Here is a 144,179-nt window from a genome sequence, read left to right as displayed (position 1 = left end):
ACAATGATAAAAACAAAAAAAAAAAATAATAAATAAATAATAATAATTAATAAAATAAAAAATAAATAAAAAGGAAATTAAACCTATCATCCTATGTGCTTCCCTTACCCGAAAGTACTATCCAGATGACCTTTGAATTTCCCCAAACTGTCGGCCTCTACCACCCATGAAGGCAACTTATTCCAGTAATTTATAACTCGCTGGCTAAAATAGAACTTCCTGCAATCCAATCTAAACATTTCCCCCCGTAACTTGAATTTATGTCCCCTAGTTCTAGCATCATTTGTAATCTTGAAAATTTTGTCCTCATTCATTTTACTGATGCCTCTCAGAGCCTTAAACACCTCAATCAAATCTCCTCTAAGGTGTCTAGTTTCCAAACTCTGCAACCCACATATTCGAAGTCTTTCTTCATAAGGACGCCCTTTTGCCGATCTCACCAGGCGAGTTACCCTTCTTTGCACCCTTTCAAGAAGCTCGATGTCTTTCTTCAGGTGCGGTCTCCATACTTGAACACAGTATTCCAAGTGTGGTCTAACATAAGCCTTATATAATGGGATTATCACGTCCCTATCTCTACTTGCAAAAGTTCGATAGATCATTGATAGGACACCATGGGCCTTCCTTGCAACCTGTTTACCTGTCTATAATTACTTCTGTCATCCTTTGATCCTCCTTTGTGAATTGGGGTTACATTTGCACATCTCCAGTCTGTGGGAACCTCCCCTGAGTCCAAGAAAGCTCTCATAATTATGGCTAATGGATTGCTTACTTCCTTTGCTGCCTCCTTTAATATAACTGGATAGATCCGATCCACCCCAGGTGCCTTTTTGTATTTATCTTCAACAATTTCTCCTCCACTTTACTCTCAATTATTACATGATCATCTAGCTCACTGCCAGTATTTACTTCATCTATGGCATTCCCCATCCTGAATAACTCCTCATGTGTGAATGTAGATGCAAAATATTGATTTAGTTTGATAGCTACCTGAGCAGGATCATGAACAGTTGAACCATCGATATCAAGTGGACCAATCTGATTCATTCCCTTCCTTCTAGAGTTTACATAAATAAAGAACTCTTTGCTATTTTTCTTTGCATCCCTTGCCAAAGATTTCTTGTAATCTGCCTTCGCCTGCCTAACCTCCTTTGTAACTTGGTTACAGATCAACTTATATCTATCATAGGCTTCTGTGTCACATGTTAATTTATATGTATCCCATGCATTTTTCTTCTCTGCCATGTCTCATTAGTTCATCTGACATCCATTTAGGCCTGAACCTTGAACAGTATTTCTTAGTTGGTATGTAAAGCCTAGTAGCTTCCAAGATGAGTTCTTTGAATGCTTCCCATTGAGTTTGCTGTTGGTAACATCATCAGTTGGTCCCACTGTATAGAATTTAAATACTGTCACAGACCATCGTAGTCGCCTTTACGAAAGCAATAACCCTTCCCTTTACCCCTGATGGTAGTTACCTTCTTGAGTAAATCCCACTTAAGCACACTGTGATCACTGCCACCTAGTGGTTCCTGTATCTGCAGATTCTTAATGCATGAAGAATCACTACTGATAATCAAATCAAGAGCATTACTCCCTCTAGTTGCCTCCCGAACATACTGATTTAGAAAACAATCATCCAATAAATCCACAAAAGCCTTGCTAGTGTGTGAGTGACCATACCACAAGTCAATATCGGGGAAATTAATCTCCCATTATAAGACTCTCTGATTTACTGGCCCCCTATTTCCCTGTACAGTTTCTTATTATACTCATCAGAGTCATTAGGCCTATAGCACACTCCTACTCTCAATTTTGATCTCCCAATGCTTATGTCACACCAAACTGACTCGACACTGCACTGTCCAGCGATGTCGACTGGCTTCACTTCCTTGGATTTTATGTGTTTCTTAACTAATAGCATAACCCCTCCTCCCTTCCTATCCTGTCTATCCTTTCTGTAGACGTTGTACTCCCCAAATTCCAGTTCTGCATTACTTATATCTGTGTGACACCACGTCTCTGATATACCAACAATATCTGCCTTTGATGCTTTGAGCAATACCTCAAATTCATCAAATTTATTTACCAAACTCCTAGCATTGGTGTACACACAAGTATACATGCACCTGTTCTTTTTCTTAGCTACCCTAACACAAGCCATGTGTTTACTTGTACCCCAATGACTCCCAGCAGTCTCTGAAATATCCTGCATCTTAGTTTCCAGGCTGCTGCTCATTCCAATAGAAGCAGTGCAAGAATCACTTTCACCACTGCCAGTGGCTACTGTTAATCTATTAGTCCTTGTATCCCCCCAATCTAGCAGTTTTCTGACCCACCTAACGCTGCCTCAATAGCATCAGCAAACATTCTTGCACCCTTTCTATTTAAGTGTATCCCATCCCTGTAGAAGCAGTCTCAGCTGACTAGTGGACTTCTCAGTACTACCCAATTGCTGAAAGGTAATTCCTTTAGCTCTTAATTCGTGCTTCATACAGCACAAATTCTCAAATTGCCTAGGGGCCAGAGGTGCGAATATGCAATGACAGTAAATATATGTTACATAGCAAGTCAGTTGACGCACACTTTATTCTGCTTCGTAATTCAGTGCTTTCATGTCAACTTGGATGTGTTTTTCATTCTCCTGCTACTTTTTATATTATCGTTGTTTTTAAGAATCAAAAAATATATTTTATCACGGCCAATTGGGTAATCAGAACAAAACAGCCGAGGAGCGATGACAATAATGTTGCTACAGATACATCAGAAGCTAAACGGGTAAGAAATATATCATGTGAAAATTTGGACACACATCAAGTTTAGTGCAACCACCAAGTTTTGGTAGAGAGCCATCAAATTCCAAATAAAAAAGAATGAAAATATCAAGAGGAATTTATGAAGTACAGCTTCACTTACAGTGTTGTTGATGATGAGCAACGTCCTGCATGCATAATATGTTATGAAAAACTGGCTAACAAAAGCATGGAACCTCTTATAATAAAAAATACTTACTTACAAAACATCCAGAGCTAATGAAAAAACTGAATCCTTTTTCAAAAGGCACGCTGACGCCATACAAGGTCTGAAATCACTCATGAAAAAACATGCAGCAGTTTCTTGTAAAGCTTTAAGAGCATCGTTGGAAGTTTCATATTTAATAGGAAAAAATTTGAAATCGCATACTATTGCTAACCCTCTGGTTCTCCCTGCTGCAATAAAAATTATTTGAATTATGCATGGAGAAAAGTACAGCAATGATTTAAATATCATTCCTCTATCCAGAGACAGTCTCGCGATGTATTACAGTCATTGTGGACAACATAAAATTCAATTTATTAAATCCATTGAGAGAAAGTCCAAGTTTTGCAATACTGTTAGGTGAATCCACAGTATATGTCGGAATCCTTATTGTATACCGTTGTATCCTTATTGTATATGTCGGATACTGCTACGAGGGAGATATTTTGGAGGATTTTCTATTTTGCAAAGCTTTGGAAGGAAGAGCAACAAGCGAGAAGATTTTTGATGTTGTATTTTCTTTTGAACAAATAATCTAATGTGGAACAACTGTTTTGCAATTTGTACTTTTTTTTTTGTTAGTTGTTGGCTCATCGGCTTCTGTGGCCATAATGCACCTCCCAAGGCTTTTGCACTACTCCGATCCAAGCCCAAGGCAGGATTCGAACCCGCGACCTTTAGGTTGCCAGGCAGGCACTTTACCCACTCAGCTAGCCCGGTTGGTGCAATTTGTACTGATGGTGCAGCTGCATTAACAGAATAAAATAAAAGTTTTAAAAGGAAAAGTAAAGGAAATTGTTCTAAATATAGTTTTTAATCATTGCATTATACACAGGGAAGCACTGGCAGCGAAGGAAATGCAAACTGATTTGCACGAAGTTTTGAAAGATGCAGTGTGATCAACTTTATTAAAAGTAGAAGCTTAAATAGCAGATTTTTCACTATAATTTGTAAAAAAAATGGGAATTGCTAATGAAACGCTTCTTTTATATATGAAAGTCAGATTGTTGTCCAGTGGTGGTGTTGTGAAGTCATTTTTGACCTTAAACATGAAGTTTTATTTTTTTTTATCGGATAAAAATCAGATACCTGCAATTGTTTACAAACCAAAAGTGGCTTGGAAAATTTAGTTTCCTGTTGATATATTTAAAAGAACTTAATGATTTAACATTTAAATCAAGGACAGGGAACAAATATATTAATACTCAGTGATAAAATAGAAGTTTTCAAAAAGAAGCTTAATCTTTGGAAAACTGAATTTGAGTGTAATAATACTGAAATGTTCCTATGCTTTTCTGATTTTGTTAATAGCAATAATATTGACATTTTACAATTTAGGGATATCATTGCCACCCACCTAACAATGCTAATTAAGAATTTTTTCAAATGAGTTAATATTATCTCCAGAAAAAAAAGTTGCATTGAATTTGTGATTCCTTTGCTTTTGATATTTCTTCATGCCCCAAAATTACCATTTAGCAAATAAGATCTTATTGACCTGTCATCTGACAAAGCATTACGTACCCATTTCAAGACTACAAATTGTGAAAAATTGGGCTTTCTCTTCAAGACGAGTATCCAGAATTATCAAAAATGCAATACACAGATTGCTACCTTTCGGGTCTAGATATTTATATGAGATTGGTTTCTCAAAATTAACAGCTACAAAAACAAAACAGCATTCCAGACTTGATCTAGAAGATGACATGAGATTAGCAATTTCAAATATTGCACCAAATGTTATTGGGTACCCAGGCTCATCCTTCTCATTAATTGTTTTGTAATTGTTCCTTTTTTATTGTTTTGTAATCTTAATGGAAGAATAAGAATTTCATTTGTTATTTTTGCTGTATTTAATTAAAATATTAAACAAATATTTTAATGTGTAAATTTTTTATTCCTTTCTCAGTACTGGAATAAAATTTTCTACTACATAATTTATAAAATGCCATTTTTCTTCTCTAAAAATCTGGTCATCCATTATTGGGTTTGCATTTAGGGGTTACGTCAATTTTATATTCAATAAAGGGGTCACGAGCAAAATAAATTTGCATGCCACTGCTCTAAGTTATCACAAAATCATTTAGCTCCCTGTCAGAGTTTGCTAAACTTCTGGCATCCCGTTCCCAAAAAATTCTTCATGTGTGAGTGTAGATGCAAAATAGCTATTCAATTTATCAGCAACCTGATCAGGTTCATCAACATCAAGCAGACCAATCCCTACTACTGTTAATATTACCAAAGAAGTTGTTGCTTCGGGGTTTGATGGCACATAAGCTACTATGGCTATAATGTGCCTACTTATTTATAATATAAGGAAATTAGAAATTTTTGTAAAATCAGAAATGATTAAAAAGTCCAGTTTGTTTGAGGCAGTTGAAAAATTCGGAAATATTTGCCTTCTCACAAATGAGATTCTCTAAAGTTATTGGTTTATCAAGATTTACCAGTGATAGCAGGGTTAAAGTTCTTTCTTGTCTATAGTAGGGGCAGTCAATGAGAATGTGTTTAACAGTCAGATTTATATAACAATGTGGTGGATCGTCTCCTGTGAGTAAATAAACGTAGGTCAGATGAGTATGACCTATTCTTTTAGCAAAGAAGTCTTTGCCGATTTTCTCTGCATTCGTTACCAGAGGCTTCTTGTAGTCTGCCTTAGTTTGCTTAACCTCCTTTGTGACTTGATTACAGACAAGTTTTTATCTACCATAGGCTTCTGTATCACTTGATATGCATCCCATGCCTTTTTTCTTTTCTGCTAAAAGTCTCATCAATTCATCTGACACCCATTTAAGTCTAAGCTTTGAACGGTATTGAACAGTTTAGATGGGTATTCTCTATTGCAGAAAATTATGTTTATTTGTTTGCAAATGTCTTATTTCATTGTGTTTCCTGCAACACGAAGCTGGGAAAAAAATTCCACCAACATATAGTACATAAAGCAGATAGTTTATCTTTTACAGATTTTATGACACGAAAAAAATTGTACATATATGTCTTCTTAAACACTACATATTTCTTTGGCATCTTACTAAAGAAAACTGTGAAATCAAATTAAGCATGACAACACAAAAAAACACAAGTTTAATAGTATGACAAAATACAGGGTAAAACATTCTGTAGTGTGCAAAACATTTCACATGTTCCACATGTTATGCAAAGTAGACTAGCACACCTGATGGATAGTTTGCTAACTACAGCTGAAGCATGAAATTAAGTAGAAATTCACAGAATTTTTTAAAATTTCCAAATTTAATGATGAATTCAGAGTTTTACTTTTTTTTTTCTTTTGCAAATAAAAAAAATAAAAACTATAATGGGAAAATAATTAGCAGAAAGAGTCAAAATATATCAATTTGCATAGCTGGCAGCTAGGCAAAACTCTAATCAGTTAGTGGATGTAGAGTTGGAGAAGTCACTGACCACAGTAGAGAAAAAACAGTAGATAGAAACAAATATAAGTTATACTTCATAACAATTATTCTCTTATCAGACACACACATAGTTCATTTTCATTTTATAAAATAATTAACACTTTTCTTCATATAAACTGCATATGTAAACGAAATGATAACTCTGAATCCAATATTATATCTAAAAATTTATTCCCCAAAACTAGTTCAATATAATGATCATGGAAAGGCATGTACAGAGAAACAAGAGAAATAATACTTGGTGCAAGCTGAAAAAATTCACGTATATCAGCTAAATACATGGTGGTAAAAACTAGAAGAGCAACCATGTTTTCAAAAAATATTTGCCAATGGTAAATGTTAGATAGCCTCAACCTCCTTTCACAAGTGCATTTTCAGTCTACACCAAAAGAACATAACATATTAATTTTTCGGCCTTCTTTTTGTCGTCCTGAAAGCCATCAGCTGAGGCTGTGAGCAACATTACCAAGAGTTCTCTAATCCTGCAAACTAGTCCAAAATCATAAACAATATTATAAATTTATATATTATTGAAAAATTATTAATTTAACTTCAAATTAGAAACTTTTCAAAATATGAGAAGGAGTGTTTTCGGTTATTTTTTACAATAGACAACTGTAAAATGGTGAAACAGTTAAAAGAAGTTGGTTAGTTAATTCAAACATAAATAGGTGAGGTAAAATACGCATTGCATTAATTTTATATTTCCCCTTATAAATTAATTGAAATTTACAATTTCTGAGATTAATAGAAATGAAAGTAAATACCGAATTAATAATATAAAAAGCAATTTTTTAGACTTTAATGCATGTACTTCAACATAATATTCACTGAACGTTTTGTAATGCACATATTTCCTCCTGGACTTTAACAAAAATTGAAACAAGTTATTTTGTGTATTTTTTGTCATTAATAAAAAAAAATAACAATAATCTGTTAATATCTTTAGTAAATTAATAAAAAAAAAAACTTCTCAAAACCTTTTCTGCAAAGAGGATTTCTTTTCTGCACATCTGCCCCTTTTCCAGCTTATTCCCCAAACAATACACCACAAACAGAATTTTTAGCACCTCAACTAATTACATTATATTAGTAAAATTTAATTACAGTGCAAAAATAATTCATTCATATATTTAATAAATTAATAATAATAAAAAACATCTACAAAACCTATCACTTTAAGACATACAATGCTTGAACACAATTTTGTGCAAGTACTATATTGCTCACTCATTCACCAAATGAGTGCACCACAAACAGAATTTATAGCACCTCTGCTAATTGTTATGAGTAAAATTAAATTACAGTAACATCTTGAATATGAATAACTGAGATGTACTGGGGGGGGGAGAAAAAAGTCAGATTTCTGCTTGTCTGATTTTAATGAAATTTGGAATAGCTCAAACTTCTAAAAGAGATCTCTATAAAATTTTATGAAAAAAATTTACTCGCTCTGACTGCTATATGGAAAATATTGATATTAAAAAAATAAATAATATATATAATTTATAAACCATAAAAAATAAATCTTTCAACTAAAGTATATTAACTTTTTCATATTTTCTAGTGTCATACTACATTTAGTTTTAGATTAAGACTACTAAGCAGGTCTCATGCTGTGCTGAAAAGAACATGAAATAGGTAGATATTCACTTTGATTTATCTATTATTGTTATATTGGTTGTATGGCATTTTTGCTAACAGGAGGTGAAATTAGGATAGAAATAATCACTCCTGCTCACAGTAACCCTAACAGTCCAGATGAAGAAAAGCAAAACGTATATAAGGAAGACTATAAAGTTTGTACTCATCTTATCCCGGAGCATAATATCCTGTCCATGCTAGACATTGCCCTGAATATTGTAGTTATGTTGATCAGGAAATGGCTGTATATGTTTTAAACTATAATATGATGGTTTTTAAGGTTAATTACTTAAACTAAATTATAATATGTAGGTTAGTGCAAATGCATCATTTTAACATAGCTAATCTACCAAAGTAGTTTAATTAATTAAATTAATTAATTTAACTTGGTAGATAGCTATGTTAAAATGATGCATTTGCACTAACCTACATATTAGTCATTCTACCTCGTAGCATGAGGCCTTTGCCCTTAAATACTGTATAGACTAAATTATAATATATAGATATAATATATATATAATATAAAGACAACCTGCAGACCCATAGGTCAATTGAAAAAAAAAAAAAAAAAAGGAACACTATCTTGTTCATTAGTATTATATAATAGCTATTATAACAATTAAATTTATATTAAGAAATAAATATTAATAAGGCAAAACAACAAAATTGGAGGTAAAGGATTGTAATACTAATTGTTAAATAATAAATTCAGCATTAGTACTGGCAATATGACACAGCAAAGCACTAGTCAAAAAAATAAATAAATAAAAAATTTGCCCACTGCTTACAATAATTTGGCCAAACTTACCTTAAATGTATTCAAACTACCAACCTCCATGGCACAAAGCAGAAGTTTATTCCAACAATTGATTACTCTTTGAGTCAATGTAAGTTTCCACACATGACATTGCCAACTGTTCAGGTGCAAGAGTGCAGTAACACAATCTTTAAACAGACTGTGGTTCAAGCCCACGTGACTGCTAAATATGATTAATGATTTAGCAAACTCCTTTGACCTGGTAGTTGTGCTGGGGCATAAACAAGAACATTCATTTATGTAGCTATTCTGCATAATTTAAATGCAAATTTAAATCCCAATTTAAATTTCTACATCCCTTGTGTGCTTCATCCCAGCAAGAGTAAAGATACTGGTGAGCTCTTCTTTGCAGAAATTCAATGTGCAAAAGATCTTTTCAATTCAGCAATCTATTCTACTGAAGATGTATATGGCCTGTTGAACTGTGTCTACTGATGCACTACAAGTTTGACAGGTCGCCTACCACTGGATTTACACTTGGTGTTTCAATCAATGATTTATCATCTAAGAAAGGCGTTTCCATATAACTGTGTCACTTGAAATAGACTGTGATGCGAGTTACAAAGAGGAAAGAAAGCGTCTATGGACAGAACTGGTAAAATGGTAACAAGAACATTGGAGCAATTATGTGAAAGGAGTGAAGAAAAATTTTTTTCCAATGGTAAATGCTATAAGGTTAAACAGTGGACAACTTGGTTTAATCCCAATCTCCATACAACTTATCTTTTGACTGGACATGGTTCTTTTTTTGCAAAGTTAGGGGAATTTGGAATCACTAAGTGTACTTGTGGATTCCCAAAAGATTGGAACCACCTTTTCCATGATAAAGTATTGTGACTTGAGGGAACAATTAATTGAAGAAGTTCTTAATCTCTATCCCCTTACTCCTGGATGTGAACAACTGTTAGTACAAAAGGCCACTGAAGGAGCATGAGCCAGATACTGAATGACAGTTAAAAAGGGCTTGAAAAGGTCATGATGTGCCAACATTAGAGCAGAATATTATTATGGTAGACAGGGTGGACACAGGTTGTTGTTGCTGTCAAATTTAATGACATATAGGTTACCAGGGCCATTTGTGTCTTTCTGATGGTGAATATGAAATATCAGGTGAACACAGAGTGAGTGGTACCGTTCCAATTATAGATGGGAGTCTGGCCTGTGACACTATGGCTTCTAAGTAAGCTCCAGATGCCTCTTCCCTAACACTGGTTTTCAACTGGGGTGCCGCAAAAACATTCCAGTGATAGTACATAATTTAGGTTTAAATTACTTAATCTTTTTTTTTTATTTATTTATTTATTTATTTAAGGTAGCAAATTGAGTGGGGTGCTACAAAATAAAATAAATTACATAAGAGTGCCATCATTAAAAAAAATGGTCGAAAACCACTGCACTAACGGGTGATTCAGAGCAGTTGTTGAGTAGACTGCTGACGCTTTTCGGGGAGGCATGTATCAGAGAAAATGGGGCTCCAGAGACCATCACAATGAGCCTGTTGGATTGCATTGTGGTTACCTCCTCGCTGGATGACCTGTGATGTTGTAGTGTTATTGTGGTTCAGGGACTGTACATGAAGACTGATTGAGGTATTCCCCTTTACTGTTAACTGCCATACAGTTGGGACTGTTCAGGTTTGAGGAAAAGTTAACTTCTTCATTATGACCATAATTCCTGGTTTAGACATTTCCTTCCTGGATTGTACTTCTCATTTTGAATCTTCATAGTCAACATACAAGTGTCAACTGGATCCTCAGAGATCATCACAATTTTATGTTGAGACTTCATAGTGTCAGATACCCTCATTGTATTGCATTGTGATATGGACATTACATTAAGAACAAACTGACCCTCTACAAGGGAATCTGAGGTAATTGTATATCAACGTTGTTAGTGGTACAGCACTGTAAATAGATTGCAGTGTTGCCAGTAAAGCTGTCTGAGACCACTTAATACAATAAATAAAAAAAAGGATTTATACACTTCAATTAGGTTACACCACACAGGACTAGTTTACAGAGACCACAATTTACATAATCCCAGTCTTCCCTGGTAGGAATATTTACAGAATCCCAGTCTTACCTGGTAGAATCTTTGGATTCAGAGAAGGTCCCTATGGACTGGAGACATGCAAATGTATCCCCAATTCATAAAGAGGGATCAAAAGGCGACATAAATAATCACAGACGTGTTCGCTTAATGTCTGTTCCAGGGAAAATGATGGAATCACTGGTTAAAGAAGTAATGCAGGACCTCAGGACAGGTATGCAATTATACTGCAATCACAGCATGGATTTGTTAAGGGGAGGTCTTCTCTAACCAATCTGATGTTACTATGATACAGTGACCAAGGAACTTGATGCAAAAAATAATTTTTACATCATATACTTGGATTTCAGGAAGGCTTTTGATACTGTTGCACATAAAAGACTACTGTACAAACTAGAAAATTGTGGCATTAAGGGCAGGTTACTGCTATGGATAAAGGGATGGTTAAGTGGAAGAAGACAGAGAACAGTTACCAATGGGCACTGTTCTTCGTGGAATAATGTTATTACTGGAGTTCGCCAGGGTTCACTGATGGGCCCATTGTTGTTTTCAATGTTTATCAATGATACTGATGAAAGTATATCAGGCTTAATGTCTAAGTTTGGTAGGGTGAGCTACTGCAACAAGAGAAATCTAGGAAAATTGAGTCAGTGGGCTGAGAAATGGCAGTTGAAGTTTAACATTGACAGATGCAAGGTACTGCATATGGGTAGCAATAACCCCAGAGTAACTTATAGTGAATGTGGTACTACATTCAGGGTAGTAGAGAATAAAAAAGACCTGTGGTAATTGTGCAGTCAGACATGCTGCCAGGACAGCTTACAGGGTTTTGTCAATGATACAGGGTGAGTCTCGGTAAATAGTACAATAACAAGTGGCAACTCTGCAGATAGGAAAGTGTGGTGGCGCCAAATGTCTTGCCCTACCGGAACACAAAAGTATGCCATTTAGTTTGCCATGAGTCACTGGCCAGTGCAGGTGCATATTCAGGCTGTGGAGGCCTACATGTGTGAGAAGTGTTATAGCCGTGCAGCGTGAGTTGCGCCATAGAAATGACCCCGATTTCCATGTTCCTGACGGAAGGACAACATCAAGGTGGATGAAACAGTGGCAAAAAACAAGTTCAATCACTGATAAGAAGCATGAGGGGCTCCAAAAGACAGTGCGTATGCCTGACAATGTCCAACAAGTCCGTGAGGCTCAGCAGCAAAGTCCCCAGCGATCGGTTCGTCGCCATGCAAGGACACTGAACATATGTCGCAGTTCCCTGTGTCGGATTGTGAAATTTGATTTAAAGTTCGAACCGCACAAATTGTTCAAGAGTTACGGCCGGCAGATAAAGTGAGCAGGCGAGACTTCTGCACAAAATTCCTTGAGATATTGGAGTAGGATGAGTTAATTTTCACTTCTCTGGTTATGTCTGATGAAGTGAACTTCATCTTAATGGGTTTGTGAATAAGCAAAACTTCTGTTACTGGGCAGACAGCAACCCGCACCTTCTTCATGAAAAACCTCACAGTAGCCCAAAGGTCGTCATGTGGTGTGCTATCGGAGTTTCCACCAGCATTGTGAGGCCGTATTTTTTGAAGACAACGAACACACAGTGACTATCAATGCCGAGCAGTATGGGAACATGATTGAGAACTTTTTCATTCCAGAAGTACGGAGAAAAGGTATTCTCCACACAACATGGTTCCAACAAGATGGCGCTACAGCCCACAACACGATGGCTAAGCTGAAGCAGTTCTTTCCATATCGACTGATCTCACGATTTGGGGATGTCATGTGGGCAGTTAGGTCTCCAGACCTGACAGCCCCAGACTTTTTTCTTTGGGGATGTCTCAAAGACAAAGTTTTCTCCCAGCAGGTACACAGTATTGGGGATTTGAAGACTGCAATTCGAGAAGAGATTGATGCCATTCCCCAGGAAATGATTCAGGATGTCATGAGGTGCTTCCGGAAGCGCCTGCAGAAATGCATCAACGCCAATGGAAGTCATTTGCTAGATGTTATATTCAAGACATAGACATGGTTTTTGGTGTATCAGTAATCGCAATTTGTGTAAATCTGACAGCCATAAATAAATTTTGTGTAGCCATACATGAGTTCTGACTATCGCCTTTTTCTTTTGTACTATTTACTGAGACCCACCCTGTATACAGAAACTTTGCTAGCAGGGATAAGGAGGTGATTATCCCATTGTATAAGGCCATGATTAGGCTGCACTTTTGAGTATTGTATACAGGTCTGGATGCCTAATTTTAGAAAGGATGTAGATCTGCTGGAACAGGTGCAGAGAAGGGCAACCAGATTGGTGAAGGGAACAAAAGGGTGCTCTTACCTAGAAAGGCTTCAGTTCTGCAAATTGCATCTCGAGGCTAGGCACCTGTGGGGAGATTTGATTGAGGTGTTTAAATCCTTGAATGGATTGAGTAAGCTGAATGTTAATGGCATTCTTCCATTTGCTGAGACTATGCACATGAGGAGGCATAGATTCAAGTTGAGGAAGGTTGGTTGCAGGATAGAAGTGCGGAAGTTTGCCTTTAGTCAGCGGGTGGTTGATTGTTGGAATGGGCGTCCATCTATTGTTGTGGAAGTGGATGAGCTGAATAAATTAAAGGAAGAATTAGACAAATTCTTGAGGGGTATGAATGGGTGAACTGTTTGTTTTTTTCATAATTTGCCATTATTCTTTTTCATACTCCGCTATTTTGAGTTCCGTACCACATAAATGATATCTTATTCTGGGATTACCACTAACCCAAATGCAATACCATACATTTATCACTGTTAAACCTCGATTGCCATTTTACAGTCCATCTGCTTAATTTATCAAGAACTTCTTAAAGTAGCATATCCTATTTACTATCATTAACTACTGTGTCCCTTTGTATGAGCAGCAAACTTAGACATCAAACATGAAACACCTACATCAATATCATCAACTAATAATGCATTAAAAAGCCCAACACCAGCCCCTGCATAACTCCACTCAACAAATTACTCCACAAAGGGTGGTGGCCATTAATAACCACTTAACCTTTCCTTTATCCATATTAGTAACTTGCCCCTAATGCCAAATTCCTACAATTTATACAACAATCGTATATGTGGTTAAATATTATTATTATGAGTACTGGCAAATGATACAAGAAAGCAACTTAGAGAAGCAGGCAGAAAAAAAAAAAAAAAAAAAAAAAACATACCCAACTCATCTATCCATCTCCTCTAATAATATGTCTAATTCTTCTATAAATTTATTCAAACTACCTACTTCCACAAAACCAAATGGTAGTTTGTTCCAACAATCACTCTCTGGCTGAAAGCAAATTTTCACACCTATCCTACAGTCATCCTTTATCAATTTAAATTTATATCTCCATGTTGTCCGAGAAAGGTTTAGAATACCATCATCATTAAGTTTACTCAATCCATTTAAAGCCTTAACTACTTCAACTCTCCTTGCAATTTTCCAAGTGCTGCAATTTGAAGAACCAAAGTCTTTTGTCGTAAACATACCCCTATGCAGTTTATCAACAATCTGTAAAGCATCATCAATAGTAATACCGATTATATCAAATGGACCAATATCATTCCTCTCACTCCTGGTGTTAACATTATATACATCAAAGGCGTTACCAAAATTAAGTAGATTAGGTCAGAATTATTCTTTGCGTCCAGTTCCTTTGTGATAACCTCATAGCAGCTAATCAGATTTCTGAGGCATAATCCCCCTTTAATCCACCCATGCTGCAATGGTCTTACGACTCCACTGCTATCAAAAAGTTCTTGCATTATTTCTTTAACTAATAATACCATTATTTTCCCCAAGCACAGAAGCTAAACTGACAGGTCTATAGCTACCCACTTCAACCTGTGAATCAACCTTGTGAATAGGATATACACTTGCACATCTCTAATCTACAGACACTTCCCCTGAATCTAAAGATGATCTCATTATGGCCAAAAGTTTGGCTACCTCTTTTGCAGCTTCTCTTAATATAACTAGATAGATTTCATCAGCCCATGCACTTTGTTCACTTTTAGTCACAGCAATTTCTCTACAACCTTACTTTCTGTTATAATGAAATCATTTAGCTCCAAGTCAGTATTTGATAGGCTTTCGCCGACCGGGCTAGCCAGGTGGGTAAAGTGCCTGCCTGGCAACCCAAAGGTTGCAGGTTCGAATCCCACCTCGGGCTTGGATCAAAGTACTGCAAAAACCTTGGGAGGTGCATTATGGCCACAGAAGCCGATGCGCCAACAACTACCAAAAAAAAAAAAAAAAAAGATAGGCTTTCTGCTAACCTCATCTCTAAAATCTTCTTCATGTAGATGTAAAATGTTTATTCAGTTTATCAACAATCTCTAAAGAATCATCAATAGTTATAGTATTCATATGCAGTGAACGAATGTGAATGATCTCTTTCCTTATAGTGTTAACATACAAAAAGAATTCCTTGCTTTTTCTTTACTCTTAGCCAAGCAGTTTGCGTAATCTTCCATAGCCTGCCTAACTCCACGACTAACTTGGTTACACGCTATCTTGCACTTATTGTAAGACTGTTTCCCTTAACAATTTATAATTGTCCCATGGTTATAAAATTTAACTTAAGATATAAAAGTAAAATGCCAAAATAATTTTAAAAATATATTAACCTAAAGTGATAAATTCAGAAAGCCACTAAAGAGAATGACTGAAAATCCAAATGAACATGAAAAATTACAGATCATAAACAGTTTGAATGGTAAAAGTGCAGGAACCCAAGACAGCACTAAACATAAATGGTGAAACAAATGGACAGTACTGTGGAAAGTATATATAAATAGAAAAAATAATAATAAATATTAAAAATACCAATTGTGCTAAAAGACAAAATTCAGTCAGTTTACAGAGGTCTTGGGACTACAAACCATTGAAGGAAGCCCTGATCTAAAGAGTGAAATATCACAGTAAAATAATCCAATGGTATGAAAAATTAAAGGATTGTCAATCATGGCTAACAATCCTTTAATTTTTCATGCATAGGAACTATATCATCTGTGGAAGATGATGTTGGCACAATTAGCTATTGGAAATACCCGCCCGCCAGCTTAAGGTCAACCCTGCACAAAGGTAATACACAAAAGAAAAAGAGCGAGTAAAAAAAGAGATTATTTTATTTTGGTTTTTTTTAGGAGCATTAGCAACTAAGGCCATATTGCTCCTGGGATATGCGGTGGTCATTCCCTGAACTTTCCGCATCCTCCGTATTTGGTGGTCACAGGCTCGAACCCTGGTCTAATCAAGAAGCATGTGCTATGTGCTACGCACTACTGCTCCTGCCCACCTGGCTACGGAGGCGCCTTAAAAAAAAAAAAAAAAAAGAGAACCTTGAAGTACTGTACTCTAATGTAATTTGAAAATATGAATGTCAGAAAGTTCTTTACAACCACACAGAATGAGAAGCCATCAAGAGACATTTTTGGATCTGAGTGCATCGTAACAAAGGAATTGGGCACTCTGTAAGTGCATCGCCTCCTTGGTTGTAGCTGGGGTTGCTCCCCCTTAGAAAAATTTTGGGGGGGGAGATAAAAAAATAATATCCACAGTCAATAATATACAAATTTATTGTATGATGCAACAAATTATAAAATAACATCAGGAAATGAAAAGCAAATTATATTACTCAGTAAAACTGAATTATTCAGTCTATTTTATTAATCTTTGAAATTATAATAAATGAAAAATATGGTTTAATAATTTCAGTGCAACTTGTCAAAATTGAATAATACAAATAAAAAGATCACCTGTGGACAGTATATAACCTATGCAGGCATAAAAAAAATCTCCTGCAGTTGGTACTTTTTTTTCTTTTTTTAATAACTATTAGTTCTAAATCTGAATAGTATATAAACAGCTTATGCAGATCTAAAAATTTCTTACAAATAATCCTATTTCAATATTGACAGCATCAATAATGGCAATTAACCAAATAGGTTGAGTGGAAAATTAATGAATATGTCATTTGCTTTTAAAACAGGCTCAAGAAGTAAGAACACCCGATGTGATAACTGGAAAACAACAAGCTGAAAGTATGGCTTTGCAATGTGTCTAAGGACAATGCAGATAAAATGGTTTCTGCATCCAGGGGCGGGCTATCCTGGGGGGATGCAAGGGGTGTACTGCACCCAGGCACAAAATTTCAAGGGGCAACTGAAACTTACATACATGTATGAAGAAAATTTTAAAGGGGGGGGGACGAAAAATTGCAATTGGCACCCAGGCACCACATACCCTAGGTATGCCCCTGTGTACATCACTGACATTGAAAATCTATCACAACAAACAAGTATATCCAAGTATACACTCCATATCTAATGGTTGCCCTCTGAAGGGGTAAAATTGTAATATCCAGAAGAAACTAATATAGCAAGGCTAGAATTGCTCCGAAGATTACATGCATCTACAAATAAATTTAAAAAATGTGACCTTCTATTTCTGAAAGTTGATTATTATGAAAGTATAGTTTGGAATGAATCAGAGCCTCATTTCAGAGACTGCTGGGAGTCATTGTGGTACAAGCAAACACAAGGGTTGTGTTAGGATAGCTAAGAATAGGAACAGGGGCATGTATATTTGCGTGTACACCAATGCTAGCAGACTGGAAGATGAATTTTGAGGTATTGCTCAAAACATCAAAGGCAGATATTGTTTGGATATCAGAGACGTGGTGTCACACAGATATAAGGAATGCAGAACTGGAATTTGGGGAGTACAACATCTACAGAAAGGATAGACAGGATAGGAAGGGAGGAGAGGTTATGCTATTAGTTAAGAAACACAAAATCCAAGGAAGTGAAGCCATTCGACATCGCTGGACAGTGCAGTGTCAAGTCAGTTTGGTGTGATATAAGCATTGTTGGGATATCAGAGACATGGTGTCATACAGACAGCACTAATTTGTGGATAAAGTGTATGGATAAGGAATGCAGAACTGAAATTTGGGGAGTACAACATCTACAGAAAGGATAGACAGGATAGGAAGGGAGGAGGGGTTATGCTATTAGTTAAGAAACACACAAAATCCAAGGAAGTGAAGCCAGTCGACATCGCTGGACAGTGCAGTGTCAAGTCAGTTTGGTGTGGCATAAGCATTAGGAGATCAAAATTGAGTAGGAGTGTGCTATAGGCCTAATAACTCTGATGAGTTTAATAAGAAACTGTACAGGGAAATAGAGTGAGCCAGTAAATCAGAGAGTCTTATAATGGGGGATTTTAATTTCCCAGATATTGACTAGAATTTGTGGGTTGGTCACTCACACACTAGCAAGGCTTTTGTGGATTTATGGGATGATTGTCTTCTACATCAGCATGTTCGGGAGGCAACTAGAGGGAGTAATACTCTTGATTTGATTGTCAGTAGTGATTCTTCATGCATTAAGAATCTGCAGATAAAGGAACCACTAGGTGACAGTGATCACAGTGTGCCAAAGTGGGATTTACTCAAAGAGTAAAAGTAACTACCATCAGGGGTAAAGGGAAGGGTTATTACTTTCGTAAAGGCAACTACGATGGTCTGAGACAGTATTTAAATTCTATACAGTGGGACCAACTGATGATGTTACCAATAGCAAATTCAAAATGGGAAGCATTCAAAGAACTTATCTTGGAAGCTACTAGGCTTTACATGCCAACTATTCACCCCTGGGGCTCACATCTGGAGATGTATGGGCTTGGCAAACAAAGGGTCCTGAGCTGGATATCATCATTCTTCTCTTTCTTGGTGATTCCCTTCTACTTTTTCTCTCCCCCCCCCTCCTCTCTCTCTCTCTGTCTCTCTCTCTCAGGGTAATGCAGAATTTTTTTTTTTTTTTTTGGCTGGTGCAGCATAAGCCTCAGGCTTCCTTGCACCATATGGCTAATAATAATAATAATAATAATAAGAAGAAGAAGAAATATTGTTCAAGGTTTAGGCCTAAATGGATGTCAGATGAACTAATGAGACATATGGCAGAGAAGAAAAATGCATGGGATACTTACAAATTAACACATGACACAGAAGCCTATGATAGATATAAGTTGATCTGTAACCAAATTACAAAGGAGGTTAGGCAGGTGAAGGCTGATTACGAGAAATCTTTGGCAAGGGATGCAAAGAAAAACAGCAAAGAGTTCTTTTCTTATGTAAACTCTAGAAGGAAAGGGATGAATCAGATTGGTCCACTTGATATCGATGGTTCAACTGTTGATGATCCTGCTCAGGTAGCTAACAAACTAAATGAATATTTTGCATCGACATTCACACATGAGGAGTTATTCAGTGAGGGGAATGCCAGAGGTGTATTCAACTCTGGCAAGTAAGCTTGATAATCTTGTAATAACTGAGAGTAAAGTGTAGGAGAAATTGTTGAGGATAAACACAAGAAAGGCACCCGGGGTGGATGGGATCTATCCAGTTATATTAAAGGAGGCAGCAAAGGAAGTAAGCAAACCCTTAGCCATAATTATGAGAGCTTCCTTGGACTCAGGGGAGGTACCCATAGACTGGAGATGTGCAAATGTGACTCCAATTCACAAAGGAGGATCAAAGGTTGAGACAAGTAATTATAGACCTGCGAGTTTAACTTCTGTTCCAGGAAAATTAATGGAGGCACTGGTTAAAGCAGCACTGCAGGCTCATCTAGACAAGACTTCAGTTATAGCTCGGACACAGCATGGTTTTGTTAAGGGGAAGTCTTGCCTGACCAATTTGATTGGATACTATGATGCAGTTACAAAAGAACTGGATGTAGGGAATAACTTTGATATTATATACTTGGATCTTAGGCTTTTGATACTGTTGCACATGGAAGACTGCTGAACAAATTGGAGCAGAGTGGCACTGGAGGCAAATTGCTGCTATGGATAAATGGATGGTTGAGGGGGAGAAGATAGAGTGGTAATCAATGGACACTGCTCATCGTGGACTAATGTTATTAGTGGAGTCCCTCAGGGTTCATTGTTGGGTCCATTATTGTTTTCTGTATTTATAAATAATATTGATGATGGTATATCAAGCTTAATGTCCAAGTTTGCAGACGATACAAAGGTTGGCAGGGTTGTTAAGGACACTACTGATGCTATGCTGCTGCAACAGGATCTGGAAAGGTTGAGCAGATGGGCTGAGAGGTGGCAATTGAAGTTTAACATTGACAAATGTAAAGTACTACACATAAGAAACAGCAACTCCAGAGCAACATATCAACTCTGTGGCACTACACTGACAGTGGTAGAGAATGAAAAGGACCTGGGGGTAATTGTGCAGGCAGATATGAAGTTCTCTGAGCAGTGCAGACTGGCTGCAAGAGTAGCTCATGGTGTCTTGTCAATGATATACAGGATTTTTTTTAGCAGGGATAAGGAGGTGATTATTCCCTTGTATAAGGCAATGGTCAGTTTGTTATTTGGTTTTTAGGAGCATTAGCAACTAAGGCCATTTTGGTCCGGGATATGCGGTGGTCATTCCCTGAGCTTTCCGCATCCTCCGTATTTGGTGGTGACGGGCTCGAACCCTGGTCTAATCAAGAAGTGTGTGCTACGCACTGCTGCTCCTTCCCACCTGGCTACAGAGACGCCAAACAATGGTCAGGCCACACCTTGAGTACTGGATACAGGTCTGGTTGATTTGATTTGGTAGTTGTTGGCGCATCGGCTTCTGTGGCCATATTGCACCTCCCAAGGTTTTTGCAGTACTTTGATCCAAGCCCGAGGCGGGAATCGAACCTGCGACCTTTGGGTTGCCGGGCAGGTACTTTTACCCACTCGGCTAGCCGGGTCGGCGGATACAGGTCTGGAGGCCTCATTTCAAGAAGGATATAGAGCTGCTGAAACGAGGACAGAGAAGGGCAACAAGATTAGTGAATGGAACAAAGGGTTGCTCTTACGAAGAAAGGCTTAAGTTTTGCAAATTAGTGTCTGGAGACTAGGCACTGGGGAGATGATCTGATAGAGGTGTTTAAAGCCCTGAATGGTTTGAGCATGCTCAACGCTGATGGGATTCTTCCTCTTGCTCAGAATAATCACCTGAGAGGGCATAAATTCAAATTGAGGAAAGACAGATGTAGGATAGATGTGCGGAAATTTGCCTTTAGCCAGCAGGTAGTTGGTTGGTGGAACGGACTTTCATCCCTTTTTGTGGAAGTTGATAGCCGAAATAAATTTAAGGCTCAGATGGACGGGTATTTCGAACGAACAGAGGGGTGAAGTGTAAGGGTTTTTTTTTTTTTTTTTAATTTTTTTTTGGCTGATGCTGCATAAGCTTGCTTTCTTGCATCATATGCCTCTACTAATGCTAGAGAGCACACTAGAATGCCATTCCAGTTCAACATTAGTAATGTCATATACACACTTGAATATTTAAAAATAACATTTTCTTAACTAACATTCCATTTCATAAAATTTTCTATTTTGACCCCTATATGAAAGTAAATTTCATCACCTCCATGTTAATCATGTAATCCCTTATCAACCGAATGGCCCCAGGTAAGATGGAGTCTGCTTTAGAATGTGCAGGTCATGAGATATCAATGTATTGAGGCACCACGGCAAGCACAGGTGATGGGGCATCAATGCAGTGAAACTGCATGCACTAAAGCTGGTTTGTCTGTGGAATGGGAAAAAATCCAACTGGGTTCATTCAACATCATATGCACAATCCAAGGTTAACTCACTCTTAAGTTGAAAGGTACAATCTCCTTCTAAAATATAATATAATCAACTTGTTACTCTTTAAGTTTCTTAATCACATGAAGCTGAACTTATTCAAATGAAGAGCCAAATAATTAAGTTAAATACTCTTCTTCTACTGAAGACCACCTACAGTCACTAAGCAAGCCTAAGACAAAACATGCAAGCTCAGAATCTTCCATACCAGTTTCACAAAATGAAACTGATTCAAAAGCTTCCACAAAAGGAAGTCAATGGCAATCGGTTCTTTCTTCAGGAAATAAAAGTAAGACCAAAACTAAGCAAAAGAAAATTATTAAATTTTAAATAAAAGTACTAATATACAATAATTCCACCAGAGTCAGGTTGATATCTATGTTTTCATCCTGTACTGGGCAAAGTGAACAAAGATGACAGACAACAAACAGAGCAAGAACTGTATGAGATAAACTATGACATTAACATCAGTACGTCTATATACACCAACAGAAGCACTCACATTTCCTTCACCAAAAAGAAATATTTCAGTAATGTGAGCAGCAGTTACACATTATATGAGAACAAGAATATAGAGGTTAAACTGAACTAGAAAATTAATATAACAAGAAATCAAATTAATTAGATTTTGAGCAACTCTCCTCTCTCATTTCCCAAATCCCTTAGTTAATTACTATTTGTTGAACACGATAATGATATCAAAAGCTTTTCTTCAAAGACCAATTTAAAAGGAGATCATATTTTCAATAAATAATCCTGTAAGAGTAAAGCAGATACAACAAACAGAACTTTTTTTACATAAAAGTAGTGACTGCAAACAGCCAAAACAAAATAAAATTGACTTTATGCATTGGAAAACACACAACTTTGAATCATCATCTGATTTCAAATTATTGTTAAAAGCATTAAAGATTAAATAAAATAGTTTTAACTTTCCATTCTCTGTGCTATGGTATTTTCTCTCCCTCTATCCAATACCAAGTGAAGAAGTATAACTTAATAAAAATACACATTCACGATAGCTCAAACAGAAACAAAAAATACGATTACTGAAAGGGTATTAGAAAACAAACACACAAGCTGAGTGAGTGAGAGAGAGAGACAGAACTCTTCACCCACGTTTATTATTGGAATCTCAGGACTTATCTTAAGATTTTTACTAAATTTTAATTTAGCTTAGACCTTTTAAATTTCAGGCGATCCAGTTAGTTTTCTATTAAACTAAAAAGGTCACATGAAATCATTAATTATAGTGTAATTATTATATATGTTGCAGAATCAAGTAATCGTATGCACGGAGTAAATTTCTATTGAAAACATTAGTACAAACTTAACTTATTATCTTTATTTATTTCAAGTACGGTATTTCAAGTATGTGAATGTAACCGTAACACGGCAATAATAAACACTTCAAAATTAAGCCTGATGTGCTCGGGACCTTTGGCAAGAAAAAAAAAAAAAAAAGTATGCTTCACTTCTATTCTAAGTTCATACAAAAACTAATAAGAAACACAGAAAACTTCCCAAAGAATTACTTGATACTACTTAATTCTTAATCTCGATTAAATACAATCAAAAATTTACAAATAGAAAATATTTATTTTAAGAATGATTCCTCTCAATCAATATGGTTTTCAAGTTGGATTATATGATTACTTAGATTCACAGTACAATTAGGAATGACAAGTTACAAAATGATGTATTTTAAACTTGTAAATAGTAGAATAACACCATCAGTATCGAAAAAACCGCACCACGGGTTTTAACATTTTACTTCTTAGTTACAACTGCAATGTTTAATATTCCCCAGTATTGGTTGTTACCTTGGCCTTAAGTTACTGAAGACTATCTCAACGTCGACTGTAAGCAGCTGCAAGTAATGAACAGAAATCCTAAATTTACGATCGTACCTGAATTACATGTATCCATCAATGCAATGGTTGCAGTTTTAACCACGAATGGCTCATCGCACACAAAATTAAACGAAGAAGTAACTCTAACATAAGAATTTATGTATTCTTACACCCTTTCGCCCATCTCCTTTTCCATGTCATTGACTGGGCAGATTGCTCAGTCGTAGACGGGCGAGGCTTCCTGTGATTACCCTATAAGATTCGTGAAGGCGCTGCTGTCGAATATCAAGAAAGACGACTGACTTTAAGAGACATTTGCAATGTGATGGAGAGATATTTGTAAAATTTTAAATAGCCGCTGTTTTCGAATATACAATAATTAACTATTAATTATTACAAAGGCAGAAAAAATAAACAATTATTTATAACTCCTTGAACAACGGTATTCCAACACTCAGAAAATAAAAGTAAGAACTTAGGAGGTGTTTCCTCCTAACTTCTTACTAAGAAGAACTTAGTGTGTGTTACTCCTAAGTAACACACACTTGCCTTTTTTGTCTGATTCTTTCATCACTAAGAGTAGTTTTTCAGCTTCCTAGCTGAAAAACTTCGCTAACAACTCTGGGGGTAGAAATTTAAAGTTTTCCATGCATGCTCAGTGTCAAGAAAACTATCCTACACTCAGTATCAGGAAAACAGCACTACACTTAATTGTATGAAAAATTGTCTACATTCCGTATCAGAACAATTGTCTACATTCTGTGTCAGAAAAATTGACCATCTTAATACTCCCTTGCGTTTCACGATCACAGTCCTTCCACAAGAGTGGAAAAGCTCGGATTGGAATCGTGCTTCGTTGGGAAGAAATCTGTCTTCTTTTTTTTTTCTTTTTTTCGCTACGTGTCTGGGTCAGTCGCTATCCACGAAGATTCCATGATTTTATGGAAGCACTTCATAAGCTCTGAATTCTCATCCACCAAAGGGCAAGCTCATCAAAGAATACACACAAATACAGATATGTATATTAACGATGGTTACGTTTCTCTTAGCATACATCGCCACCACCAATCCTAAAAATGTAACTAATTAAATTAACTTTGGTGTGTGTGTGTGTGTGTGTGCGCGCGCCTGCGTTAATGAAGCGACAAAGCAACTAAACCTATGTGGCGCCAGTATATTGCGACTGTAATGGTGCATTTTCTGTTTTCTGGACGAAAAATACAAGTTTCCGTCAGTAAAGAAAACCATACAACCCTCGCCTTAACATAAAACTGTCATATTATGGCCACTCAATGGCATGCAGCAGTAGTTGTAGTACTAGTACTAGTAGGATTTTTGGAGCATCAGCGAGTGAGAGCACATTGCTACTAGTATACTGCTTGAGTTCTGTGGTCGATTTTCTGTTTGTTGAGTGACAAACCAGAGGTTACGGGAGGAAAAACCATGCTACCCTCGCCTGAAACCACATAACTTATCCACGTTGTAACAAGGCCCATAAAATAACTCACGTCATCGACGGAACTCTAACTCGTCTTTTTCACGTCGGGAGGACGGTGATTCAACCAAGGATACCGGATAAGATATGCCCATAATACAAATGGGTTGATCTCATCTACCCATATTTGTTTATCCATTAATTGCGTGTATTCACTCGATTTGCCTGTTTTGCTGGACAAAAACTTTGCTGTCTGCGCCTGAGACCGAGTAACTCAGCCACGGAATGAAAAAGGTCTATAAAAGTTTCTCACGTCATTTCCAATATTCGAAGTTGCGCCTTTTCCACCCAGTGGAAAAGGCGCAACTTCGAAAAGAAGACAGTCATTGTAACCATTACTCTACCCTCGCATGACACTTACTAACTCGCGGAGGTTGTGGAAAGAGACTATAAAAATTCCTTCGCTTCACTAATCAGACTTTTGTGGATTATATTGGATGATTGTTTTCTGCAGCAGCATGTTCGAGAGGCAACCAGAGAAAGTAATACTCTTGATATGGTTATCAGCAGTGATCATTCGTGTATTAAGAATTTGCAGATAAAGGAACCACTAGGTGGCAATGATCACAGTGTACTGATGTGGGATTTACTTAAAGATTTAATTACCATCAGGGGAAAAGGAAAGGGTTTTTACTTCCGTAAAGGTGAGTACAGTGGTCTCTCACAGTTTTTAAATTCTGTACAGTGGGATAAACTGACGATGTTACCAACAGTAAATTCTAAGTGGGAAGTATTCAAGGAATTAATCGTGGAAGCTACTAAAAGTTTCATACCTATTAAGAAATATTGTTCAAGGATTAGGCCTAAATGGTTATCTAATGAACTAATGAGACTCGTAATAGAGAAGAAAAATGCATGGGATGCATATAAATTATCAAGCAACTCAGAAGCCTATGGCAGATATAAGCTAGTCTGTAATCAGGTGACAAAGGAGGTTAGGCAGGCGAAGGCAGATTACGAGAAATCCTTGGCAAAAGATGCTAAGAAAAACAGCAAGGATTTCTTTACTTATATAAACTCTAAAAGGAAGGGGATGAATCTGATTGGTCCACTTGACATCGATGGTTCGACTGTTGATGATCCTGCTCAGATAGCAAACAAACTGAATGAGTATTTTGCGTCTACATTCACACATGAGGAATTATTAAGGTTTGAAAATGGCAGAAGGTTATCAAATTGTAGCAGGATACTTAATGATTTTGTAATAACTGAGAGCAAAGTGGAGGAGAAATTGTTGAAGTTAAACATAAGAAAAGCACCTGGGGTGGATGGGATCTATCCAGTTATATTAAAGGAGGCGGCAAAGCAACTAAGCAAATCCTTAAGCCATAATTATGAGAGCGTCCTTGGACTCAGGGGAGGTTCCCACGGACTGGAGATGTGCAAATGTATCCCCAATTCACAAAAGGGATCGAAGGGTGACACGAGTAATTACAGACCAGTTAGTTTAACTTCTGTTCCGGGTGAAATAATGGAGTCACTAGTTAAAGATGCATTGCAGGATCATCTAGACAAGACTGCAGCAATAATTCAGACACAGCATGGGTTTGTTAAGGGAAAGTCTTGTCTGAAAAAATTTGATAGGATATTATGATGTGATTACAAAGGAACTGGATGCAAAAAATAATTTTGATATCATATATTTGGATTTCAGGAAAGCTTTTGACACTGTTGCGCATGGAAGACTATTCTACAAATTGGAGCAGAATGGTATTAAGGGAAAGTTGCTACAATGGATAAAAGGATGGTTAAGTGGGAGAAGACAGAGGGTGGTAATCAATGGGTGCTGCTCTTCGTGGACTAATGTTATTAGTGGAGTCCCACAGGGTTCGGCGTTAGGTCCACTGTTGTTTTGTATATTTATCAATGATATTGATGAAGGTATATCAGGCTTAATGTCGAAGTTTGCAAATGATACAAAGGTCGGCAGGGTTGTTAATGGCAGTGTGCTACTGCAACAGGATATAGATAATTTGGGCAGATGGGCTAAGAAGTGGCAACTGAAGTTTAACCTTGACAAATGCAAAGTACTGCATATGGGTAGAAGTAACCCCAGAGAAACGTACCAACTGTGTGGTACTACACTTAAGGTGGTAGAAAATGAAAAAGACCTGGGAGTAATTGTGCAGTCAGATATGAAGTTTTCTGAGCAATGCAGACAGGCTGCCAGGGCAGGTCATGGAGTTTTGTCGATGATATATAGGAATTTTGCTAGCAGGGAAAAGGAAGTGACTGTCCCTCTGTATAAGGGAATGGTCAGGCCACGCCTTGAGTACTCCGTACAGGTCTGGAGGCCTTATTTTAGGAAGGATGTAGATTTACTTGAGCGTGTACAGAGAAGGGCAACAAGATTGGTGAGGGGAATGAAGGGATCCTCTTACCAAGAGAGGTGTAAGTTCTTCAAATTGCAGTGGCTGGAGACTAGGCACCTGCGCGGTGATCTGATTGAGGTATATAAGGCCTTGAATGGGTTGAGCACGTTGAATTCTGATGGGATCCTTCCACTTGTTCAGATTACGAACCTAAGGGGCCATAAATTCAAATTAAAAAAAAGACAGATGTAGATTAGATGTGCGGAAATTTGCCTTTAGCCAGCGGGTGGTTAATTGCTGGAACAAACTTCCATCTGTCGTTGTTGAAGTTGATAGGTTGAATAAATTTAAGGAGGAACTGGAAATGGCATTCGGAGCGAATTGTGTGATTTTTTTTTTTTTTTTTTGGCTGATGCTGCATGGGTTGCATGCAGCAAATTACTCTATTAGGGTTACCCGTAAATGATTACACTGACCCGTATTCGTGTCTGCATAAGCTCATACACTTGCTTTCTTGCATCAAATGCCACTGCTACTACTATTAAAGCGATTCGAACTCAGAGGATTTTGCTATTTGAGCGGCCAGATCGATATTTCTATGTAAATAGGTAAAGGCAAGGAAAAGTTTAAACATTAGAACAAAACATCTAGGTAAAAAAAAAAAAAAACTATTATATTAGGGCCACCCATTATTTCTAATATATGCCCATATATGCATTTTGTTTATAAATTGCATGTGTTCCCTGGTCGATTTGCCTGGTTTACTGGACGAAAAAACCTTGCTATCTACGCCTGAAACCGACTAACTCAGCCACGGAGTAAAAAAAAAGCCCATTAAAGTTCCTCGCGTCATCGACGGGATTCAAACCCGGGCCTTTTCCATCCGGTGTAGGGAGGATGGTGACGATACCACTGTGCTACCCAAGCAGACGAACTACGAGGTAAAAAAAAAAAAAAAAAAATTACTCTATTAGGGTTACCCGTAAATGATTACATTGACCCGTATTCGTGTCTGTAAATTGCGTGTGTTCTCTTGTCGATTTGCCTGTTTTTCTGTACGAAAAAAACCCCAGTTTCTGTGGGAAAACCCTTGCTATCTACGCCTGAGACCGACTAACTCAGCCACGGAGTGAAAAAAGCCCACTAAAGTTCCTCGCGTCATCGACGGGATTCGAACCCGAGCCTTTTCCACCCGGTGTGGGGAGGACGGTGAACTACGGGGTAAACATGATTTGAAAAAAACGTGATATTTATCAATGGTCTTTGTGTGTGCTCGACGTAAGCAGTGCGACGATATCAGGCGCCAGCTCAGCGTTGTTAAGGACTTTTGCGACTGCTTGAAGAACAGGGTGGATGCCCCCGAAGGAATTAAATTGGGAGCCCCCAAGATCTCAGTTGACCACATCAACACCTGTGCTTCCTTAATTATAATGCAATGCAGCAACAACCCCCCAAAGCAGAATGCACTGATCTCAGAGGAGCTAGTTTTTTTTAAATGACCCTGCTATCAGGGAAACGGGAAATATGTTGTGCAAAATGGATAGGTGGAACACAACCAGGGTATGTCAACCATGCGGCAAATGTCGAATGACATTCTAGAAAACATCGAGGCGTTTTTAAGTGGGTTGGAAAACTGCTAGCTTGGGGGATACGCAACAGCCGCATGCAAAAATGAAAGTGATTCTTACACTGCTTCTATTGGAACGAGCTGCAGCCTTGAAAGCAAGGTGTTAGGGATTTCAAGGACTACTGGGAATCACCATGAATCAAGAAAATACATGGGCTGTGTTCGGGTACAGTACTTAAGAGAATGAATTATATACTGGAATGCAAACCAATGCTATTAGCATAGTAAATAAATTTGATGAATTTAAGAGTGCTAATAAAGAAATCAAATACAGACATTGTTGGGATAGAACTCAGATATAAGGGATGTAGAATTCAATATGGAGAGTACACAATATATAGAAGGAATATATATATATATATATAATTTATTTATTAAAGCAGGCTGTCCCAGCCAGCTTTTCTGGCACCTATTATGCTACTAGTTAAGAAACACATAAAATCAAAGGCAGTGCATCCAGTTGATATGGGTCGCTAGTGCACTCTTCAGTTAGTTTGCTGTGATATAAGCACTGGGAAAACAAAAATGAAAGTAAGAGTGCTGTTATTGTCCTAATGACTCTGACGAGTACAGAGAACAGCTGTACAGAGAAATAGAATGGGCCAGTAAATCAAAATGTCTTATAATGAGGGAATTTAACTTTCCAGATATTTACTGGAAGTTGTGAGTTGATCACATACAGACTACAAAGGATTTCGTGGATTTTTTGGATTACTGGTTTCTACAGGGGCTTGTTAGAAAGGCAATAAGGGGGAGTAATACGCTTTATCTGATTATGAGTAGTGATTATTCGTGCATGTAGGGAAAAATAGAACATAGTGTGCAGCAAAAAGCATCTGAATTCATCCAAGCCCAAAGCTGCTCTGTTTTAACCAGCATCATGCGCAGTTTGAAAAAATTGGGTATTTGCAGTCGCTTGCCTATTCGGCAGCTACCTGTTTCAGAGAAAAACGGAAAAATTCGCTGCAGTAGTGCTGAGAACGTAGTGATTGGACAGTGTAAAAATGGAAAAAAATTATTTGGTTAAACGAATCAGGATAAACTTTGTTTTGCGCTGATGGGAGGCAGAAAATGTGGCAAGAACCTCACCAAGCGATGGACACTGCTTACCTAATTAAGACAACCCAAGCACTCAGGCGTGCTATCATTGTATGGGGAATGTGTTTTTGGCACGCACTGGCTCCGTTGATACCGGTGGCAAAAACTAACAAAAAGAAAAAAAAAAAAACTAATCTATTATATTAGGGTAATCCAGAAAATTACTTTCAGTTACCCATGTGTATTGTATCTCTAAATTTCTCATGTAATGACAATTAAAAATAACTGTAATAATGCCACACAAAAACGAAAACATAGGTTAGTTGCATAAATCTATAATAAATTGGTTAAGGAGCGAAATTTAAAAAAAAACAAAGTGAAAATTTATGCATGGATAACACAAAAGCAGAACAGTCGCAAGTGGATAATATTTAAAATTATTTTTGCAAAATAAGTAGTTATGTCATAAAAGTATTTTCCAAGATTTTATATGAGTTTATTTTTCCGTAGAGCTAGCCACACAACAGCTGTGGAATTTTTCGTGCGGACAGGATGTCACTGCTTATGTGTACAGAAAAGCACTATAAAAACCCTATAACTCGAAAAATGCCATTTGAGGCTTTAATGAATGGAAAAACGTCCAGCAAACATTTGTGAATCTAGCCCATCATCTTATCCTATTTTTTGGCTGCACCTTCAGCCAAAAAGTAGGATAACACAGCAGCACCGCCAAAGGCAGAATGCCCTGGTCCAAAAGGCACTAGTAGTTGTTGGTGACTCTATTGTCAGGGAAACAGGAACATGGCGTATAAAAAGGATAGGTAAAACAGGACCAGGGTATGTCTTCCAGGGGCAAAGATTGATGACATTGTAGAGAAGAAGTAATCTTTTAATGGCAAAAAGGTGTGATATTGTTGTACACGTTGGCACTAATGATATTGAGAGTAGGGGACCGGTGGAATTACTTAACAAGTAAAGGTCACTGTTGAAAAAAGGCCGTGAATTAGGGGTGGACTTGACAGTGTCTGCAATTCTGCCCAGACACGATAGGAGGCAGTATATGATGACAGCCTTGTCGACCAATTCGGCCAGGGAAAGATTGTGCAAGGATCAAGGGGTAGAATTTTTTTCTGCCTTGTCTGTACTTGTTAACAGGAGAAACTGCTTCTACAGGGATAGGATACACTTACATAGAAAGGGTGAAAGAATATTTGCTGATAATAGCGAGGCAGTGTTAGGAGGGTCGGGAAACTGCTAGCTTGAGGGGATACAAGGACTAATAGATTAATAGTAGCCACTGGCAGAGGTGAAAGTGATTCTTGCACTGCTCAATTGGAATGAGCAGCAGCCTGGACAACAAGATGCAGGGTGTATCAGAGACTGCTGTGAGACATTGCGGTCCAAGTAAACAAATGGGTTGTGTTAGGGTACCTAAGAATAGGAACAGGTTCATGTATACTTGCGTATACATCAATGCTAAGAGATAGGTAAATAAATTTTATGAATTTGAGGTGTTGCTCAAATCATCAAAGGCAGCTATTGTTGGAATATCAGAGACGTGGTGTCACACAGATATAAGGAATGCAGAACTGGAATTTGGGAAGTACAATGTGCACAGAGAAGATGGACAGGAGAGGAAAGGAGGAGGAGTTATTCTATTAGTTAAGAAATACATAAAATCCAAGGAACTGCAGCCAGTCTATATCTCTGAACAGTACAGTGTCGAGTCAGTTTGGTGTGACATAAGCATTAGGAGATCAAAATTGAGAGTAGGAGTCTGTTATAGGCCTGATGAGTATAATGATCAATTGTGCAGAGAAATAGAGTGGGCCAGTAAATCACAATGTCTTATAATGGGAGATTTTAATTTCCCAGAGATTGACTGGAATTTATAGGTTGGTGACTCACACACTAGCAAGGCTTTTGTGGATTTATTGGACGATTTTTTTCAACATCAGTATGATCGGTAGGCAACTAGAAGGAGTAATGCTCTTGATCTGATTATCCGTAGTGATTCTTCATGCATTAAGAATCTGCAGATAAAGGAACCACTAGGCGGCAGTGATCACAGTGTGCTAAAGTGGGATTTACTCAAATATTTAACTACCATCAAGGGTAAAGGGAAGGATTTTTGCTTTCGTAAAGGTGACTACGGTGGTCTGAGAGAGTATTTAAATTTTATAGGGTGGGACCAACTGCTGATGTTAAAAACAGCAAATTCAAAATGGGAGGCATTCAAAGAATTTTTCTTGGAAGCTACTAGGCTTTACATACCAACTAAGAAATATTGTTCAAGGTTTAGGCCTAAATGGATGTCAGATGAACAAATGAGACATATAGCAGAGAAGCAAATGCATGGGATACATCTAAATTATCAGGTGACACAGAAGCCTGTAGCAGATATAAGCTGGTCAGTAATCAAGTCACAAAGCAGATTAGCCAGTCAAAGGCGAATTATGAGAAATCCTTGGCAAAGGATGCAAAGAAAAACAGCAAAGAGTTCTTTACCTATGTAAACTCCAGAAGGAAAGGAATGAATCAGATTGGTCCGGAGAATATTGATTGTTCAACTGTAGATGATCCTGCTCGGGTGGCTAACAAACTAAATGAATATTTCCATCTACATTCACACAAGAGGAGTTATTCGGGGAGGGGAATGCCAGAGGTGAATTATACTCTGGCAGTAAGCTAGATGATTTTGTAATCACTGAGAGGAGAGTGGAGGAGAAATTGTTGAAGATTAACATAAAAAAGGTACCCGGGGTGTATGGGATTTATCCAGTTAAAATAAAGCAGGCAGCAAAGAAAGTAAGCAAATCCATAGCCATAATTATGAGAGCTTCCTTGGACTCAGGGAAGGTACCCATGTACTGGAGATGTGCAAATGTAACCCCAGTTCACAAAGGAGGATAAAAGGGCGACACAAGTAATTATAGACCTGTGAGTTTAACTTCTGTTCCAGGAAAATTAATGGAGGCACTAGTTAAAGAAGCACTGCAGGATCATTTAGACAAAACTTCAGTTATAGCTCGGCCACAGCATGGTTTTGTTAAGGGGAAGTCTTGCCTGGCCAATTTGATTGGATACTATGATGCAGTCACAAAGGAACTGGATGTAGGGAATAACTTTGATATTATATACTTGGATCTTAGAAAGGCTTTTGATACTGTTGCACATGGAAGACTGCTACACAAATTGGAGCAGTGTGACATTGGAGGCAAATTGCTGCTGTGGATAAATGGATGGTTGAGTGAGAGAAGACAGAGAGTGGTAATCAATGGACAGTGCTGATCGTGGACTAATGTTAGTAGTGGAGTCCCTCAGGGTTCAGTGCTGGGTCCGTTGTTGTTTTCTGTATTTATAAATGATATTGATGATGGTATATCAAGCTTAATGTCCAAGTTTGCCGACGATACAAAGGTTGGTGGGTTGTTAAAGACACTAATGAGAGTATGCTGCTGCCACGGAATCTAGAAATCTTATGCAGATGGTCTAAGAGGTGGCAAATGAAGTTTAACATTCACGAATGTAAAGTACTACATATGGAAAGCAGTAACCCCAGAGTAACGCATCAACTCTGTGGTACTACACTGACAGTGGTAGAGAATGAAAAGGACTTGGGGGTAATTGTGCAGACAGATATGAAGTTTTCTGAGCAGTGTAGACGGTCTGCAAGAGTGGCTCATGGGGTAGGATTTTTCGTGGCACGGTCTGTGTTTGTTAATGGGAGAGATTCTTTTTACAGGCATGGGAAACACTTGAATAGAAGTGATGCAAGACAATTTGCTGATGCTATGGCGGCAGTGATAGGTGGATCGAAAAACTGCTAGCATGGGGGAAACACAGACAAGTAGTTTAACTAGAGCCGCAGGCAGAAGTAAAGCAATTCTTGCATTTCTAATGTTTGTACATAAAGCAGCCTGGAAAGGAAGGCGTCTAGGATTTCAGACCCTGCTGTGGGTCATCATAGAACAAATGAATACATGGGCTGTGTTAGGGTAATTAAAAGTAAGAACACGTTCGTCTATATATTTGCATGTACACTAATGTTAAGAGCACTGTAAATAAATTCGATGAATTTGAAATACTGATTAAGTCATGAAATGCAGGCATTGTAGGAATAGGGGAGACAACTTGTCCCCCAGACTTATGGGATGCCAAACTCGAAAAGGAGGAATACAACGTATACGGGAAGACCAAGACAGGTGAAGGGGGGGGGGGGTTATGCTCTAGGTTAAGAAGAATATTAAATCGAAGGTAGTGCATCCGGGTGACGTGTGCAAAGCTCAGTCAGTTTGGTCTGATATAATCACCGGAAAAACAGAAGTGATAATAATCATAATGACTGTGATGAGTATACCGAACAGCTATACAGGGAAATAGAGTGGGCCAGCAAATCAGAATGTCTCATGGGGGACAATAAATTTCCAGAAGTTGACTGGATTTTGTCGGTTGATCACTCACACCTAGCAAGACTTTTGTGGATTTCTTGGATGACTGTTTTTTACAGCCTCATGTTAAAGAGGCAACAAGATGAAGTAATACTCTTGATCTGATTATCAGCAGAGATTCTTACGCATTAAGAATCTGCAGGTAAAAGGTCCACTGGGTCTTTTACCAGCATTCAGAGTTCATTTAAAAACATAACTACTGTCAAAAGTAAACGGAAAAGATTTTGCTTCCGTAAGAGTGACTATAGAGGTCTCAGGCAGTTTTTAAATTGTGTGAAGTGGGACAAACCGATTATGTTACAAACAGCAGATTCTAAATGGGAAGTACCAAAAGAAGTAATCAAAGGAGCCCCTTGCCTTTTTATACCAACAATGAAATACTGTTCAAGGCTTACAACTAAATGGATATCAGATGCTATAGAGACACGTGACAGAGAAGAAAAGATCATGGGATGCATATAAATTTTCTGGTGATTCAGAAGCCTATGGTAGATATAAATTAGTCTACAATCAAGTCACAAAGGAGGTTAGGTAAGCTAAGGCATATTATGAGAAATATCTGGCAAAGAATGCACTGAAAAACAGCAAAGACTTCTATGCTTATATTAACAGTAGATGGAAGGGTTTGAACCACATTGGGCCCCTTTATGTCTATGGGTTAACTGCTGATGGCCCTGCTCAGGTTGAAGACAAGTTTATTAGATATTTTGCATCTACATTCACACATAAGAATTCTTTAGGAGAAGAGCTGCCAGAAATTTAACAAATTGTGACATAGAGCTAAATGACTTTCTGATAACTGAAAGGAAAGTGCAGGAGAAATTTTCGCGGATGGATATAAAAAAGGCACCTGAGGCGGATGGAATCGATCCAATTATATTAAGAGAGGCAGCAAAGGAGGTAAGTAAACACCTAGCCATAATTATGAGAGCATCCTTGGATTCAGAGGAGACCCTATCGACAGGATATGTGCGAATTATACTCCCAATTCATAAAGGGGAATCAAAAGGCGACACGAGTAACTACAGACCAGTTAGCTTAACGCCTATTCCAGGGAAAATAATGGAATCACCATTTAAAGAAGTAATGCAGGACCATTTGGACAGGCATGCAATTATACTGCAATCAGAGCTGGGATTTGTCAACGGGCAGTCTTGTCGAACAATCTGATATGTTTCTATGATGTTTTGACCAAGGAACTGGATGCAAAAAATAATTTCGATATCATATACTTGGATTTGAAGAAATCTTTTGGTACTGTTGCACATAAAATACTGCTGTACAAACAGGAGAAACGTGGAACTAGGGGGACAAGTTGCTGCTATGGATAAAGGGACGGTTAATTGAAATAAGACAGATATTAGTTATTAATTGGCACCGCTCTTCATGGAATAATGCTGTTACTGGAGTTACCCAGGATTTAGTGCTAAGTCCATTCTTGTTTTCAATATTGATGAAAGCATATCAGACTTTATGTCCAAGTTTGCAGATGATGCAAAAGTTGGCAGGGTGGTTAACTACAATCATCAAAATGAGCTGTTGCAAGGAGATCTAGCAAAATAGGGTCGATGGGCTGAGAAATGGCAGTTGAAATTTAACACTGACAATGCAAGGTACTACAGATGAGTATCAGAAACCCAGAGTAACTTATCAACTGTGTGGTGTTATACTCAGGTTACTGGAGAATTAAAAAAAAAAACTGCAGGTAATTTTACAGTCAGACATGGCATTCTATGAGCAGTACAGTCATGCTGCCAGGACAGTTAATGGTGTTTTATCAATGATGTGCACAAAGTTTGCTAGCCGGGTTAAGGAGGCGATTATACTTTTGTATAAGGTCATGGTTAGGCTTCATCTTAAACACTGTATTCTGGTCTGGATGCCGCACTTTAGGAAGGATGTGGACCTGCTGGAACAGGTGCAGAGAAAGGTATTCAGACTGGTAAAGTGATCAAAAGGGTGCTCTTGCTAAGAAATTCTTTCGTTCTACAAACTGCAGCGGCCGGAGACTAGGAACCTGCAAGGTAATTTGATTGGTTATTATTGGTTATTATTATAAGCCATACGGTGCAAGGAAGCCTAAGGCTTATGCTACACCAGCAAAAAAAAAAAAAAAAATCCCGAGTTACCCTGAGAGAGAGAGAGTTAAAGTAGAAAGGAATCACCAAGAAAGAGAAGAATGATGATTGAGGTCTTTAAGGCTTTGAATAATTTGAGCAAGCTCAGTACTGATGGGATTCTTCTGCTTTTCAGATTGCGTCCATGATAAGGCAAAATTCAAGTTGAGGAAAGACAGTTTCAGAATAGATATGTGTATGTTTGCCTTTAACGAAAAAGTGGTTGATTGCTGGAACAAATTTTCATCTTTTGTTGTCGAAGTTGACGACTTAAATAAATTCAAGAAAGAACTAAACAAATTATTGGGAGGAGTGGCTAGGTGAAATGGAAAGTTTTTTTTTTTTTTTTTTGCTTGCTATTGTATAAGCTTGCTTTATTGCACCTTATGCTGCCACTAAAGCTAATGCTAAAAGTGAATCTTTATATTACTGCATCTAACTAAAAGAATTGAACAGTTAATCATCCTATGAGCATCTAAATCGTCGAAAAACACATTTAGGCCTTCGCTGCCCTTGTGTCCTTAAACTCCTAACAAGAACAAAAACAAATTTAGATATTTTAGAATTTTAAACTTTGATTTGTGGTCAATACAAAATGATGATATTCAAGTAAATTTTGATTCTGAAGTGCGCTATTCGAGGAAATCATTAATTTTTTTTAACGAGACCAAAGAGGTTTAAAATTTAGACAGTTTGATTATACATATTTTACTATTCAGCATTGTAACCATGTTAATGTAATAGCTGCCCAGTGGCACCAAACTCTCTTAACAACATTCAAAAATGTTTACATCATGGCAAAGCCTTTTCCACTTAATATGAAATTTTGACACCACACTCATCTTTTACTTCTGCAAACAAACGATAGCTTCAATTAGAACCAACTCTGGAATCCTATTGTTTTATTACAAACCGTTAGAAGCCCTGAACACAAGCATGTAAAGCAAAGTACTATTTTTTGTATAGACAAGATTTGCATTTATAATTTTTACACTGTTCTTAGAGGATGATACACAACATTTACAAAACTATAAATTCTCGCCCCACCCCCGCGAAATTCATGAACGCTTGTTCTCCTGTGTTCTCTAATAATCACGTTAAAGTAATCATGTCCTCTCTGCACTGGCAGTATAGTAGTTTCGCCACGGGCTTACTGAAAAAAGATTTACATACCATGTATCTAAAGGAATAAGTGAGTATTATTTATGCCGAAACTGTAGTATCCAACCGATGTTTTGCATATCCCGTGGAGTATGCAAAGCCTTTTGAGGAAGTATGTTGATGTAAAGAATCAGATTTAAAAATTATAAACTTTTAATGTCTATGTTATAAATATATTATTATTATTATATTAGCCATGTGGTGCAAGGAAGCCTGGGGCTTTTGCTGCACCAGCCAAAAAAAATTTTCTAAGTTAACCCTGAGAGAGAGAGAGAGAGAAGGGAATCGCCAAGAATGAGAAGAATGATGATATCCAGCTCAGGACCCTAGATGTGCCAAGTTATGCATGTTAATCGTCTATTCCTGGTTAATTTTTAAATCGTTATCTGTGCTATAAATATGAAATATCTTGGAAACGTATTTAAAAGACATCAACTGCTTCAAAAAATATAAGATTACAATATTCTTCTAGAAAACTTCAACTGGTGCGTCAACGAGAGACGGTTGTTATAATGTTTCAACAATCCAAGTATTCATTCTGTCTGTGGTTACCACAGGTAGAATGAATACTTGGATTTATGAAATATTCTACAGTATGGTGTTAATGCATAATGAATGAATATTCTATTAATACCATATTCCGTTAATACCATAATGAAATGGCGCCTCCGTAGCCAGGTGGGAAGGAGCAGCAGTGCGTAGCACACGCTTCTTGATTAGACCGGGGTTCGAGCCCGTCACCACCAAATACGGAGGATGCGGAAAGGTCATTCAGGGAATGACCACCGCATATCCCGGAGCAATATGGCCTTAGTTGCTAATGCTCCTAAAAACCAAATAACAACAACAACCATAATGAAAAGGACGTCCACTTCGTCATGTCTAAAAGTAAACATAAGCAAATGGACTTTTAGAAAATAACATTTATGTACAGGAATTCAGTGTTAAAAATAGAATTGTATTGAATACAGGTTCATCGAAAAAGGTGTCCGTGATTTCCCTTTTAATTATCTTCGGAAGTATTTATTCGATTGCTGTGGTCGTAGCAGCAAAGAGTATGGTAACTAGCTAAGTTTTATATGACACCTCCACAATGACCTTGGCTACGCCGTGAGTGTGCGAAGAATGACCTACGCACAATGCCTCAGTTGGTGTCATAAGATGGCCGTGTAACAGAAAGTGCAGCGTGTGTTGTGCTAGGCTGAATTTCAATACCGACGTACTTCGATATTGACGTTGCACTGTTATGACAGGGCAACGTCACAACACACACTGCACTTTCTGTTGCACAACCATCTTACGAAACCAAACGGTGTACTTCAAAAAAAGAGATCAGTAATCTTATAAAGAATTTGTGTCTCGCCCTGATAAGCAGCAATATCCCTCTCACTAAGGTAAACAATCGAGTCTAAGCAATTATTGAAAAAATATTGTAAAATTCAAAATATTCCAGAAGAATCTAACTTGAGAAAGAATGACCATAACTCTATTTATGGCGACGTTATTGGCGAAATTCAACAAGACATTAAAATAAAATTATTATATTACGATGACCCGTAATTCGCAACATAAACCTGTATTTGTGGTTGTAAATTGCGTGTGTTCTCTGGTCGATTGCCTGTTTTGGTGGACGAAAAAAACCCAAGTTTCAGGAGGAAAAAACCTTACTACGCCTGAGAACAACTAACTCAACCACGGAGTGAAAAAAGCCCATTGAGTTCCTCACATCATCGACGGGATTCGAACTCGGGCCTTTTCCACCTGGTGTGGGGAGAACGGTGACGATACCACTGCCCTACCTGTGCAGACAACACAAGATATTAGAGAAAATTGCATTTGGATGTCCGCCGACGAAACGACAGACGTTTGTGGCCTCTAATTGTACATTTTATAAGTGGAAAATTAGACGCAGAACCATCGCGTCCGCTTTTACTTGTTTGTTTGTAAGACCCTGAAAAAAGTGAATTACTCCACAATATCAAGATTCTTTGAAGTTATTATGGTCAGAATCGATTCATGGAGAAAGAGTCTGAATTTCTGTTAGTGACGGAGCTTTACATGTTAAAAGCCGCTTTAGCGTTACAAGTTTTCTATCCAAATCAGATCCATTACTTGCTTAGCCTATTGCTTAGACAGGTTAGCTTGGCAGAGTCAATTAGGGAGAATTTTTGTGAAATTAACAAACTTATTTCTAGCAGTGCTTTTTTTTTTGAGACGGTACGCAACGGTACGGCGTACCGGCACCTTTATTAACAGTGACGTGTGACATTTGGAGGTTATACACTTCGAAATTTGTAATATTCCGTAAATTTTTTCGCATGTTTACCTACTTTTCAAATAAGCTTAAAGTTATTTAACTAAATTTGCATCTAACTGTCTATCGTTAAGATATCTTCTATATAAAACTTTAGAACCATTTTTAGAATTCTAAATTACTCAGTCGGACCTCTGTTTAATGAAATTCTTTTAGAGCGAATTTTTTTTTTTTGAAACCCCTTGGAAATTACATTTTAAATAGTTTCAGTTGAGCGAAGAAAATTTTCATATAACGAACGGCGTAGGAGAGACTTAACTGCGTACACACTGTTCGCACTTCTGGCCTTCAGGCAATTTAGGAAATTAATGCTGCCGCTAAGCAAGAATTGAGAAGGCTAAAGGATTACCATTCTACAACTTAATGGTACCTTGTAAAACCTATCCGATCACCAGTCCCAGATACGGAGAGGTCGCGCTGGTCAACAATGAGCAGATAAAGGGATATTCCTAATGGGCTCTGGTTCACCTTCTGCAGTGGTGTCCAACCTTTTCTCGTACAAGGGACATATTCAAATTAGAATTCTTTCGGGTTTCGCGACTGAGTGATTCTAGAAATATTAGTGTTACATTTTCCATTTCCCTATCTTGTTACGTATGAAAGGAAGTTTCTGTTTTCATGTTACCGTTTTTTATTGCCTGAATATATACAAAAAAATGCAAATTCCCAATACTTTTATGTGTAACAAATCTATGTCACTAATTTATTTTTTAGAGTTTATTAAAATTATAAAAATATGACTTTCTTTTGTTTTTCAAAAAAAAAAAAAAACCCTTACTTTTGCCTTTAAATGCTCACTTAATGATAATTTTTTTTTTTTTTAATTAGCAAAATTTAAAGTGCTGTTTCAATGCACTTTCCGCGTGGGCCGTAGGTTGGACACTGCTGGGAATCAACTGTAAGCGTCCCGTTCAAGAATTAGGAGAAAGTGGTTTACTTTTACCCCGACAAATAATCATCTGTTGTTTCGCGGAAGTGCATTATCCACATTTTTCCGTAAATTTTCCCTATCTCTGTTTACATGGTCACAGTAGCTGGAGATCCGAATGCCACCGACATTTTGGACAGTTTAAAAAAACAAAAAGAAAGAAAAATTCAAATTTAAGAACTAGTGATAATATCGATGATGAGAGAAGGAAAATGACGACAACGAAGGTAGTAAACCTTCTAAACATGAAGTGTTGGTATTTGGTGAGAACGAATTTAGAAAATTGTCAATTAGGCTTCAGTAAAATGAAAGGGATACAATTCGTCCATTTCGGGTATATCTAATCGAAAAGACGGTTTTGGAAAAATTGAAGAGCATTTGATGAAAGCTCTGAATACGATACCAATTTCATTGAATGAATGTGAATGAGGATTTTCACAAATTAATCTGATCGTCAGCCCAACCAGAGCTTCGTTGATGACAAAAACAATTTGTTCACTAATATTTCTTAAAATTGTAGGCCCATCGATGTGACACACTTCGATCGAGCAAATATGTCAATTCGTGGCTGCTTCGGAAACGTCATTCAGCAACAGACACAAACAGTAAGAAGTGGGCATAGCGTGTTGGATGAGAACTCAATAAAAATTTAGAATATTCTATAAAAACTTTATTACGAAATTATTTTACTTATTTTTTTACTTATTACTTATTTTTGAAACATTTACTTATTTTTTAAACATTTTCTTATTTTTTATATACTTGAATAATAAATTTATGCTTAGTAAACTGTGTTAATAAACTTACTTTGTTGTTCTGATTCCAAAAAGATTACTAAGTAACAACATCAGGAAATAATTTTTTAGAGTACTATACTTTTCATGTCCTTTTAATTTTTAATTTTTCCTGATAGTAAAGAATGAGTACCGGCACCTATTTTCTTTTATAAAAAAAAAGCACTGATTTTTAGTATAAAAAATATTTCAATAGTACCTTCGAGAATAGCAAATTATAGAAATATACAATCTACGCTTCCTGATCATGTTCTCGGAAGATGGAGAACATGGTTACAGCGGCATCGTTTTAAGCTAAAAATTTTGATTCTCTAAGAGAATTTGTTGATTCCTTGGACAGTACGCATTCAGCGGCTATTTGTAGTGCTAAGGCAATACTTTCTGATTCTTTGACTATAAAATATTTGTTGTTCATCCAGACTCATTTCAGCTGGTAACCCAGTTGTATTACTGTCGGATTACTGTTTCAAAACTTCTGATGTCAACGTTTGCTCAGATCGTGTCAGTGAAATTATTCTTGCAGGAATGGAATCCTTTATTCCACACTCCACTTTAAAATCTCGTCCTTTATCTAAACCTTGGTTTTCCAATAAATGTGCTAAGGCTGTCCAAGAGAAGAACGTTGCATATCGTAATTGGCTTGTTTCTAATTCTCCAGTTTCATTTTCTGCCTACACCAAAGATCGCAACAATTGTAAAGCAGTTATTAATCAGTCCAAACTACAGTTTGAACAAGCTAAGAGTAGAAAACTTGCTTCTTACCCTAACGGTAGCTGAGCATTCTGGTCTCTTGCCAAAGCTATTGGCCGCAACTTTTGCCCATCTCTGTCCAAACCAGATGGTTCTGTTGTCACTTCAGCCAAGGATAAAGCTGACCTCCTGTTTTTCTTCTAACTCATGTATTAATGATCTTGGTAAAACACCTCCCACCATTTCCAACACGCCCCATTCAATGCCTCCTGTGGTCTTCCGTCAAAATGATATCAGAAGGATTTTGACGAATCTTGATGCTAAGAAAGCTCCAGGTCCCAATGGTATTTCTCCACTTGTTCTCAAAACCTGTGCTCCTGAACTTACTCCTGTTCTTTGCCGCCTTTTTTCACTTTCTTATTCCAAAGGTGTTTTTCCTTCTGCTTGGAAATTTAGTCTTATTCAGCCAGTTCCTAAAATCCCTCCCATCTAATTATCATCCTATTAGCATTAGCATTAGCATTAGCATTAGCATTAGCATTAGCATTAGCATTAGTAGAGGCATTTGATGCAAGAAAGCAAGCTTATGCAGCATCAGCCAAAAAAAAAAAAAAAAAGAAAAACCCACTTCCACTTCACCCCTCTGTTCGTTCAAAATACCTGTCCAGCTGAGCCTTAAACTAATTTAGGCTATCAACCTCCACCACAAGGGATGGGAGTCTGTTCCACCAACCAACCACCCGCTGGCTAAAGGCAAATTTCCGCACATCTATCGTACATCTGTCTTTCCTCAATTTGAATTTATGCCCTCTCAGGTGATTTTTCTGAGCTAGAGGAAGAATTCCATCAGCATTGAGCATGCTTAAACCATTCACGGCTTTATACACCTCTATCAGATCACGTCGCTGGTGCCTAGTCTCCAGACACTGTAATTTGCAAACTTTAAGCCTTTCTTCGTAAGAGCACCCCTATGTTCCATTCACTAATCTTGTTGCCCTTCTCTGTACTCGTTCCAGCAGCTCTACATCCTTCTTGAAATGAGGCCTCCAGACCTGTATACAGTACTCAAGGTGTGGCCTGACCATTGCCTTATACAATGGAATAATCCCCTCCTTATCCCTGCTGGAAAAATTCCTGTATATCATTGACAATACTCCATGAGCTACTCTTGCAGCCCGTCTGCACTGCTCAGAGAACTTCATATCTGCCTGCACAACCACCCCCAAGTCCCTTTCATTCTCTACCACTGTCAGTGTAGTACCACAGAGTTGATACGTTGCTCTGGGGTTGCTGTTTCCCATGTGTAGTACTTTACATTTATCAAGGTTAAACTTCATTTCCCACCTCTCAGCCCATCTGCTCAACCTTTCCAGATCCTGTTGCAGCAGCATAGTGTCAGTAGTGTACTTGACAACCCTGCCAAACTTTGTGTCATCTGCAAACTTGGACATTACGCTTGATATACCATCATCAATATCATTTATAAATACAGAAAACAATAATGGACCCAACACTGAGCCCTGAGGGACTCCACTAATAACATTAGTCCACGATGAGCAGTGTCCATTGATTACCACTCTCTGTCTTCTCCCACTCAACCACCCTTTAATCCATAGCAGCAATTTGCCTCCAATGTCACACTGCTCCAATTTGTGTAGCAGTCTTCCATGTGCAACAGTATCAAAAGCCTTTCTAAGATCCAAGTATATAATATCAAAGTTATTCCCTGCATCCAGTTCTTTTGTGACTGCATCATAGTATCCAATCAAGTTGGTCAGGCAAGACTTCCCCTTAACAAAACCATGCTGTGTCTGAACTATAACTGAAGTCTTGTCTAAATGATCCTGGAGTGCTTCTTTAACCAGTGCCTCGATTAATTTTCCTGGAACAGAAGTTAAGCTCACAGGTCTATAATTACTTGTGTCAGCCTTTGATCCTCCTTTGTGAATTGGGGTCACATTTGCACATTTCCAGTCTATGGGTACCTCCCATGAGTCCAAGGAAGCTCTCATAATTATAGCTAAGGGTTTGCTTACTTCCTTTGCTGCCTCCTTTAATATAACTGGATAGATCCCATCCACCCCGCGTGCCTTTCTTGTGTTTATCTTCAACAGTTTCTCCCCCACTTTACTCCCAGTTATTTCAAGATTCTGTAGCTTACTGCTAGAGTTGAATACACCTCTGGCATTCCCCTTGCTGAATAACTCCTCATGTGTGAATGTCGATGCAAAATATTCATTTAGTTTGTTAGCTAACTGAGCAGGATCATCAACAGTTGACCCATCAATATCAAGTGGACCAATCTGATTCATCCCCTTCCTTCTACTTCTAGAGTTTACATAAGTAAAGAACTCTTTCCTGTTTTTCTTTGCATCCCTTGCCAAAGATTTCTCGTAATCTGCCTTCGCCTGCCTAACCTCCTTTGTAACTTGGTTGCATATCAACTTGTATCTATCATAGGCTTCTGTGTCATGTGTTAATTTGTAAGTATCCCATGCATTTTTCTTCTCTGCCATATGCCTCATTAGTTCATCTGACATCCATTTTGGCCTAAACCTTGAACAATATTTCTTAGTTGGTATGTAAAGCCTAGTAGCTTCCAAGATAAGTTCTTTGAATGCTTCCCATTTTGAATTTGCTGTTGGTAACATCATCAGTTGGTCCCACTGTATAGAATTTAAATACTGTCTCAGTCCATCGTAGTCGCCTTTACCGAAGCAATAACCCTTCCCTTTACCCCTAATGGTAGTTACCTCTTTGAGTAAATCCCACTTCAGCACACTGTGATCACTGCCACCTAGTGGTTCATTTATCTGCAGATTCTTAATGCATGAAGAATCACTGCTGATAATCAAATCAAGAGTATTACTCCCTCTAGTTGCCTCCCGAACATGCTGATGTAGAAAACAATCATCCAATAAATCCACAAAAGCCCTGCTAGTGTGTGAGTAACCAGCCCCCAAATTCCAGTCAATATCTGGGAAATTAAAATTTCCCATTATAAGACTCTCTGATTTACTGGCCCACTCTATTTCCCTGTACAGTTCCTTATTATACTCATCAGAGTCATTAGGCCTATAGCACACTCCTACTCTCAATTTTGATCTCCCAATGCTTATGTCACACCAAACTGACTCAACACTGCACTGTCCAGCGATGTCGACTGGCTTCACTTCCTTGGTTGTTATGTGTTTCTTAACTAATAGCATAACCCTTCCCCCCCTTCCTATCCTGTCTATCCTTTCTGTAGACGTTGTACTCCCCAAATTGCAGTTCTGCATCCCTTATATCTGTGTGACACCACGTCTCTGATATCCCAACAATATCTGCCTTTGATGTTTTGAGCAATACCTCAAATTCATCAAATTTATTTACTAAACTCCTAGCATTGGTGTACACGCAAGTATACCTGCACCTGTTTCTATTCTTAGCTACCCTAACACAACCCATGTGTTTACTTGTACCGCAATTTCTCCCAGCAGTCTCTGAAATACCATGCATCTTGTTTTTCAGGTTTCTGCTCATTCTAATAGAAGCAGTGCAAGAATCTCTTTCACCTCTGCCAGTGGCTGCTGTCAATCTATTGGTCTTTGTCTCCCCCCAAGCTAGCAGTTTTCCGACCCACCTAACACTGCCTCGATAGCATCAGCAAATATTCTTGCACCCTTTCTATTTAAGTGTATCCCATCCCTCTAGAAGCAATCTCTCCTGTTAACAAGTACAGTCCAGGCTGAAAAAAATTCTACCCCTTGAGCCTTGCACAATCTTTCCAGGGCCGAATTGATCGACAATGCTCTCATCATATACTCCCTCCTATCGTGTCTGGGCAGAATTGAAGACACTTTCAAATTCAACCCTAATTCTCGGCTTTTGTTCAACAGTGACCTGTACTTGTTAAGTAATTCTGCCGGTCTCCTACTCTTAATATTATTAGGAACTAGTAGTTGTTGGTGACTCTATTGTCAGGGAAACGGGGAACATGCTTTGTAAAAAAGATAGGTGGAACAGGACCAGGGTATGTCTGCCAGGGGCAAAGGTTGATGACGTTGTAGAGCGAATATCATCTTTTAAGGGCACAAAAGGTGATATAGTTGTACACGTTGGCACTAATAATATTAAGAGTAGGAGACCGGCAGAATTACTTAACAAGTACAGGTCACTGTTGAACAAAAGCCGAGAATTAGGTTTGAATTTGAAAGTGTCTGCAATTCTGCCCAGACACGATAGGAGGGAGTATATGATGAGAGCCTTGTCGATCAATTCGGCCCTGGAAAGATTGTGCAAGGCTCAAGGGGTAGAATTTTTTTCAGCCTGGACTGTACTTGTTAACAGGAGAGATTGCTTCTACAGGGATGGGATACACTTAAATAGAAAGGGTGCAAGAATATTTGCTGATGCTATCGAGGCAGTGTTAGGTGGGTCGGAAAACTGCTAGCTTGGGGGGAGACAAAGACCAATAGATTGACAGTAGCCACTGGCAGAGGTGAAAGAGATTCTTGCACTGCTTCTATTCGAATGAGCAGAAGCCTGAAAAACAAGATGCATGGTATTTCAGAGACTGCTGGGAGCCATTGTGGTACAAGTAAACACATGGGTTGTGTTAGGGTAGCTAAGAATAGAAACAGGTGCAGGTATACTTGCGTGTACACCAATGCTAGGAGTTTAGTAAATAAATTTGATGAATTTGAGGTATTGCTCAAAACATCGAAGGCAGATATTGTTGGGATATCAGAGACGTGGTGTCACACAGATATAAGGGATGCGGAACTGCAATTTGGGGAGTACAACATCTACAGAAAGGATAGACAGGATAGGAAGGGGGGAGGTGTTATGCTATTAGTTAAGAAACACATAAAAACCAAGGAAGTGAAGCCAGTCGACATCGCTGGACAGTGCAGTGTGGAGTCAGTTTGGTGTGACATAAGCATTGGGAGATCAAAATTGAGAGTAGGAGTGTGCTATAGGCCTAATGACTCTGATGAGTATAATAAGGAACTGTACAGGGAAATAGAGTGGGCCAGTAAATCAGAGTGTCTTATAATGGGAGATTTTAATTTCCCAGATATTGACTGGAATTTGGGGGCTGGATACTCACACACTAGCAGGGCTTTTGTGGATTTATTGGATGATTGTTTTCTACATCAGCATGTTCGGGAGGCAACTAGAGGGAGTAATACTCTTAATTTGATTATCAGCAGTGATTCTTCATGCATTAAGAATCTGCAGATAAATGAACCACTAGGTGGCAGTGATCACAGTGTGCTGAAGTGGGATTTACTCAAAGAGGTAACTACCATTAGGGGTGAAGGGAAGGGTTATTGCTTCCGTAAAGGCGACTACGATGGACTGAGACAGTATTTAAATTCTATACAGTGGGACCAACTGATGATGTTACCAACAGCAAATTCAAAATGGGAAGCATTCAAAGAACTTATCTTGGAAGCTACTAGGCTTTACATACCAACTAAGAAATATTGTTCAAGGTTTAGGCCAAAATGGATGTCAGATGAACTAATGAGGCATATGGCAGAGAAGAAAAATGCATGGGATACTTACAAATTTACACATGACACAGAAGCCTATGATAGATACAAGTTGATATGCAACCAAGTTACAAAGGAGGTTAGGCAGGCGAAGGCAGATTACGAGAAATCCTTGGCAAGGGATGCAAAGAAAAACAGCAAAGAGTTCTTTACTTATGTAAACTCTAGAAGGAAAGGGATGAATCAGATTGGTCCACTTGATATTGATGGGTCAAGTGTTGATGATCCTGCTCAGGTGGCTAACAAACTAAATGAATATTTTGCATCGACATTCACACATGAGGAGTTATTCAGCGAGGGGAATGCCAGAGGTGTATTCAACTCTAGCAGTAAGTTACAGAATCTTGAAATAACTGGGAGTAAAGTGGACGAGAAACTGTTGAAGATAAACACAAGAAAGGCACCCGGGGTGGATGGGATCTATCCAGTTATATTAAAGGAGGCAGCAAAGGAAGTAAGCAAACCCTTAGCCATAATTATGAGAGCTTCCTTGGACTCAGGGGAGGTACCCATAGACTGGAAATGTGCAAATGTGACCCCAATTCACAAAGGAGGATCAAAGGCTGACACAAGTAATTATAGACCTGTGAGCTTGACTTCTGTTCCAGGAAAATTAATGGAGGCACTGGTTAAAGACGCACTGCAGGATCATTTAGACAAGACTTCAGTTATAGCTCAGACACAGCATGGTTTTGTTAAGGGGAAGTCTTGCCTGACCAACTTGATTGGATACTATGATGCAGTCACAAAAGAACTGGATGCAGGGAATAACTTTGATATTATATACTTGGATCTTAGAAAGGCTTTTGATACTGTTGCACATGGAAGACTGCTACACAAATTGGAGCAGTGTGACATTGGAGGCAAATTGCTGCTATGGATAAAGGGGTGGTTGAGGGGGAGAAGACAGAGAGTGGTAATCAATGGACACTGCTCATCGTGGACTGATGTTATTAGTGGAGTCCCTCAGGGCTCACTGTTGGGTCCATTATTGTTTTCTGTATTTATAAATGATATTGATGATGGTATATCGGGATTAATGTCCAAGTTTGCAGACGATACAAAGGTTGGCAGGGTTGTCAAGTACACTACTGACACTATGCTTCTGCATCAGGATCTGGAAAGGTTGAGCAGATGGGCTGAGAGGTGGCAAATGAAGTTTAACATTGACAAATGTAAAGTACTACACATGGGAAACAGCAACCCCAGAGCAACGTATCAACTCTGTGGTACTACACTGACAGTGGTAGAGAATGAAAGGGACTTGGGGGTGGTTGTGCAGGCAGATATGAAATTCTCTGAGCAGTGCAGAAGGGCTGCAAGAGTAGCTCATGGAGTATTATCAATGATATACAGAAATTTTTCCAGCAGGGATAAGGAGGTGATTATTCCATTGTATAAGGCGATGGTCAGGCCACACCTAGAGTACTGTATACAGGTCTGGAGGCCTCATTTCAAGAAGGATGTAGAGCTGCTGGAACGAGTACAGAGAAGGGCAACAAGATTAGTGAATGGAACAAAGGGGTGCTCTTACGAAGAAAGGCTTAAGTTTTGCAAATTACAGTGTCTGGAGACTAGGCACCAGCGAGGTGATCTGATAGAGGTGTATAAAGCCTTGAATGGTTTAAGCATGCTCAATGCTGATGGGATTCTTCCTCTAGCTCAGAATAATCACCTGAGAGGGCATAAATTAAAATTGAGGAAAGACAGATGTAGGATAGACGTGCGGAAATTTGCCTTTAGCCAGCGGGTGGTTGGTAGGTGGAACAGACTTCCATCCCTTGTGGTGGAGGTTGATAGCCTAAATAAGTTTAAGGCTCAGCTGGACAGGTATTTTGAACGAACAGAGGGGTGAAGTGGAAGTGGTTTTTTTTTTTTTTTTGGCTGATGCTGAATAAGCTTGCTTTCTTGCATCAAATGCCTCTACTAATGCTAATGCTAATGCTAATTAGTGACAACGTGTACAACTATATCACCTTTTTTGCCCTTAAAAGATGATATTCGCTCTACAACGTCATCAACCTTTGCCCCTGGCAGACATACCCTGGTCCTGTTCGACCTATCTTTTTTGCAAAGCATGTTCCCCGTTTCCCTGACAATAGAGTCACCAACAACTACTAGTTCCTTCGGGACCAGCGCATTCTGCCTTGGGGGTTGTCTCTGTGTCACGCGATGCCCAAGTGCAAGCTCTGGCGTTGATGTGGGCAGCTGAGAGCTTGATGGGCCCCTCAATTTACTTTCTTCGAGGGCATCCACCCTGTCCTTCAAGCTCTCATATAGGCCCACAAGAACGCCGAGTTGTTGCCTGATATCGATACACTCCTTGCATCGCGCACACACAAAGACATCCCCCTTGGCAGTATCATGTCCCGTACTCGATTGCTCTGCAAACATCAAGCAAACAGTGCATTTTATAAGGCTGTGAGTCAGAGGACAACTGCCCCCCCTCAGTTCTGCTCTGAGCCACAGCACTTCCATTAGCTTGAGCCTTTTGCTTTGCTGCTCTGGTCTGAGTCATGATTCTATTAATTTATTAATTATAATTATGTTATTAATTATGTTAAATATAATTAATTATATTACGTTTGTAATCTAAGTCGTTATATGTATTTATTTAAACGTACAATTTAACTGCTAACGAAGTTCAACTAACGCTATCTAGTATGGTAAATAACTATCGTATCACAAACGCGGGAAAATTACGAACGTAGCGGAGTTGAAACACGTGGAAACCTTTACCGATACTTTTATGCAATTAGAAGGCCGAGTAAAGAATAAATACACCAAATTAATCAGAAAGTCACAAAATAATGTTATACTACTAAATTTAAATCAAAAGTTTTAGAAAAACAATAATTTCAAATCAATAAATAAGAAAAAAGATTGTAATTACTTCTACTCACTTGCACTGCTTCTATTAGAATGAGCAGAAGCCTGAAAAACAAGATGCATGGTATTTCAGAGACTGCTGGGAGCCATTGCGGTACAAGTAAACACATGGGTTGTGTTAGGGCAGCTAAGAATAGAAACAGGTGCAGGTATACTTGCGTGTACACCAATGCTAGGAGTTTAGTAAATAAATTTGATGAATTTGAGGTATTGCTCAAAACATCGAAGGCAGATATTGTTGGGATATCAGAGACGTGGTGTCACACAGATATAAGGGATGCAGAACTGCAATTTGGGGAGTACAACGTCTACAGAAAGGATAGACAGGATAGGAAGGGAGGAGGGGTTATGTTATTAGTTAAGAAACACATAAAAACCAAGGAAGTGAAGCCAGTCGACATCGCTGGACAGTGCAGTGTGGAGTCAGTTTGGTGTGACATAAACATTGGGAGATCAAAATTGAGAGTAGGAGTGTGCTATAGGCCTAATGACTCTGATGAGTATAATAAGGAACTGTACAGGGAAATAGAGTGGGCCAGTAAATCAGAGTGTCTTATAATGGGAGATTTTAATTTCCCAGATATTGACTGGAATTTGGGGGCTGGATACTCACACACTAGCAGGGCTTTTGTGGATTTATTGGATGATTGTTTTCTACATCAGCATGTTCGGGAGGCAAATAGAGGGAGTAATACTCTTGATTTGATTATCAGCAGTGATTCTTCATGCATTAAGAATCTGCAGATAAATGAACCACTAGGTGGCAGTGATCACAGTGTGCTGAAGTGGGATTTACTCAAAGAGGTAACTACCATTAGGGGTAAAGGGAAGGGTTATTGCTTCCGTAAAGGCGACTACGATGGACTGAGACAGTATTTAAATTCTATACAGTGGGACCAACTGATGATGTTACCAACAGCAAATTCAAAATGGGAAGCATTCAAAGAACTTATCTTGGAAGCTACTAGGCTTTACATACCAACTAAGAAATATTGTTCAAGGTTTAGGCCAAAATGGATGTCGGATGAACTAATGAGGCATATGGCAGAGAAGAAAAATGCATGGGATACATACAAATTAACACATGACACAGAAGCCTATGATAGATACAAGTTGATATGCAACCAAGTTACAAAGGAGGTTAGGCAGGCGAAGGCAGATTACGAGAAATCCTTGGCAAGGGATGCAAAGAAAAACAGCAAAGAGTTCTTTACTTATGTAAACTCTAGAAGGAAGGGGGTGAATCAGATTGGTCCACTTGATATTGATGGGTCAAGTGTTGATGATCCTGCTCAGGTAGCTAACAAACTAAATGAATATTTTGCATCGACATTCACACATGAGGAGTTATTCAGCGAGGGTAATGCCAGAGGTGTATTCAACTCTAGCAGTAAGCTACAGAATCTTGAAATAACTGGGAGTAAAGTGGACGAGAAACTGTTGAAGATAAACACAAGAAAGGCACCCGGGGTGGATGGGATCTATCCAGTTATATTAAAGGAGGCAGCAAAGGAAGTAAGCAAACCCTTAGCCATAATTATGAGAGCTTCCTTGGACTCAGGGGAGGTACCCATAGACTGGAAATGTGCAAATGTGACCCCAATTCACAAAGGAGGATCAAAGGCTGACACAAGTAATTATAGACCTGTGAGCTTAACTTCTGTTCCAGGAAAATTAATGGAGGCACTGGTTAAAGAAGCACTGCAGGATCATTTAGACAAGACTTCAGTTATAGCTCAGACACAGCATGGTTTTGTTAAGGGGAAGTCTTGCCTGACCAACTTGATTGGATACTATGATGCAGTCACAAAAGAACTGGATGCAGGGAATAACTTTGATATTATATACTTGGATCTTAGAAAGGCTTTTGATACTGTTGCACATGGAAGACTGCTACACAAATTGGAGCAGTGTGACATTGGAGGCAAATTGCTGCTATGGATAAAGGGGTGGTTGAGGGGGAGAAGACAGAGAGTGGTAATCAATGGACAGTGCTCATCGTGGACTGATGTTATTAGTGGAGTCCCTCAGGGCTCAGTGTTGGGTCCATTATTGTTTTCTGTATTTATAAATGATATTGATGATGGTATATCGGGCTTAATGTCCAAGTTTGCAGACGATAAAAAGGTTGGCAGGGTTGTCAAGGACACTACTGACACTATGCTGCTGCAACAGGATCTGGAAAGGTTGAGCAGATGGGCTGAGAGGTGGCAAATTAAGTTTAACATTGATAAATGTAAAGTACTACACATGGGAAACAGCAACCCCAGCGCAACGTATCAACTCTGTGGTACTACACTGACAGTGGTAGAGAATGAAAGGGACTTGGGGGTGGTTGTGCAGGCAGATATGAAGTTCTCTGAGCAGTGCAGAAGGGCTGCAAGAGTAGCTCATGGAGTATTGTCAATGATATACAGGAATTTTTCCAGCAGGGATAAGGAGGTGATTATTCCATTGTATAAGGCGATGGTCAGGCCACACCTTGAGTACTGTATACAGGTCTGGAGGCCTCATTTCAAGAAGGATGTAGAGCTGCTGGAACGAGTACAGAGAAGGGCAACAAGATTAGTGAATGGAACAAAGGGGTGCTCTTACGAAGAAAGGCTTAAGTTTTGCAAATTACAGTGTCTGGAGACTAGGCACCAGCGAGGTGATCTGATAGAGGTGTATAAAGCCTTGAATGGTTTAGGCATGCTCAATGCTGATGGGATTCTTCCTCTAGCTCAGAAAAATCACCTGAGAGGGCATAAATTCAAATTGAGGAAAGACAGATGTAGGATAGACGTGCGGAAATTTGCCTTTAGCCAGCGGGTGGTTGGTTGGTGGAACAGACTCCCATCCCTTGTGGTGGAGGTTGATAGCCTAAATAAGTTTAAGGCTCAGCTGGACAGGTATTTTGAACGAACAGAGGGGTGAAGTGGAAGTGGGTTTTTTTTTTTTTTTTTTGGCTGATGCTGAATAAGCTTGCTTTCTTGCATCAAATGCCTCTACTAATGCTAATGCTAATGCTAATACTCTTTCTAAAGTAATGAAGAATCAATTAACTGCCAACTCTTAAACTACCTACAAACCTTCCGTCTGATCAACGATCGCCAATATGGATTCCGTCAATGTCGATCCACTGTTGATATTCTGGCTTCTGCTACCCATTTATGGACTAATTCAATGGAAATGTTCGGTGAAACAACAGTAGTTGCTCTTGACATCTCAAAGGCTTTCCATCGTATTTGGCATAAAGGCCTTCTAAACAAGCTTCCATCTTATGGTTTGCCAACTGTTTTTAGTAATTGGTTATCCAGTTTTCTCTCTGATCGCTCACTGAGGGTGATGGTAGATGGTTCTCTGTCTTCTAACTTTTCCACTAATGCCGGTGTCCCCCAAGGTTCAGTTCTTTCCCCCACTCTTTTCCTCTTGTATATTAACGACCTTCTTCCATTGACTGGAAATCCTATCCATAGTTTTGCCGATGATAGCACATTGCATTCCACTTTCCATTTTGAGAAACCTCGTCCTGCTCAATCAGCTTCAACTTCTCGAAAATCTGCTACCAATTCCTTAAATGCCGATCTTCAGGTAATTCTCCAGTGGGGCAAAGACAACTTAGTTGATTTCAACCCTTCTAAAACTCAATCTTGTCTTATATCTCGCAAAAAGGATTCTTCTGCTCCTGTGCTTATCTTTAGTAACACTCCGATTTCTAGGCAAAATGATATATCTCTTTTGGGGATTACCCTGACTTCTAATCTCTCTTGGCACAAGCACATTACAAATGTTGCTTCCTCTGCGTCTAAAAAACTTGGTCTTCTTTTCCTTCTCGGCGTTTCTTTTCTTCCAAACAGCTGTTCACTCTGTATAAATCGCAAATCCTCCCTGCCATGGAATATTGTTCCCAAATCTGGGGTGGTGCCCCCAAAACCTTCTTGATTCCATTCAGAAGAGGGCAGTTAGGTTAATTAATGATTCATCTCTAACAGAGTCTCTCCATTCACTGTCTCATAGACGTACTGTTTCTGCTGCATGTCTCTTCTACAGATACTTACATAGCCACTGTTCTTCTGAATTGGTTTCTATAATTCCCGCTCTCTCTTTCAAAGCCGTCCGAACACGTGCTGTTACCTGCCAACCTCCATTTACTGTCCAACTTCAAACTCACAGAACCAATTTTCATCTTCCTCGTTTATTCATTCAACTGCCATTTTCTGGAACAACCTTCCTTCATACATATTTCCTGAAAATTACAGTCTACAGAAGTTAAGTCCAATGTAGACAAATATCTTTTTTCGGCTTCTCAACCTCCAACCCAAGTACGGTTCTAAGTACTATAGGTTCTAATAACTCTCGTGATTGGGCTTTACATAAAAAAAAAAAAAAATTGTGGTTCAATTAATTGTAACAGTCGAGTAATAAATGTAAAAATTGTAGTGCCTATATTAGTATTTTGGCGCATATTTGAACAAGTTAGTGGATAACATCATTTTAGTTCGTAGTAAATGAGCGAAGTAGGTGAAATGACAACGTTTTTGTTACAGCTCATAACGTGAAAGCCTTCACAACGAGTTTCCGATATTGTACTACCTCGAATAAGCAACGTTTCACCACTGGAGAAGACTAACGTTACTTATTCTCGGCGGATACCACCAGCCAGACGGCACCGTTTCGATGTTTGTTGGCCTCTCGGAAAAAAGAGAATAATTGGAAGTCTTCGGCAACTAGAAGAGAACCACCTGAATTTAAAACTTATGCTGGCACAGAACGGAGAAGACTACAGGGACTGACTTCTTTCTTGAATGAAATCAAACTGGACAGTTCAACTTGTGACTTCATTTGAAAATAAGAAAATGTACTGAGAATAATTGAACTGTGGTGAAAAAGACTAAGACTAGGAAATCATGTATATATGTTAATATAATTGTTACAATTATTTTGCTAGAACATCCTCCTTGTTGTTCTTGTTGTCTTGGTGACTCGGGACCAAAATTACCTATCTCCTAAGAACAAGAGTGTTTGATCGAAATACTCAGACCATAATGTATATAACTACTAGTTTTTTTTTTTTTTTTTTTTGCTGGCTCTCCGGTAAGGGCAACCTGGGAGCGGGATTGCAAGCACTCGCCAGTATTGCACTACCTCTGGCGGGTGCGAGATTTTCGGTGGTAATAACACCGGTACAGGATGACTGCTGACACAGGCCCGGTGCTAGGGATGGGCACCAGGCAACAGCTGCCCATACGTTGGCTGCACCCTGGTGGTATAATAGCCTGACACAAACATGTGTATGTCATAGATAAAAACCCAAGAGATCTTCTGGTGACCTGTCTACATTGCTCAGAGAACTTCATATCGGATCGCACAACTACTCCAGGTCTTTTTCATTTTCCACTACCCGAAGTGTAGTATCACAATTGGTACATTAATGTGGGATACTGCTCTCCGCATGCAGTACCATTCATTTGTCATTGTTAAATTTCAACTTCTATTTCTCAGCCCATCTGATAATTTTTCTAGATTCTGTTGGAGTAGCTTACCTTGATTTGCTAATACTGTATTTATAAATACTTCACATTATAAACACCACTTACGGTATTTATGTTTGTGAATATTTTACGATATTTTCTTAAACGAAAGAAGGATAGAAAATATGCGAGTTTCTTTTGAGGGCGCTTAGATGGCGCTACAGTATCCCTTCAGGTGACAGTCACCATTGGTGCATTGCCACGTCTCCGTGTACTTGTAGTAAATGGGGTAGAAGTTACGTTTTATTTGTAACTTGTGCCATGTTTTCTGTATTTATAAATATGCTATAATCAGTCTATATAAGTTCTTATGAGTTTTCTTGTGGATTTTATATTGTGTATTAAGAATAGCACCGAGCATCTGTAACATGGCTCCATTTCACATTATAACAATTATTTTAACCTGTGTCTGTTTTAGTGTGCATGGTTTAATGTTCCGTTTACCACCTAATAGCAGGAGGTGCTTAAAAGAAGAAATTCATAAGGGGGTACTTGTGAGTGGCGAATATGAACTAAGTGATGCAGCTGGACAGAAAGCTGATCTAATTGTATGTACAATTGCATTTCTCTCTTCCGTAGTTATAAGAGTTATTCACTGCTGGGCTTTGGTGATACACGAGGTTATGTAGAAGCAGTATCAGGGCCACATTTTTCACCAAAAAAAGGGAGCAAGACTCTATATTTCAATTTATCTTAGACACCGAAATCATTGCCTCGTGTATCGTCATCGCCTTACCGTTATGAATTCTGCAATGCGAAGAAGTGATCTGGCCAAAATCCGAAACTGTATTTAGTCGTATACAGGTTAGGGCAATAGCCTCAATTTTGTAAGTAGCTATGAACAAACTAGGTTTGCTACGAATGCTGCAGATTCATATTGTGGGGGAATTTCCCTGCAGGTTTCTTTTGATATTGCATTACTTAGGTTAAATACATTTAACGTGCATAATGAAGTCCCGGTGCAGGCTTTCATTTGGAGGACATTCAGTTCGGAACCATTTTTTTTTTTTTTATTTATTTAAACATATGCCATTACCCATTCCGTTGTTTCGATGCTAATTGGTGGCTCATCGGTGAAGTTACAACCGTGCATGATCTTACTAACCAAGTAATGAGAAATATCCGCAATATTTTAGATGCCTGATGGTATACAAGTTTGAAAATAAGCAGGTCATAGCCTGAGGCTTTTGCCTAAATCTACTTGAGTTGGTATGCATTAGTTGAAACATTTCTTAGTTAAATCTTTAGCACTTAAAAACGTTATGTGAACTCAAAGGCAATCAGTATGTGTCATTCAACTTATTGGTAGTGGCAAATGATAAATGGAAGCAAGCTTATACAGAGATCCATATATCATCAGCCAAAAAAAAAAAAAAAAAACCTTCTCTCATTATTTCTCCATTCTCTCTAATAATTTGCCTAGTTCTTCATTAAATTTATTCAGAACTATCTACCTCCACAACACTAGATGGAAATTTGTTCCAACAAATCAATTTCCTGCTGACTGAGAACAAAATTCTGCACACCTATCCTGCAACTATCCTTCCTCAATTTAAATTTAATGCCCCCTATGCATGTTGTCTAAGCGAGAGTATGCCATCAACATTTCGCTTACTCAATCCATTCAAAGCCATAACCACCTCAATTAGATCTCACTGGTACCTAGTTTCCAAATGCTTTAATCTGCATAACTTAAGTCTTTCGTGCTTAGTACCATTTCATTTCTCAGCCTTATCCCATTCTTCTCTGCATCTGTTTGAACAGATCCACATCCTTCCTAAAATGAGGCTTCCAGACCCGTATGTAGTCGTGATGCGGCCCAACCACTGCCTTGTACAGTGGGATAATCACTTCCTTATCCCTGCTGACAAAAACCCATAAGCTGCCCTAGCAGGCTATCTGCACTGCTCAGAGAACTTCATCTCTGACTGCACAATTACCCTCAGGTCTTTTTTATTCTCTACTTCCTTCAGTTGGTATGTTATTCTGGGATTACTGCTACCCAAATGCTACCCACAGTAACTTGCATTTACCAATGTTAAGCCTAAGTTGACATTTGTCATTCCACTTCATGTCACAGCCCATCTGCTTAATTTATTTAGCTCTTGCTGCAATAGTATGCCTTAATTCTTATTAACCACCCTGCCAACCTTTGTATCATCTGAAAACTTAAACAGTAAGCCTGATGTTCCCTCATCAGTATCATTAATAAATATTGAAAACAATGTGTGCAGCACAGAACCTTGGGTGTCTCCACCAATAACATTAGTCCTTGGACTAATGTTATTAGTGGAGCAGTGTCCATTTATAACCAGTCTCTTTCTTCTCCGACTTGACTATCCTTTTATCCATAGCAGTAACTTCCCCCTAATGCCACATTGTTTATTTGTAACAAGTCTGAAATTTTACACAGTGGCAGTTTACAAAATTCAGCTCATTTTCCTGCCCTTTCAGCATAAGCAAAAAATGTTTTTTTATTGAATTTCTAGAGGTCTGTGTATAGGCATGTTATTGCATGCCTTTTTAAATCTCACCTTAGAAACCAGATGTTAATTACTGTGAATGCTATTTTGAGCTCAAATGAATAAAGGTTAGTGGGTGAGAGCAGTGGCAAGATCAGCACATAATGTTTGTTCTTGACCATTCTTGGCATCTTCTTTTAACTCAGTCTTAAAAAAAATTATTTTATTTATACATTTAAGTCTCTTTATTAACTATAATCCTACCACCTTTATGGTGGTAGGATTATAGTTAATAAATTTTTACTGATGTTTAACCCTTAGTTAAGCAAATGCCCTCTTAGCCAGTGGACTAGGAGGGTATTTGCTAAACTAACTACGTACTTATACGTAGCAATAGCCCCACTTATCAAGGTTAGTTGTGGATGAGCATTTACATCAAACCTGCTGAATAAATATACTGTAATCTGATAATAGCACTGACATGGAGGCAGTAATTGAGATATTTGCCATTTAATATAGATCCAGTAATATGAGAGCTATATTCTCTCAGTAATGATGTATGTAAAATCAGCTACCACCTTGTAGCTAGTGCCACTTATCTCGAAAGGAACAATGTTGACACATTGCAAGTTAAACCTACTTGGCATGTGCTTAGCAATAGGAAGTGCAACAGCTATGTGGCTTGCCCTTGTATTAAGATTTCTCCATCCGGAGAAAGTGGATGGAACCATTCAAACCTTTGAATGAATTTAAGTATAAATATGAAAGTGATAAGTTTTGCATACTGGTTAATAATGTGCTTGGTATAGATTTTTCAACAGTGTAATATACAAGGAATGTCTTTGCTAAACGAAAGTGGTGCCTGTGGCATGTGCTCTGGATATGTTACATCTATGCATATTTTGGTAGACACAAACTCTATAATTGCTGTGCTGCAGCAACTACAGAAAAATACTGCTAATAATGATTACATAAAGATAGCTATACCAATCTAGTGTCAACAGAACCTTGGGGGCACCAGATGAATGTCAACACAATGGTTGTCTGATCCATAGGTTAGCTATAAAGCATAGATCCATTGTCACTTGCCAGATTTGAAACATAACACTAGAGCTAGTATGGCCTGTATCAGTTAGCACTGATAACAGAGAGATATGCTGTTTCCATTGTACTCTGTTCCCTCTGCCTGTCACATTTATACCATCTTTGTCATCATTTTGCAGATGAGCATGATGACCATATTCTGCCTTAGGAGTCTGTTTTAGTCTAGCGATGGGTATATTCTTGCTGAAGATATCATTTAAAAGAATGATAGTTATCCTGCACAATACTATGAGTGACAGATTTGTTATTTGGGGGCATGCAATACAGCTCATCACTGATGTTGCTCATTGAAATTGTCAAGCCAATTTCAGTGAGCAGTGTATTTTATATACACTCAGCCTATGTCACTATTCTTCTGCTAGCAATTTAAAAGACAGATGTATGTGCAGTATCAAATAGTAAAGATTTTACCTCATTGTTTGGTGTATGAAATTATTATTATTATTATTATTATTAGCTATATGGTGCAAGGAAGCCTGAGGCTTATGCTGCACCAGCCAAAAAAAAAAAAAAAATTCCCCAGTTACCCTAAGAGAGAGAGAGAGAGAGAGAGAGAGAGAGAGAGAGAGAGAGAGAGAGAGAGAGAGAGAAAAGTAAAAGGGAATCACCAAGAAAGGGAAGAATGATGATATCCAGCTCAGTACCCTGGGTGTGCCAGGGTCCTGAGCTGGATATCATCATTCAAGAATTGCCTTAATATTATGAACTTTGATATGGCATGATCACAGGTACCAGGAAAGCAGATGTCACAAACACTATATGGGTTATAAGCTGTTTCTGTACAACTGCTGCAGAAATCTACAAACACCAAACTGGTGATAAAACATGTAGATATCAGTGTCTTGTAATTGGATAGCCAGTTTTCTCTCTGACTTGCTCACTGTGTGATGGTAGATAGTTTGCTGTCTTCTAACTTCTCAACTACTGCTGGTGTTTTCCAAAGTTCTATCCTTTTACCCACATTTTTTTCTCCCATATATAATGACCTGCCATTGATTTGAAATCCTATCCATAATTGTGCAGACAGCCACAACTACCATCAGGGGTAAAGGGAAGGGTTTTTGCTTTCGTAAAGGCGACTACAGTGGTCTGAGACAGTATTTAAATTCTATACGGTGGGACCAACTGATGATGTTACCAACAGCAAATTCAAAATCGGAGGCATTCAAAGAATTTATCTTGGAAGCTACTAGGCTTTACATACCAACTAAGAAATATTGGTTTAGGCCTAAATGGATGTCAGATGAACTAATGAGACATATGGCAGAGAAGAAAAATGCATCGGATACATATAAATTAAAGAGTGACATGGAAGCCTATGATAGATATAAGCTGGTCTATAACCAAGTCACAAAGGAGATTAGGCAGGCAAAGGCAGATTATGAGAAATCTTTGGCAGAGGATGCAAAGAAAAACAGCAAAGAGTTCTTTACCTATGTAAACTCTAGAAGGAAAGGGATGAATCAGATTGGTCCACTGGATATTGATGATTCAACTGTTGATGATCTTGCTCAGGTAACTAACAAACTAAATGAATATTTTGCATCGACATTCACACATGAGTTATTCAGTGAGGGGAATGCCAGAGGTGAATTAAACTCTGCCAGTGAGCTAGATGATTTTGTAATAACTGAGAGAAAAGTGGAGGAAATATTGTTGAAGATAAACATAAAAAAGGCACCCGGGTGGATGGGATCTATCCAGTTATATTAAAGGAGGCAGCAAAGGAAGTAAGCAAACCCTTAGCCATAATTATGAGAGCTTCCTTGGACTCAGGGGGTGTACCCATGGACTAGAGATGTACAAATGTGACCCCAATTCACAAAGGAGGATCAAAGGGCAACACAAGTATTTATAGACCTGTTAGTTTAACTCCTGTTCCAGGAAAATTAATGGGGGCACTAGTTAAAGAAGCACTGCAGGATCATCTAGACAGGACTTCAGTTATAGCTCGGACACAGCATGGTTTCGTTAAGAGAAAGTCTTGCCTGAACAATTTGATTGGATACTATGATGTGGTCACAAAGGAACTGGATGCAGGGAATAACTTTGATATCATATATTTGGATCTTAGAAAGGCTTTTGATACTGTTGCACATGGAAGACTGCTGAACAAATTGGAGCAGTGTGGCATTGGAGACAAATTGCTGCTTTGGATAAAGGGATGGTGGAGTCCCTCAGGGTTCAGTTCTGGGTCCATTGTTGTTTTCTGTATTTATAAATGATATTAATGATGGTATATCAAGCTTAATGTCCAAGTTTGCAGACGATACGAAGGTTGGCAGGGTTGTTAATGACTAATGACAATACGCTGCTGCAACAGGATCTAGAAAAGTTGAGCAGATGGTCTGAGAGGTGGTAAATGAAGTTTAACATTGACAAATGTAAAGTACTACATATGGGAAGCAGTAACTCCAGAGTAGCGTATCAGCTCTGTGGTACTACACCGATAGTGGTAGATCATGAAAAGGACCTGGGGGTAATTGTCCTGGCAGATATGAAATTTTCTGAGCAGTGTAGACGGTCTGCAAGAGTAGCTCATGGTGTCTTGTCAGTGATATACAGGAATTTTTCTAGCAGGGATAAGGAGGTGATTATCCCCTTGTATAAGGCAATGGTGAGGCCACACCTTGAGTACTGTATACAGGTCTGGAGGCCTCATTTTAACAAGGATGTAGAGCTGTTGGAACAAGTACTGTACAGAGAAGGGCAACAAGATTAGTGAATGGAATGAAGGGTTGCTCTACGAAGAAAGGCTTAAGTTTTGCAGATTACAGTGTCTGGAGACTAGGCACCTGCGAGGTGATCTGATTGAGGTGTATAAAGCCCTGAATGGTTTGAGCATGCTCAATGCTGATGGGATTCTTCCCCTTTCTCAGAATAATCACCTGAGAGGGCATAAATTCAAATTGAGGAAAGACAGTTGTGGGATAAACAACTTTTTGATAGATGTGCGGAAGTTTGCCTTTTGCCAGCGGGTAGTTGGTTGGTGGAACAGACTTCTATCTTTTGTTGTGGAAGTTGATAGCCTAAATAAATTTAAGGCTGAGCTGGACAGGTATTTGGAAAGAGCGGAGGAGTGAAAGGGAGCGGGGTTTTTTTGGGTTTTTTTTGGATGATGATGCATATGCTTGCTTTCTTGCATCATATGCCTCTACTAATGCTAACTTCCCATATATCAACTACCAGTTCCTTTAATGCTGATCTCCAATGGGAGAACTTCAGTCCTTCTGAAACCCAGTTTATGCCTGAAAATATCTTCTGCTCCTATGCTCATCTTCAACAACCCTCAGATTTCTAGATGAAATCACATATCCTTTCTGGGTATAATTCTTACTTCTAAATTTTTTGACATAAGCATTTAAGAAATATTGCTTCTTCCAAAAACCCTAACTTCTCTTTTGCCTTCTGTTTTAAACAGCTGCTAACATGATCCATCCAGTAATGATTTATTGTTCCCATAACGGGACTATTATCCCAGACGTGTTAAAACTTCTCAGAGAGAGAGCTGGCTTTTTGTAATGAAACGCTTTCACTTCCAGTTCCTGTTGTATGCCTTTTCTACAGAAATTTCCCTGGTTGCCAGTCTTCTGTAGACGAAGTTTTTTTAGGCAAGTTCACGTGCACATGTATATACATAGAGTATATATCTAAGCACCTGTTCTTTTCCATGTCCATCTGTCTGTCCACACATTTACAATTTTACCACCAGTGGATGAATTTATGTGAAATTTTATATTTTGGCCTTCTAAAAATATTTAAGTCATTCCAAATTTAATTTAATTTCATTAAAATTGGACAAATAGAAATCTAGCAATTTTTATTCCTTTTTTCTATAAAATTTGTACATACAAAAGAAATTCAAAAATAAAAAATTAAAAAAAAAGGATACAGAAGGAGAGAAATAAATATCATACCATTGTAATTAAACTGAATAGTTAAATTTAGAGAACATAAAAGTATAATTTTATTAAGTATTCTATAAAGTCATAATCTTAGTAATTAATTGGTAAGAAGAAAACTTCACTTTTTGCTTCTGTTAGCCATAGAAAAGAAAAAAATTGAATGAACCTGAAATGTGATGAGCTGCAATATTAACTAACTTGTACTGTACTAGTTTCAGCACTAATTCAAGCACATGTACAGGATCTGGTTTATTCCTTTTTATTCTCAATGTGAATAATTTGATGCATTTGATTCTCTTTAGTTAAGAGAATCAGCTACTGTGACCGCATCCTTGAGTGTTATTTCATTCTGAGGTTGTTGCTATGGCAACAAAAACAAATTGTCACTGTTGGAACAAAAAAAAAAAAATAAGAGTATAGTAATATTTTAAATTATGACCATAATTTTAAATCCAATCGCAATTCAACTCCAAATTTGCCAAAATAACTTTTCTTCATTTATCTATTCTACTTTTATCCTTCAAACAATCTTCTTTTTCATATATTTCAAGTCTAATATCATGTACTTCTGTCCTCTCAGAGTATATACAGTACCAGAGTATTGTAGCCTCCAATAAACTTTCGTATTTGGGATTACCATGAAACAGGGGCCAGCAACCTTTTTTGATGAAGAGCCATTTTTGATCTAATTAAAAAAAAAAACAATCCAAAGAGTTGCACCTCAGCTCAAGCTTATAGGAGGGGGGAGTTTATTAAGAAATGGTATAGAATATGTTATATTAAAAATATATATATTTTTGAAATGTTATTTGTTAATACTGAAAAAACGTAACAAACGAATTATGTGACTTTTGCTGCTGAACTTTTCGAGCGAGTCTCTCAACATCAGGTGAGTATGCTGTAATTTTCATCTTGGTGAGACATGCTGAGAGACTCGCATTGTTCAAACAGTTTCTTGATTTATTTTAGTTCATGTTCAAAAATATTTTCCTGCAGAAATTTGTCGAACCAAAAACCGAGAGAAGTCCAAACGTAAATATTTTCAAATTTATATACTTGTCCAGTAAGCTACTTCACGCATAAAACACGATTTGGTCTTGCTTTTTAAACTATCTATCGCTGTCCATTTGTGTAGAATTGCATGGGCAGCCAGCCTTTTGCCTCCAAATCCTCAGTTTCAGTTTTAAGGCATTTTAGTCTTGCACTCCACATGCCCTTGATTTTTAAGTCCTCTTTCAAATTGGGCTTCATATCAGCTAAACGTTAGAGCCACAGTTACATTCTCAAAGAGCCACAGGTTGCCGACCCCTGCCAAAAAAGAATGTGGTGGAAAATCATTTTGGTCACAGAAGTGTAACATAGAAACTTCATGCAATAATAGGGATTTCCATTAAAATGGCCGTCCCAAATTTGGACTCTTTTATAAAGGCGTTAATCGCCTTTATAAAAACGGCTAACTAATCCTGTTAATCGAGATTGTAGTTCGCCGATCAAGGAGGAAGGAGTAGAGTAAATGTTTCAGTCTGTACAAGTTGTACACAAAAGTTGCAAACAGCAAAAATTGAGTCTGGAAATAAGCTCAATTTACAGTGAAGCATCATACAGTAGGGGCATGAAGTGGGGTGGGATTTAATTCTGCGCAAGCAATTCTAGTTTTATTAACTGAAAGTATGGGACTTTTTCTCCTCCCATATACTGAAGGCTTCATATTTCTCACCCCCATCAAGATGGGAATGTTTGTAGAGAACTCTTTAATGTGTGAATGAGCTGTCAGGGCATTCAGATTCTCTGGGTAACACTAGTAGGAATTTAACTTCTATTCATAGAAGTTCACACAAGTATTCAAGGTTAAGGCCTGTGGGAGCAGAGAGATCGCATTTATAACTTGCATCATTTTGTTGATCCATTTTTTGTAAGGCACCATCTATGTAATGTTTTATAGAGTAAAAATTTATTAAAACAAGCAGTTTTCATATTGGGACAATCTTTATATACACGAATATACCTTATATATACGAATTCATCAAAGTAGGAAGATTCCTAGTGCCCTCAACTCTATATGGTGATACAACAATATCTCCTGTAGAACTAAAAAACATCGGACAGTTGTCAGTGGAATTGGTACTTTGTGACGGCTGCGAGGTGTGGACAGCGAAAGAGGGTGACAAAAAGAAGCTTAAGACCCTAGGGATGGACTACCTACGTCAGAGTGATAGGGTTTCTAGGCTAGAAAGCATAACAAACAAGGATATAAGGAGACATATACACTCAGATGAAGGTATTATAGAACGATTAGAAAATAGGAGGTTGAGATGGTTTGGACATCTGCTCCGCATGAATGAAGAGATAGCCTAAAATTATGAGTGGATACCACAAGGGAAGAGAAGGAAAGGACGCCCTAGAAAAATATGGAAGGTGCAGTATCAGCAATGAGAAAGAAATTTGAAATCTGAAGATGCCTAGGTCCGGCAACTTTGGAAAATAGGAACGACAAGGCGGCGATCTGCCGTATAAAGTCGAACATAGATAGATAGACAATTTATTTTTTACTTATCAACAATAAAGATTATATATTTATAAAAAATATATATATTTGATTTTAAAAACCTATTTCATTTAGTACTTGCCTTCATTCTGTTTAGTGCAGAATGTGATAATTAAGAGCTTAAAAGCATTTCAAAAGGGATGAGTGAAATAAAAAAAATATATATAAAAAGATAATAAACTCCAATTGAATGTGAACATTACTTTGATTTTTCGAAATTTAAAAATCAACCAACATTAGAAACTAAGTTTTCAAGCACTTTCATCCTTCTGTCAGTGTAACATAAATGAATTAATAAATTAACTAACATGTGAAATACTTGACTGAAAATTAGAGTTCTCAAAAACTTGGTTGTCAGTGTCTCAATTTTTCTATTTTTTAACAAACTAAAGTTACACACATTCTTTTGGGGATTTTCTTTTATTTCATTATCTTTTTTAAAAATATTTTTAAACTTTTATATTGCATAGACACTAATAAAAGGGTTGAATAAACTAAATGTTGATGGCATATTCTTTCTCAAAACACACACACACACACACGGACAAATTTAAATTGAAAAAGATGGTTGCAGAGAAAATGTAAATTAACTTTCAACCAGAAAGTATTAGCATTAGCATTAGTAGAGGCATTTGATGCAAGAAAGCAAGCTTATGCAGCATCAGCCAAAAAAAAAAAAAAAAAAAAAAAAACCCCACTTCCACTTCACCCCTCTGTTCGTTCAAACTACCTGTCCAGCTGAGCCTAAAACTTATTTAGGCTATCAACCTCCACCACAAGGGATAGAAGTCTGTTCCACCAACCAACCACCCGCTGGCTAAAGGCAAATTTCCGCACGTCTATCCTACATCTGTCTTTCCTCAATTTGAATTTATGCCCTCTCAGGTGATTTTTCCGAGCTAGAGGAAGAATCCCATCAGCATTGAGCATGTTTAACCATTCAAGGCTTTATACACCTCTATCAGATCACCTCGCTGGTGCCCTGTCTCCAGACACTGTAATTTGCAAAACTTAAGCCTTTCTTCGTAAGAGCACCCCTTTGTTCCATTCACTAATCTTGTTGCCCTTCTCTGTACTCGTTCCAGCAGCTCTACATCCTTCTTGAAATGAGGCCTCTAGACCTGTATACAGTACTCTAGGTGTGGCCTGACCATCGCCTTATTCAATGGAATAATCACCTCCTTATCCCTGCTGGAAAAATTCCTGTATATCATTGACAATACTCCATGAGCTACTCTTGCAGCCCGTCTGCACTGCTCAGAGAACTTCATATCTGCCTGCACAACCACCCGCAAGTCCCTTTCATTCTCTACCACTGTCAGTGTAGTACCACAGAGTTGATACGTTGATCTGGGGTTGCTGTTTCCCATGTGTAGTACTTTACATTTGTCAATGTTAAACTTCATTTGCCACCTCTCAGCCCATCTGCTCAACCTTTCCAGATCCTGTGGCAGCAGCATAGTGTCAGTAGTGTCCTTGACAACCCTGCCAACCTTTGTATCGTCTGAAAACTTGGACATTAAGCTTGATATACCATCATCAATATCATTTATAAATACAGAAAACAATAATGGACCCAACACTGAGCCCTGAGGGACTCCACTAATAACATTAGTCCACGATGAGCAGTGTCCATTGATTACCACTCTCTGTCTTCTCCCCCTCAACCACCCCTTTATCCATAGCAGCAATTTGCCTCCAATGTCACACTGCTCCTATTTGTGTAGCAGTCTTCCATGTGCAACAGTATCAAAAGCCTTTCTAAGATCCAAGTATATAATATCAAAGTTATTCCCTGCATCCAGTTCTTTTGTGACTGCATCATAGTATCCAATCAAGTTGGTCAGGCAAGACTTTCCCTTAACAAAACCATGCTGTGTCTGAGCTGTAACTGAAGTCTTGTCTAAATGATCCTGCAGTGCTTCTTTAACCAGTGCCTCCATTAATTTTCCTGGAACAGAAGTTAAGCTCACAGGTCTATAATTACTTGTGTCAGCCTTTGATCCTCATTTGTGAATTGGGGTCACATTTGCACATTTCCAGTTTATGGGTACCTCCCCTGAGTCCAAGGAAGCTCTCATAATTATGGCTAAGGGTTTGCTTACTTCCTTTGCTGCCTCCTTTAATATAACTGGATAGATCCCATCCATCCCGGGTGCCTTTCTTGTGTTTATCTTCAACAGTTTCTCCTCCACTTTACTCCCAGTTATTTCAAGATTCTGTAGCTTACTGCTAGAGTTGAATACACCTCTGGCATTCCACTTGCTGAATAACTCCTCATGTGTGAATGTCGATGCAAAATATTCATTTAGTTTGTTAGCTACCTGAGCAGGATCATCAACAGTTGACACATCAATATCAAGTGGACCAATCTGATTCATTCCCTTCCTTTTAGAGTTTACATAAGTAAAGAACTCTTTGCTGTTTTTCTTTGCATCCCTTGCCAAGGATTTCTCGTAATCTGCCTTCGCCTGCCTAACCTCCTTTGTAACTTGGTTGCATATCAACTTGTATCTATCATAGGCTTCTGTGTCATGTGTTAATTTGTAAGTATCCCATGCATTTTTCTTCTCTGCCATATGCCTCATTAGTTCATCTAACATCCATTTTGGCCTAAACCTTGAACAATATTTCTTAGTTGGTATGTAAAGCCTAGTAGCTTCCAAGATAAGTTCTTTGAATGCTTCCCATTTTGAATTTGCTGTTGGTAACATCATCAGTTGGTCCCACTGTATAGAATTTAAATACTGTCTCAGTCCATCATAGTCGCCTTTACGGAAGCAATAACCCTTCCCTTTACCCCTAATGGTAGTTACCTCTTTGAGTAAATCCCACTTCAGCACACTGTGATCACTGCCACCTAGTGGTTCATTTATCTGCAGATTCTTAATGCATGAAGAATCACTGCTGATAATCAAATCAAGAGTATTACTCCCTCTAGTTGCTCCCGAACATGCCGATGTAGAAAACAATCATCCAATAAATCCACAAAAGCCCTGCTAGTGTGTGAGTAACCAGCCCCCAAATTCCAGTCAATATCTGGGAAATTAAAATCTCCCATTATAAGACTCTCTGATTTACTGGCCCACTATTTCCCTGTACAGTTCCTTATTATACTCATCAGAGTCATTAGGCCTATAGCACACTCCTACTCTCAATTTTGATCTCCCAATGCTTATGTCACACCAAACTGACTCAACACTGCACTGTCCAGCGATGTCGACTGGCTTCACTTCCTTGGTTTTTTTGTGTTTCTTAACTAATAGCATAACCCCTCCCCCCTTCCTATCCTGTCTATCCTTTCTGTAGACGTTGTACTCCCCAAATTGCAGTTCTGCATCCCTTATATCTGTGTGACACCACGTCTCTGATATCCCAACAATATCTGCCTTTGATGTTTTGAGCAATACCTCAAATTCATCAAATTTATTTACTAAACTCCTAGCATTGGTGTACACGCAAGTATACCTGCACCTGTTTCTATTCTTAGCTACCCTAACACAACCCATGTGTGGCGCCTCCGTAGCCAGGTGGGAAGGAGCAGCAGTGCGTAGCACATGCTTCTTAATTAAACCGGGGTTCGCGCCCGTCACCACCAAATACGGAGGATGCGGAAAGGTCAGGGAACGACCACTGCATTTCCCGGAGCAATATGGCCTTAGTTGCTAATGCTCCTAAAAAAAAATCAAATCAACCCATGTGTTTACTTGTACCGCAATGGCTCCCAGCAGTCTCTGAAATACCATGCATCTTGTTAAGTGTATCCCATCCCTGTAGAAGCAATCTCTCCTGTTAACAAGTACAGTCCAGGCTGAAAAAAATTCTACCCCTTGAGCCTTGCACAAACTTTCCAGGGCCGAATTGATCGACAAGGCTCTCATCATATACTCATCAGGAAGTAAGTGATTATTAGAATTAAAGTTGCACTCAGTGTTGCAGAAATGAGTGGTCTGAATAAATTTAAACACAAATTACTAAAGGAATGGACAATTAAGTTGGGTTTTGTTTTGTTTTGTTTTTTTCCCCTTTTGAATTTTTCCCAAATGAAAATGTTTAAACCACATTCTCATTTGGCTCTGTTAAGCTGTTCCAGGTCGTCTTTCTCTCAGTTCATTTGTGCTTGTGCAACTCAAATGAGTTTTTCATCAGTCTTCAGTCTTTTTCAACTGGTGTTCCATGGTTATTGCCAGACTTTTCCATGAAATGCCCACCGAAAATTACCACTTATCTACATTACTTATGCATATTTTATTTCTTTAAAATAAAAAGAAAATATATTCTCTCAGTACTAATTACAAATTCTCATGATGCAGTTAATTTTTGAATTATTTTGTTGCTAGTCATAAAGACAGGCTTTTTGTACTGAAGGTGAAACACAAACAAAAGTTTATATATCGAGGGTTTAGTGTCAGACAACGTTAACTACAAAATCATTTTGTGGTTGATGTTTTTGTAATTGATCATGAAAAAGTCATTTGACATTTTCTTGGTTTACCAGAAATGTGCTTATAGCCCAAGCTAACTTGTAAACTACTGGAGAAATATATTTCTATGACATAATATGCATTGTTATTTGTTTAAAGTTAAACTAAAGTTGTCTCAAAACAAAAAATGCTGTTTTGTAGTTAACTATAATATAATTCATTGTCTGGCATTAAGCCCTTAATATATAAGATGATATATTAAGATGATATATTTACTTTACTTTATATAAGATGATAATCAGAACACCATGTACATACACTATCTGGTGTTTTGCTGATTAATTTCTTCGCTTAGTTCCAATCAGTGTTACCTATTCCACTGTGGAATAGATTTAGAATATCCCACAAAAAAAATGCTCATTAATAGCCATTGTTCTTTATCCACCCTTATGGTGCTATTTACTTTCTCAGTGATAGTGTAGAAAGTCTTTTCTATCCGTTTCTCTAACAGGCATTAATGGTAGAATGTTAGAAGGTACTAATTTCTTCAGCGAGTCCTTTGTTAGAGATGCTATTCCCTAAATTATGATCTTTTCAATAGTCAGTAACAGTTGAAGGGTCACTTTCTGTAACATTTAAGATGTGATGGAAAGCACATAAAATTGAATTTTGTTATTTCTCCCTCTGGTGTGGTGGCTGCAAGAACAGAATTTCAATATGTGGGTTTTTTTTTTTTTTTTTTCCCCTCAGAAATCATGCTAGGGATGGCAGGAGTAATGCAGGCATAAGTGCATACATTGGTAGCAAGCTTATACACTACAACAAAAAATGTTCGTTATTAACTGTTGTGTTTTTTATCAGCTGCAATAAAACAGTTACAGTGAAGTTGTAAATTCCCTTGTCCATTGTGGCTGTGCTGAATATAAAAAGAAATTTGTTTATTTACCTTGCACACAAATTCAAGAAATGACCCAATCATTTTGTGAGCTCTTCAAAAGACTAGAAAATATTTGATTTTATATTCCATTCGTGGAAATTAAAGGAGCTTAATTAAAGGAAATTAAAGCTTATACACTACAACAAAAAATGTTCGTTATTAACTGTCGTGTTTTTTATCAGCTGCAATAAAACAGTTACAGTGAAGTTGTAAATTCCCTTGTCCATTGTGGCTGTGCTGAATATAAAAAGAAATTTGTTTATTTACCTTGCACACAAATTCAAGAAATGACCCAATCATTTTGGAGTTCTTCAAAAGACTAGAAAATATTTGATTTTATTTTCCATTCGTGGAAATTAAAGGAGTGTTAAACTAACATGAGATACAAACAAGAGTTGCCTACTCCTGAGTTGCTATGAAGCCCGGAGTACAAGTACAGGTGCAAAGCCTCTTCTCCAATCTCAGTTAATTAAGGAGAACTTTCCTCTACAAAAAATTTGTCATTCCTTTAATAAATTCTTTAGTTTGGAGAAATAATAAAAACATGATGTTATAGCATAAGACACAAGATCAGGTGAATGTTGTAAGACAGTGCATTTGGTAAAGTATTTTGAAATAATTATCAAACGATTAGCAGAAATAGGGTATCTTTGGACCTTTCAAGAAGAGCAATTATTTTTTTTTTTTTTTTATGCATTCTCCATACTTGAACGTGGTATTCTAGATGTGCTTGTACAATTGCCTTATAGAGTGGGATTTTGACCTTCCTATTTCTACAAGCAAATGCATGATATCATTGATAGGACACCATAGGATTTCCTTGCACTTCTTTACACTGCTCTGAGAATTTCATGTACAGATGTGCCATAACTGCCAAATCCTTTTCTTCCTCTACTGTTTTTAGTTCAACCCTACCAATGCATTTTTGGGTTGCTATTCCACAAGTGTAAGACCTTGTATTTTGGTGCATTAAAAATAGCTGCCACTTTTCTGACCATCCCTGAAGTCTATCTCTGTCCTCCTGAAGAAGTGCCCGTCATCACCAAATACGGAGGATGCAGAAAGGTTAAGGAATGACCACAGCATATCCTGGAGCAATATGGCCTTAGTTGCTAATGCTCCTAAAAAAAAAACCAAACCAAAACCAAACCTGAAGAAGTTCTGCTTGGCACTGATCATTAACTACCCTGCTGATCTGGACATCATCTGGAAATTTTGATGTCATGTCCTGTATCCCTTTGGCAATGTCTTTTAGGAAGTCAAAAATAGCAGTGATGCTAGTACCAATCTTTAGTGAACCCCATGGATCGTATGTTAGCCCAATCTGAAGAATAACCATTAATCTCAATCCTCTGCCTCCTGTTCTGCAACCACCTTCTGTGATCCCTATAAGGACTTTCCTCGTGATTCCAACATGTTCCAGTTTGTACAGTAACCATTCATGTAGGAATGAGTCAATTGCTTTGCTAAAATCTAAGTAAACAATGTCAAAATCATTTCTTGCATTGAACTTGCAAGTGACTTTGTCAAAATGGCTAACTGGGTTAGTTAAACTTGATTTTCCCTTTACAAAACAATACTGTTTCATTCAGAATTCCATTTCTACCTAAATAACCGTGTATTGCACTCTTGATTATTGCCTCCATGATTTTCTCTACTACTGAAGTCATGACTGGTTAGTAGTTACCCAGTTCATTGTTCAAACCACTTATGTATTGGCAATATATTGACTTCTCCAATTCAAGGGAATCTCCCCAGAGTCCAGTGATGCCCTCAGAATTACTGGGTCTGTCATCAACTACAGAAGCCTTACTTGCCTTTACGCTTGAAAAATTTTCTGATAAATAATCTTCTGAGATTTCAATATCACTATTTTCATGCTTTCCAACTTCACTTTCATAGTTTATTCTCACCAAATATCAATGCAGAGCGCCTGTTCAATTCATTTGCAACATCAGCAGTGTTATCTTAGACTTTCCTGCATCCATTACGGCGCCTCCGTAGCCAGGTGGGCAGGAGCAGCAGTGCGTAGCACACGCTTCTTGATTAGACCGGGGTTCGAGTCCATGACCACCAAATACGGAGGATGCGGAAAGGTCAGGGAATGACCACCACATATTCCCAGAGCAATATGGCCTTAGTTGCTAATGCTCCTAAAAACCAAATAACGAACAAACAAAAACAGCATCCATTACACAAAGGTCCAATCTGATTTGTTCTTCTCTGCTTTGTATTCATATATGTGAAAAACTCCTTCTCCCTGCTCTTAGCCAGAAATTGCTGATAATCTGCTTTTGCCAGCCTAACCTTTTCTGTGGTGCTATTGCAGATCGGTTTGTAGCTGTTATAAGTTTCAATACTTTATTTCTTTGTAACTTTTCCATGCCATCCTTTTCTGCCCTATTAATCTGGCTAGTTCATTATCCTTTTCTGGTCAAAAAATTATTATAGCATGACTACCTTTAGACTTGTTAATCCAAATATTTTCTTCCTGGTAGACTTCATTTATAGGACTGATATTTTGTCTGCAGGTTATAAAAATGTTGTCACATTTCATTTCCTTCACTGTTGTTTTTAGAGGTCCTGGATCGAGTTTGCAAATTAAAATCAGTTCTTTTGAAAGTTTGGCTAACTCTTGTTTCCACTTATCTGCTGTTAAAAACTTTAGAATTTTATATTCTTTTAATCTTTGAAATATCATTTATGATGACTTGACAGCCATCATATGATATTCCAGTTTGAAAGATAAAGAAGAAAAGGCTTTGTTGGAATTAAATGCATGATAAACTTTTTGAATATCTCCCCCCTCCCCCCAATAATACTTAGTAACTACATCTTTGTCTTCCCTTCCCCAATATTATTAAATAATTGTTTTTGTAACTTTGTCATAATATTTTATTCTGAGTAATGTAACATGGAAGTAACTCATTATGAAAGCACCTATAACTTGTCATTTGATGACATAAGCTAGTGGTGTATTGGTAGGCATTGTAGGAAGTAAAGGTATATGATCTGTACAACATATAGTCCTATCACCATGAGAATTAACTCAAGGTCACCACCATACTAAATCTATTTAACAAGTAGAAGGATTAGTGATGTGGGGGGCTCAGATGCCAAGAAAATTGTGAATAGACAATTTATCTATGAAATCTTTCTAGGGTGACTAATAATTCTTTTTAAGTTCCTACATTTTCTAAAACTTATTATTTGATAGCTCTTATACTAAAAAGTTTTTTAGAGGGCAAGAAAGAAAAGCTACCTTCCTTTATATTTTTCTTTGTTAACTACCACTCCTTACTAATCTCCAGGACACGGCTCCTGCCTCCCCATGGTGGGTCTGGAAACCTTTGCCGAAAAGGTAACCTGCCAAGGGCCAAAAGGAGCAAGTACGGATCAAAATGCATTTCTGCCTTTAGAGCTGACAGCCTCTTGGTCAGAGACAGAGACCATGGCACGTTGCAACCCAAGAGGTTTAAAACAAATTCCTCAGCAACAGATCTACTTGCAATTTTAATATGCACTCACAGTTCATCTTCTCAGTAAACTATCTCCCTTCCTTATCCAGAAACACTTGGCAACTATTGCAAATCTCTTAAGATGGTTAAGAGACTGCAATCAGGAAACCTACTAGTAGAAACTGTAAGCCACAGGCATTCAGAGAAACTCCCACAACTTGCAAATTTTGCTGGAATTCCATTAAAAGTATCTCCCCGTGCAACTCTAAATATATCTAAGGGTATTATATCTAGTTGGGATCTGTTGCATGTCATGAAGGAAGAAAAAATTCAAGAACAAAATGTTATTGCAGTCAAAAGAATAATGATTAGAAAAGAAATAAATATACACCTACCAGTAATATTATTCTTACCTTTAATACCCCAAACCTAGCCTCGTTGTTAAAAGCAGGTTACCTACTTTGCCACATTCATCCTTTCATTCTTAATGTTATAATTGCCACAAGCATGGCCATTGTCAAACGACATGCAGAAGAAACCTGGTTTGTCCCAACTGTGGGTCCTCTAATCACACTCAGTGATTGTTTAACAACAGAAACGATCTGCCTCAACTGCACACTCTAAGGGCTATGCTAGACGAGTGCTTAAAGCACAATGTTGGAAATGCTGTCCAACACCCAGTTTTACAAGAAGCAGAGAGAAAAGGTATGCACACTAGATGGGTACTTTGAACAGCACGTTGGACAGCATCAGCAGACGTTGAAAGCGCGAGCAACTGGGCGTTTGTAATGTGTGAGGAGACATTTTCCCCATGCATGTGGGGTGGTTAGCCTTCATTCATTAATTTATTTGTTGCTATTTGGACAAGACTACGTTTGATACCGAGAAATTTGTGAGGTGATATAGTATTTGTGAGGTGAAAGGGAGGCCTGCCTTGTACAACACGGCATTAACCCCTTCGTGGATTATCCCGAGATATCTTGTTTTTAGTTTAAAAAGTTATTTGGAACTACATAAAATATCTCAGGATACAATAATACCTGAAGCAAACAATAATACCTCCAAATTTAAGAGTGAAATGTATTTTCTGGGGCATTTATCTGGTTAATTTTGCATTAGCCAAGTAAATCCTGAGAATTACAGTAGTGTGTGTTCCTGTGCTGCCAGTAAGCAAAATATAATTTGCTGTCCTAAATGCAGACTATTGAACCTACGAAAATAATTCACAAAAACAATATCGAAAAATATTTCGGTGCCCTCTTGAACTGCCTCCTGTAAGTAACACTTACCTCGCGTATCCACTTGGGGTGGGTGTGTGTCAGAACGTAGTTAGTTCGCGATTATTGCTTGTGGCGGGATGTTACTGCTAGTTGTGTTCCACTTGATTTTTTAAATTTATTTATATAATGAGTAATGAAGAGTTTTTCTTTTCTTTTTTTTTTTTTTAGCTCAAGCGCTAATTTATTAAAAAAAGTCTAAGAAATGTTTCCAAAGTATTATAGTACTGTTTCATTAGTTTATGAAATAAAAGTTAGTTCACTTTGTATAGACAATTTATTGTTTCATTCCTCTGGTTATATGTGTACAGAATCACGAGTGTATATAATTTAAGTTAATGAAGAACCTCATTATTATTATTAAATAAGATCAAAACAGTAATCAGAAAACTTCTGAAGAATATCCACTGCAACAGTACAACTAATGTTGGCGTTAACAAAAAAGAATCGTGCAGTCTGTCTTCTTCAAAAATGAATTTGGAACCTTTTGTTTCAAATGTAACATAACTAATACGATATAATTTTATAATCTCTCTCTCACACACACTTTTTTTTTTTTTTGAAAAGTATAGTGAAAGCAATGAAAGGAAGCAGTTAAGCCACAACGTACAGCATTGTTACATGCATGAGACAGGCAAGGGAAAATATTCATGCAACTGTTTCTTGGCATAAGAAACATAACCGAAAGAATTGCAATGAATTGTTTTTGAAAAACAAAAACATCGTACTTCCTTTCTGCAATGTGTATTATGTCTATTAACACAAAATTAAGGAAATGCATCTATTGAAAGCCACACTGGAAATGGAAAAAAATGGTAAAACTGATAACACTAACAGTGCACATTTGATAAAAGTAAAGTTTGCTTTTATTGTAATTGTTTTTAAGGACAATATGGTACAGCACGTTGTCTGGATGTATATTTTATCTTCTAACAAAATTTAAAGAAAATATTTCTATTGATAGCTTTGTTATGAACTTTGAAAACTGTTGTCTCCGCATGGACATTCGTAAAATCAAACAACACTAATCCTTTTTTGCATAGAAAATAATCCATTACACTGTGAGTAATGGAGAATGTTTTCTGATTCAAAAGGATGGAAAGTACTTGTCAGTATTCAATCTGGAAATGTCAAGTGATGGAAAGTCAATAACAATAGGTGTTTTAAAGTCCTTTGCGGTAAAATCAAACAGGACATTACCCTTCATGTACCCGAAAGTAATTCCCTTAAACTCTGAATAAGAATAGTGGGTAGAAATAGAGTAATTTTACCAACAAAGAAAACATTTCAGAAATATTTCCTTAGCGGAAGTTGGCCTGTCGGTACAGTACATAAAGTATATATGTAAACATTGATATGGTAAGGTGTGGGAGGTCAAAATTAAAAGCATCTGAACAATAGAAGCGAAGTAGTAAGATGGTAAATTAAAAGCTGCTCAAGTAAAGGTAGTCAATATTAATTTAATTCCTCTGTCATACTGTCACTTGGAAAGGGTGTTGGCATGTTCAAATGTGTCTTTTTTCACTAATTAACATTAGAAGTCCAAAACTCTATATCAACATTCTATAAAATAAAAAACTTCTCTGTGTTTCAAACAATATAAAACTGTTCTGTTTTTAACCTATTTGAATTTGCTGGATGAATCTACCATCGTCGTTTTCTCTTTCTGTTCGCAATGAACTATATACATAAATGCGTAATACATCCAATTTGAACAACATCCATCTTGAAACTGAGAATAGAAAGGATGAGTTGCTGGTGGTGTCCAACAAAACATTAGAAGCCCTACGTGTAGTTAGCTGTTTTGGATGTGCTCAAAATGCCAGCTGACGCAGAACACTTTAAGTGCTTGTCTAGTATAGCCTTAAGACAGCGTTTCCCAAACTGGGGTCAACAAAACATCAAGTAATAGGTGTTTTTATTTAAATGTACAGGCAACCCCTGTATAACACGGTACTTCTACAACACAGTTTCACTCTAACATGATTGATAACTTGCGGCAATCCTCGCACAACACGGTACTTATATAACATGGTTAGAGAATTTCGGTAAACCTCACATAATGGTATTTTTGAACTTTTGTGGGGGGAAAACCCTGCTATTATGTTGGATGTAATTTTTCAACATTTTCACTTTTTTGAATCCCTACTGTTGACTTGCTAATCAAAAAAAAAATATTGAGAAATCTTTGTATTTTATTTTGTCGGGAAATTCCCACTTTACATTCTGTGCTATTGAACTTCTGGAAAAATCTAGATTTCAAAATTTTATTACTATTGGATAGCATGCCAGGCCATCCAAACGTTGAAGTTATGTTCCTACTGCCACAGTTGTACTGGTGGTGCCTCCGTAGCCAGGTCGGCAGGAGCAGCAGTACATAGCACACGCTTCTTGATTAGACCGGGGTTCAAGCCTGTGACCACCAAATACGGAGGATGCGGAAAGGTCAGGGAATGACCACCGCATATCCCTGGAGCAATATGGCCTTAGTTGCTAGTGCTCCTAAAACCCTAATAACAACAACAGTTGTACTGGGTTAATACAACTTCTTTCATTCAGCCATTAGATCAAGGCATTATATCCACCTTTAAAACTCATTCCATCAGAAAATCATTACAATGGATTTTGGAAAAAATTGATTCCAAATCTATTGAAGTAATGGAGGCATGGAAATATTTCTCGATTGTGGATTGTATCAGAATCATAGCTTTATCGCTGAAAGAAGTAAAACCATCAACATTAAATGCGTGTGGAAACATGTATGGCCAGAGTCATTTCATTCAGGAAATGTGATCAAACGAGCAGAAACGGAATCGGTGCGATAATAGAACTTGATACGTCAGTAGGAAGGGAAGGTTTTGATGATATGACTACTGAAGCCCTCGTGGGTAGCACAGTTCATAGACTCGCCTTCCTCCCCACACCAGCTGGAAAAGACACGAGTTCGAATCCCGTCGATGAAGGGAGGAAATTTTATGGGTCTTTTTCACAATGTGGCTGGCTTAGTCGGGTGAGGATGCATGGTTTTTTCTCCTGGAAACTTGGGTTTTTCGTGCAGAAAAACAGAAAATCGACCTCAGGACGCACAATTTATAGACAATATACACAGAGTAACATGGCCTTAGTTGCTGATGCTCCTAAAAAAATAAAAAAAGATATGATTACTGAAGATGTTCAAGAATTACTGGTAGAAAAAGAAGCTGCATAGCGGATTTGGTGCAAATTGCATCGGAGGTAAAATCAAATCAATTCAGATGATGATATCGCAGACAAAAATTCTAAACTTCCAAATTTTACACTAAAAAGCATAGGGAAAGGCATAAAGTTAGCCAAGCAATTAGAATCTTATTTTTTTAATGCATATTCTTGAATGAAAGAAGCCCAAAGTTCAAAAGGGAGCTTCAAAAAATGTTTAGTTCCATATGATGAAATTCACAAAGATTTATCAAGCAAAAGCAAACAAACCCAGATTACTGATTTTTTTAAAGAGAGCAGAAGGTACATGAAATCTAGAATGGTGTATTTTTGTTGGGTTTGTTAACATTTTGTTAACGAAGTAGTGTATTTTTGTTAGCTTTTGGAACGTAACCCCCCTTTTTGTACTTTTTCTTAGTCCCGTATAACACAGTTTCGCACAACATGACATTTTACAGGAACCTAATAACTTTGTTATACTAGGGTTACCTGTATATATATATGTAGGGGTCTGCAGATCTCAGTAGTTTGGGAGCTGCTGCTCTAAGCCTTGTGACAGATGGAAAAGTGAGAAAAAAAATTGTAAAATATAAGGTTAAAAACAAAATAAGTTATCAAGAAGCAAGGAAACTAATTGCACCCATATACCAAAATGTACCTATGTTAATATTGCACAAAAAGATCACCACTGAACAACAACTCATCAACTTTCAAACCTCTCTATTCCTTCCATATAACCAGCATCTTCAATATTCTGAATTTCTACAAGCCATTAGAACAATGTATCACTGGTCCAGTTGGGATATACTATGTCATGTTTCAACACCTTGATGGCAAAAATTTACAAATGCTGCTGGTATTTTGTAATCAAATCTTTCTGGAAAACATTTATCTTCTTGGCACCATGCCACATGGTGCCAAGGTTCTGGCTTTTTTGAAACCTGGAAAAGATCCCACCAGTCCTTATAGTTACAGACTAATCTCCCTCACCAGTTGCCCCAGTAAAATCGTGAAAAAATGATCCGGTGTGTCTACTCATTTGGATCATTGAAACAACATCTAATCAGTGGTAGTCAGCATGGCTTTCATCAAAACAGCCTTCCTTAGATCTCACGGACAAGGCTGACTCTGCAATATGCAATACCTTTGTGAAAAACAAACATCTTGTTATGGTTTCCATAGATATAGAGAAGGCATTCTCAGTGGCTTTCATTGCTCTTTGTCTACGATACAAACTGCCTATATTCATTAAGAACTTTCTCCAGGGTCATTCTTTTCAAGTTCAATATCAAAACTCCCTTTCTGTACTGAATGTTAACCCTTTTTGTCATATAGAATTGATTCCATTACAAAAGAACTGCTGAATACCTTTGAGGCTTACCTTTATGCTGATGATCTTGATTTCTTGTCATTCTCAGAACAGGAGCCCTGTTGAATGGCAATTACGGTTAAGTACAGAAGTGGGCATTGCCAAATTACTGTCTTTTACAACGGAAAACTGTTTGATCCACTTTTTGCAATTAATGTAAATTGCATACAGATCTAAAACTTCAGTTGTCAAGTTTTACCATTCCAATCGCCAACAACATCAGACTCTTGGGAATAATCCTTGACAGCAAGTTAAACTTCTCTGAACACATTAAATTTGTACGTACAAGTTCTCAAAAAGCTGAACATACTAAGCACTTTTTATTTGCCATGTCTTCGGGAGCAGATTGTACCTCTTTGCTGCTCTTATATAGAGCATTGATTAAACCCCATTTGAATTATGGTGCTCCATTCTATGATTCTGCCTGCAGAAGTGTACTATGCTGGCTGAATTCTATACGGCACAATGCATTGCTGATTGCAATTGGTGCTTTCAGGACATAGTTTATATATTGAAGCTTATGAGCCTCTTCTGTACCTCCACACAAGAAAACACTATTACTCAAGTATGCAGCCAAAATACAAAGTTCCTGTCTGCATCTATTGAGCTATACCTCTTCAATGCTGGTGGCAAAATCTCTATAGAAATAAACCTAGCAAAATAAGACCAACGGTCTTACACCTTCTTGAACTAACACAGAGTTGAAATGTTTGTATTTTCAACTGGTAGTTACTGTCAACTACCTTGAACTCCCCTCCTCAACCAACGTATGATACTTATCTTCATCAATGGAAAAAAAATCTGCTGACACTCAATGTGCAACAACTCCATGCAATCCATATTTGGTAGTACGTTGAATTCTTACCAGTATATACTGATGTCTGCAAATCATATTCAGGCATTGGAGCAGCAGCAGTATTTCCCTTTGCTATCATTTAGGCTTTCCTTCCACCTGAGTATATCAGTTTTTTAGCATAACTACATGCAATAAAATTAGCTTTAGAAAATCTCGCTCTCTATCCATTTTTAAAATATATAGTATTCATTGACTCTCACAGCTCAATTACAGCAATCCAAAATTCTTCCTAGATTTACCCTGTTTTAAACCAAATCAGCAGCCTGCTATTGCAAATTGAATAACATCAGTGACCTTTGGTCTGATCCCAGAACATTTGGCGATAAAGGGGAATGAACTGGCTGGTAAAGCAGTGATCCTCCTCAGTGTCCACATTGTTCAGGACATTTAACGGTCAAACATATTCTGATTGGTGACTGCCCTCGCTATCAACAGGACATCAGTCCTGCTTTATTTGGCTAATCTTCAAGAACCGTTGACACTACAGCATGTTATTGGCGATGAGGCAAACAGTCTTTAAAAGGGAGAAAGAGGATTTTCGTTAGCAAAATTTTGAAGTTGGAAAGTCAACCATAAGAAAGACCTTGAAAACAACAAGGGAAAAATTTTATTTAAAGTTCATGTTGAAACTTTATTTAGATGGTGCAAAAAAAAAATACGAGAAAAGCTAATGACCCATCCCTTGAACATGCTGTTTATTTGTGGTTCATACAGAGACAAAGTTTAGGAGAACCCATAGCTGGACCTTTGTGTGGAAAGCCACTGGATTTTAACAAAAACAGTTCTAAACTTACTAAACGTTTTAGTCTTAAGAACAGTATTTTTGATAAGGTAAAAAATCCGAACATATTGGAAGTCCGAACTACACCAAGTCCCAATTAGTTTGGATCATTGACACTCTACTGTATATCATAACTTCTGAACAGATTTCTTGTTATAAAAATGAAGTGGTTTTGCTTCTTAGTTTATAGCATATTCCCATGAATAGGTACACTATAACCACTGCAGCTGTGCACCACTAAACATCCACACATACCCACACAGTAGGGAAAAGAGGGTGAATGCTGATATTAAATTTTTTGTGACAGCCCAAAATTGAGATAGGAACAGAATAGATCCTCTTCATTATTTCACTATACATTTATATAATTAATTTTTTTAAAATTAATCTCAATCAAGGTAATCAATCTTAATCACTGGCCTCCCACTGCTCCAAGACCTTGATGGGAGGGTCATGCACCAATTCATAAAGGGTGGTGTCTTATAGGAGAGATAAGGCTTTATTACGATATTCAGACCGATTCAGGATCACGGTATGATGCCGTGATCCTGAATCGGACCTGACTGTGGCTGAGGTTGGAGCCAACTGGACGAGCATGCAAGATTGACACGGCCTTGAAACGAATCTTGTTGGTGGTTTCTTCAAGATAAAAGAAGTTCAAAGACACCTCTATTCCCATGGCAAGTTCTGTGATGGGAGGACTCTGGGGTAACATGGATATTTTATATATACAGTGGCGGACGAAAAAACTGCATCACCTTAAAACGTATTAGAGATTGTTTGTAGTCATTTTGTTTGTCGCAAAACAAAGATATTGCATCAGCCATTTCTATAAATACAGCATTGGAAGGGTATACACGTTCATTAGTATCCTGTTTTGCGGAGGTGTAAGCATGGCTCCATATGTTCAGTTGACACCAAGGAAAAAAGTGTAGCTGTTGCTTTGTCCCAGGAAGGGCTTTGTGTGTGCGCTATCACTGTTAAAATAGGCTGCTGCCAGTCAACAGTATCCCGGGTGCTGGAATGAAAGTGCAAAACCAGTGATGTGAACAGATGACCTGTATCGGGCCGTAAGAGAGCGACTACGCCTTCGTAAGGGCGCCTCCGTAGCCATGTGGGGAGAAGCAGCAGTGCGTAGCACACGCTTCTTGATTAGACCGGGTTCGAGCCCATGACCACCAAATACGGAGGATGCGGAAAGGTCAGGGAATGACCACCGCATATCCCCCCGGAGCAATATGGCCTTAGTTGCTAATGCTCCTAAAAACCAAACAAACAAACAAAACAACGCCTTCGTAATTGGCATGCTAGTGCTCCTGATCTAAAACTGGACTTTGAGATGGCCTCTGGTGTTGAAACAAGTGCATGAACTATCTAGATGGCTTTCAAAATGTGGTCTGCATGCCTATTGGCCTAAGAAGAAGCCTTTGTTGACCCAACAAATGAGGAAGAAGCGACTTTCTTGGGCTAAAACGCATGTTTCTTGGACAAAAGAGCAATGGGATCTTTTCTGACAAATTGAAATTCAACCTGCATGGCTTGGATAGGAAGTGATATGTCAGAAGACAAAAATCGGAGGCATACCATTCTGACTGCATAACACCAACTGCATAGTTCCCTGCTGGTCAGATGTTCTGGGGATGCATAACAAGCTAAGGGGTGGGGCGAATTAAGTTTATTAACGAAACGGTGAATGCAGAGACCTACACTGCTGTCTTATGGGAGTGTCTGAAACCCATTATTAGGGATCACCACACAGATGTCCAAAACTGCATTTTTCAACAGAACTCAGCACCTTGCCACATAGCAAAATTGGTAAGTTTTATTCTATTTAGGTTTAATGATGAGTTTGTCTTGTCTCACATGACTTAAAACATACTTACACCAATGTTTTCCCTCGTTTTTCTCCCTTATGCAATCATACCTCATATGCTGGTATTACAGTGTTAGATTGGCCCAGCAACAGTCCAAATTTGAATCCTATTGAAAATTGCTGGTACGTAATGTCATCTAAAATTGCTCAGAAGAAGCCAACAAATAAGATTCAGCTGCAAGAGAACATTGTAAGGGTGTGGTACCACGAAGTTAGGCAACCATATATCCAGAAGTTGATTAATCCTATGCCAGATCGTTGCAAGGCTGTAATTGCAGATTGAGGAGGAACAACAAAATATTGAGGACTTATTTTGCTGATTTACAGTGCATAATACCATTACATTAACTTCTCATTTCAGTTTGTACACATAAACAATAAAATGTATGTTTGGTTGTCATGCTTGCCATTTGCATGATTTCTTATATTTCCATTAATTACACATTTTACCCTTTGGAAAGATATTTATGGCAATTAGGTATATCAGGTGGAGTCTTTTTATTGGATTTCATTCACAGAGCCATCTAACAAAATGCATTTTGAACATTTCTGCAACCCACAATGCAGTGCAAAACACATTATTTGCAAAATTCACAATTGATGCAGTTTTTTTGTCTGCCACTGTAGAATATATAACACGGATATATTCTGTGTTATTTGTTGCATACTCCTTATACATATTATATAGTGCTGCTTATGCCATATACATGTTTCTTTTTGATATATTTATTGTATACAATAATTTTATTTTATGTATTATAGTACTGCATATACTGCATTACTTTTAACAATTTACAGATATAATGGTTTATTATTATTAGAAAAGAATTGTTTTTTTAAACCTTCCAACATTTTGTTTTTTAAACATATATTGACATTACTGGTAAGAAGTGTTTGAGACTTTGAATTAATGAGGTTTTCCTATATTTTTAATTTTTTTTGTAGTCCTGGAAAAAAATGCATTGCAAAAACTTACCTTACTAGTAAAAAGTGTGTGTGTGTGTGTGTGTGTGTGTGTGTGTGTGTGTGTGTGTGTGTGTGTGTGTGTGTGTGTGTGTGTGTGTGTGTGTGTGTGTGTGTGTGTGTGTGTGTGTGTGTGTGTTGTTTAACAACATTATTTGTTTTCTTTATCACAAGTTCATTTGGAATGTGGGTTTTATATATCACTCTTGGAATATTGATTATGTGCCTGAAAAAATTGTCGGTTCAGTTTGTCCTAAACACAAATACTGTAGTTATCAAGAGATGTTTGACTATTTATATTTTTAGCTTTTTTGCTTACAGAGAAGTCTGAGACTTTTCTGAAATTAATCATAAAGGTAGTGAAATTTATGTTAAATTTTTGAAATAAGAACTGCTTTTTTTAAAAATATGTTACTAGTGTATTGTTAATTCATTAGTCATCATTTTTTTGTTATTCTTAGCCTAAATATTAACATTATTTTATTTATTTATTTTTTTTTATTAGGTAACAGATACAAAAGGTCACATATTAGTGTCAAGGGAAAATATTGATAAAGGCAAATTTGCATTTGTTACAGATGATTATGATGTCTTTGAGGCATGTTTTGTATCAAAGATGGCTGCAGGTAAGAAATTAAATATTTTTTGTTTTAAAAATGTTGCAAATTGCTTCTTTTTTTTTTTTTTATGGTGACCCCAAACATGAATGGTTTGAGAAGATCAGAAGAATACCTGACATTGTGCCTAATTTTCTGCTAGGTAATAATCATTTTAAAAAATACATCGAGTTTATTTCAGAGAAACAAGATAGAAAGTAAATGCAAAAGAAAAATTAGTTCAGTGAGGTTTGGGCTAAAACTGTGAATGGATGTTAGCCAATTGCGTATGTGTTTAGACTGTTGCAGTTACAATGTGCCAATTCAAAAGAACAATGCTGCAATTACAAAAGGTAAAGGTGTATTTTTAACGTCCATTTTTATCGCACTTCTTTCCCTTACATTTTTTCGAGACTTTAAAAGAGAACTTTATAGTAATAATTATGGGAAAATCTTTACGTGCACTTTTATTTCAGCTTTGAAAAATGTAAGTTTTATTTCCTTGCATTAAGGTACATTGCTGTTTTGTTAATTTTCATTTAACACTTTGAAATGCAATTCAGTTTTGGACATGTTTTCACTTCTGTCTAAATTGGAACTTTGTAAGTGTAATATAAAAAATAGTGATGTAATATGCAAAAAAATACTGCAGTTATATAGCTTAAGTGAGAATTTTCTACGTGATAAACTCAACTGTTTTCAGTACAAAAACATATTTTACCCAGTACTAGCAAAATATTCAAAATTTCATCACCTTAATTGTAGAGTAACAGCTATGTCACGTACCATCTACAGTAAAACATCAATTATCTGTGGTAATTCAGGAACACTAGAGCCTGGATAATTGAAAAACATGGTAAAAAATTGTTTTTATTTGTTTAAATAACTTCCAAAACACATAAAAACATAAAATATTACATGTATATAACAACAACAATATTTTATTCATTTTGATAGAAAGTCTGATTTTTTTTTTTTTTTTTTTTTTTTTTTGTAGCATTATTTTTCTTGTGTCCATGAATTTGTAAAATTTCAATGTAATCTACATCATCCTGACTTTGCATGAATTTAAGTAGTCTCTGCAGCTGTTAGGGCTTCACATTACAACTTACTTTGCAAGCTGGCTGTAGTTCCTCATTGTCCTCGTCAGGTCCTGCTGTAGGTTCTTGCACACTTTGGATCATGTCATTGTCAGTCGTTTTTTCGTAGCAGAGTTCATTTTTGCCTATATTTAACCATTGATTAACATTTGCCTCGTCTAAGTCTTCACGTCCTTCAATATTTTGAATTGAGCTTAAAATATTAGGAACGATTTCTACAGTGTTATTTGAGTCTCCCACTTCCAAGTTATTTTTGGCAATTATAGTTATTGGGCAATATTTTTTTTGAATGATTTCATAATTGTTTCGCTTTTAACTTCCACCCATGTGGTAGAAATGCTATAGATAGCATCTTTAATTGTTAGTGATTTCCAAATAAAAGAGAATTCTTTTCTTCCGTGATAAAGTCCATCATAAAAGTCTTTCTATACAATCATTCCATGCTTTCAATCACCCCCTGGTTCATAGGTTGTACTGGTTCTGTTACATTGGGTGGAAGATAAATGGCTATAATATCGCCATTTTCTGCAGATGGTTTTTCCAATGGAGGATGTGGTGGAGCATTATTTAATAATAAAATTGCTTTGTGGGGGGAGACCTTTACGAGACATTTTTTAAAATGAGGAACAAATTTATCTGTCCATCACTTTTTGAATACATCACTAGTCATCCGTGCAGATCGGCGATTATAATAATCTGTTGGAATGTTAGTCATGTCCTTTAAACTTCTATGAGATTTTGATTTTCCCACTATGGTTAATTTTAATTTGTCATCCCTGAAGCATTTGCACAGCATAAAATTGTTATCCTGTCTTTGCTAATTTTATATCCTGGTACATTTCTTTTCGAGTACAGGCGCCAGCGTGCAATTGGGCATTGCTCGCCAATAAAGTCCCGTCTTGTCTGCATTGTAAATTTGCAATGGAACAAAACCATTTTCTTTAATAATTGTAGCTAATTCATCACAGAATAAAGTTGCTCCCACATTATCTGCATTGAACTTTTCACCCTTATTTCTAACTCTCTTATACCATGCCTGTCTTTAAATCTTTTCAGCCAACCAGATGAAAATGTAAGTGTTCCAGGCATTTCTAATTTGTCAAAAAAAAAAATTTTGCCGTGCTTAAAATCATTGGTCCAGTTATTGGAGTTCTTTCAGCTCTTTGTTGTAAAAATCACTTTATCGTTACAGTTTCAAGTTGTTTATTTGTAGCATCTTTGAGCGATTTTTGTTGTGAAGCGCAAGCAAATGTGTCACATTTTGAACAAATTTATCTGTATCGGGCTGGTTTTTAATGATGTCCCGTACAGTTTGCTGGCCAATTCCAAATTCGTCTGCAAGCTTTGAAACAGTTTCACCTTTTTCACATCTTTTAATAATTTCCAGTTTCTTTTCCAATGTTAAAACAATTCATTTTCATTTACCTGACATTTTTAGGGGTTGAAAAGATAGATAAATATTATGTACAACACATGGCAAGCACAGGAACAAACTTTCGTGATGTTTAGGAGACAAATGCGAATAGGTTATGTTTGTATGTTATTTGGGGTTAAAAATGCAGAAGGTGTTTCAAGACACTTGACTTTGCAACTGCAGGTATAAAAACATCGTATGACGTGATTTACCAAGTGGCAAAAAGAGACATGACAGTGATTTCCTGTACGTACTTTATTTGTACTTTACGAATTCACTCGCACAGATAAATAATATTCTTTAAATGTTTGTTAAAAATAAAACTACGTCCATGTAGAGGACCACCATTAATCTGAACCTACAGATAATTGAGCCCCGAATAACTGTTTTATTGTATTTGGGTTCAAATCTCATTAATGACAAATTTATTGAGGCTTTTTCCAATATGTCTGAATTAGTTCATCAGAATAGAGTTGTAGGGTTCCCTAATATTATGCCTGGATTTTCATCCCACAAACAGACAAACTGACCTTAGAACACGTTCAGTTTACTTTCATAGCACATTAACACTTTATGCACTGAATTATGTTGACAGTAATTCAAACTACCAATTCAACTCAACATCCTACAAATACTGAACAGGATTCAAATTCAAATAATTGGATAGTCATATGGGGCAAGAATGGCTCTTAGTATATTGGTGTTGCCATGCAGCTTCTCTATGAAGCAGCTCCCATTGGGAAACCTGTAATAAGTAGTTGCTACTTACCAAGAAGATATACACTATTAGTGTATATCTTCTTGGTAAGTTGGACTGCTGAGCCATTGAAGAATTTCCACCCAAATATGATTTGATAACAATGTATGCATAGTGTGCAGTATAGATAGAGGAAATTTTAGGCATTCTGACATGTTTATTCTGCATATCACATCAAGCCACCCCTGAATGAAAATGAATGAGTACTTAATTATGCCTTGGTTATATTTTGAAAATAAAATGTTTAAATTTAAAGTTATATTTAATATTCTTGTTCTTGAATGATACCAAGTTCCATTATTTTTATTATATTTTTAATTGATTTTGCAGTTGGGATACTAATTGCCCCCCCCCCCCCCCCCACACACACAGTTACTCCACAAACTCTGTAGTTTGTTCTGAAAAAAAAGCACACTGAGAGAGATTAAGATCACTCTCTGATATTGTCAAACCATCTTTCCTTCTAAAAAAAAACTTCTGCAATGAACCATGCCTAATGTCATTAGTATAATTGTTTAATTAAATATAATTATTTGTTTTTTTATCATGTCTAAGACTACCATTTGTAATGTTTACTATCAAAGGCTTCTTTGATATTCTTAAATCAGCATCTTGAAACTTTCCACCTTGTCTGCCAGAAATTTATTTAGTCATATGTGCACTACATAAAAGAATCAACCTACTATGATATTTTGTTAGTCTTCCTACTGTTCCAAATGCAAACAGAATATTCTTCTAAGTAAGTACTCCACCACATTACTACTGTTAGCCAGTTGCTGGTGATTCAGTTTATACAGTTTCCTCCATACTAGTCTTGGCAAAAATGAAACTCAGAAGCCCACAACCTCCCTTCAGTTATCAGCAATCTACAAGTATCAACAATTTACTGCAAGTTATGAAACCATGGAAGCCTTTGCTTTGAAGAACTTGCAAACTAAGTAACAGCTTATAAATCTTATTTTTCTCGTTGTCCATCTGGTGCAGTTGGATACAATTTGAGCATATCCAAATGAAAATTTTCAATGTTTTGTTATATTTTTTATAGCTAACTATACAGAATAAAATAGTTTAGTATTGGCAGAATGATGCAAGGAAGCAAGTTTGTATTGTTACAATACTTGGCATTGAGTGATTGTCTCATGTCTTAACAAAATGCAAACTCTCAAACCAAGAAATCTTGGGATCAGACCACTGCTGTGATTTGAAATAAAACCTTATCAAGAGTTAGTTGTATTGAATAGTATATCATTGCATATAATAATTAAATAAATTTTCTGTTTATACTCCGAGACGACCAAACGGTCAGAGGAGTTTACAAGATACACAGAATACAAGAAGCAGCACCGTATTCGGCAGTCACGGGCTTGAACCCCGGTCATTCAAGGCACGTGTACTTATGCACCCGCACATGCTTGACCACTAGGCTACTGTGGCCTCTCATGATAGTGTACTGTATTTTCTTTATTTTTACTCTAACACAGTAGACTTGGAATAATGGCACCCCATATAATGGAACATTCAAGCTGACGGCACATTGAGATTGGATGTTTACATACAGCGCAGGTGTCTTGCAGTGCCGGAAAAAGAAAACAGCAAGTCACGTGATTACTGTATTTGTTTAGTTTGCCATTTTGAAAGTGAGTTCTGTACTGGTATCACAGATTATACTGCTGTTTTACATTTATTTTAAATTAAAAACCCCTAATTATGGCTCATAAAATTAAAAACAGAGAAGAAAAGAATAACATTAAAGCTTAGTGACAAACTTAATATTCATCTACCCACGTGTAATGTGTCTGCAAATTGCGTGTGTTGTCTGATCAATTTGTCTGTTTTGCTGTACGAAAAAACCCCACTTTCTGGGGAAAACCTTGCTCTCTATGCCCGAGACCGACTAGCTCAGCCACGGAGTGAAAAAAGCCCATAAAAGTTCCTCGTGTGATCAACGGGATTTGAACCCGGGCCTTTTCCACCTGGTGTGGGGTAGACTGTAACGATACCACTGTTGCTACCTGTGCAGACTAAACTTGATATAATAAAGAAAATAGAATGGGATGTAAACGGGGATGTATTGATGGTGGAATATAACACTGAATCATCATCATGTTTATGTATTTTATGTGCAGTTAATAAAATTGCATTCTTAATCTCTCTATTTCTTATTTGGCCTCATTATTTCTGCATTAAATATATTAAAAATAAAACTTTCTAGATAACGGAAAAATCGAAATAACAGCACCTTGAATCCCCGAAGGTGGCATTATTCTGAAAGTCTACTGTACATATACCACAAACATACTGTAGTTTCTCAGCCTTCAGCTTATAGTGATCTCCTTTTTGATTAAACAAAAACCCACAATCCTTACTGCTGATAAGTCTTAGTTCTTTGTGTTATGCAGAGATCTAAAATTGTTTAAATTAACATTGTATGTGGTGAGTCAGTTCAGAACCAATTCTCTACTGTATACATAAAATAAAGCAAGCAAAGAATTTCAGAATAAAGAAAAAATGTTGAGAAAGTAAGTGTGACGACAGGTATTGTCCTTAAAATAATTATAATTTTTGTCTATAGTGCAAGGCATTCACAATTTTGAATTCATGGAAGTGTGGATATTTTCTTAGCCAGTAAGTACCATGAATTCCTTATTAGTAATGTTTTTCTATGGTTAAAAAAAAAAGTCCATGTTAAACACTTGTCGGTGAATGCAGTTATTAAATAGTGCTTATGTATATTTCAGGTCAAAGAGGCATGGATCGAGATGTTTCTCTGACATTGAAACATGGTGTGGAGGCAAAAAGTTATGACAGTGTAAGTTATATTTTCACATTATTTAAGGTACAAGGTGTGCTTCAAAAATTAACTATTATAGTAAAAATAAAATTGTGAATATGTGTTCATTACATGTTGTTATAGTTTAAGAACTATTACACAGTCACAGCCTCTACAGATCTCTTGGTATATAATATGCAGTGTTAATGGTAACATATTTAAAAAAGATATCATCTGAATTCTGCTTTGGAGTATACCAATGTCTTACCTTTAATGAATGGATGCAAAACATTCAAAGGCTTTCTTTTTTTATGAAAAATTCAAAATTTTAAAAATGTTTTTTTACACTTGTTATATTCAATGAAGAAAACTTTTTTTCTTCATTTATTTATTTTTGCTCGTAGGGGGGGGGGAGTATAAACATGACTGTTAGTCTCTTCCATTTTCAAGCTTACAAAATACCAAGTGCCCAAAAATTCAACATTGCACATGTATTTCCACTTTTTTATATATTTGTCCAATTTTATGTAATAATTAAAGCATAAAATGAACTGTATATAACTTCTTATAGCAGTAGCATAAAACACGTGATGAGAAATATACCAGTACTTCACAAAACTGCAAGCAAAAATAGTTGCGGGAATTATGTGACACCTTTTCTATCAGTACATTTCATGTTATATTGTAAACAAAATTAATTACATATTACTTCCAAAACTACTCAGTAAGATTGTGTATGTGGGTTTTGCACTTCGGAAAATCAATAGCCACTAAAATCAACTACGTGATCAATGTGCAATAAATTTTGCTTAGGGACCTGTGAGACCACATGCCACTAGTCAGGGTCAGGTGGCAAACCAATGTGATATTGGCTCGGTGTGACAAAGTTTGGGAGGGGCACCAAAAATTGAAAGAGCAACATTTTAAAGGTAGAGAACAATTTTCCATTTCCACACAAGTGACTGGACTAAATTTAAAAATGTGATCCTTTGAAGCCTCCACTTGAAATGGAAGTTCCTGTTCATTTTTATTAGCAAAGTCATTGTTTTTCTAAAAATATGAAAATCTGGATTTCTTTTTAAAAACATTAACAATATTTATATTTTCCATCTGTCTTCAAAGGTGGTTCAAATTTCTAATTGAACTTTCTCCACTTCAGTTGGACTGCTCAGAGAATATCTACGTCCAAGTTTGGTTATAGAATTAGATAGCTATGCAAAATGAGTGTCAATGAACAACAGACATTTTCTAATCAAAGAATTAGAATTTAGAAAGAATTACCTTGGCAATGTCAATAACTGCAGCATCTGCATCATCCAAAGCATTGACAACTTTTTTGTTATAGATCAAAATTTTTAGCATAAAACAATGTTGCGTGTAATCATGTTCCTCACCTTGTCAAAATAGTCTTGGGTGTAAGAGAAAGGCCAGGTTGAAAATCTCTGTAAATTGTGCAGATAAAGAATTTTATGAAGATCTTTTTTATGTAAAAAATAACTATTAACTTCATCAAAATTTTCCTAAATTGTTTCTACTAGGTTATGTAAGCCATGGAGTAAGAAAGTAACGTGGATTATGTTTGAATAGAAAACCTGTAATGCAGAAACTGCTTTTATTGTATATGGAGGAGTATCACTAACAGAAACGCAAACTTTTTCACCATGGGTCAATTCTTTAATTTTTTACTGTAAGTTATGGCCACAGCCATTTTTCTTGTGTAGAACTAAGTTTGCTACTTTGTTCACTGATCTAGGAGATCTGGCGGCACTTTCACCACAAGTTCCCTTAGTATTGCACTACTACGATGGAAAAGTGTATTGCTGTTTTCATTAAAGTGTTTGCCCTGTCCCAGACTAGAGTTTTGACTCTGTTTGGAGTCTCGTCATTGAGCAGGTAAGCAGTGTGAAAACCTTAGCGACCCAATGATAAGAAGTGTCCACAATATATGAGATGCAGGAGTGTGTACAAAAATTAAAGTTTACTTAATACAGTCAGTCCTCGTATAGCACGATAGTTGTGTTCCTAGAAACCCTCGTGCAATGCAAAATCGTGCAATATAAACAACAGGCCCTATGGGGAAAATGGGGTTAGGTGCCGACCATCCAAGATTGAACACACATTTGTAACCAAAACATTACCAAACACAATAAATAATCGTAATAAAATACTTACGCATTTTATTACGACTATTACGTAATAAAATATTGCTAATGCTTTTACTTCTATCGTAAGCAAACTTGTTTTTTGTTTGATTTTCTATCCAAACAGATGACAGGCATTCCATCTCTTCCAATTCTTTGTGTCTTAATCTAATGGATTTTAATTACACTTTGAGTTGTTCCTGCTATGAAAGTTGTTTTTATTTTCTCTGCATTCTTTGTAATTCTCGGGGTTGCCTCATTTAGGTCTGTAGCACGTGCAATATCACATGGTCTTTCATTTCACTCAAAGTGTGTCACAATTTCATATTTTTTCTCTATCGACAGAGGCAGACTGGCCATAAGCCTTACCGGGGAAACCCCTATGGGCAGGAGGCTGGTGTGATTTTGGCCATAAACCATAGTATGAGGCCACTATAAATTTTCCCGGGTAAGAATTTTTGACCCAGTCTGCCTCTGTTTAACGATATTGCTTTTCTTTTTCTCTCTTAATCTGCAGTATCTTCACCAGGACACTTCCTTTTCACACCTTTTAAGTATTTTACTCATTTTTAGGGAATTACAAAACGAGGAGGCACGCTTGATACACATAAACAAAGCTGTGCGTGTGTAGCAACTGAATAAACAACACCATAAAGGCAGAGATATTAACACCTCACATTTTACTAAAGCACATTTCTAGGGGTTACTACTATAAAACAATAAAAACAATTTCCAGTTGCGTTTCTGCTAGTGGAATCTGTTATAAACTGGTAGTAAACTCGATCTAATTGCATTTCCGATTATACTGATAGCTGCAATTGTGTTGGTTTTTACGTTATTATGGTGAAATGTGTTTCCCCTTCACTGATATAAAAAACATAAATACATTTTCAGAATCTTCTCTTCATTCCTATCGTGTTGCGTTCGGTTGGGGTGATTCTGCGTTTGACTGCCATTTCTTGTAAACACAAAGGCGAATCGTGCATAAGTGAATTCGGTTCGTGTTATATAAGATATCATTCCCCTATTTATAAATTGTGTATGCTCGAATTCATGTAGTGTAAACACGTGTTATACAAGGACTGACTGTATTAGAAAACTCTGATTAATATTAAAATTTGCATAATGTGCTACTTAAGAAAAATGTTTTTGGACACTACTTAAAATAATGTTTATTAGTACTCGTAACACCAGTTTTCACAAATCACTTCTTAATATACTTAATTTTATATTTGTGCACCCTCTTGCATCTCGTATTGTGGATACTTTTTTTGTCACTGGATTTTAGAGGTCTTCGCATCACCTACATACTCACCAATGAGACCCCAAACAGAGCTGAAACTTGAGACAGTGGCAAACACTTTAAATAAAAAAAAAAAAAAAAAAAGCATCTCTACTGAAACAGTTTGTTTTATTTAGAACAGTGCACCAAGTAGCGAATTGGCCTCTGTAGCCGAGTGGTCAGGAGTGGGAGTGCAGTAGCACACGCTTTTTGAGTAGACTGGGGTTCAAGCCCCTGACTGCTGAATACGGTCGATCTGCCAACCCGCACTGGACCAGCGTGGCAGGTTATGGTCCATTTCCCTTAGCATGAATTGTTGAGGAGGCTTCCATCTTGCAGTGGGTTGATGATGGCTGAAGTTTACCTTTTTTTTTACCAAGTAGCAAACTTGATTTAACATTATAAGAAAAATTCTGCCACCACTTTTGTAAGTGGTAGGCAAGGGTTTTTATTTTTTTAAGCACTGTCTTTCACTAATCACTTAATTTATTAATTACACACAAACACACACAGAGTGATCACTGAATTATGACCACCCCATCTGTAATAGACTATGCTGCATAGCTTTCAGTATATCAACTAAACAGCTTTATATGCTAGAGCAGTGGTAATTTGCTTCTAGTCAAAGTAATAAAGTAGCAGTTATAGGTCATAGTAAAGATCGCGGAGTTTCAAAGGTGCATAATTGTGGGAGCTCATGTGGTTAAGGTGTACAATGAATGGTGTCAAATGGGTCAACCACCTCCCGCTGACAGAACTGTAAAGGATTATGCAAGGTGGATGTTCATGTTGAGTGAAGGGTGCAGTGTTGTGAGGGCTCAACTTGAGGTCACTGTGCGACAGTTGATATCACATTACAATGTGGGGAATGCAAGAACAGTATCCCAAATGATGGTGTGACACACATTCAGACATATGGGGTTCCACAGCAGACAATCCAAGTGACATCCTCTCCTTACCATTGATCATCATCATCAGTAGCGAATGCTGTGATGTCAACAACATGTTGGTTGGACACTGGAGGACTGGAAACGAGTGTGCTGGTTAGGTGAGTCCAATTACTTGGAACAACATTCTGACAGGCACTTTCAGGTGTGGCAAAAGCAAGACAAGTCTATGGATCCATCATGTGTGGTACCCACTATCCAAGCAGGTGGCAGTGGTTGCTTAATATAGGGCATGTTTTGCTGGCAAGAAGTATGACCCGTGGTGTGTGGGGACTAGCATTTCACTGGTGAGGTCTAACAGCAGCTATTAGGAGACCATGTGCACCCTGCCATGTTACATTTGTCTCCCAGACAGAAATGGGATCTTCCAAGACAATGTGCTATGTCGTCAGGTCTGCACTATGTACAAGTGGCTCAAGGAACACAGTGAGTGAAGATATCACCCACCTTGATTTGCCTCCAAATCACCTGACCTCAACCCAATTGAACACCTGTGGGATGTTTTGGAACGGGAAGTAAAGCATATGAACACGCAGCCGTCATCTGTTCCAACACTGTGGAAAGCCTTGCAGGCAAGCATGGCTGCAGATCCCTGTGAACCTCTTCACACATTTAGTGTAATTAGTGCCTCGGTGAATAGCGGCTGTTATCAGTGCGAATGGTGGCCCAATGCGGTATTAAGTAAATGGTCATAATTCAGTGATTACTGAGTGTATATATTTATTATGTTCCAAAATTTTTGTCCATTCTGAAAGCTGGTTGGTGTATAGAATTGTCATAATGTTTACAGGCCAGTTGAAACCAAATTACCACGTGCATAATTCCTTTTTCCATTCCCATCATGGTAATTGAGTAACCTGGTTGATAGTGGTTAACTTTTATCCTCCATTTTGAAACAAGATTGCGACCATTCAATTTAAGCACTACCTGTTTAGATAGTGCTTAAATTGAAGATAGTGCTTAGATTGAAGGATCTGCAGAGATCTAATCCAAACTAAAACTGTATTTGCATTGCTTTAGGGGTGGGTAATGTGTACTGACCAGGGCATTTCTATTTCAATCTGCCATCATAAAAACAAGATGGCTCCCAGCCAAAGTAGAGGTGCAATATATTTGAAACTTTGCTGTTACAATCCATTTGAAACAAAATCTGCAGTACATACTTGATTTACAATACAGAATTGTCTAGTTGATCTAGTTGCACTGAAATCATCGTTTGTCATCTGGACTAGTAATATCCAATCTGTTACCAGAAGCTCATGTGCTGAGCAGAGTTCAGTATCGCCCATAGCATCGTCTCACGTGTGTGGTCGGCCTTCAGAACGACAAGTACAGCTGTTCGATGGACCAGTGGTGGTCATCCACAAAAAACAATGTCCAGTGATGACCACTGTATACTCCTACAGGCCAAGAGGGACCGACACCAGACAACGGGATCCATTGCAAACCAGCTGCACAGGATGCAGGATGTCGCGGTTTACTGTGGCCAGGCGACTCCACAAAGGTGGACTGTTTGGCTGACGGCCAGTATGCTGTCCCTTTAACACCTGCCCATCAGAGACACCGTTTACAGTGGTGCATCGAACACAATGACTGGACAGCAGCGCAATGGGGTAAGGTACTCTTTACTGATGAGAGTAGATTCAGTCTCAGCAGCGATTTTGGATGTCAGCTAATCTGGCAAGAGGTTGGCACATGGTATCACCCCACAAACATCACTGAAAGGGATCGATATGGCGGTCGTGGTGTTCTCGTCTGGGAAGGTGTTATCTTGGATGGACGTACACAACTCCAGATACTGGAAGGCAGTACTTTAACTGGTGCACGCTACTGTACTGAGGTAATCCTTCCCCATGTGCACGCTACTGTACTGAGGTAATCCTTCCCCATGTGCACTGTTCCAAGGTGCCATTGGCCCCGAGTTTGTTTATGGATGATAATGCCACACCCCATCGCACTGCAACTGTTGATATTCTTTTGGAAAGTGAGGACATTGTTTGTATGGATTGGCCTGTCCGTCTCTTCCAATCTAAATCCCTTCGAACACATAAGGGACGCTGTGGGCAGATGCCTAGCAGCACATCCACACCCACCAGAAAATGTTTACCAGCTGAAGATGCCGCTGACAGAGGAATGGGCGATGTTACCGCAAGAGCTTAACAACATTGTTCTACGTACGGACAGGCTGTGCAAAGCCTGCATCGACATTAGGGATGGCCATATCTTCTACTGAGGACCACCTCTTCCCTTTGTTCCATCTTTGGCAGTGATGCATCTGTATCATGGCAGCCAGTGCTATGTTGCCATTTTTGAATAAAGTCCCTCTGTACCGTTTTGTTTCCTTCATTGTGTCGGTGTTATTTCCTTCATTATTTCTGTACTCACAAGGTTCCTTTGGTATGCTTTTCCCATATCCAGGCACTCCTATGAGAAAATACAGGTGAAAAACTGACTGGTCCTTAAGTTTTGCACACCAGTGTAGTTCTGCAACATCCACATTATCCCAAACATCAGACTCTTTTTATAGGACAAAATCTTTGGCATAAATAATGTTGCACATATCTGTGTTCTCCATCTTGTCAAAATAGGCTCTGATAGAAGAGGAAGACCAGGAGAGAAAACAACTCTATGCATGTAGGGCCAATTATTAAGATCATTTTTACATATGAAATAACTTCATTAACTTCACCAAAATTCACCCAGCTTGTTTATGCAAGTCTACATAAGCCATAAGCTATGCAAGTAATGTGGATTAGATTTGGATAGAAAAATCTTGCAAGGAAGAAACTGCCTTTATCATATGTGGAGCAGGGTCATGGACAAAAATGCAAACTTTTTAGCATGGTGTAATTCTCAGTCTGGTTCACAATAACCGCAAATAATCATTCACAAATCTTGAGATTGTGGAGTAATTCATGCTTTTGAGAACCCCTTACAAGCAAGCAAATGCAGATGAGAAGGCTCTGATTAATTTCCCACGTACCAAGTGTGCAATTAGCAGATACTAACATCTGTTGTTTCATTAGCAGACATCTAGCAGCAGTTTTCTCCAATATCTTGATGGATTTTGCAAATGATGTCTTCATAAATGTTAATAATTCTTATTCAAGGTAGAGCCATCTGGAATGTTTTGGTGCAATATTTTTCCTTTTTTCAAAAATTGTTTGAAAACTGGATTGCTTAACTTACTGAAAAGAATAATGCCACTTACCTTGGTGAGACAGAGATCCTTTGAAAAGTGACTTTTCTCTTCTCTTGATTTACATAGCTTAGTTAAAAGTGACTGATCTGGAAAATTTTCCTTCCTCTTCTTCTGTGTGCAATGTAGTTTTCACAGGTTGGTTGATCTGTATTTTTTTTCTGAATGGAATGTTCTTTTCACAAGCAACACAGAAGACAATACTGCTACACTAGGGCTTACAATACCGGAATCCCGGTAATTTTTTTCCGGTATTCAAATACTGGTTTTGATACAAAAATACCGGTTTTTTGGTACTAATTTAAAAAATAATTGTCACCTTTATGTGATTTTATGTTGTTGTTATTTGGTTTTTAGGAGCATTAGCAACTAAAGCCATATTGCTCTGGGGATATGCGGTGGTCACGGGCTCGAACCTCGATCTTATCAAGAAGTGTGTGCTACGCACTGCTGCTCCTGCCCACCTGGCTACGGAGGTGCCATGTGATTTTATAACTGCAAACCAAAAATGATAAATATTTACAAAAGTGTACTGCAGCAGAATTTAGCAAATAAATTTTCATGTAATTAGATTCCAAAACTCGTTGGAACAGTTATTGACAACGCTTGAAAGCTTTTTTGAATTGAGATACTGTGTGCAGAAAGCTTTAATTGATTTAGATTCAAGTATATTTCTGTGAGAGTGAATATAATTTATTATCTGCAGCTATATCTACATTAGTGCCTATAAAGTTAGCGGTAGATGTGCTATGCCACAAAGAAGCAAATCTTTTAACTGCAGATGCTAACATAAAATTTATGATGAAACTCTGGCAATCAAAATTTTTAAATAGTTAGAGTATTGCATATGGCACTGAAACTCCATATTTCACAGAGGTATACAAATTTATCACAGGTCCCTCAGTATTTGCAAAGCAGGACACAATACAATAACAAATTATTTAGTATTAGTAATGGCCATATGGTGCATGGAAGCTTAAGGCTTATGCTGCACCAGCCAAAAAAAAAAATTAATAAAAGAAATAATAAAAGAAATTCAAATATACAACCTATGTGTTTCCCTCCTCCCGTGGCGCCTCCGTAGCCAGGTGGGAAGAAGCAGCAGTGCGTAACGCACGCTTCTTGATTAGACCGGGGTTCGATCCCGTCACCACCAAATACGGGAATGCGGAAAGATCAGGGAATGATCACCGCATATTCCCGGAGCAATATGGCCTTAGTTGCTAATGCTCCTAAAAACCAAATAACAAATAACAAACCCTCCTCCCGTAGGTAAACTATCCAGCTGACCTTTCAATTTCCCCAACCACCCACGTAAGTAATTTATTCCAGTAATTTATAACTCTCTGGCTAAAATAAAACTTCCCGCAATCCAGTCTAAACGTGTCCTCTGTAATTTGTATTTTTGGCCCCTAGTTCTAGAATCATTTATAACCTTTAAAATTTCGTCCTCATTCATTTTGTTTATGCCTCTCAGAGCCTTAAACACTTCAATTAAGTCTCCCCTAAGGCGCCTAGTTTTCAAGCTGTGCGACCTTTTTTTTTTTTTTTTTTTGGCTGATGCTGCATAACTTGCATCGTATGCCTCTACTAATGCTAGCCCACGTATTCAAAGTCTTTCCTCGTGTGGATGCCCTTTTGCTGATCTCATCAGACAAGTTATCCACTCTGGACCCTTTCAAGCAGCTTGATGATTTTTTTAGGTGTAGTCTCCATACTTGAACACAGTATTCAAAGTGTGGTCTAACAGTACCCTTATATAATGGGATTATGACATCCTTATCTCTACTAGCAAATGTTCGATAAATCATTAATGGGACACCGTGCAACCTTGCAACCTGTCTACAATGCTCGGAGAACTTCATGTCTGACCATATCGTAACTCCCAAGTCTCTTTCCTCCACTACTGACTTTAGTTGAACTTCACCAAGTGTATAAGTTATTTTGGGGTTGCTATTCCCCATGTGTAAGACCTTGCATTTTGATGTATTAAAGCATAGCTGCCATTTTTCTGACCATCCCTGAAATCTATCTAGGTCACTCTGAAGAAGCTCTGCTTGGTGGCGATTAACTACTCTACCAATCTTTACATCATCTGCAAATTTAGACATCATGCCCTCTATCCCTTCATTGATGTTATTTATGAAAATCAAAAACAACAGTGGTCCTAATACTGATCTTTGGGGAACCCCGCTTCTTATATCAACCCAATCTGAGGAATAACCATTTATCACAACCCTCTGCCTCCGGCCCTGAAGCCCTTCTGCTACTCATCTAAGGATTTTCCCTGTGATTCCAACCTGTTTCAGCTTATAAAGTAACCGCTCATGTGGGACTGAGGCAAATGCTTTGCTGAAAATCTAAATTTTAAAAAAATGTTGAAATTACTCTCTAAATCCAGCTGAGTGACCCTGACAAAATAGCTAACCAGATTTTTTCCCTTTATAAAAACCCTGCTGCATATCCTTCACAATTCCATTTCTATCTAAATGATCCTGAATTGCCTCCATGATTTTCCCTACTACTGAAGTTAGACTAACCGGCCAGTAATTCCCCACTTCACTCTTAGAACCGAACTGCCCTTATGTATTGGAGATACATCGGCACTTTTCCAATCCAATGGAATCACTCCCGATTCTAGTGATGCTCTCATAATTAGCTTCAATAGTTCAATGCACTCACTTGCTGCCTCCCTTAAAATTATAGGGTATATGCCATCAACCTCAGGAGCCTTACTCGCCTATAGGTGCAGAAGTTTTTTTTTTCATTAAATAATCATGTGAAATTCATTAATTACATATTTTTCCATAACTTCCATAATTTGTCATTAACATAGTGTTTTTCTTCTGTAAATATCGATTAGATAGTATGAATCAGAGCTGTAATACTCAATATGTTCTACGTTGATAATAATATTAGTGAAATAATAAAAGGAGTTTACCTCAATATAGTATGTAGAACACTTCCGTATGATACCCTCCAGAAATTAAAACGGAAAAAAACCGACAACTTACCGGTACATTAGAATAAAATATAAATAATTAAATAATCAATTTAACACAATTCAAATCAATTTAAAACAATTAAAAATCAAATTAACGCAATTACAAGAATCTAACGAAAATATTCAAAATGAGCTTCAGGAAGGAAGCTCGTTTTGAATATTTTCGTTAGATTCTTGTAATTGCGTTAATTTGATTTTTAATTGTTTTAAATTGATTTGAATTGTGTTAAATTGATTATTTAATTATTTATATTTTATTCTAATGTACCGGTAAGTTGTCGGTTTTTTTTTGTTTTAATTTCTGGAGGGTATCATACGGAAGTGTTCTACGTTACTATATTGAGGTAAACTCCTTATTATTTCACTAATGTAAATATCGATACAAAGTTACTGTTAAGTTCATCTGCAACATCAGTGGGGTATCTAATACTATCCCACACAATTACATGTGAGTCCCGATCTGATTTGCCCTTCTCTTCTTTGCATTTATATATGTGAAGAATTCCTTAACTGCACTCTTTGCTCTCTTCTTTATTCCTTATCCTCACTTTCTGCTCTCTGCCAGACTTAGTAAAGATACTATAGTGAAAATTATACTTTGCTTAATAAAACGGCTTTCTTCTTCAGAAAATGATGAACAGAACATCAGTTCTGCAAATTCTTTCCGAAATAAGAAATTGCCTGACTCTCTAATGAGATTTTAAAAGATAAACTTGAGTTGGCAATTAATGAAATACTTTTAAATATTCCTGTTAAAAATTTTCAAAGCCTAGAAAATATGGAATTAAGATCATCTATGACTATCTCAGTACAATAGTGTGGGCAACGTTGGGCCTCATCATGGACCCAGCGGCTAATTGGCCAGAAGAACAACGGCACACGACATTACACACCACAAGATCCACACACTTTTAAATCTCTGGCCTTTACAGCGTATTGTATTACATGATGATGAAAACTATGTGCAGAAAAAAGAGGAACCCTTGGTGCCGTTTGACCCTAAACACACTTTACACTTTATAATAGCATCATCCAGCAAAGAATCCGAAAGAGCGTTTTCTGCCGCTAATCAAATATGCACCAAAATTAAATCCAGTTTAAACGATAATGCTTATGTTTCTTAAGAGTTCACTTTATTTGGACAGATAGTATGGATGCTTAAACGTAACTAAATTTTGCAGTATGAATATGTATTTATATTGTTTTCAGGATAACTGCATTTTTAATTTTTTTTCAGAATATTTATTATTGTAATAAAAGTTTATTAAAAACATTAATTTAAGTAATTGCAGTACTTGTTTTTTCCTTACTTTATTGCACCTAACTGTCATCAAAATTTATTAAGAAAAATGTTTGTTTTTGGAATACTGGTATTAATACCAGTATCCTGGTTTCATAAATTAAAAATATTGAAATACGGGTATTAAGATTTTGACCAGTGTTGTAAGCCCTATGCCACACGTAGTGAACTCTTTTTTGTTATTGTGCAATTCATGATTCTAGGTTTAGCAACGGATTTGATTTTTGAACAAAAGCTGTTTGTAAATTGTTTATGGCAAAACTGAACTCTCATGAATGTACAGTGTTAATTCATGCACAAGAATTGAAGTAAAACACATTTTCTCGTGCTTATGATTGAAATCACATTTTTGAGTTTAATCCAAAACTGATCAAATTAACAAAAATATGAGTTTGCTAGTAATAGTCGTGTTATATGCAAAAATAGTCACACCGTGTGTTTTCATTTGCACATATGCAAATGCATATAATCTGGTGTCTAGTTATTAGAAATCAAAAATAGTGTTTCTAGTTACAAATATTCTAGTTACAAATATTTGCAATTTATTTTGAGTGATTCAGTTTAAGATTAAATGTAAACTGATACACAAAATTTACATATTATAAATCCAGTACATTGGTGTACAGACTTCTGTATAATTTTTTTTTTTTTTCCTCCAGTTGGCTGAAGTTGGCAAATTAAAGCCTTTGGAAGTAGAACTTCAGAAGTTAGAGGATTTGTCAGAGTCCATTGTGAAAGATTTTGCTTATATGCGTCAAAGAGAAGCTGAAATGAGAGACACAAATGGTTTGCATTTGTATTATCATTCTTCCAATTATTTTTATTTATTTTTTTTTTTTTGACTAAGTTTGCTTATTTGAAGGCTGAAATTTAAATTTTTTCCCCATTATATATTATAGAACAGAAGCTTGATGAAGTTGTTAAATAAAGAAAACAAAAACTAAATGGATTAAGATACAAATAGGCATAGCAAGTATTGGATGCACACTGTAGAAAGTATAATTTTCTCAAATGATAGGTAAATGAGTGCTTCATATTTATTCGTGTGCACGGCATACAAATATGGCAGTGATGATAGAAACATGGGACATAGGCAAACACTGGATTACAGAGCATCAATGCTGCTATGAAAATGTGTTATCGTGCTCTGTGACAGTGCCGACATATATAAATTATGCAAGTTAGTAATCCCAGCTCTTCATCCATCCATTCATAGCTTTGTGCAGAAGCCACCAACAGAGTCTGATAGTTAATAACTATCTCCCAGTGCCAGTCCTTACAACCTGCAGTACGTGATAAGGATGTAACTTTTGTGTAACACTAGGTGATAGATGACTCTCATTACCCTTATCTGTTAGTCTCAACTACTTGCAAAGGCAGCTTGTTGCAATGATTAACAACTTTCTGTCTGAATGAAAACTTTTTACATTCCAGTACATTATTCTTCCTTCCTCATATAAATGCCTTTTGTTGGGATCACGAGTAATATAAGTATGTTATTCTTGCCAAAACTGACCAAACAAAATGAAGCATGAAAAAGTTAACCAAGGTGGTTTGTCTCCTTATGTCAGCTTCAAGTTTAATATCAATAATACCAATTTTTTAAGGAAATAAAGTTTGCTTATATGTATAAAGTACACAGAATAAATAGAAATAAAGAGAAAACTCAAATACTGGTGGGAGAGTATGTCTCCTTTCAGGCTTCAAGTTATAACAAACTAAAGTAATAGAATGATGGGAAGAAATTTCAGAAGTGAAAACTCCAGAATTCTAGTGAGAGAGAATGCATGCTTTACTAGTTAAAAATTGTTACAAGCTGAAATGATGAATTTAGAAAAGAGTAAAATAAAATCCACCTAATGAAGTGAAGATAGATTTTGTTTCATATATAAAGGATAAATGGAAATACTTGGAAAAAGTATAAAGAAATTTGACAGGCAATATTCAATCTCTTCAAGGATGGGACAGTAAATTAGTTAAGGTCACCTCTGTCAACACAATTATTAAAGACCAATAAGAAATAAGCATGGACATCAAACGTCACATAGGTTGATAATGATGAACTGATCTTAGCAAATATTTCACGAAACTGAAAACACCGCTTAAAACATGGCTATATCATGAAGATACAGCCATGTTTATAAAAAGTGTTTCCAAAAATAAATTAAATAAAGTTTTAAAAAATAATAAATTTGTTAAATTGTTCACTTTGTATGGCAATAGAAGACTTACTATTGTGTGAGTATTATCAAAGTATTATTAGCTATTTATGGTAGTTGAAAGACCTCTAAGTACCAAGGGAAAACTCCATTGGTAGGTACAAAATTGTCAATGGAATTTTCCATTTGATACTCTGAATTAAATTAAATATTATTTAACTTTAATATAATTAAATTTGTCATCTAATAATGCTGATCAAAATGTGGTGTACAAAGTTTTATATCAAATTGAAATTACTGTTTAATGTTGGTGGCGGGGATCTTAAAAATGTCCAGTTTTTGGAACAGCTGGATTTTTGACATTTTACCTGTACTGGTGTTATGATCAAGTTCAGAATATTCTCATCCATAGTACTTTCCCTTAACATGCTAATATAGATACCAATTAGTAATTGATTTAAATTGTGTCCCCTATCCCATGGTGAGTTTTCAGTCAGTAAACGGCAAATTGAAATTTCCCATAACAAGGGACTTGTACTTATTCACCCATTCCATCTTCACATAGAGGCTCTCATCATACTTTTCTGTCTTGTGGTCTCTAACATATGCCTGTTCTGATTTTTCCTGTCCTCCTATTACCTCACATCACACAGTCTACTTTTGATAAGTAACATGAACCACACCCTTTTTCTCCTATTTATTCTTCACAAACACACTATAATGTGTCTTAGCAAAAAAACTTATTATTTCCTATTTCTGACTAACATCAAGTTTCCTTTAGTCCCGTTATGTCTGCATGCATTAGGTGCCTTAACCAGGGGCTGAAACTTATTTTAGAGGCAACTCTCCTGAATAATTTTCTTGTGTTAACTACCCCGACATATCCTTTATAATTTTCAAAGCATGATGCCATAATACTATCTCCCTGTTCATTTAAAATATAACTATCCTCAATAAATCTTTTCAACATCGGTAGACTCATTGGCTTTTGTGGCCTCATACAAAAACCCTTGAGATGTGGGCCAAAGTCACTTTGACCTGTACCATCCTCATTAATATATCTGTAACCTCACCCACAGCCCTGAGTGCAGCAATAGCTCCCAAGTGATCTCTGTAATATGATTTTCTAGGGTGGGTACTAGTTCTTTTATAAACCCTTCTCCACTTGCAATGTTACTGCTGACTGCTCGCAACATTACTAGTATTGTCCTGCCATACCCACTAGCAACACACTGCTCTCCTATTTGCCTGATCACTTTCACTGGTTGGCACCGTTCCTACCTCCACATGGTAGGGCCAGTAACCTAGGAGAACAACGTCCCTCTTCTAGGTCTAAAAGGAACAAACATGGACTTTCCACCTTTAGAAGTGTCCGATATGAATGACTCTGACCAACCTAGGGGCTTCGAAGGGAAGCAGAATGCAATGACATGCCAGACTTTATGGTGATATACCCTCTCTCCACTCAGGGTGTGGGCAAGTTATCACCCTTTCTTATCTACAGATATTTGGAATCCATCGCTAGATCACCAAAATTGGTTAAAACAACTACAATCTGGAGATCTCCTCATTGAAGCCATCTTAAAACATTCAAAGTGGCTGCTCAAAACGACATATGGTGGACTGCCAATATTTATCACTCCATATAATACTTTAAATTCGTCAAAAGATGTGTCATCACTGAGTGGGACTTACTTACGGCATATGAAAAATTAGTTCAGGAACTTAGCAATCAAAAAGTAATCAACACCAAATAAATAATGACTAGAAAAAATGGAATTCTCGTTCCAACTCGATCCATCATTTTAACTTTCAGCACTCCAGATTTGCCATCCTCAGTAAAAGCTGGCTATTTAAACTGCCGAATTGGGCCTTACATTCCAAATCCCATTCATTGTTTTAAATGCCAAAAATGTGGCCATTTCCAGCAGGCACGTAGAGGTGATGCCATTTCTCCTATTTGTGGTTCCAAGGAGCATACACAAGCAAGTTGTTCAGTCTCAAACCCCATTTGCTTCGACTTGCAAAAGAAACCACTCAGCCTTTTCTAATTTGTGTGAAATGTGGAAAATGGAAGAAAGTTCAAAAATACAAAATAGGACATAATGTCACATATCCTGAAGCATGCATACAAGTTATGTTGACCATGCCCAGCCATTCTTATGCATCTCACACTTGAAGCTATCGGCGCCTCCGTAGCCAGGTGGGAAGGAGCAGCAGTGCGTAGCACATGCTTCTTGATTAGACCAGGGTTCGAGCCAGTCACCACCAAATACGGAGGATGCGGAAAGTTCAGGGAATGACCACTGCACCGGAGCAATATGGCCTTAGTTGCTAATGCTCCTAAAAACCAAACAACAACAACAACAACTCGAAGCTATCATTCAACAGCCCAAACAGATGCATCAGTACCCCCCCCCCCCCAGCACATCTAACTAACTGAGTTAAAGCTACATTATCAAACTCTGGAAAAGACAGACCTTAATCTAAAACCATTGAAGCGACCAACACTTCAGTTAACATCCAAACTGATATTCCAACGGCCTCACATGATACAAAAGTGTTGAAATTTGCTAAATACTGTAAGAAAACTGAATCACCCACCAGTGTTATGGAAGTGGATGTACACTCAGATTATGAGGAACTCATACTAAACTTCATGCAAATGACACTATGGTACCAGACAAAATTCGACCATGACCTGTTTGAGAGACAAAGAACAAGTCTACCACAATAGCGTGACTCTCCCAAAGGAAAAATCACCACTCATATGCCAAAGGAACTGACCATACCAAATTAACCGGTAAAAATCAACCACACCTTCATGACTATGAATCTCGGGCTGGATTCCTCTCACAAATGATCCTAATATCTTGGAAACCAAGACTGGGATGCTGTCCTAGCCACAACTTTTCTACTGGCTGTCAACCGACAGCTATTGCCAATGTGCCATACAGGCAATTTGAGCCAGCTTCCTTGCCGGCCACTATTCCCCCCTTCCCTGGGCAGGGGGGGAGTAGACGGCCCTCTGTTCCCTCCCCTTCTGCCGTCCCCACTTTCCCCACTCTAACTAGAGTTATCTTCCCTATCAGCTCCATATTTCTGTCTACCTCCCCCCCCCCCAATCTACCTGCAAGCAAATGAATGCCCCACACAAACTAAAATTCAACAATCAAATCAGTTTCGCTCACCATTTTTTTGTTTTCTTCTAGTGCTTCCCCGCACTATGCGATCACTTTTTTTTTTTTTTTTTAAGGTCCTAGTCACTGAAATCTCAGGAAATTAGGTGGCAGGACCTGCCAGAGTAAATTTTAAACTACTAGGTACGTAGTCTGCCTCCACGCAGTAAAAGTGGGGCAACGTCTGGGCCTCAGGAGAGGTCTGGCGGCTAAATGGCCAGAAGAACAATGGTACACAACAACGCACACTTCAAGATCCATACACTTTTAAATCTCTGGCTTTTATAGTGATCTGTATTACCACACAATGTAAACTATGCAGAGATGGGGGAAACTCCTGGTGCCATCTGACCCTTAATACACTTTACCGTCTGCTTCTGCCTCCTATGTATCCTCCTTCAAGAACATCAAAACAGGTGCAGAATGGTATAAAATCAACTTCTTCATGCACCGCTCCTTCCCATACAACCAACCCTTTGCATTAATAGAACTTAAAGAATCATTAAATAGATCTTCCAACACTGCTGCAGGCCCAGATGGTGTTCATTACATTATGCTGAAGCACTGACTTGTGTGCCCTGTTGATTTTCTACAATCTGATCTTCTCTGAAAATGCCTGTCCTCCTTCCTGGCACCATTCTTTCATTATTGCCTTACCAAAACCAGGAAAAGATCCTTCCCTGGTTCAAAATTATAGGCCACTATCTCTTTGAACTGAATGGGTAAAATTTTTGAAAACATGGTTCATGCAAGGCTCACTTGGATCCTGGAGTCACAGAATCTCCTGCCAGATCAAAGCCGAATCTCATATCCACAATGCCTTTGTCATGTAACAACATCTAGTCATGGTCAACTTAGATCTTGAAAAGGCATTCTACACTACCTGGCATCATGATAATATTATGGATCTTTATCAACTGGGGCTTAGGAGGCACCTCCGTAGCCAGGTGGGAAGGAGCAGCAGTGCGTAGCACACGCTTCTTGATTAGACCGGGGTTCGAGCCCGTCACCACCAAATACGGACGATGCGGAAAGGTCAGGGAATGACCACCGCATATTCCCGGAGCAATATGGCCTTAGTTGCTAATGCTCCCAAAAAACAAACAACAACAACTGGGGCTTAGGGCCATTTGCCTTAATTCAAAATTTCCTGCAATTGCATTCTTTTCAGATCCGATATAAAAACATACTCTCTGCATCTCACATTCAGGAAGGAGTCCAATGGGGATCGATACTTAGTGCAACACTATTGCAGCTGAGTTGGCAGCATGACACAAAATATCCCAAAAACCATTGAAACTTATATGTATGTATATGACCTTACCATTTCCTCTCAGTCTCAAAGTATGAATACCATTGAACAGCAGCACCAACTTGCCATGACCAAAATAGAATCCTGGACTTCACGGAATGGTTATTGACTATGAGAAAAGAAATGCACTGGCACTCACTTTTTAAAGTGACAGGCTCTCCATCCTGTCCTAAACTACAAATAAACAATACTCCAATCCCACTTGTTAATACCATTAGATTTCTTGGACTGATATTAGACCGCAAACTAAATTTCCAGGCTCACATCACTCATTTAAGAGCTTGTATAAAGCATCTGAATCTACTTTGATCATATCATAGAAGGTGAAAAGAATTAAAATTAAACATTTAAAACATGCTCTAAGGAAGAAAAGATGTGCACAACTTTTTCCAGATTGTTGTCTATAAAAGAATCAGAATAGTGTATTGGTTTTCAATACACTATTCTGATTCTTTTATAGACAACCTGGGAAAAGGTTGTGCACATCTTTTCTTCCTTTAGGGCATGTGTTAAATAGTTTAATTTTAATTCTTTTCACCTTCTATGAATTCATCTTCTTAATTTACAGACTTAAGTGGTGAGTACTGCAATGATAAGCTCTTGAAAAATAATTTAATGATATACATTTTCTCCAGTGGGGAAAGAATACTGTACCTCCCTGCAATATCAGACAGTTACACTCAGCTTATGCCACTCTGAACTCCCATGCCTGTAAAATATGTACTGATGGATTGAAAACTGACAGTATGGTAGGTGCTGCACCAGTTTTTCCTTCATATACAATTACAGCTGTTAGCACGCAGCATTTTCACTGCTGAATTATACACCATTAAGTTAGCTCTTAGTAAGATTATTGAACTTACCATCTCACCTGCCATAATTTACACCAACTCCCTCAGTGCTGTGTCTGCCATAAGAAAGAATTTCTCATCCTTTATTGAAATACATTTATTCGTGGCTATTCTCCTGCAGTGTGTCCAATCAGTTTTTGCTAGATCTCTGGCCATACTGGGAAATGAAAGTGCTGACTTGCTGCTAAACATCCTCAGGTTCCTTTCACTGACTATAAGTGTGTCATTTGCAAAGCATGCTATGATAAATGGTCACAGACCTGGAAAAGTAACACCAACAATAAACTTTACCAGATAAAACAAGATCCAAAGCTGTGGCTCTCTGGCTTCTGGCAAAACAGTCGAGAGGAAGTGGTATTGGCAAAACAGAGAATTGAATACACTCATTTTACTCACCTCTTCGTATTATTGGAAGAAAACCCACCTGCCTGTGCTTGTTCTATCACAGTCAACCTACAGTCCCTCATGTTTTTGGTTGACTGGCCCTTAAATTCAACCATCCAGTCAAACACTTTTCAGCTACTCTCCACATTGAACATATCATATGATTTATCTCACTATTTAGAAAAATGAAGGAAATGTAGAACAACTTTTAATCTATTTAAAATGTATTGGCCTATACAGGAGCATATAATTTAACAGCTATAATGATATGCTCATTCAAATAAACTATGAACACACAATTTGGCCTCAGTAGCCCTTGTGTTGCTAAACTCAATAACACCCCCCCCCCCCAGTTAAAAGTTTCCCTTCAAGGCCACCCCCATTGCATCAGAACAAAGTTAGCAGACCCTTGTACTATTTTTGTTCAAATGTATTCTATCTCTACAAAATAGATTCTTTTTCCTACTAGTCAGGTCATACTGAAATAAAAGAAAAGAACGACATGAACTGCTCTGGCAGTTCATGTCGTCTTGTCAATGATATACAGGAATTTTGCTAGTAGGGAAAAGGGAGCGATTATCGTATCTCTTTGTATAAGGCAGTGATCAGGACACACCTTGAGTACTGCATACAGATCTGACGGTCTCATTTTAGGAAAGATCTAGAGTTGCTAGAACAAGTACAGAGAAGGACAACAAGATTGGTAAAGGGAGTGAAGGAGTCCTCTTGTGAAGAAAGGCTTAAGTTCTGCAAATTGTAGGGTCTGGAGACTAGGCACTTGCGAGGTGATCTGACTGAGGTGTGTAAGGCCTTGAATGGTTTAAGCAGGCTCAATGCTGATGGGATTCCTCCTCTTGCTCAGGTTACGAATTTGAAGGGGCATAAATTCAAATTGAGGAAAGACAGTTGTAGAATAGATGTGTGGAAATTTGCCTTATCCAGTGGGTAGTTGATTCCTGGAACAAACTTCCATCTGTTGTTGCCATTTCACCCATCATTTTGGAGCAAAATGATGGGTGAAATGGGAAGGGTTTTTTTTTTTTTTTTTTTTTTGCTGATGCTGTATAAGCTTCCTTTCTTGCATCATATGCCTCTGCTAATGAAAAAATTCAGAGTTATGCATGTGCACATATTAATATGTTTTTTTTTTTACATTATTATTATCTATTTTTATTATTATTATGTTTATTAATATTTGATAATAGAGAGCTATTAAGTGCTCGATAATTCCTATATTATGAATCAACAGGGATTACCTTTATTTTAGATATAGGAAGCTTCTTTTCCAACCAACTCTCCTAGTCCAACTCGCTAATAATTCTTGGGGAAGGCGATATCAATTTTTCAAAACATGTGGGACATCTTCCCCACTGTCAGAACCATAGTGTTCAGACCGTACAGTCTCAACAATGAGCACTCAAGACTTCTGTCTTCAAACGCCATACCTCTGGCAGCAAGGAAACCATTACGTGGATTGACATAAAATTAGATTTTTGGAGGTCTAAACTGCTTAATAAATATGGACCGATTATTTCTTTTGGTTCATAGTTTTCATAACAGTTTATTATTATCTATTTTACATCAATAATAGTGATAACCAAGACAAAATAGATAATTGTAAAATACTTAAATATAAAACTAAACATATCTAAATTTTGTATAAGGCAGCAAAAAGGATAAATAGTTGTGCGGGACCTGACAGGTCCTTTGCATATATAATTGCGCATAAAGTAATTGTTCACTTCCAAAACTGCTCAAAAGTTTGTATGGGGGCGGGGGGTCATTGTTATCTGAGGATAATTGGTTCCAGAAAATTCCGCTTAAGATGGACTAAATTTTCATAATGTGTGTTTTACTATGTAAAAGTATTATGTACTTTTACATAGTAAAAAATGGATCAAAGGAACTTAAAATGAGAGTTATTTTATTAGACATTTTTTTATTATATGTTGAACAATGTTTTTACACAATTTTTCAATTTTACGAATAAAGAATTAATCCAGAATTGTTTGTTTTTTTTTTTTTTGTTTTTTTTTTTTTTGCAATATTTATTCATATAAAATTGTGTTGTAGCATTTAGTTATGTCTTTTACTTTGTGCTTATCTTTTGATGCATGATCATGACAAGGGTCATTCTTACTAAAATATTCAAGTGCTTGGTCAATTTTCTCAAGAGCTTCCTTTAATTCTTTAATTTTCAAATCTTTATCCTTTGGTGATTCCATCACATCATCATTTTCAGCTTCCTCTTCTGTGAGTAGTTGGTCTGATTCTGATAGTTCCTCATTTGTAAGTGGTTTTGTACTTCATTCAAGCAATTGTGCAATATCCCCATCAGCAACTTCATGGAATTCCACTTCTTTTGCAAGCCTTACAATTTCATTTTGTAACCCCAGGGGCTCACATCTGGTGAGTATGGGCTTGGCACACCCAGGGTTCTGAGCTGGATATCATCATTCTTTTTTTTTATCTTGGTGATTCCCTTCTACACACACACACACACTCTCTCTCTCTCTCTCTCTCTCTCTCTCTCTCTCTCTCTCTCTCTCTCTCGGCTGGTGCAGCAAAAGCCTCAGGCTTCCTTGCACCATATGGCATTCCCTGGTCACATTGCATTCTTCATATTCCCAAACAGTATCAGGGTATAACTTTTTCCATGAGCTGTTCATTAATGTACACACAATTTCTTTCCAAGCTTCTCCAATCATTTTTATAATGTGCAAAATATTAAAACTTTTCTAAAAATCCTCCACATTATTTTCATTGCCTCCTTCATAACCTTGCATCCTCATAACTGCTGGGACTTGGAAACCCCCCTCCTTTATTTAGGTGCTGAAAGTTTCAACTATTAACATTGAACCAACAATTAATGTGCCATAATTAATTTGGAAAGAGATCCGTTAAGTTTCCTGTGAGCACTGCTGGTAATGAAATCCCAAAATGGTGTTGGTGGTCAAAGGCTTTTAATATTGTAGCGTATATAATTTTGTTTTTTGCTATGTTTGTTAAGGCCTATGTTTTTTGTTTATTTGTTTCAAAAATAAAGATATGTCTATACTGTATTTGTACCTAAAAAAAAAAAAAAAGAGGTAAATACTCCTCTTCAAAGGAGTATTTACCACTCTCTCCTGATTATATGGGCGCCTCCGTGGGCAGGAGCAGCAGTGTATAGCACACGCTTCTTGATTAGACTGGGGTTCGAGCCTGTGACCACCGCATATCCCCGGAGCAATATGGCCTTAGTTGCTAATGCTCCAAATAACAAACAAACAAAACAACCTGATTATATGTAAGTGCGCCAACATGCCACTTCTGAAAACATCACTGGAAGTCTTCACTATAGTATTAGTAATGGCCGCATGGTGCAAGAAAGCCTATGGCTTATGCTGCACCAGCCAAAAAAAAAAAAAAAAAAAAAAAATCCGAACAAAACAATGATAAAAACAAAAAATTAAAATAAATAACTAAATAATAATAATTAATAAATAAAAAAAATAAAATATAAATAAAAAGGAAATGAAACCTATCATCCTATGCGCTTCCCTTACCCGAAAGTACTATCCAGATGACCTTTGAATTTCCCCAAACTGTCGGCCTCTACCACCCATGAAGGCAACTTATTCCAGTAATTTATAACTCGCTGGCTAAAATAAAACTTCCTGCAGTCCAATCTAAACATTTCCCCCCGTAACTTGAATTTATGTCCCCTAGTTCTAGCACCATTTATAATCTTGAAGATTTTGTCCTCATTCATTTTACTGATGCCTCTCAGAGCCTTAAACACCTCAATCAAATCTCCTCTAAGGTGTCTAGTTTCCAAACTCTGCAACCCACATATTCGAAATCTTTCTTCATAAGGACGCCCTTTTGCCGATCTCACCAGGCGAGTTACCCTTCTTTGCACCCTTTCAAGAAGCTCGATGTCTTTCTTTAGGTGCGGTCTCCATACTTGAACACAGTATTCCAAGTGTGGTCTAACATTAGCCTTATATAATGAGATTATCACGTCCCTATCTCTACTTGCAAAAGTTCGATAGATCATCGATAGGACACCATGGGCCTTCCTTGCAACCTTTTACAATGCTCAGAGAATTTCATGTCTGACTGTATCGTAACACCCAAGTCCCTTTCCTCTCCAGTACTGGGTTTAGTTGAACTCCACCAAGTGAATAAGTTTTTTTGGGATTACTGTTTCCCAGGTGTAATACCTTACACTTTGTTGGATTAAAGCACAGCTGCCATGTTTCTGACCATTCTTGAAGTCTATCTAGGTCTCTCTGAAGAAGCTCAGCTTGACAGTGATCATTAACTACTCTACCAATTTTAACATCATCTGCAAATTTAGACATCACACCCTCTATCCCTTCATCAATGTCGTTTATGAAAATTAAAAACAACAGTGGTCCTAATACTGATCCTTGGGGAACCCCACTTCTTACATCAACCCAATCTGAGGAATAGCCATTTATCACAACACTCTGCCTCCTGCCCTGAAGCTATCCTTCTATCCATCTAAGGATTTTCCCAGTGATTCCAACCTGTTCCAGCTTATAAAGCAACCGCTCATGTGGGACTGAGTCAAAAGCTTTGCTGAAATCTAAATAAACTATGTCGAAATTATTCCCTAAATCCAGCTCGTGAGTGACCCTTTCGAAATAGCGAACCAGATTTGTTAAACATGATTTTCCCTTTACAAAACCATGCTGAGTATCCTTGAGAATTTCAATTCGATCCAAATGATCCTGAATTCCACCCTTGATCATTGCCTCCATGATTTTCCCTACTACTGAAGTCAGACTGACAGGTCGATAATTTCCAACTTCACTTTTAGAGCCACCCTTATGTATGGGAGATACATTTGCACTTTTCCAATCCAAGGGAATCTCCCCAGAGTCTAGTGATGCTCGCATAATTAGCCTCAACGGTTCAATGCACTCGCTTGCCGCCTCTCTTAAGATTATAGGATATATTCCATCAACTCCAGGAGCCTTACTGGTCTGTAGGCTCGAAAGTTTTTTCATTAAATAATCTTGCGAAATTTCAATATCATTAATTACATATTTTTTAACTTCGCTCCCACAATTTCCCATTGCCACAAAAGGCTTTTCATTTGTAAATATCGATGCAAAATAACTGTTGAGTTCATCTGCAACGGCAGCTGGTGTATTTATTACTATCCCCTTTCCCTTACGTAAAGGTCCGATCTGGTTTGTCCTGCTCTTCTTGGCATTTATATATGTGAAGAATTCTTTATTCCCCCCCCCCCTCTTTGCTCTGTTTGCTAGTGATTTCTCATAAACTGCCTTCGCCTGTCGAACCTTTTCTGTGGCTCTATTACAGATCAACTTGTAGCCGTTATAGGCTTCAGTACTTTTTATTGCTCTGTAACCTTTCCATGCCACCTTTTCTGCTCAAATAATGTGGCAACTTCACTATTCATCCAACTTGGAACCCTTCTCGTGGAGTATTTTTTTTAATGGTATATACGCATTCAAGGCATCTGTGATTAATGTTTTAAAAGCGTACCACAGTTCAATTGTATTCATTCTCAGCACGATATCTACCCAGTTAATAGAGGCCATGTAGTACCTTAAGGCATCGTAATTTCCTTTTCTGAAATTAAAACCCATTCCTTTGCCTTTTACTTCTGCTACCTCTCTCGTCATCATCCACCGTAGAACTCCGTGATCACTTCCTGCTACTGGTTCCTCTACTGTCAGCCCTGTTATGTCATCTGATTCATGTGTGATGATGAGGTCTAGGATATTCTTTTCTCTAGTACTTTCCCTGACATGTTGATACAAATAACAGTCATCTAGTTGATTTAAAAATTTTGTTCCCCATGTCGAGTTTCCTTCCCATTTACTCCAATCAATTAGAGGCAAATTGAAATCACCCATAATAAGGCATTGACGCTTACTTGCCCATTCTATTTGCATGTAGAGGCTTTTGTCATAATCTTCACGGCCCCGGGTGCCAAGCGATTCTAGTGCGTCTGTAAAAGCGTTTTTTCTAAAGAGATTTTCAGCGAATAGATTCTATTTTTTGTTTCAACAACCGTTTTTCTTGATTTCTCGATCAAAGTAGCTCTTTCGCACTACAAGAAGTAGGCAAAGGCCCAAAAAGGGAAACCACCTTTCTGTTTCTTTTTATATTAATACTAACTTCCTAACACAGCCGCTTGGTCACCTTGTGGCACTGCCCCTGCCTCCCCGTGGCGGGGCCGGAAACCTGGGTGGTAAAGCAAACCCCCAGGGCCAAAAGAAGCAAAACATGGACTTTGAAAACTTTCCCCCGATTGAGACAGCAAATCCAAATTCAAAGGATTTGCATCAACCTAATGATGACAAAACCAACCGAAAGAGACTGAAGACGGATGATTCCCTAATAGAACATCCGAGTTTCCTGATCCTGCATTCCTTAGCGAACCAGGCCCTAAGCAATCTATCGCCATTCCTCATACAAGTGTCTGGAAAATGTAGCAGGTCCCCCAAAATGGTGCGCCGTCTCAAATCTGGCGATCTCTTGGTTGAGACTACGAGCTCTAAACATTCAGAGTACCTTCTCAAGCTCACAACATTCGATGGAATCCCTGTTAAGGTGTCACCACACGCAACACTCAATACCTCCAAGGGTGTTATCTCAGAATGGGACCTAATGAATGTCTCAGAAGAGGAAATTGTCAACGAATTGCAGGATCAGAAGGTCATACAAGCGAAGAGAATTATGATTAAGAAAGATGGCGAACTTATTCCAACTCGCAGTATCATACTGACATTTAGCTCACCCAACCTACCATCATCAGTAAAAGCCGGGTATTTGAACTGCCGCATTCGCCCGTATATCCCAAACCCGCTAAGGTGTTATAAATGTCAAAAATTTGGACATTCCCAAACTGTCTGTAGAGGTGATGCAGTATGCCCTAACTGTGGATCGAAGGAACATGCCCAAGCCGATTGTAAATCGCAGTCCTCACTTTGCCCTAATTGTAAAGGCAATCACCCAGCTTTCTCAAAACATGCGATCAGTGGAAATATGAGAAGAAAATCCAAAAATACAAGATAGAAAAGTCTCATTTTCCGAAGCCAGAAAACAATTACAGCAACTAATACCGATGCCAAAACGTACATATGCCGACGCTGCTCAAAAATTTCACTCAATATCAGTTCAAACAGATACATCAATCCCGCCAAGCATCTCTATTTCTGAATGGGCTCGAACTTTACTCTCTACTGTACCTCAGTCCTCAAAGCAACAGACTTCTAATAGATCTAATAACACACCAGTCACGATACCTCCTGTTACTCTTACAACTCCTGTAAGATCTAATCAAACAGAAAACTCTGATCCCGGTAACAAGCAGCATGCTGAATCTTTCTTCATGGACACAAATGAGACTTGCTTTCATGAAGAAACGGAAACCATTCTGGAAATTCATCCAGAAGATGTAATAGAGGCCAGACCAATATTTTCAAAGAGAGACAAAATAAAAATTGACCGACAGAAACAATTTCCAAAAAGCATACAGACACAGCTTCTTCATTTAAATCCAAACAATGAAAAACATCATCCAATGGAACTGTAGAGGCTTTCGCAGCAAGATCGACGACATCCACAAGATAATTAAGCATTATAAACCAATTGGAATCTGTTTACAAGAGACATATTTAACACCTCAGGTGTCTACTTCGATAAAAAATTACACTCTCTTTCGGCAAGACAGACCTACTACTAATAATGCTCACGGAGGGGTAGCGATACTTATAGATGGAAGAGTACCCTGCAAACGCAATTCAGTTGCAAACCACTGTTGAAATTGTTGCCACACGAATAGCCATTGGCGTTACCCTAACACTTGCTTCAATCTACCTGCCACCCTGTCGCCCTTGTACCATACATGAACTTGAAGATCTCATTCAGCAGTTGCCAACCCCTTTCTGCTTATTGGGTGACTTCAACGGACACCATCCATTGTGGGGTTCTTCCAATACAGACGGACGTGGAAAAATCATTGAAATGCTTATTGAAAGACGAAATTTAACCATATTAAATACTGGTTCACCAACTTACCTCCACCTCCCAACAGAACAGTCTCTTCAATAGATCTCTCTATCTGCTCTCCAATCCTTTTCCCTAGTATCCTGAGGGCTGATGACCCTCCTATGTGTGAGTCTTGTGGCACAGTTTTATCAATTAGACACATTTTAATCGAATGTTCAGATTTTAGCAATATCCGTCTTACTGCTTTTAACCATCTGACTGAGCCATATACACTCAGTCAGATTTTATCTGACAATGACAACGTGTCTGCTGTTTTTAGCTTTTTAAAATCAATAAATATTTTTACTCATATATAAAATTTTTACATTTTTCTTTTATATATTTGTTATACATTTTGACATAGTGACCTAACTAATTAGGTCACTGAAAGTTTAAAAATTTTTTTATAAATGACCTGGTCTTGGCACATTATAGCCTTAGTAGCTGATGCACCAATAAAACCAAAACAACCAACCAACCAACCCTAGTATCCAGTGGACAGCTCTGGATGATCCACTCAATAGTGACCAGTACCCTATAATATGTAAAATTGAAACATCACACTGCATATCTTCAGAAACTCACACAAAATGGAAATTTTCCAAGGCAGACTGGGCAAAGTATACCACTAACGTATTCTTCGACAGTCAGATCATCAAATCTCATCCGATTGACACAGTTGCCGACCATATTACAAAACAGGATTTGGAAAGGTTGAGCAGATGGGCTTCGAGGTGGCAAATGAAGTTTAACATTGACAAATGTAAAGTACTACATATGGGAAACAGCAACCCCAGAGCAGCGTATCAACTCTGTGGTACTACACTGACAGTGGTAGAGAATGAAAGGGACCTGGGGGTGGTGGTGCAGGCAGATATGAAGTTCTCTGAGCAGTGCAGATGAGCTGCAAGAGTAGCTCATGGTGTATTGTCAATGATATATAGGAATTTTTCTAGCAGGGATAAGGAGGTGATTATTCCCTTGTATAAGGCAATGGTCAGGCCACACCTAGAGTACTGTATACAGGCCTGGAGGCCTCATTTCAGGAAGGATGTAGAGCTGCTGGAACGAGTACAGAGAAGGGCAACTAGATTGGTGAATGGGACAAAGGGGTTCTCTTACGAAGAAAGGCTTAAGTTTTGCAAATTACAGTGTCTGGAAACTAGGCACCAGCGGGGTGATCTGATAGAGGTGTACAAAGCCTTGAATGGTTTGAGCATGCTCAATGCTGATGGGATTCTTCCTCTAGCTCAGAAAAATCACCTGAGAGGGCATAAATTCAAATTGAGGAAAGACAGATGTAGGATAGATGTGCGGAAATTTGCCTTTAGCCAGCGGGTGGTTGGTGGGTGGAACAGACTTCCATCCCTTGTCGTGGAAGTTGATAGCCTAAATAAGTTTAAGGCTCAGCTGGACAGGTATTTCGAACGAACAGAGGGGTGAAGTGGAAGTGGTTATTTTTATTTATTTATGTTACTTTTTTTTTTTTTTTTTTTTTTGGCTGATGCTGCATAAGCTTGCTTTCTTGCATCAAATGCCTCTACTAATGCTAATGCTAACAGATTCTAGCAGCTGCATCCACTACCATCCCACAGTCAAAGTCAAGCAGTTGTAGAAACAGAAATTATTGGTGGAACGAGGACTGTAAGAATATAAAAAAAGAAAAAAACCGTGCATGGAATTTATTCCGCAAACATCCTACCACCACTAATCTTATAAATTACAAGAAAATTAGAGCTAAAGCCCGTCATATTAGAAAGAAAGCAAAAAGAAACTCTTGGGTTCGATTCGCAACTACAATTAATAAAAATACTGATGTAAGAATTATTTGGAGGAAAATAAGACAATCAAGTGGTAAATTTCCCCCTTTGTCGTCCCCACTTTTCACCGTGAATGGACAGGAGCTATCTACTCCTGCAGAGATTGCAAATGCTCTAGGGACGGTATTTTCACAGTTGTCTGATTCTACGGCATATGATCCGTCATTTCAAAAGATTAAAGCTTTAGCAGAAAAATCCCATCCGAAATTTAGAACTACATCCTCTTTCCAATACAATACACCACTTACTTTGGTAGAACTTCAAGAAGCTTTATCCACCGCTAAGAACAGTGCTGCTGGCCCGGATGGAATATACTACATAATGTTACAACATCTAGACAATAAATCATTATCTTCACTACTGACCTTCTACAATCTCATTTTTATGGAGCATTCCTTCCCCAGCTTCTGGCGTCATGCTTTTGTACTGGCGATACCCAAACCAGGGAAAGATCATTCTATTCCGAACAATTACAGACCCATTTCGCTCACAAGGTGCCTAAATAAAACCATAGAAAAAATGATACACCGTCGACTAACGTGGTATCTTGATTCCCAAAATATTATCTCTGACAATCAATTTGGTTTCCGAAAACACCGATCATCTCTAGATCTCATGATCAAAGCAGAAACAGACATCAGGAATGCGTTTATCCAAAACAAACATCTAGTAATGGTATGTCTCGACATAGAGAAGGCCTTTGACACCACTTGGCGGTTTGGTATCCTGAGAGATCTTCATGCCCTGGACCTGAGAGGACACTTACCGTATTTCATACAGAATTTCCTACAACACAGGACCTTTCAAGTCCGCTATCGGCAAGTACTTTCGCAAACATTTATACAAGAAGGAGTCCCGCAGGGCTCTGTACTCAGTGCAACCTTATTTGCAATTAGAATAAATCAGATGACAAAAAATATTCCAAAAGCTGTAAACTCTTACCTCTATGCTGATGATTTGACTGTCTCTTGCAGCTCGCAAAACGTGAGCTTTATCGAAAGGCAGCTGCAAACATCTATAAATAACATTGAGTTATGGATGACACAGAATGGTTACCGATTATCCTATCAGAAATCTAGAGTCATTCACTTTTGTAATAAACGAAAGATGCATCCAGATCCAGAGGTACAACTAACAAATCATCCCATCACAGTGGTGAATAGCATTCGTCTCCTTGGTTTAATTTTTGATAATAAACTGAACTTCTTAGAATATATCACACATCTAAGGACTGCGTGCCAGAAAAAAATGAACTTATTAAGAATTATCTCTTCTACATCATGGGGTGCAGATCGTTACACCTTACTTCACTTGTACAGAGCCCTAATCAGATCTCGCCTTGATTATGGCGCCCCGGTGTATGATTCTGCTAGGGAAAGCGTGCTAGCACGTCTTGCCCCTATTCAACATTCTGCCCTCAGAATTGATGTAGGCGCTTATAGAACATCGCCAGTGCAAAGTCTTTATATCGAAGCCCATGAACCTCCGCTCAGCCTCAGGAGAAAGATGTTACTTCTGAACTATGCAGCCAAAATTCTAAGTCTGCCTTCTCACTCCAATTGGCCAATACTAAAAATCCACAGTTCCCAATGTACTACAGAAATAAACCTAGAGCAGTTCAACCTGCTGGCATCAGATTACAGGAATTATCACAAACTTGGAATATACATCTGGACAAAATCCTCCATGATCTGAACAGTTCAGATCCTCCATGGTCCTTTATTAAAGCATCCTGTGACAGCTATTTCTTAAACTGGGGAAAACATTCGCTTGCAAATACCAATATACAGCAACTGCATGCTGCTCACACACAAAATTACCCAAATTTTACGCAAGTATACACTGATGGATCAAAGTCTGGTAGTAAAGTCGGTGCTGCAGCTGTCTTTCCCTTTAACACTATCTCTGTTTCACTTCCCACCGAATGCGGCAGTTATACAGCTGAATTATGCGCTATCAAGCTTGCCTTAGAAAACATTCTCCAACTGTCCATCCAAAAAAAGTATAGTGACTCACAGAGTTCAATCTTAGCCTTGCAAAATTCCTCCTCAGCAACGCATCCCTTAATAAAATCTATAAAATCTCAACTGATGCATATCCATGATCACCAGCAAGTAGTCATCTTTTGCTGGATCCCAGGTCACACTGGGATATCAGGGAATGAAAAAGCAGACTATTCAGCCAAACATTCATCCAACATAGCATCGCCAGATTACTATGTTCCATATATGGACTACAGATCCCATATAAGAAATACATGTAACAATGGACACTTCTATGGCAATCTCAACTGAATAACAAGCTCTGTGAAATAAAACCTGAACCACAGTTATGGGTTTCCAGTTTTTGTGTAAACAGAAAGGAAGAAGTCATCCTGGCTAGAGCCCGGATCGATCGGGCACAGTCAGCTCACCCATATTTTTCTTCTTACAGGAAACGATCCTCCGCGTTGTATGCACTGCAACTCTGTTCTCACAATAAAGCACATACTCGTTGAATGTACCTTATACACTGATGCCCGAAAAGCTTCATTCAGTCATCTTAAACAACCTTTGACACTCAAACAGCTCATAGGTAATGATGCAAATCTCCCGGAATTTTTCTGCTTCTTAAAACGAATAAATCTGTATAATTGTTTCTAACTGTTTTTACAGACACGGTGAAATCCTCATCTCGTTTATAGGCGCAATATGGCCTAAGTAGCCCTTGTGCCAGAAATAACCATACCAATACCATAATCTTCACAATCACCTGGTCTGTAGATTACTCCTACTCGCATTATACCTTTGTTTCCAACTATCTCACACACCATACAGACTCTATACTAGCATGTGAAATGTCTGAATCCGGGAAAGCTATCGTCGCACTCAGGCTGCTTCTGATAAGAAGCATTACCCCACCACCCTTTCTATCTACTCTATCCTTCCTAAATACATTATACAAGCCGTACTGAAACTCATCATCCCCAATTTCCAGGTGGCACCATGTCTCTGTAAGCCCTATTATGTCCGTGTTACTTGTTTTAACCAGCAGTTCGAATTCGCTCATTTTATTGACGACACTTCTAACGTTACTGTATAAATAATTAAGATTTACTGTTCTTGTATATTCAACAACCCTTGAAGTTTTTTAGGCTCTCTTCCCTGATATTAGCTACCCGCTCACATGAAACGTCTTTGCCCCCAGAACATCTAGATAATACGTCCAGTTGGGGTAACGGATAAGAACTCTTAAGGTATGTGCAAGAGTTACATTGACCAATATTATCAGATAAACACGTGTCAGCATTAGCCACATCCCCCCTAACTACCAGTTTCCCTGAACCTTTAAGGTATCCTCAATAATACTGGCAAAAACTTTTGCACCACCTTTGTTTAAGTGTATCCTGTCTCTACAAAACAAATTCCTTCTACCTACAAGTGTGGGCCATGCTGATAGAAATTTACCCCCTAAAGCCTTGCAGATTCCTTCAAGTCTTGAGTTAATCCACAAGGCTCTTAACATATAATCCCTCCTATCGTGTCTGGGCAGAATTGCAGACACATAGACATTATGGCCTAGCTCGCGACATTTCCTCAGCATGGTCCTGTATTTTTCCAACAAATCATCAGATCGTGTACGTTTAATATCGTTTGTCCCCACATGAATAGTAATATTTTCTTTACCCCCTTTAAAATCTGACAATCTGTTGGTGACATCATCAATAGTTGCTCCCGGCAGACATACCCTGGTTCTGCTCCACCTATCTTTATTACAAAAAATATTCCCCGTTTCCCTGACAATGGAGTCTCCTAATAAAACAATGTCCTTTTTAACCAGAGTAGTTTGCACGTGGTTTTTCTGTTTTGAGGTTCGAATCAGGTGTGCATCACTTGGTAGATTGCTGGAGTTTTGAGTCCCTGACGAGCTCCCAGATGCATTATTTTCGAGGGCAAGCACTCGTTTTTTCAGGGACTCAAATCGGTGCACTCCTTACATCGATCACAAAGAAAAGAATCCCCAGGCAGAGGTAGGATTAGTCACCAGGTCGACCCTGGAAAACATACCACAGGTTCCACAACGGATTAAATCATGACTCACCCGTAAATCGCCATCTGCTATTTCCATGTGAGTCACGATACCCTGTGACGTGTTTAAGGCAGATCTCGTAACTACCATTATAAAATTAAATAAATATCAATGAAAGTAACTTTCATTGATATTTATTTAATTTTATAATGATAGTTATGAGCCAGTTCAGTTTCATTCACTCATAAAGAAGAATATTTGATGACATTTCAACTGTACAATCTGTTGCATGGTTAGAATGTCATAAAATATTTGTCCTTTCGGCTTCGTTTTCAGAGTTTGTGGGGGGGGGGAACCAAGAGGCAGAGACAAGTGAATATGGAATAGGGTACTACAGGAATCCCCATCAAATTTCTGGCCAAAAAGTCACTGCACTCTAAAAAAAAAATATATATATATATATATATATACATACACACACACACAGGGTGTCTCAAAAATATTGGTACAAACGTTTAGGGGAGGTAGGTAACATCTAAAGGAATGTGAATCGTGTAGGAACCCATAACTGGAAATGTCACTGTAAGTCTGTACACGGCGCTGTTCATCAGTTCGCGAGAGGGAAAATTTCTGGATTACTCATTCAAGCAGTAGTTGCTGCACAAAGAGCATGCATCGATATTGAACTGTGAGCTGGCAGACATGCACCTAGTGTATGGATTAGCAGAGGGCAATGGACGAGCCATTCAACGAATTTATGGAGAACACTTCCCAGACAGACATGTACCGGACCACAATTTGTTTGCACGTGTGCATCAAAATATTGGTGATTATGGGTCATTTAGAGGTAACAGGAATGGTGCGGGAAGACCACGTTCGACGTGAACTCCCGCCATGGAAGAAAGTGTGTTGAATGCCGTCCAGAATAATCCTACTGCCAGCACACGTACCATTGCCTCTACCTTAGGAGTGTCTCGTTGCAGTGTACAGCGAGTCTGGCACGACGATTCCTTACACCCCTTTCATCTCCAAAGGGTTCAGTTACTGCTCCCCAAGATCATCCTGCACGTGTGGCTTTTGCGCAGTTGGTTCTCCAAAAAAGTGTTCAAGGCTTGATTTTCCAGCCTATGTTTTGTTCACGGATGAGGCTTCTTTTACTCGGGAAGGCAATCAGCACAATGCTCATATGTGGGCTCACAACAACCCACACGGTGTGCGCCCCCATGTGGCATAACATCGCTTCGCAATAAATGTGTGGACAGGTATGGTCGGTGACTGCTTAGTCGGCCCATACCTGTTACCATCCCGCATGAACTCCACTAAATATCGGATCTTTCTTGAACCAGAGTTACTTGACGATGTTCCAATTATGGAAGGTGTGTTCGTGACCATTTGAACAGGCGTTTTGGCCGTTGATGGATTGGCTGTGGTGGACCCGTTGCCTGGCCCTCAAATCTATCGTGTATGAATTGCCTGTGGAGATGGAAATGGATCACGTGACGAAACTCGACTGTGTCCGCCAATCCATGCTGCGTCAGTGTCACGCATGCATTGTGTCTCATGGTAGAACCTTCGAGCATCTGTTGTAACATCATGAAATGCATCCATCTCGTACTCCATTGTTAATATTATGTCAAATGTTTGCCACTAATTACTGTCTTGTGTGATTTCTGCTTCTTGTGCCTCTGCTACTACTTTCCTGTGACGTTTCCGGTTATGGGTTCCTATGCGATTCACATTCCTTTAGATGTTACCTCCCCCCCCCCCCCAAACGTTTGTACCAATATTTTTGAGACACCCTGTATTTATAGCGTAGTGTGACTATGACCGTGTCTACTATGACAATATGTCTGCACATTGTCATAGTAGAAAAACTATTTGCCATTTTCAAACATCCAATACTATTTTCTCCTAACTTTTTTTCTCAATTGAATCGAAATCTCTTTATAATAGACCTCGTTTACCATCTGAAGTTCTGAACATATTCATAATGAGCAGATGTACTGAATGTCAAGAAACATTGGTTTTTGAATTTCACCAAACCTGTCTTTTTTTTATTATTATTATTTTTTTATTTATTTTTTTTTTTTTCCAACCCAGATGGGAAGAGTTCGGAGACTTACAAAAAAATGGATTATTAAAATTTTGTTTCAGAGTCACATTTGTACACTGAAATGAAAGAAAAAAAAAATGTTTCTTCACCAGTAACAATGCAATTTATAGACTTTGGGTCCATTTCCACCCTTATTTTTAGCTCATCAAAGTTCTTGACAGTGAGCCTTTTGGTAATCATTCAACAATCTTGGAACAAATTTTGCTGAAGCTTTATATGTGCCTAAGGTTTTCATTCAAATGCCTGGCATGATCTAAAGATATTTCCGAGTTAATAAGCAGTTTCTTGTATGGTCTAAGGCACGTCCAAACTTCAGAATGTACATTATTGGTTTAGAGTGGGAAGCAGTACAAGTAAGTAATCTGGTGACTCCTTCCCTACACTTATTCATCATCTTGGCCCTCTTACCTCTACCACACTTCTTATTTAACAAATAGTCTTAGAATTTTTTGATTAGACTGCATGTCGTAATATGGTAATAAAATTAGAATATGAGAACTTTAACTTAGAATGAAAACTCTTTAAAGTATCTTTAGAAAAATAAAATATTTGTAATATAATTTGCAATAATGTTTCATGTTTACTTTACAGAATCAACCAATACCAGAGTGCTGTATTTCAGTATCTTTTCTATGTGTTGTCTCCTGGGACTGGCCACTTGGCAAGTGCTCTATTTGAGGCGCTTTTTTAAAGCAAAGAAATTAATTGAATAGCAAAAAAATGTTAACTACATTTGCTTTAAAAAGCACATTAAAATTTTCTACTTGTGAAAAATATGCAGAAATGGGTAATTTTTGAAAAACTTCAGGACACTTTTAAATAGACAAAATTTACTTCTGCAAGAACAATTTTAAAGAACTATTGAAATGATATACACTTACTTGGTTGGTTTAATGGTTTATTTAATGCCTCGAAAGTTTGCTTTTATTTTACAATTTATTATCTAAAATCTTCTATTTTCACTCTAAGTGAACAGTGAAACAACATGAGAAGGAAACAAGTGCCTTTTTTATTAAAACAGTTGATGACATATTTCTGATTTGTGAAAGCAAACGCTAACTGTGCAGATAATTTTTTTCATAGTGCTGTGTGTATTCTGTTGATTTTTCCTTCTCTATTTTTGTTGCTTATGACCTTAGCATTTTTTTTTTTTTTCCTAATGTCATAAGCCTGAAACATCACAATGGTAATTTCCTGATGCAGTCTTTTTACTGCTATAAACCTTAATGTTAAGTTTAAAGAAATTGATCATAACCTTTTAACCTTTATTTCAAAATAGAATTAAATTATAAATTTCACAGGGATTGACCATGAATGATTTTTATTTGCTTTTGCAGCATAACTGAAGAAACAAAATCTTACTAGGGCAAATTTTTTGTATTCAAATTCAGTAACTGTTCAGATTATATCTGAAGTTACTGATTTTTTTTTTTTTTTTTTTAAGCAACATGATGTTTACAGCATTAGTTCACAATGATTTCATCACAGAGTATTTCTATCTTTCACGAAGGAGTTTCAAAGGTTGTATTTGTACCATTTTCTGCAAAGCCATGGAATTTAATAAATGCTGAAAGTCTTTTTGCTTAGAATAATGTTAATATACCAGTAGCCGCCTGTGATAACATGAGTAATTTATTTCTTGTTCATTTGTTTGTTTTGAAAAGAAGCTCAGAAACTTTTATGCACCAGAATTTGCAAAATAAAGCAAGTTTACATTCATGGCTCTGTAATTAATTTTGATTATAATTCAGTGTTATTCAAACACTAAAATGAAATTGTTTTCATGAATAATATTTTAGTGTGTACCAAAACATATGTTAAAATTATCCACACATATTCTAGATTACGCTGGTCTGCATAGATTTTGTTTCCAAAATTCATGGTGTTTCTGGATATACTTTTTTGTGCTGAAAATCCATACTGTTTTCTTAGATGCACATTCCACATATACCACTTCCTTGTCTGACAAGTATATAGACAAGTTTAGATGTGCTAAGACCTGCAAGTAAGGTAGCTATATAAGCCTGCAAAGTGTTTCTTCTATATTCAACTGTTTCCCTGGTTCAGTCATGCTAACTAGTATCTGCTTCTAACGTGATTTCCATATTCTGTGTTTTTGATAATGGCAGCTTGGCTCCCATATAGTGTACTGAATGTGTGTGGAGGGCTTGTAATTGTGGTAAAAAGAAAGCCATGACATTTGTCATTCCTGTGGTTGTGGAAAGAACCTTGGGATCATATTAATTTGTGCTAGCTACTTTTGTTCTGTGTACATAAGTAGGTTATAAACACAACAACAACAACATGACTAGCTGTAAGGTCAGTATTTCACGTATCTAAACTACTGGTACCTCCACCAATTGTTTTTGAACATATGCCATCAGATCCTGAATCTATTATGATGAAGAAATTCACTCACAACTCTGGACCACAGCTGTTTACACAAGGTGAATGTGACAATCTCATGGTGATTTAAATCTACCAAAGAGTCTACAGAGATTTAAGGTAGATTATTAGGGTCAAGACTGAAATCCAAGAATCTGCTGGTCCTGGAAACAGTATTTTCATGATATGGACATCATGGCAAAGAATTGGTTCTCCCATTTTTACAAAGGCTCAATAATATGTTGCAGTGACATTCCTGCAGTTATGAATATTTCTGCAATTTTATACCAACAGAGTGAAGGCTATTTATCGACTCATCAAAGCAACACCTCAAAAGAGTTCTCCTTCATAATGGAAACAAGTATGTGTTTATTCCTGCAGTCCATTCAGCACACTTAAAAGAAAACTACTAAAATATTAAGCTTCTTTTGGAAAAAATTCAATTTTTAAGTTATTGGTCTGCCACTCAGCTAACAACTTGTTGCCTGAGATGCCTTGTTTTCTGTGTGAGTGGTGGGATACTTGAGCAAGAAATGAACATTTGAAACGGAAAGTGTGGTTACCAAGACAGTCTCTGACACCAGGTTCAAAGAATATTAAAGACAAGCCTCTAGAAGATTTAAAAATAAAAAAATAAATGTTGTTACTTCCTCAGCATATAAATCTGGGTTTAATGAAACTATCTGGCCACATCCTGAATAAAGAAGGGAAGGAAATTGTTTCACATGTGTTTGTGCTAAATTCCCATTGCTTACATACAAAAAAAAATCAAAGCAGGAATTTTTGTTGGACCTCAAATCTGCAAGCTGCTGCTAGACTGTATTTGAAAAATCCACAGACCAAACTGAAAATTGCTTGAATTGGCTTTAAAAATGTAGTATGCAATTTTTTTTTAAATGGTAAACACCCAGATTATATGATAACTGTGGGTGACATGCTGAAGAAATTCAGAAAAATAGGCTGTAGTATGAATGTTAAGATACATTTCTTGCACACTCTCATCTCGGCTATTTTCCAGCTACTTTAGTAATTTTGGTGAAAAGCAGGGGCAAAAATTTCATCAGAGTATTAAATAAATTAAAAAATGGTATGGGGGTGTCAGTATGATGACTAACTACTGCTGGATGCTAAAACCAAAATTAACTGCCCTAGGAAGCCAAAAGGACATGTTTAACCCAGTTTAGTGTAGTGTATAAGAAATCCAGTTTGCAGCCATTTATGCTTTACAGGAGGATGTAGCCTTTATTATTATTTATTTTATTTATTTCTTTTTGGTATTTTTATATAAAAATAGCCTGTTTGTAAAATCTGTGAAAATACAAAATGAACCAGAAGCACCTCCACCAATATTTTATTTATTTATTTGTAAAAAATTCTGATATGATAGAGCAAATTTTAAATAACTTTCAAAATTTTTCATTGAATTAAAAATATAGTTCAGGTTACTTATCACTACTAAAAACATCAAAGAACTTTTCTTAAAATGCAGACCAGTGCTATTAATTGTATTGTTTTCCTATTAATTGTCTTTTTAAATGAAGTGCAGGAGACTAAAATCACACAGTATATCACAATATAACTGATTAACTAATTTGTCTAATGACACATAAAATGGATTATTAACTATATAATTGAATTGCATAATAATAAAAACACTTATATGAATTTTTTATATATAATTTGTATATCTTGTTTGTTTATATAATTTCTTTGTGAACTAAATGATAGAAATTGTCATTTCTGTCACAGAACCCCATACTTCATACCTCCAGCAGTTTGTCCAGGTTCTATTTCCTATGCTCAGTTCATTCACCATTCTTTATCTGCAGTGAAAGAGAAATTGAAAATTTAGCATTGCACTAAATGGCATCAAATTCTCTGCCTAAGTCACATTTCACATAATCTTATATACTAATTAAGAACACAGATTTCAAAATAGAGAATGATTTCCAATTAATGTGTGGAAGAGTAGGAAAATAATTTGATATTGCTTGCCACATATTTTACATGAATAAATATCAAATTGTCTTATTTTTTGAAATTCAACACAGTTTTGGCTTGGCCTTTGCATGTACCTTTCCATTTTTTCTTATGGGGAAATTAGCTCTTAATTTATTAATTTTTTATATACACAGCTTTACAGGAAATGCATCTGTCACATAAATCAAGAAATGACTGTACAAAAATGTATATCCCTACACCTAGTACAATAGGCAATGTTTCTGAATCTTCTTTGGGATTTTCTCATTTATGCCAACTTCTCCATAGCATTCTGCCTTGGGCGCCTCCGTAGCCAGGTGGGAAGGAGCAGCAGTGCGTAGCACGCGCTTCATGATTAGACCGGGGTTTGAGCCAATCACCACCAAATACAGAGAATGTGGAAAGGTCAAGGGAAGGACCACCACATATTCCCGGGGCAATATGGCCTTAGTTGCCAATGCTCCTAAAAACCAAATAACAATGACAATAACAACATTCTGCCTTTCACTGCTAACACTAACTGAAATAAAGATATCTGTGATAAAATTGTGAAGAGGACTCAGAAATGCTGCATAATGGCTATTTGGTTTAACATTTGCTGTAGGCATTGGGATATTTTTTTATTATTATTATTTTAATCATTCAGTTCACAAACTAACTAGATAAATGAATATGATGTATAGGTGATTATATTATAGTATAATTCAGTTGGTGATGACTATTTTGTGAATAATTTACAATACAAGATTAAGCAATCATGTTATGGGATCTGTGTATGTGACTAAGTAATTGGCATATCCCATGGTGTTCATGCTTATGCTCTTGTAGTGAATTTTTCACAGAATAAATTAGATGTGTTGAAATTACATTTATCACTGAAGTAGACACTAATCAACATAAAAATATTTGTTTAGCAAATACTTTTGCTTTTATATAGGGTTTTTTTTTTTTTTTTGGTTTTTTTTTTACACATTTTGAGATCATTATAATACCATTTTGCAGGAAGATTTGTTCTGCAGTAATTTATTTTTGTTATCAGACCAATCATCAAGGAGGGATAAATTGTCTCTTATTGAACATCATTAATCTTCACTATCAATAAAGATAGCAGAATCTTATTTTCAAGAGGTGCCATTATTCAGCTACAGAATGCTTTTGGAAGAAAATTCTATTAAGATTATTACTATATTGGATTCTAGTAAAGAGATTTCTTGGAAATATTCAACTTTGCAATATATTGATAGATAAGAAAGAATGCTCTGATACTCAAGAAAAACATGTGAATGTCATTAGATCAATGTAAACAAAGAATATTGCATACCATGAGTACTCACAGAAAGTGTGAACCATCTGAATAACAACCTAACTCAAGCACAGTAATTGCTGCACCTAAGTTAGGTTATTGTTGTTATGGGATAAAAATTCCACTGGATGCACTCCACACTTTGGTGCATATTATCAGTGTTCTTGAGAAAGGAAAACATCTGAAAAGGAATAATTTTTCAAATGTGAAATCTCCACAGATGGTGAATAAATATTCAAAAATTAGTGTAGTTTGTACCAGTGTGTCATGTATTTAATTACTCTTGCATTCCACCCGCAGGTGTTTCAGCCACATGAGATTCAAGTGATTGCAAGATAATGAAATGCCCTTCGTTAAGAGTTTCTTGACATGATTGAACCACATTTGCAAGCCACTTAATTTGATTTGACATTAAATTCAAATATTAGGCTAGAAAATAAGCTGTACCAAAATCTTAAAAATATTCACAAATATTCTGTTTCATGCTGCATAGGAAGAGGGGATTTGGATAATATAGATTTCCTAGCATTGCTTTTTCTTGTTACTAGAAGTGTAAAAACCCTGGATGAGACAATGTTAAATTCTGTGAAGTGTTGGAACTAGCATTTGCAGAATTCTTAAATTATAATCTGCTTGTAATTAATATTTAGTCCATTATTCTTTAAAAAATATCTGGAGAAGGGGAGACATATAGTCATTAATAAGAGATGTGGAGGCATACCTTTTATAGGGTTATCAGCACTTACAGATCTCCTCTTGAGCAATTAAATATCCTCTTGTCATTTAAAAGTCTAAAAACATACCATTGTCTTTAATAGGCAACAAGATTCTATCTTAACTCCTATGTATAAAATGCAAGTTAGCACTTTAAGGAGTAAGGTGTGGAGGAGGAAAAAATTTTCATGTTCTTTCCTACCTTGTTTGTAATGAGCTCCAGCCACCATTTATATTTCATGATAGTAAATGAGTTACTTGATCTCGAGCAGCAATCTGAAAACAAGTGAACACTTTTCACATGAAAAATGTTTAATAAGAACCTCCATTGATCAAAAAAATTTATCCATTTTGCTGAAGGTGACCACATCACTTTCCATTTTGACAAACCTTGCTCTGTAGAAATAGTCTTATTCTGAACCCTTGGCTTTATTATTAGTTGTGGCAAATGATGCAAAAGAAGCAAGTTTGTACAGCATCCCCCCCCCAAAAAAAAACCCTGCCCATATTGTTTTGACAGCTTTGGCTGGCTACTTCAGCTCTTATTTTAACCAACCCACTCTTATAACTAGCAACAGCTGCTGCTAAATTGCTTATGTGTTTACCTGCTTCAGTAAAATAAAAATTAAGACCATTGATAAACTGTCTTTGTATATCTTAGACCTTCAGCTACATCGTGCCTACCAGTAGGGCGCCTCCGTAGCAGGTTGGCAGGAGCAGCAGGGCGTAGCACACACTTCTTGATTAGACCAGGGTTCGAGCCTGTGACCACCAGATAGAGGATGCGGAAAGGTCAGGGAATGACCACTGCATATCCCTGGAGCAATATGGCCTTAGTTGTTGATGCTCCTAAAAACCAAATAACAAACAAACAAACCTACCAGTAGAACCCTCAACTTGGATATATTAAAGGTGGAAAGTCTTCCCAAATAAGGTGAGAAACAATATCTGGAATTTCCAGGGATATAAACTAATCACTCCTAATGGCAAACAATCTAGACCTGTTTGTCAATAACTTGTACTTATCATCAGAATTATTTATTTTATGGTAACATTTGTAGGCATTATTTACAGTTCTTGGTGTACTTCACTATATACTGGTGAATTTCCCCTTATGAGACCCTCCCTTTCTACTGTATGAAGCTGAATAGCCCTGCATTATGCTTACTTGGACACACCTGTCACTGTGAATGCTATATTTTCTCTGTTGCCTCATCATTCCTCACACATAAGGTCACCCAAATATATCCTGTTTACTAGAAGTATAGTACCAGTCACTAAATTTATAAACATTGTCATTGGCTCACTATCATGTATGAGATTTATTAGCATTAGTTTGAGGCATATGATGCAAGAAAGTGAGCTTATAGAGCATCAGCAAAAAAAAAAAAAAAAAAAAAAAAAAAACCTTCCCATTTCACCCATCCAAATGTTTGTCTAGTTCAGCCTTAAATTTATTTAAGCTATCAACGTCCACAACAACAGGTGAAAGTCTGTTCCAGCAATCAACTACCTGCTGGCTAAAGGCAAACTTCCACACATCTATTCTACAACTCTTTCCTCAATTTGAATCTATGCCCCTCCCCCCCCCCATCGGGTTCTTAATCTCAGCAAGTGAAAGTATCCCATCAGCATTAAGCCTACTCAAACCATTGAGGGCCTTGTACACCTCAGTCAGATCACCTTGCAGGTGCCTTATTCTCCAGATGCTACGTTTGACAGAATTTAAGCCTCTCCTGGTAAGAGAACCCCTTTGTTCCTCTCACCAATCTTGTTGCTCTTCTCTGTACTCATTCTAGCAACTCTACATCCTTCCTAAAATGAAGCCTCCGGACCTGTACACAGTACTCAAGGTGTGGCCTGACCATTGCCTTGTACAAAGGGATAATCCTCTCCTTGTCTCTGCTAGCAAAATTCCTATATATCATTGACAAAACTCCATGACCTGTTCTGGCAGCCCATCTGCGCTGCTCAGAGAACTTCATATCTGACTACACAATTACCCCCAGGTGTTTTCATTTTCCACCTCCCTGAGTGTAGTACCACACAGTTGGTATGTTTCTCTTGGGTTACTGTTACCCATATGCAATACTTTGCATTTGTCAATGTTAAACTTCAGTTGCCACTTCTCAGCCCATTTGCCCAACTTATCTAGATCCAGTTGCAGTAGCATACTGTCTTTACTATCATTAACAACTCTGCCAAACTTTGTATCGTCTTAAACTTGGATGTTAATCCTGTTATACCTTCATCGATATCATTAATAAATACACAAAGCAGTGGGCCCAAAAGAGATATTGTTATCCATGCTCTCTGATTCTATCTTAAATACATGGGAAGGTGGCTTTATTGATGCCCTTAATATGCACAAGAATTTCCAGAATGGTACACAAGCAGTGATTTTAATCTGTAATCTCTCGCTGCATTGGCCCCAGAAAAAGAGCATGGCCTTATCTTTTGACACCTTTAAACCTGGCATTGTATTTTCCTTTTTAGCAATGTATGTTCGATCCAACATTTTTTTCCTATCTGTATCCTTCCTTTAATGTTGATGAGAGCAGTCTCGTCAACATTAAAAATTTGCTGCATTGAATCATCATCAATAATTTTTTCCAACACGTCACAAAATTTCTCTGCAGCTGCAGAATCGGCACTGCCAACTTCCCCACATACTTTAACATTGTGAAAACTAATGCGATGTTTGAACCTATTAAAGCACCAGTTGCTTGCCACAAACTTGGGTTGGGGTTCACCGTACTTATCCTTAATATCTTTATAAATACTTGTTGCTTTTGTTTGAATGGTCATCTGATTTTCCATCCATATTATTAACAGTTGTTCCATCATTGATATAGCACCTGAATGCTGTTTTGTGATCACTGTTGGTCATAAGTGCGTTGATCCTTTGACGTGTTCTTTTATACGTGCACTGTCCTTTAAAATAGTATTCACTGTTGAAGCTACAAGACTTAATTCCCTTGCAATAGATGACAAATGTTGTCCTGCTTCGTACTTCTTAATCATTTTCATATATGATTGAAGATTGCAGTGAAGGGAAACGCGTTTCACCATAATAGGGTAAAAACCCACACAATTACAGTTATCGGTATTATCGCAAATGCAATAAGATAAAATTTACTACCCGTTATATAATTAATTACACTAACAGAAAAGCCCAATAAACCAGAAAGTGCAAAAATTGTTTTTGTTTTATGGTTGTGACCACCAGAAACGTACTTTAGAAAATTATCACAAAGGCATTCAAAATTGATTCTTTTAACGGGAACACATATACGATAACGATGAAAGGTAGTGCAATTTCCATTATAAATATGACCTTTTAAAGAGATAAATAGTTTAGTAATATAGCGAAATTTTCAACTTCCAAGGACTTGGAAGTTGAAAAAAAAATGTGTGATTGGGTTCACATTACAATATTTTCACGATACCTCCATTTATTCCTGCAGGATGCAAAATACCTTTCCAATTCTTTTAAGTTTGCACTGGCTGGCAAAAACTTATGTGAAGTCAAGTATTATGTAAGTCAGGGAGTTCTTGTAATTATTTGTGTCACCCTTTGAATTGGGGATACATTTACACGTCTCCAGTCCATGGGGACCTTCCCTGAATCTAAGAAGGCTCTCGTAATTATGGCCAAGGGTTTGTTTACTACCCTCGCTGCCTCCTTCAATATAACTGGTTAGATTCCATCTGCCCCAGGTGCCTTTTTATGTTTAACTTAAACAATTTCTCCTCCAGTTTGCTCTCCATTATTGCAAAATCATTTAGCTCTCCGTTAGAGTTTATTAAACATCTATCCTCCCCTTACAGAATTGCTCATGTGTGAATGTAGATGCAAAATACTCATTCAGTTTGTCAACTATCTGAGCAGAATCATCAACAGTCAAACCACCACCATCATCAAGTGGACCAATCTGATTCAGCCCCTTCCTTCTAGAGTTTACATAAATAAGTCTGTTTTTCTTTGCATCCTTTGCCAAGGATTTCTCATAATCAGCCTTCACTTGCCTAACCTCCTTTGTGACTTGATTACAGACTAGCTGATATCTGCCGTAGGCTTCTGTGTCACCTGAATAATTGATATGCATCCCACGCATTTTTCTTCTCTGCCACGAATCTCATTAGTTTATCTGACATCCATTTAGGCCTAAATCTTGAACAGTATTTGTTAGTTGGCATGAAAAGCCTAGTAGTTTCCAAGATTAATTCCCCAAAGGCCTCCCATTTAGAATTCACTGTTTTTAACATCATTAGTTGATTCCACTGTACAGAATTCAAAAACTTCCTGAGACCACTGTAGTCACCTTTACAAAAATAAAAACCCTTCCCTTTACCCTTGATGGTAGTTACATCTTTAAGTAAATCCCACATCAGTAGACTGTGATCACTGTCTCCTAGTTCCTTTATCTGCAAATTCCTAATGCATAAGTCATCACTGGTGATAATCAGATAAAGAGTATTGCCCCCTCTGGTTGCTCCTCGAAGATGTTGCCGTAGAAAACAATCCTCTAATAAATCCACAATTTATATAAACCATGCTGTGGCAATCAATTGCTGATATTCGAAACAAAGTGGACCCAATTTTTGGCCAGTGTGTGTATTTGCCATATTCAAAGTCTGCATCTGTATATCAAAATAGCCCTAAATTTCAGATATTTTGGTTATTCTGGCATTAGTGACTTAATATTTCATCAAATTTATTAACTGTACTGTTAATACTCAGATAGGGAAGAGTATCTCATTTTGTATCTTTTTAATGTAGTATATCTCATATACAGTAATTGCTCATCACTGGACATTGAATAATATGTGTTAAAAAAATAGCCAAAGTATTCAATACGATATATGAAAATATGAACCAAAATGCTATTGACAATAACAATTATTGAATTACATTCTTTGTATCCAGGACTTAGTCACAAACTGTTACATTTACAGAAAGTATCATTTTACATGGAATAACCTTTGAAACATTAAACCACAATATATTTTTCAATGTGGCCCATTGTAAATCTGTGACACATTATTTTAAAAGCAGAAGTAACTGACCTAAATTTCAAAATGTGAGCCTTTAATGCCTTTTCTTGAAATGGAAGTCAAAAGGAAAACAAAGGCATCCTGTTTTCCTTAAAATGTGATCTCTAGAGTTCTTAAAACATTATCGTTTTTTTTTATTATTATTATTATTTTCTCTGCTATGTCTGCAGGAACACTTAATTTCTTTCTGAACTTTCTCTACCTATTCAGTTCCACTGCTCAAAAAAAGTCCCCATGTTTCAAGTTGTAGGATTAGTTAACAGATCTTTTCTCACCAAAGAATTAGAAAGAATCGTAGCAATGCAAATAGCTGCAGAATTCAAAGCATGAACTACTTCTTTTTATAGAACTAAAGATTTGGGCATAAAATAATGTACGTAAATGTGGTCTCCACCTTGTTAAAGTAGGCTGTGATGAAAGAGGAAAACCAGGTTGCATATCTGTAAACAGCTGTGCATGTAGAGTCTTTTATTAAGATCTTTTTTTTACACTAAAAATAACTTCATTAACTTCAAAATTTGCCTGAATTGTAAACCATGAGCTAAGCAAATAACGTGGATTAGGTCTGGATAGAAAACTTGTAATGCAGAAACTGCTTTTATCGTGTATGGGGGCGCATCACTAACAAAAATGTAAACTTTTTCACTGTGGTTCAATTCTCAGTCTGACTGCAATAACTGCAAAGAATCGTTCACTTGCAATCTTGGTGTAATTTGCACTTTCAAGAACCTTACAATCAAGTACATGTTAATCTAAGCTCTTCATTTAATTTCTCACATACTAAATGTGCAGTTAGCAACCAATAGTCTCTGCCATTTCATTGACCTTGTCAATGATGGATTTTGCAAATATCATCTTAAATATTGTTAAGATAATTCTTCCTCAATGTAGATTCATCTGGAATCTTTTGATGTATAATTTTTTTTTTATTTATTTATTATTTTTTTTTTATTTATTTATTTTTTATTTTAAAAATTGGTTTGCTTAACTTATTGAAAACGATAGTACTACTTACCAAAGCAAGACAGAGATCCTTTGAAAAGTCACTTTTCTCCTCCCTTGAGGTATATGGCTTAATTGAAAGAGACTGATCTAGGAAATTTTCCTTTCCTTTCCTTTTTTTTTTTTTTTTTTTCCACCACCACACATTGTGCAATATTGTTTTCATATGTTGATCAATCTAGAATTTTTTTTCTGAATGGAACATTCTTTTCACCTGCAACATAAAAGACAGTATTGTTTTTATGATGTTGCCAATTCATGATTCCATAAGTTTAGCAGCAGATTTGATTTTTGGCATTATGAATGAAAGCTTGAAACTGCCTATTCTGTAAATTTTTCACAGCAGTGCTGAGCTGTTATGTTATGTATTCAACGAATATACTCTTATCCAACATCATTGATGGCATGAGAATTAAAGTAAAACACCATTGACATGTTTTCCCACACTAACTGAAATCTTTTCCCATATTATTGTAATGTTAGGCGGCTGTAGATGAGTGAAAATGGTTCAAGCTCTTATTTCTACTAAATACAGTTCTGTTCTTGCATTCTCTCTATCGTGTGAATTCCTGACTTTGTGGGCATTCTAGAATATAAAGAGATTTTATGATTTTTTTCAATGATCGAAATCACATTTTTGAGTTTAATGCATGAAAACTGATCAAATTAACGAAATATATAGTTTTGTTAGTAATATTTGTGTTATATTTATATGCACTAATAATTAAAACAGCTACAGTATGCATTTGCATACATTTATGCAAATAATCCAATGTCTGGTTATGACAGTGCTTTTCCCTGGAATTTTTCCGTTTGGGTATTCCTGTAGTGCTAGCAGTCTCTGTATGACTATTCATTAAATCTCCATTACTTTCCAACAATTCCACACTGACACATTCAGTTTAAAATTGCCACATATCTGAATAGGACATTTTGAAGTAGTGCAAGAATCAAATCTACCAATGATATAATAAGCAATTTCTCAAAACAGCTCTACCCCAGTACTATCAATAAATATTCTTGCACCCCCTTCTATACAGAAAAACTATTCCATGCTGCGAAAAACTATTCCATGAGCCTTGCACAGTGTTTTCCAGGCTGGAGTTCATTGACAAGGCTTGGGTAATGTATTCTCCTTTGGTGGCTGGGGCAAAATTCCAGACACTTTCACTCTGACCCCTGACTTTTAATTTTTCCTTGGCATCACCTCATAACCACGATTATGATCCTCAGATTACTTACATTTAATATTATTAGATCTGCGTGAACAATTTTTTTTGTTCCTGGCAGACATACCTTGAACCTGTTCCACCTAACTCTGTTAAAGAATAAATTCCATGTTTCTTTTAAATTATTCCCCTCTTGTGCCCCCATCCCCAGTAATCTGTCTCTGTGCTATTTTAAATGGGAAAATGCATCAATGTTGTGGTGAATACGTTGATTTAATTCCCTCCAGGCATCGGCCCTTTTCCTCAGTCACTCAAAGTTATCTATGAACACACTGAATCTTTGTTTCATATTTCACTCTTTCATCTAACATGCACCATGGGGTATACGAGGGGAGGTTGAAAAGTTTCTAGCCCTCATAAAAGGAATGCTGGAATGTAAAAAATCCATTTATTTTTCAACATAGCCCTCTCTTAAGTCAACACACTTTCTGGCATGATCCACTAGCTTTTATAACCTGTTCAAATAAAATTCAGATTTCAACTCACACCATTGTCACCGTTGAATTGCTCTCCTTTCAAGTCCTCTCTGAGATTTGGAAATAGAATAGAAAATAGTCTGATAAAGCCAAATCTGGTGGATACTGTAATACCTTGAACCCACAGTCATGCAGTGTTTCCTGACTCACAAACACTGTGCTCCAGCAATGCAAGGTGACTCCTTTTTCCAATTTCCTGTACTACTTGAGCTTCAATTCCTCACAGAAACATCTCAGTAGGTTAGAATAATACTTGGCTTTGATAGTGACACTTCGTTCCAGGAAACAAACTGATCACTCCTCCTTTATCCCAGAAGATGGATGCCATGACTTTCCCCACTGGCTTCTGCACTTGAAACTTTTTGGGGACCGTTTAATTAATGGCTCCTCTCTGACAGTCTCTCCACTCAATGTCTCATAGACGTACTGTTTCTGCTGCATGTTTTTTCTACAGTGCTTCCATGGGCACTGTTCTTCTGAATTGGCTTTTATAATTCCCACTCTCTCTTTCAGAACAGTCCAAACACATGCCATCACCAGCCAACATCTATTTACTATCTAACTTCAAACTCACAAACCAACTTTTCATCTTCCTTGGTTATTCTTTCAACTGCCGTTTTCTGGAACAACCTTCCTTCATACGTATTTCCTGAAAATTACAGTCTACAGAAGTTCAAGTCAAATGTCAACAAATATCTTCTTTCATCTTCTCAACCTCCAACCCAAGCACGGTGGTACTAAGTACTATAGGTTCTAATACCTCTCGTGTTTGGGGTTTTCGTTAAAAATAAAAAAATAATAAAAAAACCTTCCAGTTGTCCAAACTGTATACTTAAATGGCAAAATCATTAAATGATTTTGCCAAGTCTGATGGCAGTTACATAATTGACTAGTGTTATCAAAGTCTATAATAAAATACAAACATTCAATTACTGCAATGAGGATTCCATTGTGTTTCAACATTTTGTTTATTGCAAAAAATATTAATTATCCTTTAATTTCTTTAAGATGTGTTTAATTTTTTGTCCCTTCAAAAACTTTATTTATTACGTTGCCTGGCGTATTTATTTAACAGTTTAACACAGGATTTTCACCCCTGGATAACAAATTTGCTAGAAGAGTATTTGTTTTTTTAACAGTTTCTCAGTTATGCAATTTATCATTTAAATAATGTCCAAAACAACATATTATCAGTACATATACACAATTTGTATGCAAATTGTTAGACAAAATGTCTCCTCATATATTGAGCACATTTTGTTATATGCAAAAATATGAACATTCTTGAAGCCAAACATACCAGATGTGATTTACAAATTAATAGCTATAGCTAAGTTCGTATCACAACTGATCTGCAGAAAATCTTGGAAATCAGATGTTCAATTATTGGCCAATTGGTGATCTACTGTATATGTTCATTAAATTGTAGTGTTGTGTATGCCATCCCTTCCTTTCCTTCAGTGATCAGGGTGTAGTGTCATGGTGTTTGAAGACATCTACATGTTTCTTATTCCCAAATTCCTGGCAGTGAATTGGATTGAATGATAAACCAGTTGTTCCCCCCCCCCCTCCAGCCATTGCAACTAGATTTATTTTTGTTGGGATATGTAAAAGATAGTTTAGTTGCAAATACTGGTGCCCTGAAGGTGAGAATTACAGCTGCACAGCCACGATGACACCTGTCACACATTACTGTACATGAGGAACACTTCATAGATGTTCTATGAACCATAAACAGCCCATCTGGAAGTGTAACTTCATTCCTTTTTACTATTCTAAGCTTCAGCAAGCAAAAAAAAAGTCTTTCACTTGTAGGTGTGTGTTGACTTAAGTCAACACACTTTAAAGAGAAATTTTGAGCACTACATGATACCTCTTATTAAGCTACTTCATTGAATGTTTTGCCATTTTTGAGATATGTCCACCTTTAATACCTTAAAATAGCCCTTGTGGTAATTCTGGAAGTGTTGTTAATCTGAAAGTAGCTTAGTATGTGGAAATTTCGTTGTTTAAAAGTTGGCTACTTATGAAAGAATTAAAACCATAATGAATGGCTATTCCTAGCTGTAGAATGGTAAAAAGGTACAGAACAGTTCTATTATTCTGTATTAATTTATCTTTTAATTACCAGTAGCT

The 144,179-nt window shown here is 37.4% G+C and overlaps 2 protein-coding genes across 3 annotated transcripts in view; one reads left to right on the top strand and one right to left on the bottom strand.

The window, feature by feature from the left end:
* Positions 1 to 23,730, bottom strand: part of LOC150077091 (uncharacterized) — a 347,053-nt gene extending 323,323 nt beyond the window's left edge. For both annotated transcript variants that reach the window (XM_090386103.1, XM_090386104.1), the window contains exon 1: positions 23,557 to 23,730. In XM_090386103.1, coding sequence (XP_090242229.1) covers positions 23,557 to 23,575 — 19 coding nt within the window. In that variant the 5' untranslated portion in view covers positions 23,576 to 23,730. The remainder of the gene's footprint in view (positions 1 to 23,556) is intronic.
* Positions 23,731 to 56,550: 32,820 nt separating this feature from the next.
* Positions 56,551 to 128,815, top strand: bai (Transmembrane emp24 domain-containing protein bai). The gene is made up of 5 exons (XM_090386598.1): positions 56,551 to 56,919; positions 86,026 to 86,146; positions 92,126 to 92,196; positions 104,690 to 104,816; positions 128,488 to 128,815. Exons 1-5 carry the CDS (start codon positions 56,740 to 56,742, stop codon positions 128,607 to 128,609), a joined length of 621 nt encoding a protein of 206 aa, XP_090242724.1. The 5' UTR covers positions 56,551 to 56,739; the 3' UTR covers positions 128,610 to 128,815.
* The last annotated feature ends 15,364 nt before the right edge of the window (positions 128,816 to 144,179 follow it).

This window comes from Mastigoproctus giganteus, chromosome 12 (assembly GCF_048544385.1).
Source record: "Mastigoproctus giganteus isolate SK-2022 chromosome 12, ASM4854438v1, whole genome shotgun sequence".
NCBI classification, from domain to species: Eukaryota; Metazoa; Arthropoda; class Arachnida; order Uropygi; family Thelyphonidae; genus Mastigoproctus; species Mastigoproctus giganteus.
Note: the sequence above shows the minus strand (reverse complement) of the source record. Positions and strands in the feature narration are given on the sequence as shown.

Coding starts and splice junctions, on each gene's coding strand:
- bai (XM_090386598.1), top strand. CDS start 56,740: ATGGCTCCATTTCACATTATAACAATTATTTTAACCTGTGTCTGTTTT. Junction 92,197..104,689: donor AGGCAAAAAGTTATGACAGT/GTAAGTTATATT, acceptor TTTTTCCTCCAG/TTGGCTGAAGTTGGCAAATT. Junction 104,817..128,487: donor TGAAATGAGAGACACAAATG/GTTTGCATTTGT, acceptor TTTACTTTACAG/AATCAACCAATACCAGAGTG.